The following is a 137,694-nucleotide window of genomic DNA, read 5'->3' on the forward strand; positions in this document are numbered from 1 at the left end:
GATATAGGTAGCACACTTGAAAGGTCCTTGTTTGGTTTTGGTAATTGAGTGACAATCTAGGTGGACTAATTGTGTTTATGTGAGATACACAGGTGATTAGTCCACAGGTACATGTGTGTGAGCAACATATGCCATGAAGGTGAAAATGGCTTGGAGATGTTGCAAAGCTCACACATGTGATGATGAAGGAGCTTAAATGCACATGAGACATGACATTGAGTCATGTGATCAAGGTGGAGAAGATCAAGACAAGACTTGGCTTGATGGACCGGTTGCAAGCATGAAGGGCAAGTCGAAGGCTTTGGAGTGATGGACCGCGTGGCGGTGAAGCTTGAGCAAGACTTGGCGCCGATGGACGATAGCAACGATGAAGAGCAAGTAAAGTCAAGATCGATGAACCAATATGATCATGTGATGATATGAAGTGGATCATATCATTGTTGATCGTGTTGGTGCATGTGTTGCATCAACATTGGAGGAGATGGAATGGAATGCGCAAGGCAAAGGTATAACCTAGGGCATTTTATTTCACCGGTCATAGGTGTGTAGAGAAGTTTATGACCAGGTTTAGGATAGATGGCCGTACTATCAAGAGGAGCAAACTTGTTTGCATATCGGTCATCTAGTGCCACTCGAGTGATCTAATTTTGCATCATCGCTAGGATCGAGTGGCGTGGCAAGTTGAGTGGCTAACATCCTTTGGGAAATGATTGTGAAAAGCTAACACACATACACATGGTGGTGTACACTTGGTGGTGTTGGCACATCTACAAAGGAGGTGGTGTTTGCAGGGTTGAGATGGGTTTGGGTCCCTCTCTTCGGCGCTTTCGAGAAAATTGAATGCCTATTTTCTATTGCGCCGGATGCAAATTCTTGTGGTTAGCACATTGGAGCAAGGGTGAAGAAGTTAGAAGTGAAAACGAGTTGATCGCAAAGACGCTGGCATCGGTCAACTGACCGGACGCTGGGTCTGAAAGCACCGGACGCTGGCAGCATGCGTCCAATCGAACTGGTCGGTCGGCACAGTATCGAGGGCATTGCACCGGACGCTGGTCTGTGTCCGGTCAAGGTGGACCGGACACGTCCGGTCGAAGAAATACGCCTCGGGGAGCTTACTGGAAACGACCGGACACTGAGGATTCTGCGTCCGGTCAGTTGAAGCTGCTGCGTCCGGTCAGGTCAAGTGACCGTTGGAGTCGGGACACGTGGCCGTCTGTGGGCGACCGGACGCTGAGGTCCAGCGTCCGGTCAACACAACCGAAGCGTCCGGTCGGCCCGATTTTTGCCCAGTGAAGGGGTAACGGCTAGTTTAGCCCTTGGGGCTATAAATAGAAGTGGCCTTCGGCCATGGCTGGTGTTGAGCACCTTGGAGGACTTTGTGTCCATGCTTGTAAGTGCTTGGAAGCCCTCCATCACACATATACTTGATAGTGATCATTCGATTGTGTGAGTGAGCGATTCTAGTGCGATTGCATCGTGAGGTTGCATCGAGTGGCACTAGATGATCGAGTTGCAAGCCGGTGGTGCTTGTTACTCTTGGAGGTTGCCACCTCCTAGACGGCTTGGTGGTGGTATCCGTCGAAGCCCGCAAGAAGCTTGTGCGGCGCTCCGGAGAAGTGCTTGTGAGGGGCATTGTGCTCGCCCCACGGGAGCCGCGAAGAGCAACTCTAATAAAGCGTGTCATTGAGCTACCCTCACTCAAGGGGTAGGTTCTTACGGCGCCCGACGTGCGGGCTTAGCGGGTGATGCTAATTAGCCGCCGAACCACCAAGTGAGCGGTCGACACAACGGGGACTAGCGTGTTGGCAAACACGTGAACCTCGGGAGAAAAATCATCGTGTCAACCTTGTTCTTCCCGTTGGTTTGCATCCCCATTACACAAGCTTGCAATTACTTTTATACATATTAAGCTTGTGTAGTTGCTCTTGTAATTAGATAGCTTGTGTAGCTTGCTAATTACCTTCTTGCTTGTGTAGCATAGAAGTAGCTCCCTTGCGTGGCTAATTTGGTTTTAGTAACCTTATTAGTCACATTGCTTAGTTTGTGTAGCTAAGTATTTGCGCTCTCTAATTAGGCATTGGTTGCCTTGTTATTGAGCATTGCTAGTGAGCTTAGTTAGCTTTGTGCTTTTGCTTACTAGCATGTGTAGGAGCTCTCTTGTTGCTTAAAGTACTAGTGGCATAGGTTTGTGTAACCTTGCTCCTAGAATTGTTTAGGAGAGCTCTAACTAGCCCGGCACATTTGTTGCATAATTGTTGTCTTTGCAAGGTGCTAGAGAACATAGATATAGGGGTGTAATCTTGGCTAGACCGATAGTTATAATTCCGCACTTGTTTCGGTTAGCCGACGTGATTATTTTTAGAAAAGACTATTCATCCCCCTCTAGTCCGCCATCTCGACCCTTTCAACACTCCAAGTTGCGAAGCAAATAAAGATCATAGCATGATGAAGATGATGCCATGGTGATGATCAAGTGCTTGGACTTGGAAAAAAGAAAGAGAAAAACAAAAAGCTCAAGGCAAAGGTATAAACCATATGAGCTATTTTATTTTAGTGATCAAGACACTTAGAGAGTGTGATCACATTTAGGTTTGATAGCCGTACTATTAAGAGGGGTGAAACTCGTATCGGAATTCGGTTATCAAAGTGCCACTAGATGCTCTAACTCATTGCATATGCATTTAGGATCTAGTGAAGAACTAACACCCTTGAAATTATTTGTGAAAAATATGCTAACACATGTGCACAAGGTGATACACTTGGTGGTTAGCATATTTGAGCAAGGGTGAAGAAGTTAGAGGTGAAATGGAGTTGGTCGCAAAGATACTGGGTCGCTCAGCGACCGGACGCTGAAGGGCTGCGTCCGGTCGTGTTGTAGGTCAGCACTGTAAGAAGTCACAGTGTGACTGAACGCTGGCAGGGTCCGGTCAAGCATGACCGGACGCGTCCGGTCGGCAAAAACTCGTTTTGGACCCTTACTATAAACGACTGGACGCTGAGAGTCCAGCGTCCGGTTAGCTTTGTCGGAGCGTCCGGTCAACATTCCGACTTTTGAGATCAAACGGTCACCGTTGAACGCAGGAGACACGTGGCCGCCATCGGGTGACCGGACGCTGAGGAGCAGCGTCCGGTCACCCCGATCAGTACCCAGTGAAGGGGTACAATGACTCTATTTCGTGGGGGCTTCTATTTAAGCTCCATAGTCGGCTCAAGCTCACTCTCTTGACCATTTGCATTGACATAGCAACCTTGTGAGCTTAGCCAAAGCCCTCCCACTCATCTCCATCATTGATTTATCATCTTTGTGAGATTGGGAGAGAATCCAAGTGTATTGCTTGAGTGTTTGCATCTAGAGGCACTTGGTGTTCGTGTTTCGCTTGTTACTTTTGGTGGTTACCGCCACCTAGATGGCTTGGAGCAGCGAGGATCGTTGAGCGGAGGGTGGTGATTGTCTTCGGCTCCGATCGTGGTGATTGTGAGGGGTTCTTGACCTTTCCCCGGCGGAGAGCCAGAATGTACTCTAGTGGATTGCTCGTGGCTTATGTGATCCTCATCTTGTGTTGGTTGTGCGGCATCCTATTGAGGGTTTGGCGTGTGAAGCCAATTAGCGCGTGAACCTCTAAGTGAGTGAATCGCCACAACGAGTAGTAGCTTGCCAGCAAGTAAGTGAACCTCGGTAAAAATCATTATGTTCATCATTAATTTCGAGGTGATTGATCTTCATTGTTATTCATCATTGTGATTGATTGATTTCTTCATCTACACGGCGGTATAACCCTATTGATCACTCTCTTTATTTTACCGCAAACTAGTTGACAAGCTCTTTAGTGTAGCTAGTTGTAAGAGCCTGCTTGCTTGGTTGGTGTAGCTCTTTAGTTACCCTTTGAGAGCACACTAACATAGGGTAGTGTCATAGCTATTGTGTGAATAGACACTATCTAAACTAGAATTGTGGTAGGTGGCTTGCATTTTGAGTAGGCTAGCGCAACACTTGCTTCGCCTCATAATTGTCTAACCATTTAGTTAAGTGTTGTTGTAGAAATTTTTATTAGGCTATTCACCCCCTCTAGCCATTATGACCTTTCAGTTACAAACTCCTAAAGCATGAATGACATGAAAATTTATCAGTTCTGAGCTAATATCTCCATCTCCCACATCAAACCACTTGCAAAGCTTGTGATCGTAGTATGTTGACACTTGACAGTGCAGCTTGCCCATCAGTCTGTTTTCCTTGTGTACTGGGATGCTTAGTATAATCTCAGAATCTTTCCATTCCCCTCCTACTTCTCCTCACATCCTCATACCACACTTCAAATATGTCTCTAAAATATGGACAAAAATAAAGATTGTCATCCTGAAAAAAAATTCAGATATATCAAAATAATCTTTACTTAATTTACTAAAGAAATCCTGTAGAAGCTTGGAGGTTACCAAAAGACTTGTACTAGAAGCTGTTTTTTTCCATCAGGGTTTGCTCACTGAAATTACTGTTTTTAGCCCATAGGATAAAAAAGAACTATAATATGTAGGATAGTATATAGAATAGAACAGTATCATATCTAGCCTATGAAGATTAGCAGGAGATTAAAAGGAGAGCATAAAGCTGGAAGTTCTTCCTATGAAAAGCTCCATTGCCAATGTGTGAATTTATATCTTTATTGACTATTACACCCTGTTGCGTTATGGATATCGATTTGCCATTCAACTGAACCTTCCTTCAATAGGGATTATTGTTTCACCATCTTTAATCGGAATTTTGTTCTGTCATGGAGTACCCTCCTATTGCTTTGTAAAATTCATAAGTTAGTCAGCAAGCTCTTTGCTGACTCGGTGCAATATATCAGGTGGGGAGGTCTTTTCCCCTTCTGTGCTTTGTAAAAAAAAATGCCAGCACATCCTAGAACTTTGACAAGCAATATATAATTTTAATTGCAGTTTTCTATGTAGCACATCACATTGTTGAACACCACAATGACATTGAACTGCAGTCACTTGATTTAGATCTCCAAAACAAGAGAAATTTTCTTATTTGACCCTGGTTTAAAGTTGTCTTTCTTCCTTGGCCCTGAAACAAAATTTTTTACCTATTTGGCCTCACTCGAAGTTTCGTTTTTCAATCTAGCCTTACCGTCATATCCCGCCTCTAACACCGTTAAGTGGCACATGAAATGACCAAACTGCCCCTGAGACATTATGAGAAACCAAAGGTCACCCAGACAGCATAACAACATAATTTTGAGCACTTCGAATCCAATTTTCATAACACAAATTTTTATGTTATGAAAATTGGATTCAAAGTGCTCAAAATTATGTTGTTATGCTGCCTGGGTGACCTTTGGTTTCTCATAATGTCTCAGGGGCAGTTTGGTCATTTCATGTGCCACTTAACGATGTTAGAGGCGGGAGATGACGGTAAGGCCAGATTGGAAAACGAAACTTCGAGTGAGGCTAAATAGGTAAGAAATTTTGTTTCAGGACCAAGGAAGAAAGACAACTTTAAACCAGGACCAAATAAGAAATTGCCCCCCAAAACAATGAATGGTGTTATTATTATGGTTTGTGAAGCATAGAAACTTGCTTGACACATCAATCAAGGGAGCTAGGGAAATTACAATTTGCAAGGACAACAGCCAAGAGAGCCTTTATTCAGAGATGCAGGAAAAATGCTCAATGATTAAATAATAATATACATGTAAGACACATTATAATTAGTTGATGGTTAAATTTAGGGAAAGGAAATAGTCATAAATCTTGGGTGACAATTTAAACACACAATTTCCTTATTTTTAGTGCACAGAAACTTATTCAGTTGTTTGCAAACACAAACTCTCTTAGGCAATTAACCAAACAGTTTGTAAGCAATCATAGTAGTGTTTTCCTATAAAACGTAACAAGCAAGTTAGTAAATGGCAAGTGCAGAGTATAATAGCTGCAAAGTGGAAAGATAAAGTAATTTGTTTTACGGTTTTTAATCTGAAAGTCTACTCCATTGACTACATTAGATCATAATAATTAAATAAAAACTTTACCAGCTTATCCCCATGCCGTCAGAGCAATTTTGTTGGCCCAAGGAGCATCTCCTTGTGCAGGTGATGCCTGAAGGCATGCATCACCCGTCGACCTTGCTCTTCTGCTCCTGATCCAATTCCAGTTCCTGTCAATATCATTTGTCCATGACAGTTTACCAAATAAAATAAACTCAACTAAAGATTAACCCATCTAAATCCCTCAACACATGGCCCAATCTGATCCTAGACATAGCAAATCCCAAGAATGAGACACAGTCAACATCAGAGAAGGAAGCCCTCTATGGTTCACTTCCGCATTTGAGTTTCAGCTGAACTGACAAAAATCGGTAATCAATTTTTCCTCTCCTGAAGAATAAACTAATCAAAGCATGGAATGACAAGGTAGATTTGGTTAAATTAGCACAGCTACCATGTAGCAGACATTGTATATCACTGCTCCATGGCGAGTTCTTTTTTACATTAAATCTCAAGTGAGTAGATCTAAAATCGCAGAGTCACAGGCAAAAACTGAAGGCTAGCAGGAAGGGCAGCTCGGGTAGATCTTTTGCCTTGTAAAATAATGTTTTCCAACCTTGCTAAGACATACTAAGACTCTGGTTTCCTAGTCATAGAAATATACTGAGTTCAATTTGATCAGATGGAATCATGAAGTTGGTGTGTAGATTTTTATTATTCTTTGAAACCCCACACATAGCATTTAACAAAGTTCAACAACAATAATAGACAAAATAACCTGTTGCACTATCAACCATATTGATAAATAATGTCTAGAATTTTGGATGCGAATGAGCAGATTATTAGTTACCTGGCACAAATCATGTCGAAGTAGACAACAAAACCTGCAGTAGACAAGCATCGAACGGTCAGCACTTGATCGTGGCAATCATCATCATCAAGAATCAAATCAACTCACTTGCTGCGAGACGTTGATCTGTAGCATGAGTCACTTGCTGCTGAGCCCCGGCATCCTCTGCAGGTCAACCACTAACAGCACCTGCGTCACCCCATTCTATTTGGCCTGCATCGCACACGAACCTCATCCAGTAAAAAAAACACAGGTATCATTATACCAAAAGAGGAAGCGAGGGTACTGAAAGTCTAGGCTAGATGGTAGGAAGTCACCAAGACCGGGTGATCAATGAGGCTGTACAGCATAGCCAACTTGCCGGGTAAGCACCGCCGTCGGTGATAAAAAACACGTCGAGGCCAGAATCATAGACTAACGTGTACGGGTCCACTCTCGAATTACCAGGTACCATTAGATTAAAAGGGACCAAGCCATCAACGGTTCAGATATTAGGTGGGTAAGAAAATTCTGGGTGAAAAGTATTTTCAATTCCTTCGCTCCTTTATAGTATAGATATAGATTCACAAATGGCAGTACTATGAGGAATTTGGGCATGGTCTGGAGGCACGAAATTTCTTAGTCATCAGGTCTGCCTACATCCCTGATTCCACGTAAATAAATTCCATGCATCTAATCCTCATAACAAATATTGTGCCACTAGATGGTACCGTAATTAAGGATGAAAGCGGGTCGGATACAGTCTATAACGGTATCTATACGGAAGTGATTGACAGTCAGTCGGAAATTTTCCCGATTTCAAAATTTAACTATTCAATGGCGACTAAAATACTGGTACCGAAAGAAATTAGAAAATCCAAATTTATCTACAGTAATAATCAGAAACGGTATCACCTTTATGAGAACGACATGGAAACAAGCCCAGTAAACAAGATTTTCAGTTACGGTTTTCATCCCTAACTACAATACCTAACAAACGGTACTAAACTTGTGCTATTGCATATTTAACAACCTCACAAACACTACTACACAAACCCTAATACTACTATGGATCCTGTCAAAGAAGTCGGACAGCAAAATAATGAATTCTGCTGCTGTCCCAGGACAAGTGCCCCCAATCAGCGTCTGCCAGTTCGAGTGTGATGAGTCGCTTCACAAAGTAGCATAGCAAAAAAAGAACTGAACAGAAGAGAATGACTAAACAAATAAGTAGCAGCTTAGGAACCAACCCCGTCCAGTGAATGTGAAGGAAGTCCATAACTTCTTGGGTCATTATGGGTTTTTTTTATCATTAGAATACTCGAGAAGTCATTATCCCAACCGAAAATTTAACCTTCATGAACAATAAGAGATTTCTTCTCTTCTTATGTAGTGACAGGAAGCATGAAAATGATGGAAAGTGGAAACTGCTTACAAGTTAAATGCTAGGGGCCAGCATCACAGTGCCAGTCCTAACTCCTGAACAATGGCGAAGATCACTTTCCCACTCAATGTCCTAGTCCTCAGGCAGTCCAATTTTGGAAGTAGCTCAGCACAAGTATCTCCTTGGAATCTACCGGCTAATGGATCGATGGATGGTATCTGCAGCTTTGCTTTGGGGCATCCAAGAAATATGACAGCAAAATCTTCTCAATCTCATTTTCCCTGATTTCCTTCTGCAAAATGAAACTGTAGTGCCCCTTCGACATTAATGGAAGTATTCAGCAGGCATGAGCCCTCCATGCCTCAAGATAGGTTTTGTATGCCAATAATTGAGCATGTAGTCAGTGCAGGGTGCAGACTAAAATGTAAATGTGAATAAATACAGCAAATCACATGCAACTTGTATGTTTGAACAAGTTGGACATGCCTTGGCATTGTAATTCCAATTTTCAACTTATCAACAAAGTGAAAAATAACTAGGCCTAACATACAGTAGCACCCATTTCCTAAGCAGCAAAATATCTCTTTGGACTTTTACCAGTTCTTCAGGAATAACAATAAGCGCCCTCCTATCTTGTTTCATTTCTTTTATGGATTGCCCTTAAGGGCTAACCTTAAACTTGTCACTTTTTAGGAAGCTTGAGAGACACTGAACCACCCTTAGAACTAACTGATGCCTTGGCAAGCTCTCTGCCTTCAAGCCAAGCCGTTATCATTTCTTCAGTCTTTTTCTCTGGCGAAAAGCCCTTACTTTTCATCTCTTCATAATACTTTGCTGCCTCCTCTAGTCTTCCGTTCAGGAATAAACCATGTATCAACACAATGTACGCGCTCCGGTCAGGGCTCAGCCCATTTGCAGGCATTGCACTCCACAACTTCTCCACACTCTCATGCTGTCTCCACCGGCAGAATTTTCTGATCAACATAATGTAAGTGTCCATCTCTGGCTCACACTGCAACTGTTTCATCTTATCCAAGAGATCAAACACTTCAGTAGAGTTCCTAGCCACATTAAGCAACGCATGGAAGGTCCTTACTGAAGGAGACAGCCCCCTTTCTAACATAGCATCAAACATTTCCATTGCCTCCTGAACCTGACGAGCCTTACAAAGAGGGCCAATGAGAGAGTTAAAAGTGGCTGTGTCTGGGGCAACCTGCTTCTCCTCCATAGTCCTGACAAGCATCTTTGCCTCCTTCACACACCTACCCTTGGCTAGTGCAAACACAATAGCATTGTACACTTTCCGATCAGGAGCAACCCCAGCCTCATTCATGCGGTTAAAGAGTTTCATGACTGAGTCGAGGCTCCTGGCTTTTGAGAAGCACGAGATCATACTCCCATACGACACAACATCCCTGTCAATGCCCTTTCTCTCCATGGAGCTCCAAAACCTCTTTGCCTCGCGCAAGCTGCAGACAATGTTACACCACCCGTTGAGGACGATGTTGAAGCTCTTGGTCTCGAAGGGGAACTCCTTCTCGCAGGATATCAGCAAATGCTCCGCGTCCTGCACGTTCTTGTACCGGCAAAGCGCGCTCAGGAGGCCATGGAACTCGGCGACGCCAGTGTCGAATCCGAAGCTCGGGAGCGCTCGGAAGGCAGCGACGGCGCCCGCGACGTCCCTCGCGGCGCAGTGGCGCCGGATGAGGAGGAGTACCGCGGCCGGAGACGCCGTCGACGCACGGCGCATTTCGTCGAGCAGGGCGCGCGCGGCGTCGAAGCGGCGGTGCTTGGCGAGGATGGCGAGCATGGAGTGGCACGCGCGCCGCCCCGGCGCGTACCCGGGCTGCGCCGCGGCCCACCGGAACGCGGCATGAGCGGCGGCGCAGCTGTTGCGGAGGTGCGACAGCGCGGCCACCACGAGCGGCTCGGACGCCTCGGCGCCGCACCCGTCGAGGGCCCGCGCGGCGTCCGCAGCATTGGAGCCGGTGGCCTCGGCAGCTGCTACGACGGCGTCCACCCCTCGGGCGACATCGGGCGGGAGCTGCTTGTGGTAGTGGTCCGGGAAGGAGAAAGGGTCATCTTCGCCGCCGATGCCACCGTACGCGACGGGGTCCCCGGAAGAAGTGGCTAGGCGCGGTCCACCGATGCGGAGGAGAGGGCTTAGCGGTTTGGGGAACCCGTAGGAGGCGGAGGAGAGTGGGATCGCTCTCGCGAGGACTCTGCGCAACATCGAGGAGGAACTGGCCACCGCCCGCTGTGTCAGGCTGCTGTTATATTGTGAACGTCGCTTGTCAAAGCCACAAAGGCCAAGAGTAAATTTTCGTCCCGCCTTGGAATTGTACGGCGCTGGAGAAGGAAGCTGAGGCCTGAGGCCTGAGGTCGATCTCGAGCCTCGAGGCCCTCAGCTCTGGCACCAGTTCCCGCAACCGCAACCATCGAGGTCATCCACGCCGGCATCTACTACCCTCCGCGACGCCTCTCAAGGTGTTTGTTGCGTCGCCGAATTCACCATACTTGTAGTGCACAGGGACCCTGATTTACTGATTTCTAGCACTTGATGCTTGCTTAGAGGAAGGTTTGGGGACTACTACCTCCATGACATGGCTCTCTCCCTCCCACCTCTTGCGGCAACGAAGCCCACCATTCCGTGCCGCCACTTGCCCTCGCCTCCGCGACCTAATTGCTCTCGTCCTGAGGCACCAAGACAGGAGGCGCCAACTCCTCCAAATCCACACCCAGTTTATTGCCCACCAGGTGTTCGACCGAAATCCCGCGCCGTGGCGCGCCTTCCTCAAGGCCTACTCCCACGGTCCTTTCCCCCTGGAAGCTCTGCACCTCTTCAGGCACGCGCGCCAGCACCTGGCTGATGACACATTTGCCTTCGCGTTCGTGCTCAAGGCTTGTGCGGGTCTGGGGTGGCCTCGAGCCGGTGCGCAGCTCCATGCACTCATGGTCCAGAAGGGGTTCGAGTTCCATGCCTACGTGCACACCGCCCTTGTCAATGTGTATGTTGTGTCCGGGTGCTTGGTGGAAGCATGGAAGGCGTTCGATGAAATGCCGGTGAAGAACATAGTTTCGTGGAATGTGATGATCACTGGCTTTGCTGGATGGGGTGAGGTTGAGTATGCGAGGCTTCTGTTTGATCAGATGCCCTGCAGGAATGTTGTCTCATGGACCGGGCTGATTGATGGATATACGCGTGCTTGTCTTCATGTAGAGGCTGTTGCTCTTTTCCGCCACATGATGGCAGGAGGCATTAGCCCGAGTGAGATAACTGTTTTAGCAGTTGTTCCTGCAATATCTAATCTTGGAGGGATCCTTATGGGTGAGATGCTGCATGGCTATTGTGAGAAGAAGGGTATTGTGTCAGATGCCCGGGTTGGGAATTCACTCATAGACTTGTATGCTAAGATTGGCTCTGTGCAAAACTCGCTAAAGGTGTTTGATAAAATGCTGGATAGAAGAAACTTGGTGTCATGGACATCAATAATTTCTGCTTTTGCAATGCATGGGCTGTCAGTTGAGGCACTTGAGCTGTTTGCAGAGATGCGAAGAGCAAGGATTAGGCCCAACAGAATCACCTTCTTGAGTGTCATCAATGCCTGCAGTCATGGGGGGCTGGTAGAGCAAGGGTTAGCGTTTTTCAAAAGCATGGTTTATGAGTACAATATAGATCCAGAGATCAAGCATTTTGGGTGCATCATAGACATGCTAGGTAGGGCTGGACGTTTGTGTGAGGCTGAGCAAATAATAGAAGGGTTGCCTATGGAGGTTAATGTAATTGTATGGAGGATACTGTTGGGTTGTTGCAGTAAGTATGGAGAAGTTGAGATGGGGAAGAGGGCAATAAAGATGATATCAGATTTAGAAAGAGAATCCGGAGGTGATTTTGCGGTGTTGTCCAATGTACTTAATGAGCTTGGTAGGTTCATTGATGCTGAACAAGCACGGAAATTACTGGATGAGAGGAAAATTATTAAGGTTCCTGGGATTGCTTTGGTTGGTGATATTCAGTAGTCATCAAAATTGTTCAGTCTGATGAGAGAAGCTCTCTAAAATTTCGTTGCAACCTTACCATGTTAATTATCTCCCAGTAGCATACCAACTTCATTAAAAATCTCCCAGCCTAATGGTGGGTTATTGCACTTTTTTACCCTTTTATCTTCCATGTAAAGAGACAAAATTGAATTTTATTGTTTCTTGGTTGCTAAATAGATTGTCATAAATGATATGCCTGCAGTTCCATATTTGTTAACTCAATGCTACCATTGTGCCATCTCACTTTGTTTTCTTTTTATGTACTGATAATAAGCCTCGAAGGCATGATGTATTTGTTCACTCGTTTCTATCTTCAAAATGACTATTTCGCCAGTACAACTGTTTGTTGGACCTTTTACCTATTCTTACGATTCCTTGCAGTTGCAGGAAGCAGGTGAAGTGAACCTCATGTCCAGTTCTTGCTCCTCTTTAACTAGTAACTAGATCATTTGTAATGATGGAAGCTGTAAAGAAGCTCCATGCTCATCTCGTTGTTTCTGGCCTGCACAACTGTCAATATGCAATGTCCAAGGTTATCAGATCTTATGCTCTTCAACAATCAGATTTGGTTTTTGCTCATAAAGTATTTGAGCAGATCGAATCACCTACAACTTTTCTTTGGAATACTCTACTCAGGGGGCTTGCTCAGAGTGATGCACCAAAAGATGCAATTGTTTTCTACAAGAAAGCTCAGGAAAAGGGTATGAAACCAGACAACCTGACATTTCCTTTCGTGTTGAAGGCTTGTGCAAAAACTTATGCTCCCAAGGAAGGTGAACAGATGCACAACCATGCTATAAAACTTGGATTTCTTCTGGACATTTTTGTTTCCAATTCTCTGATTCATCTATATGCTGCTTGCGGTGATCTGATCTGTGCAAGATCTGTCTTTGATGAGATGCTAGTTAAGGATGTCGTGTCCTGGAATTCCTTGATTGGTGGATACAGCCAGCGCAATAGATTTAAAGAGGTATTGGCATTATTCGAGCTAATGCAGGCTGAAGAAGTGCAAGCTGATAAGGTTACAATGGTCAAGGTGATTTCAGCTTGCACTCATCTAGGAGACTGGAGCATGGCAGATTGTATGGTTAGGTACATCGAGCTTAATCATATTGAGGTGGATGTGTACTTGGGAAATACTTTGATTGATTATTACTGTAGAATTGGGCAGCTGCAATCAGCTGAAAAGGTGTTTTCTCAGATGAAGGATAAGAACACCGTGACACTGAATGCAATGATCACCGCATATGCAAAGGGTGGGAATTTGGACTCAGCGAAGAAAATATTCGATCAAATTCCTAACAAAGATTTGATTTCCTGGAGTTCTATGATATGCGCATACTCGCAAGCTAGTCACTTCTCTGATTCTCTGGAGCTCTTCAGGCAGATGCAGAGAGCCAAGGTGAAACCAGATGCTATCGTGATTGCCAGTGTACTTTCTGCTTGCGGACACTTGGGTGCACTTGATCTTGGTAAGTGGATTCATGACTATGTGAGGAGAAACAATATCAAAGCTGATACCATTATGGAGAACTCTCTGATTGACATGTTTGCAAAGTGTGGGTGCGTGCAGGAGGCACTACTAGTGTTCACAGAGATGGAGGGGAAGGACACCTTGTCGTGGAATTCAATCATACTAGGACTAGCAAAGAATGGGTTTGAGGATGAGGCACTGAACATTTTTTACAGTATGCTCACTGAAGGTCCCAGACCAAATGAGGTTACTTTCCTTGGTGTGCTGATCGCTTGTGCTAACAGGCAACTAGTTCAGGAAGGGCTTGACCACTTTGAAAGGATGAAATCAGTTCACAACTTGGAACCGCAGATGAAGCATTACGGATGCGTTGTCGATATTCTCAGCCGTGCTGGTCAGCTGGAGAAGGCGCTGAGTTTCATCAGTGAGATGCCCCTGGCTCCGGACCCTGTGGTTTGGAGGATACTGCTAGGGGCGTGCAAGACACATGGTAACGTGGCTGTGGCCGAGGTGGTCACCAAGAAGCTCAGTGAACTAGACCCCGGTAACAGCGGGGACTACATGTTGCTGAGCAATATTTATGCGAGTGCTGATCGATGGAGTGACGCCATGAACGTCAGGCGATGGATGGCTGATACTGCAGTGAGGAAGTCGCCCGCTTGTAGTGTTGTTGATTCAGCTAGCTCGACGAATAGTTAGGATCCACCGTCTTGTCTTGCTTATCAGGCCCAATTTTGTCAGTGTTGCAGCACTGTCTGGTAATCTCGTGAGCTGCAACCATTGTCCCAATTAGGGTCAGTACATGGGTGTATATTAGTCTCATGCATACAACTTCACACGGGCAACCTTTATAATGAGTTGTCTTTTAAATCTTATAATAGTTCGATTTTTTTTAATCTGTGCATACAAGGAAAGTTTATGAATTGCATTGAAACAAATGAACATGTAATCTTTACTCAAATTTTAGATATGTCCCTGATTGTGTTTTTACCAATGCAGAATCATACGACTTGTTTCACTCAAACTATATACCGGTTAGTAAACTAAGAGCATCTCGAAGAACCTTTCTAAATCTCACTCTCTAAATTATTATTTGGAGAGTCATTTACATAAAAATTGTTTTCTATATCTTTTTATTCTCCAATAGTTCTACTATATCTCATGCACACTCTAGAGAGCCATTCTCGTACTCATATTTGAATAATCTTTTAGAGTAGAGCCATTCTCGTACTTATTTGAATAATCTTTTAGAGAAGTTGTTGGAGGGTAGTTTTTCACCAAAATTTTTATTACTAGAATTTAGGAAGGATATAGAGAGCCTCTTAGAGATGCTCTAAGGTCTTGTTTGGTATGGCATGGATTAAACTAATAATGCACATACGAATCGTCATACAGTTTTGGAGTTGAGATTTTGAGTTATACAAGACGTGGATACAATTTAGATGATCAGGTTCTAGATATACGTAGTGTATTCCAATGTGCTTGTAACGTAATGATGTACTCAACTATGATCTAATATAATTCTTCTTTCGTCTAAAAAAAACTAAGGAAAACCATGTTTTTTTGGCTTCGACTTCTAGGCGAAAATGGCTTTGGCTTTGGCTTCATGGGTTTTGGCTTGGTTTAGCTTTGCAAGCTGTTCTCACGTGTGCACATTTGGTAGAGCTTTTGATTAAACTGGTAGGGAAGCCCTAGCAAAAACCTTGCTAAAGAAGATCTAAAAAGCAGACATATTTTGCATCATCAAAACCAATTAGTAGAATATATTATAGTATCTGGATTTATGAACAAACTCAGTACACATGTAACCTCAGACAAGCCAAAACTTTGATAATGCCATGCACCGATGCACGGGTTGCATGTAATAAGTTTTTTTAGTACAACACAAATGTGTATAGTATACATGTAGCAAACACAATCCAGCAAACCCCAGGTCATTCCGAACAAAATTTTACTTACCATACAAAAAACCTTTCCTGGGGCATTATTTTCATGATTTCTGTTTCTGATTGCTCGCTTATCGTTACAAACTGGTATCGAGCAATACCTGGGTGTAAAAATGGTGCATCGCATCACAGTTAAGATTGTGGTATGCAGGCAATCATACTTCTGTTTTCAGCTGGCATCTTTGTCCATTTCAGAACTGACGATTGGCAGGTTCCTTCTGTATTGTGGGGATGTTAATCTCCTTTCCAATGGTGTCTTCCTCTTGCTCACAACGAATCTGTTCACCCCCTTCCTCATCGGCATTATCTCAGGGAAGTCCTCATCGGGAATGTTCGCTAGCTCAGAGATGTCCTTTATCTGAGCTGCCCTCCTAAACCATCTCTCAGCCTTAGCTTCCTCGGACATGTCTAGAGGATCAGGATCCTTTACAACAGATCCTTCCAAGCTCTTTCCAGTATAACCTCTGTTTGAGTTTCCTCCATATCCTGAGCTGTGAACCGCGTGATTAGCATTCATGGAACTACTGCTGCTATTGACACTGTTATTAGCAAATGAACCACTCTGGTTATTGTTGCTGTTGCTGCTCCATGCACTGTTGCTGCTGTCATTCCATGTACCATTGTAGTTATAACCATGACTGCTGTTGTAGCTGCTATTGCCGTTCCTAGTACTGCTGTTATAGGAATTGTTACCACTCCAAGCATTATTGTTGTTATAATTGCTGTTGTCACTCCAGGCATTGTTGCTGTTATTGTTATCACTGCCCCAATAACTGTTGTTGCCATAACCTGAGTGTTGCTGTTCAAAGTTAGCTCCATGGTAAGTAGATTCACCTCTGCTCCCATTGTAGTTCCCCTGAGAGTTGCCCGTGATCTGAGTGCCAGTATATGCAGTACCACTAGGCCTAGATTGTGCCCCATGAGATTGTGATTGATGCTTATAGTAATTTCTGTTCCAGTTCTCATTATTCAGGTTACCTTTTGGTTGACCGCCTTCTGACACAATACCTGTGTCTGTAGTACTCTCTATTGGCGTATCTTTCTTGGCAAAGTAGCCAGAAGGAAATGGAACAAATGGGACAAAATCAGAACTGTCTGCCTGCTCAAGAATACTGCGCCTTTTGTACTGTTGTGATGTCAATGAGCGATCTTTTTTCTTACTAACAACAAATCGGTTTTCACCTTTCCTTATTGGCATAATCTCAGGGAAATTTTCATCAGAAATTGCACTTGGGGAATCCTTTGCATTGTCAAGTTCTGCTACTTTTTTGGACCATTTCTCAGCGGTATCTAATGATTCCGTGCTTTGCCTCTCAGGTACAGGCACTGTGTTATTTGCCATGGAACTGTCATCTTCTGCATTGATTTTTTCATTCCCATTGCTCTGTCCATTATTACTGTGTGGTTTAGCAAAGAGATCTGCAGACAGGGGCACAAACGGAACAGGATCAATGCCACCAAGGTGATCTGTTGATTTCTTTGGAGCTTCAGTAGGTGAGTCACTAGTAACAGATTGATTGTTTGGGGCTGCAGTAGGAGTTGAACGCCCAAGTATCCTGTCTAAAGTTTGACTTATCTTTGGGTCGGATGATGCGGGGCTATTGTTACTGCTGTACTGTGCATTTGCAAGCCTTCTCTCCAGTGGTGATTTGCGCGTGCTAACCACAAACTTATTCACCCCCTTGCGCATAGGCATAATCTCAGGAAAGTCCTCATCTTCTGCTAGACTACTTAAGTCAGCTGAATCATGAAGTTGGGATACTTTGCTCAACCATCTTTCTGCCTTTTCATCATTTTCAGCAAGTTTTCTCTCAATTTCAGATTTACCAGCACTCGTTACACTAAGGAGCTGTGCCACACCACCTAAACCGGCACCAACACATGCAGGATTCGGTGGGATTGTTGCTGGCCTCTTGCAATCACATTTTAAGCATGACATATTCCTCCCATAATTATAGAAATCGCACCTTAGCAAAAGGACAAAACAAAGTCAGCCTTGTCAGAGTTATATAAACTTAATATAAATAATTTAGCAATTAGCATGTCAGATCTTACTGAGGGCATTCCCACTCTCCACCAGTCAACATCTTTTTTGGCCGCTGCTCATTGCACTCAAGACACCTAACATTTCTTGCAAAGTTCATGAAACTACATCTGCAAGTTGCAGAGAAATTTTCATAAACATTGAGTAGCAGATGAAAGAACACACAAGTATTATAGAAAAAAACAGGCAGAAGGTCACAAGTTAGTGTGACAATAGTATCAGGTTGCCAAAAAAAGGAAACATCTGGGCACACATTTTAGATGCATCATATCTAGTAGCAAAATGAATAATAGGGTAGGTTCATACTTTAATGCAAGGAATTGAGAGGGGACAAATGTTAAAGAAAAAAATGTTAGAAGTGGCATACCTTGTGCAAATCCAATCACCTCGCTTCATTTCGATATTTTGACCTGGAGGCCTGGAAAATCGTTCATGCTGACTCAAGCAACTTTGGTTGGGGGTTGATTCCGCAGAAGTGGAAGGTTGGAAAAGACCACTAAAACTCACTAACTCAGCCATGATATTTCTCATAGCGGAATCAGTAAGCTCCTTGTCTTCTGAGTAGCTGTCCGAAGAACCGTATGTGTAACTTAGGAGATATCGAACAATATCAACAGTTTCAGCTCTCTCTGAAACAATGACCTGGCAAAATTTTCCCATGTTCAGTGTGTTGAGCTGAGCAAGGTCATATACTCATACTCCAGTAGACTGATGAACATGCAGATGACTGAACTAATATTTACTAGCCCAAATGACATACATCGGTTTCTTCCCCAGCAAGGTAGCGCCGAAGCCGCTGTGCTGATGCCTCCCCATCCTTGAACAGAGACGTCGCCGCATTGGCCACCAGGACCTCTACGTCCTTCCTTTGAAGCCAACTGGACAAGCACCCGAATTAGTCAGCAAGACAGCGACTAAGAGACCTTCAACCCCGCCAAAGCCCGGTCAGGAGGCAGCCAAGCGATTCACTTCACCTGAGGAGGCCAGGCCGGTCACGCGCGAAGGCGAGGCAGGTGGAGACAGCGGCCTGCGCACCGTCCGACAGGCCGCATCCGGACGCGAGTTCGAGATCGTCAGAGGGGAAGGGCGCGCCGGAGCCGTACCCGGCGGCGGCAAGTCGGTCGACGAGGCGGGACCACTCGGGGAAAGGAGCTCGGGGCGGTGGCGCCGGGGAGGCCGAGCTGGAGCCGTGCGGAAGGGAGGAGGACGCGGCGGCGGCGGACGAGGTGGAGAGGGTGCGGGGCGGGGAGGGCGAGGAGAGCAGGAGCAGGCGGCGCGAGGGCGCCGCGGCGGCGGCAGTAGTAGTGGGTCGGAGGCGGAGCGGGGAGGAGGTGAGGAGGAGGGAGGAAAGCAGCTTGGAGGCGCCGCCCATGGTGCCGGAGCAGCAGGAGGAGGGTGTTGCGCCTCCGCTCCCGGCTTCGGGATGGGGTGGCGGCAGGCGGGCGGGCGGGTTTAGCCGAACGGCGCGGTGCGGCGGACGGCGGACGGAGTTTGGAGAGAGAATATCTCGTTGTGATCGGACGGCTAGTATTCTGTTTCTGTGGTCGCCGGTAAGGGATGGCTCGTGCTGGTCCTTGGGTCTGTGGGCTGCAGTTCCTGGCTGGGCCTGCGGGATGCAGTTCTAGGCACAGATCACTGTTTATAAGATTACAGCCCATATAGCTCATGCTTAGTGGGCCGGCTCATATTGAAGCAGACTGACTAGCTAGGCCTGTTTGGATCATACTAAAATTATAGCATGCTAAAACTCGCTTATTGCTAGCAGCAACCACCTTACTGTGGCCTGTTTAGATCTAGACTTGCTAATTTTGAGTTGCTAGCTACTCCATTAGTAATGTAAATCCAACAGGGCCCAGCCACTCCAAAGTAAACAGCGAGTGCAAATAACACTGTAGAAAAGTATTATCCAATAATAAAAGATAAAAATAAAACAATGACACGCAAATAAGCTCGTGGTACAAGGGTTAGCACATGGAATACGGATGGGGGATCCAAAGCTGATCTGTGTGGTTAGGTTGGGAGTTTTTCAGCGAGGCAAGGGACGTCCACACCCGATTGCCCCTTGTGGAAATGAAACGAGGTCAGCGATAACGTGCGAAAAGCCAAAAGGCGCTGCAGTCGCCGTTCTGTTTCCCGATAGCTTTTGGCGCGGAGGCCAATGCGAGCGCGCTCACCAGGATCCGGGGATGACCAAGCGTCCCCTCCACCACGATCCGCGACCAAGAATGAGAATGTGCGGTCGTCGGTGTCGTCCACGTAGTACGGGCTCGTCGGCCACCGCGCCGTGCTGCCCGCCCATCCAAATCCAAGGTGAATTCACGAATTCAAGACGCCGAGCTCACCCTCGTTTCCACTGCCGAACGTGAGATCCCGCAGTGGATTACACACCATCTTCCGTGTTCACTCTCGTTTCCACGCACGACATGATCTCCTTTTTCATTTCCCGTCCGCGCGCTAGCTACCCAAGATTGGGTCGGAGGAATCCTGCCGTGTGCTCGTACTTGCGATGCAAATTGGGACTTAGCTTGTTGATGATCAGCGCTGTACGTATTTTATCGAGTGGGCGTGCACCCAAATACCTAACCTAACCGAGCCAACTGCTGCGTCACAGTTGGTTCGCAATGCACAACGCCGCCCGCCATCCCTAGGTACGCGTACGTCCGTCCAGGCCATCCCTACAGGAGAGCACCGAGCAAGAGGCGCGCATCCGACAGCTCAGAGTTGCTCCATGCACGTACGAGATATATACATACAAATCACCATGCTCTTGGACGGACGCCACGACTGGTGTCGTTGACCAGCAGCGAGCGAGAGGTCCCTTCGGAATTCCGGCTGGGTGTGCGGATGTTAGGTGGGGTTCGCACTTCCCCACGGACGCACGAACCCGTGGACACATGCCAGCTGCGCCCACCACGCACCAGGCCTACGCATGCGACACCTCGCCCCGGCCCTCACCACGGGCCAGACAGTGTCAGCAGCATCGAGCGATCAGAGGAAGATGAAATCAAGAGGAGACCCCAAAAAGATTAAAGACACAGGTCGCGGAAACGACGCATGCTCCATCATCGGTCGGTCCTCCCCTCGTTCCCTCTGAAACGAGGCCTTGTGTGTAAAGTTTGGGGACGTTACATAGGTGTTACACGAGATGTCGTATTGGGTGTTTGGATACTAATAAAAAAATAAATTATATAATCAGTCAGTAATCTGCGAGACGAATTTATTAAGTCTAATTAATACATCATTAGCGTATGTGTTACTGTAACACCACGTTGTCAAATAATGAACTAATTAAGCTTAAAAGATTCGTCTCCTAAGTTAGTCGCAAACTATGTAGTTAGTTATTTTTTAATCTATATTTAATACTCTAAACATTCCGTGGGACATGGAATAAACTTTAGAAAAGGAACTGTGCAAGTTAACTTTCAGACCTGCACACACCCACAAACAAGCAGCAGAGAGAGAGAGGCTGAGCTGTCTTGTGCTGTGTATAAAATCCCCCACTACCCATGGCCATTGGCCACCATCCACTGCATGCCTATCAGATTGGCGCGAGGCACCAGCCACAGCCCACAGTTGGGTTCATTTCATTTCTGTGGTAGCCGAGGACTGAGAGAGAGCCGCTCAATCTCTTTCTTCTTCTTTTCTTTTTTCTTTTTTTTTTTTTGAATTGAACGATCGATAGAGCCACTCAATCAATAGAGCAGTTTCTACCTCGTCTTTGCTCTGTACTGTGGTTTGTGGCGGCGGCGGTGATGGAGTTCACCTCTAAGAAGAAGGCTTTGCTTGTCCTCTGCTTCATGCTCTCCTGCCTTCTTCTTCCCCGGGCTTCCTCTGCCGCGCCTCTGTCCAGTAAGCAGCAGAGCCACCGTACCAGTCGTCGTCCATGCTTCTTCAGTTGCGTTCTTCTTCTTCGTTGGCTATCTATCTATGTCATGCTTCCTCACTAGCTGCTGCCCTGTTTTGCTTCGCAGGAAGCCTGTCGCTGAGGAACCGCCAGCTGCCCTCGGACCCTGCTCTGGAAGTTCCTGCCCAGGTCGGTCGCGCTCTCTGGTTCTGCAGCTTGGTAGATTTCATCATCACGCATCACAAACTGCCTGCGCAAGCTCGTGCTTTTTCTGTAAGCGCTGGAGCAAGCTAGAACCCGCGCGCTTTGCCTCCATCCAATGTGCCAACAAGGCACGTGAGCTAGGTAGCTCCCATGCCGGCGCAGTCGCACGAAATAGACCATTTAATTTAACTAAGCACACTCACAGTCACAGGCTCAGTGCTCTCCTGTAGCTGTGCCCTCCAGTTCATAAAACACCACCCGTCACAGACTAGCTAGGGCCAGCTTCTCTCTGCATGCGCACAAGTGACTTGAGTGAGTCAGCCAACGACATAAGCTATCCACAGAGAGATTAGATTACACGTATACAACGTTCCAGTTCCTACCTTTGCTTTGCCTTTTTACAGAACATACATCAATATATATACACATGTGAGCTGTCGTTGCTGCGGCCTTTTGATGCTCGGTGGAGCAGAGAGCAGATCAATGAACACAAGCGAGCGTTGGAAGTTGGGGGCTTGGGGCAGGCAGTCCACTCACATGCACTGTTAGCTAGCTAGGCCGGACGGCCGGCCGGCCATAGTGCAGATCACATGCATGACCACTCGCACAGTTGCAATTTGCGTACCCCACCCCGGCCCACTCACGACGCCTTTCCCGCCACAAAAGGCAAAAGGTTCAGTTGATGATCAACATCATCGTTCGTGCAACAACACAAATGCCATCATAAATTAAAGTTTTTTTTAATATCTGACGCACGCCCTAGCAAGTAGCAACTCACCAGCTAATCTTTGATTTTATGTGTACGTCGTCTCTATACTGCTATACAGGATGAAGGTGCGGTGGGAGGTGGAAACCTGGGCGAGGTGGCGGCGAGGATGGACATCGAGGTGAACGACTACCCAGGATCCGGTGCCAACAACCGCCATGAACCTAGGAGCCCTGGGAGACCATGAAGTTGAAGCCCATCATATCCCTGCGGCGTACATACGTCTCAGACAAGAATGAAGAGCATGGCATGGAGTCTTGAGGGTTATAAGCTACTAAGTAGCATGCAGGAGTACATTGTTAGTATAAATTCTACTAGAGCTTAACGAGTCCTGTCGTGTACTTAATATTAGCTTATATTACTAGTACGTCGTATCGTATCGCGTGGGTACGGCACGGCCGGTGTACGGTGCTGAGGCCGCCTAAGCTAAGCTAGCATATTTGTTAGGGTCTTCACGCCACGCACTGTCAGATCGAGTGGACGAGCAGGCCGCGCTGTTCCGTGTATAGCTAGCTAGCGGCGCCAAGAAGAAAGAAGCTGGCCGTTCTGTATGGACCTCGAGTCGATGTCTCGATCTGCTGTGTCCACTGTACATGGGTTGTTTTCGTACTGCTCGATGTCAACGGCGGATCTACTTGAGATACCTTTTGCTATCTTGATCTGAAACACAAGCATCAGTTAGCATCGTCAACAACTATAGTACTCTTGATCTTTGCTTGTGCGGCTTTCATGTCCCGTGTGTGCTGACGGCCGGCTTCGATTGTTCACCACTCCCTGTTTGTCGTGTTATTATATACGTATAGCTGTCCCTTCACAATGCAAGTCACATTCGCCTGCAGAGACTCGACCGAGAGACCTCCTCTGTCCTCTGGCGTGTAACGGTTTGGCGCCGATAAGATGTTCGCTGAAAAAAAAGCTAAAAAGTATTGTTCACTAATTTATTATGAGAAAAAAACACCGCTTCTTCGTTAAAAAGTACGGCTCATCAGATCAGTGGACGACGGTGTGCACGGGCCAGGGGCCTGCAGGTGGGCGGCGTGTCGCCACACGTCTAGTGTCAACTGTGGGCTCACGAGTGATATACATAGAAGAATGGCGTGAACGTTAGCATGTTCGTTTGTTGGTTTTAGCCAGGGCTTATCAGTCAGTCAACAGTATTTTTCTCTTACAACAAGCTAGCACCAGCCGAGCTTATCAGCCTAGAAACCAACCAACGAACATGGACCACTCGTTTCCTAAAGTTGAAAAGGAAGGACGAACAGACGAGCGAGCAGCAAACGCGAAAGAGATGGGTACGTAACTGCAGGGGGGATGAAATCGAAGAATCGCGATTCCTTTCAGTGAACATAGGCATCGATGCCAATAATTTGATTAACTGTTGGCCAAATTATACAGCTAAGTATGTTTTTTTCTTCAAAATGTATCTTCGGACTAACATTTACGTGCTCTTTTCTTTCAAAAATGCTGGAATATTAGCTAATCACGTACATGAAGCTCTAAGCGTCTAGTATGTCATGTCATTGTTATGCTTCTGTCATTTGCATATTGTTCAGATGTTAATTAAAAAAAAGGATGCACGAATCACGGGCTGCAGAGAGCAGTTGCCGACCACAATGGATGCATACAAAGCAGTTCTGTCTTGGGGTGGCGAGACACTCACAGAAAATGCCAGAACGATTCGTCCGGTTCCTTCGAGTGGCTGTGTCGCAGGAGAAATCACATGATCGTAGTAGACCATTTATTTATTTATACAATAACGTCCAAGTCCAGCTTCTTCCGTGCTCTCTCGTCTGCACTTTGACTCGATAACCTGCAGCCTTTGTTTTTGGCAATCCCCGCCCCGGAGAGGTGAATCAACAGCTACAATACTGGCAAGTGCCGTACAGGTTTAGCCATTGCTCTATTGAATTTCGACAAGCAAAGTTGACAAGCCAGAGCAATTTAAGCTGCTAATGGTTGAGTTCAGATCGATGAACACAGAGGATGAAAGCAAAGATACCATCCTTTTCGTTGAGCGCTGCCATCGCGGGTCAGCAGCTCGTCAGAGCTGATGAAACATCTGCGGCTAGCACTAGCTTTGGTTGCGCTCTCGTTATCTTGCCATCAAAACCATCGTGTACGGATCAATTCAAGACAGATTAAAGGAAATCTGTCGTGGACTTCGCTTTCGCCCTTGTAGTTGCACCAAAACCGTGGCCCGCGCTCGATTCCGCGGGCTGCAGAGCTACCTGAACTTAACGCAAAAAAACAAACGCTAGATCAGAGGTTGATTAATGATTGGAAGATAATGAGCGCGCCCTACAAATGATTTGGGGGCTGGCTTGATAGAAGAAGCCTGGCAAGCGTTGTCTAGTCAGGTTATGCCTATGCGTCCAAAATCGTACGTTTGGGGTGCTACTTGGCTGCCGTCTTCATTCAAACAGTTTCTAGATGTTTTCGTGGTTCTAAATATTTTAGCTACAGTGCAAAATTACAGCTGCAATCCTTTAAAACAGAGCCGAATAGGCCCATTGTTGCTCTAGATAATTAGACTGCTAAAAAAATATCCAAACATTTGTTTGTAAAATTGTGTGTGCGGTTTTTTTTCAAGAACATGCGTAGCACGTGTTTCATTAAGAAGAAGTCAGAAGGTTTACACGTACATCACATCACGGCGAGGTGCCACGAGTGAAGGGATTGAACACTAACACAAGGCACCGCACGGTGGTGGAACACACACTGTTATAACTAACTAAGAAACTAGAAGTGCGACCTAAGAGCTTAAAGCTAGCGACGTTGAGGGAACCCGTGCTCAGGACGCCTATGTCGCCACCCGCCTCCTGCGAGCACCATGCATGGGGAAGAGTTCCCGCATTGCAGCGCGCTTGGATGAAGACAGCGGGTCCTGGAACGTCTCATGGAAACGAGTGGCGATGGAGGCGTCGGGTGTCATTGGCGACGGCCGTGGAGCACTGGATGAGGGCTGCCACTTGTTCAGCAGGACCCGCTTGGCCTGCTTCTCCGGGTTGGGGTCGCGGTAGACAGACTTTGACGCAAGCCTGTCATTGCGACGAGGGACGAGGTCCACCGGAACGCGCGAGACACGGAGGCGCGGCGGCGACTGGATCAGGGCTGTTCAAGCGGCAGCTTGAGACCGGCGATGAACTCCTGGACGGTGACGGGCTGCACTGTAGGCAAACCGACAATAGCGGGCGACATGTTGCGGACTTGGGCGTCGGCCTAGGTCGTCAACGCTGGGTTGTCCCCATCTGGCTGAGAATCTAGCACTTCGTGGGCTTGGTTGTCGCACAGGCCCAGATCGAGTACAGCGGAGCCCAATTGTTGGATGTGGTCCGCCTCCTTTCTGCAGCGGCCCACACTATGTCGGCCCATGGCTAGCTTCCATGCTCAACTGAACCCAGGTGGGGCTAGCTAGAGGCTCGTCAAATTGGGACGACGTGTCTGCGGCGATGGCCACAGGAGCCCCTCCGCAGATGGCGGCGGAGTGGCGGGCCATGCCATGGTCTTCAGCCATCAGATGAGCTGCCCACGACGTCTACGAATGGCCACTTTGAAGCGCCATTTCTAGGTCCACGCTGGAAAGCACATCCGAGCGGGACACCGGATTTGGCGACGCGCCCTTGTCGCTCAAGGCGGCCAGCTGGTCGACGAAGCAGAGCATTAGATCTAGCCTGAACGGCGTGATCTCCGTAGACTTGGGGATTTAAATTTTGAAATCATTGAACCTCACCGACGACTGGTTGTTGGAAGAAGACACTGGACCCGACGTCAGCAGCTGACGATCCCTGCACCTTAGCGGTCTTGGCCTAGACCATGGACCGGTGACTGGCAACGGGTAGGGAATCTCGGCCACGACGACACGCGGCACCTGCTGGAATGTCGGGCCCACCCAGGCCCCAGCTGCAGGTCGAAACCCTCGCCGGAGTCCTGGTTGGCGCCACCGCCGAAACGACATCGGCGCGGCCGGTGAGACAATAGATGACTCGACACACCCTTGCCTCGAGCGACAGCGCGTGCGGGAGAGCGGCCGCGCTTGCAGTTGAAAGCTCTAGTTTAGTTTTGGTGAATTGATGAAACCCTAAGTGCTAACCTAGTTTATCAAAGCGATCATGAGATAGGGAGCACATTCCAAGTATTGGAGCAAGTGGTGAAGATCATGATGATGGTGTGACCATGGTGATGATAAGTGCTCGGCTTGGAAAAAAAGAAAGAGAAAAACAAAAAGCTCAAGGCAAAGGTGAAACTTAATATGAGTTGTTTTGGTTTAGTGATCAAGACACTTAGCGAGTGTGATCACATTTAGGAACGACAGCCGTACTATTAAGAGGGGTGAAACTTGTATCAAAATATCATTGTCAAAGTGCCACTAGATACTCTAACTCATTGCATATGTATTTAGATTCTAGTGAGTGCTAACACCCTTAAAATATTTGTGAAAATATGCTAACACACGTGCACAAAGTTATACACTTGGTGGTTGGCATATTTGAGCAAGAGTGGTGAAGTTTTGGAAGTCGAGGAGGTCACTGAGCTGATCGGATGCAGGACCAGACGTTGGACCTGCTCGTCCGGTTAGTAGTGGAGTAGTGGCACGGTCTCGGCCTAGTTGACCAGACGCTGGCGCGAGGAAGTGATCGAACACGCAGCCTCTAGGTCCAGTCAATGATGACGTATGGTGACATGGCAGCGAAACTATTGGCATGCAGCGGAAGTGAGGACCGGACTCGGCCTTGAGTCCGGTCATGCTCCCTCGAACGCGTCCGATCGAGAAAGTGGGACTCTGGATGCTCTTTGGAAGTAACCGGACTCTGCGTTGATGGAGCATCTGGTCATTCCATCGGCGTGTCAGGTCGCTGGGTTGGCGCCTCAGGTTGTTCGCCTAAATGGCCGTTTAGCCCGTTTAAACACCGTGTAAATGCTACACTTTGGTGCTCTGTTTCTGTTTAATTGTCCATTTGCCCCGTTTAATTGTCGTTTAGCCCGTTTATGTACTGTTTAACCTGAATAATGGCTAAACAATAGGTGACCGACTGTTTACCGTTTAGCATTTAGGAAAACATTGGTGCGTCTGATCGTTCATTAATTTGAGCGCATGATCGAGTTGACCGTTGGAATCGGATGGCACACGTTTGAAGCTGTGACACGTGGCAGCGATCCCACGACCGGACACAGGGGCCGAGCGTCCGGTCGATCTGACCAGCGCGTCTGGTCACCACGCAGTGAGCTGCCCATGGTGCCCAACGGCTCTATTTCAAGGGGACGCCTATATAAGGTGTTTGGCCGGCTCTAGCTCACTCTCTTGGCCATTTGCATTGACATAGCAACCTTGTGAGTTTAGCCAAAGCCCTCTCACTCATCTCCATCATTGATTCATCATCTTTGTGAGAATAGGAGTGAATCCAAGTGCATTGCTTGAGTGATTATAACTAGAGGCACTTGGTGTTCATGTTTTGCTGCGGGATTCGCTTCTTACTCTTGATGGTTGCCGCCACCTAGATGGCTTGGAGCAGTGAAGATCATCGAGCGAAGGAAGGTGCTTGTCTCCGGCTCCGATCGTGGTGATTGTGAGGGGTTTTTGACCTTTCCCCGACGAAGGGCCAAAAGGTACTCTAGTGGATTGCCCGTGGCTTGTGTGATCCTCATCTTGTGTTGGTTTTGCAACACCCGGTTGTGGGTTTGGTGTGTGATGCCAATTAGCGCGTGAACCTCCAAGTGAGTGAATCGCCACAACGGGGACTAGCTTGTCGGCAAGCAAATGAACCTCAGAGGAAAAAGCATTGTGTCTTGATTGTCTCCTTGGTATTCATTGATTGATCACTTGCCACGGCGATATACCTCTCTACCACTCTCTTGTATTACATTGTGCCTTTACTTGTGTAGACCTTATGGTAATTGAAACTAGTTAGTGTAGCTCTTAGTTGTAGTTCTCTTGCTAGCTTGCTCACCTAGGTGTAAATTAGTGACTTAGCCTTGTTGTGATATACTAGAGATCATAGATTTTAGAATTAGGTAGGTGGCTTTGAACACAAGTGTAATGCTAGCGCAAAATTTGTTTCGCCATCTTATTTACTAATCACTTGCCTTAGTGTTGTTGTAGATTTTTTTAATAGGCTATTCACCCCCTCTAGCCATTAGGACCTTTCAAGTGGTATCAGAGCCATGGTCACTGTGATTTGAGGCTTAACAACCTTCGGTGTCAAAATGGCTCAAATCAACAACACCAAGAAGCCACCCAAATTTGATGGCACAAATTATCCTTATTGGAAGTCAAAGATAACCACTCATATCAAGTCAATCAATAGAAAAGTGTGGAAGGTGGTGGAGACCAAAATTAAGATAGCCGATCCAGAGAATCCCACCGTGACCGAAGAAGCGCTTCTCTAAAACAATGGCATTGCTCTTAGTGCTATTCATGATGCTATTGATGAGAACATTTGAACAAATCAAGAACATCGAGATGGCTCATGAAGCTTGGAAGAAGTTGAAAGAATCATTTGAGGGCACCAAGGCAATAAAGGGTGCAAAGGAATACATTCTCAAGGAGAAAATTGCTAGCTTCAAGATGTTGTCAATGATCTCAAAGCACTTGGTGAGAAGGTGGAAGACAAGGACTTCTCCCATAAATTATTGAGATGCTTACCCACAAGATTTAGCATGTTGGTCACCTTGCTAGTGAGGACCGATTTGCACACAATGACACTAAACCAAATTTTGGGAGATATCATGACCGATGATGCTTATAGAGATGATGATGAGAAGAAAGAAAAGAACAAAAAGAAGAAGGATGAGAAGAAGAAGAGTGTGGCATTCAAAGCCAGTTCATCATCCAAGGGCAAGGCTAAGCAAGATACATCAAGTGAAGATGATGGCTCATGGGATGATGATAATGATGAGAAGATGGCTCTCTTTGTCAAGAGATTTGGCAAGTTCATGGTGAAAAAGGGCTACCATGCTAGAAGGAAGAAGTCCTCATCCAAGAACAAGGAAGAGTCAAGAAGATGCTTCAAGTTTGGAAGCAAGGATCATCTTGTTGCTCAATGCCCATACAAGAGCCAAAAGGTACTCTAGTGGATTGCTCGTGGCTTGTGTGATCCTCATCTTATGTTGGTTGTACGGCACCCGGTTGCGGGTTTGGCGTGTGATACCAATTAGCGCGTGAACCTTCAAGTGATTGAATCGCCACAATAGGGACTAGCTTGTCGGCAAGCAAGTGAACCTTAGAGAAAAAATCGTTGTGTCTTGATTGTCTCCTTGGTATTTATTGGTATTCATTGATTGATTACTTGTACGGCGGTATACCTCTCTACCACTCTCTTGTATTAAATTGTGCCTTTACTTATGTAGACCTTGTGGTAATTGAATGTAACACCCCTGGTGTTACGAGCTCATTTAGCACCACGATTTAGGCCTAAGAAAAATTATCAAACCGATTTTCTCGGATTTTAAAATTTAAAAAACAAGTTTTTCACGTCAACGGTAAAAATCAGAAATTATATTTTAAATCGCTAATTGTGGTGAATTGTTTGGCGCAAAATAATTACATAACACCTAATATTTTGTTCTATGGCTGGGTTTGGAGTAGGAGCTATCGCGTCAAATATTTAGGGACGGTGGTCGATAGGATTTAAATCTTTTGGAGTGCCGATGATGTATCGTTGTTCACATTTGCGTCGCACCGTGTCGTCGAGTCCCGTCGTCGTGCCGCTGCTCCCTCTCCCTCTCTTGTGTCGCGTCCGATATTTTTTATGTGAGCGCCACCGTTCGACTGCTCATTTTATCATGTCGTCTCTGCTGCAATGAAGGCCACGGTCTTGTCTGTGCCAACCGGCACGCCCTGCCGGTCACATTAGGCCAGGCTGTCCTGCCATCGTATTTAAGAAGTAACCGAGCCCGCACGCGTCTCCTTGCTTGTTTGTCATGAGCTAGTCTGTCTCTACTTGTCCTTGCTACCTGTTGCTGCTGTCTGTCTCTGTGCCGAGGTCAAGTTGCTGCTGCTGTCTGTATCTATGCCGAGCACCCAACGTGTCCGTAGTGCCAGCATGTGCCGCTCAGTCGCATCGCGTAAGATAAGGCCAGCGCATGTTATAGCAGAAGGAGCCGAGCCTTCACAGCTGCAGCAGACATTTTCCTCCTTGCCTCTGCTCTTCCCCCATCGCCGTGTACGCCATGGGTCATCTCTGAGCTGCTGCTGCCTCTGTTTGTATGCCAAGTTTAGCCAAACCTCGAGCTGCTTTCCTTCTTTTCTATTGTTGCTGCCGTGTACTACTTCCCCTTGCCTCTGTCCGCTCCCCCTCTATTGCCGTGCAACTCCCTCTGCTTGCCCCAGGGGCATCGTCGCAGGGCCGCCGTTGCTGCGCCTCCACCACACCGTCTGTCGCGAGTCCCACTGCTATGCTAGGCCTGCTGCTCTCAGCGCCGCCCCTTCCCTTCCCCCCTCTAAGCCACAGCACCACGCCGTTGTCCCGCAGCACGCCAGGGCCATGCCCGCTTCCGTCCGCCATGGCCGTGAGCCTCGGGTGCGAGCACCGTCGCCGTCCGTCGCCCTTCCTTTTTCCCCTCGCGAGCACGCATACCCCCAGCCCACACTGGCCTACTACTCCATGGTGCTTCCCCCTCCAGCGCTGCTCCTTCGTCTCAATCTCCACGGGCCGAATCGTAGTGTCTACCGGCCCATGCACCTCCCTGTGCCACAGTCCCACTGCGTTGCCCCATGCACCGTGCACACGTCCTTGGTCCGGCTCTAGACCGCTGCCCCTCACTCGTGGTCCTACGTCGCGTCCCCATGGTCACGCCGAACCGGTTGCTCCTTCACCGCTCCTTCCGTGCCCACGCGCCCACCTCGCTAGCCGTGACCCGCATGACTCCTCCACCACCGCGCGCAATCACGATGAGCCCCATGCTGCATCTCCACTGGTGGCCATCCCACTGGGATCGACCTCGCCCCGGCGCTCTGCTCCACTCTACGGCCGCTGCTGTGCGTGGTCTCGATGCTTGGCACCACCTCCGGCTGTGCCATGGCCGCCTTGGGGTCGCGGAGGGAACCACGCTGGGAGCCGACCGTCCCGTCATCGCCATGGCGTCCTCTCCTGCCAGACTCGGCCGTCGGTAAGGCTTCTACGCGCGTTCCTCTGCTCCCCCACGCCCATGGGCCTCACTGGGTCGGCGTGTGCTGCCTACCTAGGCCACTGACCCCCACGCCGCGCCTGGGCCAACCGAGTGTTGCCTGGGTCATGCGCGTGTCTACGGGCCGGAGCACTGATCATAGGCCACACTGTGGCCGAGTGTTTGTGGGGCCAATGTTGATGGCCGATGGCTCTGTTTTGTTTCTTAAGCCTTTGTTAATTTAGTTTGAAAATAAACTCGTAAAATTCATAGTAAATCATAGAAAAATTGTAAAAATGTCAAACCAGTTTTGTTGAGTTCCTAAAATCATGATATACCTGTTAATCTATTTTGTTCATATAGTGTGATAATATTCTTGGAAGCTATATAATTCATTTAAGGTACTTAATATTCTAAAAATCTAAACTTGTTGGAATTGTTGTGATAAATTGGTAATGTTGTTGAATCTAAAATTTGTACAGTAGGCACCTAGCAATATTAGGTACTCACTGTAATTTTTATAGCTCCAGAATAATTGGTTTACTAGATAGATAATAATGTCCTATTTCGAATAAAGATTAAATCGATAGGATAGAATAAAGGAACACCCTTGAATTGTATAACTAGAATAATTGTTGGGAAATAACGTCTCATTCGATAACATGGATATGTAGCCTAAGTACGGTCATTGTTAGAACTAGCTCATTAACTTGAGAAGCATATATTGTATTTTTACGAGTCACGGTTGCAGATGATTAATTATGTTTATGCAATTGCATCAATGCATATCATATAGGTACGATGATGGATCAATGGATCAATTGAAGGATGATTGGGAATCCGAAGATAGTGTAATGGTATTCTCTCTCGGAGATGATATGATAGGCTTTCTATTCAGTTGATGGTGGATAATCTGAAGATACAGATACTAACTTTTTAATATATATCTTACCCAGGCAAGCCCCGGTGCATAACCTCTACTTTTCTGCCCTTTGAATTATATTTGTGCATTGAGTTTTAAGGAGTTGAATAAAACCCACTTGCATATATATATCTTTATCCTATGAGTCTTACTAGTATGATATGATCGTGTAGATTGCTATGCTACAGGACTTCGGTAGAAGTTGAGTGATGGTTGTCACTCGCGAGAGATAGGAAATATAATATTGGATTATTATCACTTGGAATATATAAATGGTGGAAAGGAAAATGGTGACCGGGTAGAGATATGGTTTGGGTATCGGTGCCTGTAAGAGGTTGTGTCGCCGTGGACGCGGGGCATAGCTTAGTTAAACTGCTTTCCCTATCTGTGTCGGTTAAGGACCGATCGTTGCATAAGCCATCGAGGCAAGTTACAGATTTATTATCCTGAGTACATACTTGTGTATGGGTGCTTGGAAGGCTTGTTGCTCTCTTATCGTGGGTTCCGGCTCTTTCTGGACCGACTGTCAGGGTTTTGTTTTTGGTGGAGGAGGTCCTTACACCGCACTAAGTCTGTGACTCAGGGGCGGGGGCTTGGAGTCCTAGTTTGGATGGGGACATAGGACCCTAGGACAGGAGAGTGATGGGTTGATCCTGCTTGTGCCTTGGGTACAAGTGGGATGTGTGTTTTTAGGGTACCCAGCTGGGGACATTGGTTCGCGAATCACCGCTGAGTCGGTATGGCTTGTCTTATGCCTAGTACCGTAGTAAGAACTGAAAGATGGAAGATAGAATGGAAAAAGAAAATATGATTGCTTACCACTTGCTTGAAAGTAGCATAGGTGCTTACATAGAATGGTTAGTTAATGAACCAATGTGACTATTAATAAAAATTGAATATAAGGACGCACGTTTAGTAATGCTTCTTGCAAATGCAATAAACCCACAAGCCAGACAACATTGCATATCCTTGGAGTCTTTTCTTTCCTCCTGTCGGGTAAGTCTTGCTGAGTACAGTTGAGTACTCAGGGTTTTATTCCCCCTGTTGCAGGTGACAGGTGGATGCTAAGCTGACTCTTGTGTGTGGATTCCTCCTGGTGGGCTCAGCGAGGATTCCTTTACGCTGCGATCGTAGTTGTTATTTATAACTCTCACCAAATGTTTTACTAAATAAAAGTTTTATAATCTGTTGTCATAGTTTACCTATCCATGATTCACCATGCCATGATTAGATAATTATTTCTGCTGTAATTCTGATCACATGTTTATATTCTGGTGTTCAATTCAACTATTTATAAGTCTGATAATATGATTATATTCCACTGTTATAATAATAAATATTATACTCTGATGTTGTATTAAAAGTGATGTAAGAAATGGTTAAGAATGATGTAAGCTTTATTCTCTCATTTGTGATCCTGATGGAAAAATGTGGATTTTCGGGTTCTCCCCTGGGGTGTGCTCGACGGAACCAAGTAATTTGGTGTTCTCCCTTGGGTGTTTAGTGTTTAATGGAAGACGAGCACTCCTGGGAGGCATTAGATTAGGCGGTTGTGCCACAGGGGTATCAGAGCGCAAATTAGGAACTAAAGCTTCGAAAACCTTTTCTAAAATAAAATTTGACAACAAATTCTTTTCAAAAAGTTAGGACGTTTTTACGTGAAGTTATATAAGTAGCCCTATTACTATGGTTATGTATCCAGAATAGATGGCACTCTGCAGACTTAGGTAGAGTTAATCAATTTTTCTGTAGGTACACTGACTCGAGCATAGTCTGATAGTATCGACTAGTTACAGGGAGAGAACGATGTGCCAAAAATCTAAGAACGGTTACCCTATATGCTGGCAACAGTGGAAGGACATATAGGATATGCATTCATGCATATCCTGTTTGTGCATTGTAGTGCCATATTGCTTGTAGATACGCCATCCAAGGTGTCACACATGTCGTATTGTGCACGACTGATTCGTTTCTGTCCCTGAGTTAGGTCTACACTATGGCTTCGTGCTCCGCGTTCGCCCATGGTTCACGCCCGTCATGACCCACGTCTTCTCGTACCCCTATTCTATGCTCTTGTCGAACCCTTGCCCTATAGTCGTACTAGTCAGTAATGGCATCGCACGTCGCTCACCTCGAACGTGCGGAAATTGGTCGATTCGTTGTAGTGATCTCGCGTGGGAACCCGGGTGGACCACTCCAGGACCACTAAACGCTCTGCCTTTATAAGTAGAGTCTGGCTTAGCCATTGGTACCAGCGTTTCCTTTAAGCAAGCTTTTCACTCAGTCTTCCTCACCACCACCGCCAGAAATGGCAGGAGCCTGGGTTAGTAGTTACTGCCTAAACATTGAAGGTTTTCCTAGAATCCTGCATGCCACCCTATAAAAGCTCGGAGTCAAAGATTGTCTCGAGTATGAGGGCCATGAGTATGAGGAGCATGGCACCAAGCAGTGTGAGGTTATCGTCTACATCAGGAAGAGTGAGGAGTTCTCCGACCTCACTGAAGCCTGGAGTGTGACCGCAACCGGATTTAGCTTTATCGACACCTACCAGGTTCTGACTCGCAAAGCCTTGTGGTACCTTTGCCAAATCTATGAAGAGCCCATTGCTCATACCCCCATGAGGTTCTTTCCACCTTTGGACAAGAACCGACGGGAATGGAGGGCTCACATGGAAGCCTTGCAAAGGGTGGGAGTCGCAAGAGGACGTCCCACCATGGTGCACTTGACCACGTACCTGCTTGCTCTAGATGAGCAGTATGACCAGCAAGCCTTGGAACTGAGGATCTGCCTCTGTCAAGCCGAGGAAGCCGAGATCTTCAACCGGATGCTCTAGGTGCAGCTCGCCGAAGTGCATGCTAGTGAGGCAGCTGCTGAGAGCCGGGAGACTACCATGTTAGAAGCTCTGAAGGAGGCTGAAGACCGGCATGTCCATCAGCTATGTGAGGCCTATCTTGTCACCATGGCCAAGCAGAGGACGCTAGCTGCTAAAAGGCAGGATGTCCCGATCTTAGAAGGGATCCCTATCCACCCGCTAGAAAGAAGGAGAATCGGTGTTGCAGTGCCGCCAGCACCTCCATCCTCGAAAGTGTCAGAAGAAGAGCCTTGATTCCTCTCACTCAGCCATTGCTAAGAGAAGATGCAGATCCATTACCAGGGTGGTAGAAGAATCCATCGAACCCAGGAATAAAGATGCGTGGCTAGAGTAGCTTAGTTGCCTTGGGATGCTGTACCGTAGTAGTAGTGTTGTTCGTCGCTGTCCTCTGGTATTGTACTCTTGCTGTTGTTGTCGTCCGTAGTTGTTGAGCTCGTCCGACCGTAGGTGAATGTTGTGTCATGAATGGGAGCCGAAATGCCTATACATTATACCCATGTAAGATCGTTGGAATATGCATTTTGTTTATTTTGATGTGTTTATTGCGTTCATCTACCTTGATTTTCGTTGGATGTGCTTAAAGTTTTCAAGGATGATATTAAGGGGGTTACAAGAGGAGTTGCCATTCAGATACCAATAGATCAGCCATGATTGGATAATTTTGGACATTGTATCGACTAATTATGGATGTTCCAACAGAATACTTGAATCTCTTTAAATCAAATCTGCCATTAGATTTGAATTCCTTGTCCCTTGTTGTGAAGGGAACCCTTGTTTTTTGAATTTTCCTTTGCAATACTCCCCTTACTCTGTGGTCTATGACCCCACCACCTTCATGGCGTGTAAATTGGTAGTAGTTGCCTAGTTAATAGTTTATGGTGCCACGACAAAACCGAGGCCTCCCTGTGGAACAGCTGCCACATGGTGATGCTTCTCGGCACGCGCTGGTATCGAAGTTGTTAACCAAGTACTTTTACCAAGTTACACTGTCATACCACTTTTACTACAAATATCTCCTTGGAAATATTCAGGTGTTCAAACGGGAAATCCACAATAGGTTGATAAAATAGTGTTCTCTCAAAGTAAGCAAGAGGAGGTGGTTTTGGAGGAAGAAAGTATGACATGGTCTTAGTCTACATGAAAGACGGATGTGGTCGAGTAAAGAAAAGAAAAAGAAGAGTAGTAAGGAAAGTTAGCCTCGGATAGTCGGGGTGATGGAAAAGTTTGAGTGGATGTCATGTGTCAAGCCTATGTTTAGTTGCCCGCGCTACGCATGTTGGGTCGTTTCGTTGCATGCCCTGCGAACGTTGTTCGTATCGGGTCCTTAGCTCCCCATTCTCGTGTGGCCACGGCATCGTGTCGCACTCGTCGTCCTTGTGCACTATGTGTTTCTCCTTTTTCCAGCATCCGATAAGCTCTCGACTCTCACGCCTCGTCCCCGTACCAGACCCCCTTCCCCTCCCTCCTTTCTTCTTTTATGAACATGGTCGCCCGCATGCCTGCCTCATTGAGCGGACCCCTCCCCCTCTCCTCCCCTTTATTTCACCCTCTGCCGCTCATGTAGGAAGCACACCATGTCCGATCTTATCTTCACAGCATGAACCATCTGTGTATCCCATCCCCGTCGCATCCGCTTCTGGTGTGTTGCGCCCCACCTCCGTTCGCCGCTATAAGATACCCTTGGTCCTTGCACTTCTTCTTCATCCCCATTCCCCTCACATTCGGAGTAGAGCAACGAGAGCCAGTCACCAGTATGAAGCTAGGCTCGTCAGTTCGAGGTGATGGTGGATCTGGTTTTCGGAGAAGTTCAACTCTACCTTTGGATTGCTCAATTTTAGAGTTCGTGATGTTTTACTTCTCAGTCGACTGTTTTTGGATCTGTTGGACCTACGCCATGTTTTGGATACTCATTATCTTGTTGTTTCTCTATTGCCCTCGTCTATCTCGACTTTTGGATTAAGTCTCGGTTGTATTAGGTTGCTCTTAACCATGTATCCCTAAATCGCTGTGCGGTGTAGCATCCGAAGTTGTGTAATCTTTCGTGTAATCCCTGACCTATGAAACATAATCGCGTTTTCCCTCTATTGGTACTTGCTCCGAATCTCGGGATGAGATTCTTTTTAAGGGGGGTTGGTTGTAACACCCCTGGTGTTACGAGCTCGTTTAGCACCGCGATTTAGGCTTAAGAAAAATTACCGAACCGATTTTCTCGGATTTTAATTTTTTTAAAAAAAACCAGTTTTCGCGTCAACGGTAAAAATCAGAAATTATATTTTAAATCCCTAATTATGGCAAATTGTTTGGAGCAAAATAATTACATAACACCTAATATTTTGTTCTATGGCTGGGTATGGAGTAGGAGTTGTCGCATGAAATGTTTAGGGATGGTGGTCGATAGGATTTAAATCTTTTGGAGTGTCGACGACGTATCACTGTTCACATTTGCGTCGCACCACATCATCGAGTCCCGTTGTCGTGCCACTGCTCCCTCTCCCTTGCTTGCATCGCGTCCTATATTTTTTATGTGAGCGCCACCATTCGACTGTCTGTTTCATTGTGTCGTCTTTGCTACAATGAAGGCCACGGTCTTGTCCGTGCCAACCGACATGCCCTGTCGGCCACATTAGGCTAGGCTGTCCTGCCGTCGTGTTTAAGAAGTAACTGAGCCCGCACGCGTCTCCTTGCTTGTTCGTCTTGAGCTAGTCTGTCTCTGCCTGTCCTTGCTGCCTACCGCTGCTGTCTGTCTCTGTGTCGAGGTCAAGTTGCTGCTGCTATCTATCTCTATGCTGAGCACCTAACGTGTTCGTAGTGCCAGCCTGTGCCGCTCAGTTGTGTCACATAAGATAAGGCCAGCGCATGTTACAACACAAGGAGCCAAGCCTTCATAGATGCAGCAGACATTTTCCTCCTTGCCTCTGCTCTTCCCCCACTGCTGTGTACGCCACGGGTCATCTCCGAGCTGCTGCTGCTGCCTCTGTTTGTCTGCCACGTTCAGTCGAACCTCAAGCTGCATTCCTCCTTTTCTATTGTTGCTGTCGTGTACTACTTCCCCTTGCCTCTGTCCGCTCCCCCTCTATTGTCATGCAACTCCCTCTGCTTGCCCCAGGGGCGCTGTTGCAGGGCCGCCGTTGTTGTGCCTCCTCCACGCTATCCGTCATGAGTCCCACTGCCGCGCTAGGCCTGCTGCTCTTAGTGCCGCCCCTTCCCTTCCCCGCTCTAGGCCGTAGCACCATGCCGCTGTCCCGCAGCATGCTAGGGTCGTGCCCGCTTTTGTCCGCCATGGCCGCGAGTCTCGGGTGCGAGCACCGCCGCCGTCCATCGCCCTTCCTTTTTTCCCTCGTGAGCACATGTACCCCCGGCCCACGCAGGCCTACTGCTCCACGGCACTTCCCCCTCTAGCGCCGCTCCTTTGTCTTAATCTCCACGCACCGAATCGCATTGTCTACTAGCCCGCGCACCTCCCCGTGCTGCAGTCCCACTGCGTTGCCCCGTGCACTGCGCGTGCGTCCTCGGTCTGGCTCTAGATCACTGCCCCTCACTCGTGGTCCCATGCCGCGTCCCTGCGGTCGCTCCAAACCGGTTGCTCCTTCGCCGCTCCTTCCGTGCCCGTGTGCACGCCGCCTCGCTAGCCGTGACCCACACGACTCTGCCACCACCGCGCGTAATCGTGATGAGCCCCATGCCACGTCTCTATCGGTGGCCACCCCATCGGGATCGACCTCACCCCGACGCTCCTCTGCTCCGCTCTATGACCACCGCTGTGCGTGGTCCCAACGCTTGGCACCGCCTACGATTTTGTCGTGCCACCTTGGGGTCGCAGAGGGAACCGCGCTAGGAGTTGACTGTCCTATCGTCGCCATGGCGTCCTCCCCTGCTGGACCTAGCCATCGGTGAGGCTTCTATGTGTGTTCCTCTTCTCCTCTGTTTCACTAAAGGAGGGAGATGGATAAGAAGTAAAGTAGAAAATTTGTACAGGGTTCTTATTGCGAAGTACGTGACTCTAATGAAAAGTAGAAACGATAGCATTCCAAATATATAGAAACTTGGGGGACATTTTTGCAAAACCGTCGGTGCACATTGTGCTTGCCTAGTTGGGCAGGCTACATGCCACTGGGCCGGCTTGTGCCGCCCGCCTGGGCCGCCTCACTGGGCCGCGCGCGCCATTGTCGTGGGCCTCACTGGGCCGGCATGTGCCGCTCGCCTGGGCCACTGACCCCCATGCCGCGCCTGGGCGACCGAGTGCCGCCTGGGCCATGCGCGTGTCTGCGGGCCAGAGCGCCGGTCATAGGCCACGCTTTGGCCGAGCGTTCGCGGGGCCAATGTTGATGGCCGCTGGCTCTGTTTCGTTTCTTAAGCCTTTGTTAATTTAGTTTGAAAATAAACTCGTAAAATTCATAGTAAATCATAGAAAAATTATAAAAATACCAAACTAGTTTTGTTGAGTTCCTAAAACCATGATATACTTGTTGGTATATTTTGTTCACATAGTGTGATAATATTCTTGGAAGCTATATAATTATTTTAAGGTACTTAATATTCTAAAAATATAAACTTGTAGGAATTGTTGTGATAGATTGGTAATATTGTTGAATCTAAAATTTGTACAGTAGGCTCCTAGCAATATTAGGTACTCACTGTAATTTTTGTAGCTCTAGAATAATTGGTTTACTAGATAGATAATAATGCCCTGTTTCGAATAAAGATTAAATCGATAGGATAGAATAAAGAAACACCTTGGAATTGTATAACTAAAATAATTGTTGGGAAATAACATCTCATTCGACAACATGAATATGTAGCCTAAGTACGGTCGTTGTTAGAACTAACTCGTTAACTTGAGAAGCGTAAATCGTATTTTTATGAGTCACTGTTGCAGTCGATTAATTACGTCTATGCAATTGCATCAATGCATATCATATAGGTACGATGATGGATCAACGGATCAATTGAAGGATGATTGGGAATCCGAAGATGGTGTAATGGTATTCTCTCCCGGAGATGATGCGATGGGCTTTCTATTCAGTTGATGGTAGATGATCTGAAGATGCAGATACTAACTTTTTAATATATATCTTACCCAGGTAAGCCCCGATGCATAACCCCTACTTTTCTGCACTTTAAATTTTATTTGTGCATTAAGTTTTAAGGAGTTGAATGAAACTCACTTGCATATATATATATATATCTTTATCCTATGAGTCTTACTAGTATGATAGGATCATGTAGATTGCTATGCTACAGGACTTCGGTGAAAGTCGAGTGATGGCTGTCACTCGTGAGAGATAGGAAATATATTATTGGATTATTATCACTTAGAATATATAAATGGTGACCGGGCAGGGATATGGTTTGGGTATTGGTGGGTGTAAGAGGTTGTGTCGCTGTGGACGTGGGGCATAGCTTGGTTACACTGCTTTCCCTGTCTGTGTCGGTTAAGGACCGATCGTTGCATAAGCCATCGAGGCAAGTCACAGATTTATTATCCCGAGCACATACTTATGTATGGGTGCTTGGAAGGCTTGTTGCTCTTTTATTGTGGGTTTCGGCTCTTTCTGGACCGACTGTTAGGGTTTTGTTTTTGGTGGAGGAGGTCCTTGCACCGCACTAAGTTCGGGACTCAGGAGCGGGGGCTTGGAGTCCCAGTTTGGATGGGGACCTAGGACCCCAGGACAGGAGAGTGATGGGTTGGTCCTGCTTGTGCCTTGGGTACAAGCGGGGCATGTGTTTTTGGGATACCCAGCTGGGGACATTGGTTCATGAATCACCGCCGAGTCGGTACGACTTGTCTTATGCCTAGCACCGTAGTAAGAACTGAAAGATGAAAGATGGAATGGAAAAGAAAATTTGATTGCTTACCACTTGCTTGAAAGTAGCACAGGTGCTTATATAGAATGGTTAGTTAATGAACCAATGTGGCTATTAATAAAAATTGAATATAAGGATGCACGCTTAGTAATGCTGCCTGTAAATACGATAAACCCACAAGCTAGACAACCTTGCATATACTTGGAGTCTTTTCTTTTCTCCTGTCGGGTAAGTCTTGCTGAGTACAGTTGAATACTCAGGGTTTTATTCCCCCTGTGGCGGTGATAGGTGGATGCTAGAGCTGACTCTTGTGTGTGGATTTCTCCTGGTGGGCTCAGCGAGGATTCCTTTACGTTGCGATCATAATTGTTATTTATAACTCTCACCAAATATTTTACTAAATAAAAGTTTTATAATCTGTTGTCATAGTTTACCTATCCATGATTCACCATGCCATGATTAGATAATTATTTCCGCTGTAATTCTGATCACGTGTTTATATTTCGCTGTTCAATTCAACTATTTATAACTCTGATAATATGATTACATTCCGCTATTATAATAACAAATATTATACTCTGATGTTGTATTAAAAGTGATATAAGAAATGGTTAAGAATGATGTAAGCTTTATTCTCTCATTTATGATCCTGATGGAAAAATGTGGATTTTCGGGTTCTTCCCTGGGGTGTGCTCGACGGAACCGAGTAATTTGGTGTTCTCCCTTGTGTGCTTAGTGTCTAATGGAAGACGAGCACTTCTGAGAGGCATTAGATTAGGCGGTTTTGCCACAGTGAACTAGTTAGTATAGCACTTAGTTGTAGTTCTCTTGCTAGCTTGCTCACCTAGGTGTAAATTAGTGACTTAGCTTTGTTGTGATATACTAGAGATTATAGATTTTAGAATTGGGTAGGTGGCATGCAACACAAATGTAGTGCTAGCGTAAAATTCGTTTCACCATCTTATTTACTAATCACTTGCCTTGGTGTTGTTGTTGAATTTTATAATAGGCTATTCACCCCATGTAGCCATTAGAACCTTTCAATAGTCACGTGCACGGTGACCCACACACCTACAGTGTAGGCAGAGAGACGGGAAGTGGTAGTAAGCCGTGACCTGATCTCCGGCTAGACAGTTGAAGCAGAGGCCGACCAGAGCCGAGGGGACGGGGCGGTGGTAGGCCCATGCGTGCCCTCGGCGACGCCAGCGGCATCTACTCTCGACCAGCGTTAACCAATCTGTGTCTACTCACGTGGTGGCCCTTGCAACGTGGTGACGCTAGCGGGGTGGCTTTGACATGGCCTGCTCGAAGGTGATTCTCGGGGCACGACGTGGCCTCTCGAGCCCCGGTCAATGGCAAACCGGGGTCCCTACACCAAGGAGCGGCGTGGCGACGTCCCACGCTCGACACGCGGTGGCTGCAGGCGGCGAGCGTCTACCATGAAGCCTTGCCTAGATGGACGGGAACCGCCTTTCACTTATCTGCCGTGGTGATGGGCAAGGGCTTAGTGTCCTTCTCACATGGCACTGCAAGCACTGGTGAGGCCGTCACCTCGAAGGCCCGACAAGCGGCTTCCAAGTATGGCGTCTAGGCAGGAGAGGACTCACGGTAAAAAACGGAGTCGACAGAGTCCTCCATCTAGCGCAGATCCTTAGATCTGCCCACAGACCACTTGGCTGGGAAGAAGGGTGTGGCAAGAGGAGGCAGGGAGGAGGTCATACCCGTGGAGACCGCACGCATCCACGAGGCTCCCATCTTGACTCTGGCGTTCGTGCAGAGAGAGACTGTGGAACCCAGCATCTGTGGCGCCAGCGACGGAGAAGGAGACCGCGTAGCCATCGTTGGAGCCGCTTCGTCGTCATCATCTTCATCCTCGTCCTCATCATTCAAGACATCCTCGACGATGACTAGTGAGTTGTTCACGTCGTTGAGGCTCGGTGTCGTCAGTAGCGGTGGGGCCCATGGAGATCCGGCGTTGGTTCCCGCGGGGGCATGCCCAGTGGTCGCGCTGGCGGGGCCCATATTCATAGCCGGTGGCTGCGGCGAGGGAGTGGCCTCGGTTCCTGAGGGGGCGAGCTCAGCGGTCGCGCTAGCGAGGCCCATTTTCATCGGCGTCGAAGGTGGGGGCGTGGAGGGCCACGCCGCACCGGACACGACATCGACAGAGTCTATGGCGGCGGGACCTGGGGGTGGCGGCGTGGCCGGTCCTGTTGACGGCGGAGGGGGCGAGGATGGCCGTAGAGGAGCCACCACGCTAGATCCGGCGGGGTTGGTGGCGTGGGACCTACGCCAGATCCGGCTGGGACCTCGGGGCTGTGAGGGGAGGGGAGGAGGAGGAGGATGAGGGGGAGGGGGAGGGGGAGGGAGGGCTGGTGGTGGGCGGCAGCGCGGAGGCCGTCAGGTGGAGCTAGGGTTTGGCCCTATTCGGGTTGTAACTCACTTGTTGTTGATCAAAGCTTTACTTGCACCGCGGTTCCTAGAATTTGCTCTCAACATTGTGTGTGCGGTTCCTAGAATTGGATCTCAACATCTCTTGCGTCACGCAAGGCTTCCCTATCAGTGCACCATAGAGTTATCTACTTACGATGATGTGTGGAACGCTATCTTTTATATTGATTTCTACAAATCTTGTATTAAATACTTTGGTATCTAAATAAAAATTTCAAATGTAAAATGTTTTTATTTTAAAGTTTTAAACCTTATCGAGCACGATAACTCCACCCAAAGTTATTTGAAAAATCTAAAATTTTGAATTTCAAAATCTAAGAAATTAAAACATTAAAACATATTTTTAGAACCCTAAACGATTTCAAATGAAAAAGTCATCAATTTCAATTTTGTAGATCCCTTCAGGCTCAATAAATTTGATATAAAGTTTGTCTTCATCCGACTTTAGTTTTAAAAAGTTATTAATTTTTTCGGTTAAACTATTTTTAGATGCGACTCAATTTACTAACCCTAACCCTGGTTGAAAATCGATTTCTAGAGTTGGTTGGTCTTTCAAATCGTCTCTAGAGCTGCCCAACATGAACAAAAGAAAAAAGAAAACTACTCTTTGCTAGCTAAGAGCAACTTCAAAAGACTATCTATATCCTTTATAATTGTTAGGAATAGAGATTTTGGTACCCTTCAACCCTTGTTTAGTTGGTTATACACATATAGCCATTTTCTATTTTGGATTTCTCGCTAGTCAAAAATAAAGAGTTGAAAAATGACTTTTTAAAGTGCACACAAGATATAGAAAAACTGTTGGAGAGTAGAAAAAAATATAGATACATTTTTTATGACTCTCCAAATTATGATTTAGAGAATGAGCTTTAGAAAAACTGTTGTAAGTGCACTAACGACGCCCTCCAACAAGGTCTTGAGATGCTTTGCGCCCGCCGGACACCTGCCGAGAGGCTCCCTTACAGTGTTCATGGGATCTTTGCTTCTGCTCATTCTGAATGCACTACATGGTAAGGATATCAAGGGGGCGTTTCCTTGGGCAGCGCTAGCCTTGCCTAGCCTAGCCAATCAGCGCGCGTTTGGTTGGCGGGTGAGCAACTCTCATATTCTATGCTGTCCAGGCCACCGTGAGCGAACCGGAACTGCTCTCCGGCGTTGGCAAGCCTATCCTTGCCGAGCGAGGCAAGGTGAGATTGTTGGGCAAACCAACCAAACACGTCCCTAGTGTGCGGGCTCCTTTGTCCTGGGCCAAAAAAAACGTAGCAAGGCTTACCCTACATAAGCAAAAAAAAAAAAACCTAGCGTGAGTGCATGATGATTTTTGTGGTTTGATTGACTGTTGCTATACCTAGGCAACAGGTGGATAAAAAAAACAGGTGGCTGATTTTTGTGCTTACAGGGTGACCGGTTGTGGAAAACTAGAGACGATGGCTGGGTTTTCTCTAACACGCTTATCAAATCACCGAAAATGGTGGCTCGCAATATCTTTGGATTTCTTCAGCGATGGAAGAAAATGGCTAGGAAGGAAGAAGTAAAGACGTTGGAGGATTTGACCGAGAAGATGAAAGGAGGCTTGCTGCCCTGGTGAATACCAAGACCATGCGCTCCTAACGGACTGTGCCTTTTTAGCGTAAAATTAGTTGTCTAGCCAACAAAGCCTTGATTTAGCCTCCTCCCAACAATCAGACCTCCCAACAATCAGATTTTTTCATACACTTATATTGTCTTATAGCTATATTTACACCGTCTTATTACTATATTTACAATAAATTTTTAGCGTAATTTATTGGACAGAGTGATGTAATTTAGAAATAACACAAATATATACTAATTTTTTTCAAAAAAAATTACAAATTATTTCTATGGATTCCATACATCAAAGAAATATATATGTAATTCTTCACAAACTTCAAAAAAAAATGTTGAAGCTCTTAATCCTCGAACACGAACTTGCAGCCCGACGGGAACATGATGTCCATCCGTCCTTCTACAACCCGGGCAGAGACGCGGTCATCTTCCCCGCGCCGAGGAAGCGGCCGCAGGAGCGTACCCTAGGTTCGTGTTCGAGGATTACATGAAGCAGTACGTGCGGCACAAGTTCGAGGAGGATTACACGAACTTGCCACCGCTATGTCAGCTGTCCTCGATTGAGCATCCAACGGCCAAGAATCCGCAAGACAACGAGGAAAGATAATAAGAAGGCAGGAGAAAAGTGACGCAAGACGAGGAAGGAGGGGTTTTGTTGCATTTGTGTCTATCTTGTTCGTTAAATTAGGAAGTGCAGTTTCAGTGTGCTACTTTGTAATCTCTGTCTTTTTATTTATCTTTTTTTTAAATATATATGTCTAAGAAGGGTAAGAGAAGGGAGTGGAGCCCTGTGGGCTTGACTGTGTGTAAGAAAAATGGACCATAGGCCCATTTAGTTTGGATTTTGGTACTTGATGATCAGCACAACTAAATTGGACTAATGAATTTGCAAGTAAGTATTTTGTAGTTCAATAAGGTGTAAGACGTGACTTGGACGAAGGTGACATGATGATCCAACGATCAACACCATAAGTAAGACCCTAGAAGCACAAAAGAAGACCTAAGATATTAAGCATAGTCCAAGCATGAAGATAGGAGCCAAGCCGGACGCAAGATAACAAAAAACGAGCTCGGCAGAGCTGACCGGACGCGGCCCTAACAAGGACCGGACGCGTCCGATCAGTTGCTCAGCAACACCAGACATCGGCAGCTGTGACCGGACGCTGAGCGAAGCAGTGACCGGACGCACCGGTGACACTGTTCATCATCACGGCAATGTTTTCAGCATGACCGGACGCAGTGGCACTGGACGACCGGACGCACGAAGTGCAGCGTCCAATCGTTTCCAGAGAGGTTCCGGAGTGGCGCCACGCGGCCAGACGCGTCCGATCGATGATTACCGGACTCAGCCCAGAGTCCGATCAACGCGCGCGCTCCAACGGTCGGGACAACCGGACGTGTCGGGTCAAAACGACAGCAGCGTTCGGTCAGTAGCAGAAAGCTGGGTTTTATCCCCAACGGCTACTTTCTCAGTGGGGCTTATAAATAGACCCCTTAACCGGCCATTTGAGTAGTGTGGAGCTGTGGAAACATACCAATAATGTTGATACACCATTTTAGTGATCTCCACTTGTATAGTACTTAGTGATTCATTAGGTGATTAGCGTAGGTCCTTTGCGAAGTGCTTAGGTTGATTAGACCACCGCTTATGCGCTTGCTCTAAGTTAAGCCTAGTGTTTAGTGAGGTTTGCATACGTCTTACCACTCGGTGCTTGCACGCACCATTGCTGTACATCGGATGGGCTTGTAGTCTTGCGAGATCACACCAACTGCGTTTGTGGTGTGGCCGCCACCGTATACCGAAGGGAACAAGGCCCGCAACGGTTCGGTCATAAGCTTGATAGTGAAGACGGCGGAGAGCGGTCTGGGAGAGGCTTGCCGGAAGGCTCGTCGGAGACCTACTTACGCGTGGGGAAAGTCCAAGGCTATCCACGGAGTTACCCGACCGAGAGCTTGGCCTTTACGAGGGATTTCTTGCAAGGGGCTCCAACGAGGACTAGAAAAAAGCTTGCGCGCTTCTTGATACCTCGGTAAAAATACCAGAGTCATCGACGGAAGTTTGTATATCTCTACCTTACTCTTTAGATTCCGCATTTACATTGTTTGCATAACTCCTTTTGCGGTAGAGATGACAACACACTAGATAAACCATAGTTGCACATTTAGATAGTTTATCTTTTTACATAGGTTTTGCTAAGAATAGAAAAAGAGACCATAGTTTAGAGTTAGAGTCTTAAGTTGCTTAATGCATCCCCCCTCTTAGGCGTCACGGTCCCCATTCAATTGGTATCAGAGCCGGTTGGCTCAATTTGAACCTTTTGCTTCACCACCGTTGAGCCGACGCTATTTAGAGTGGTTGGTATAGATAACACTTGGCCTCCATACTTTAATGGCACTAACTTCCCTTACTATAAAGCTAGAATGACTTGTCACCTTGAGGTGATAGATTTATGTGTTTGGAGAGTCACTCGTGATGGGATAAAACCAATTAAGAATTCTGATAAACCCACAAAGAGTAAAGAAAAAGAAATTCATTTCAATGCTAGAGCTAAAAATGGCTTGTTTAATTTTTTTTAGCATGGATGTGTTTAACCAAGTGTTCACTTTAAATACGGCACATGAAATTTAGTTAAAACTCCAAGAGCTCTATGATGGCATAACTAATGTTTGTGAGCAAAAACATTGTCTAGCTAAACAAAATTATGATTCCTTCAAAATGAATGATGATGAGCTTGTTCATGATATGTATTCTCATTTGAATCTAATTATCAATGAGCTCCATTCAATAGGATTAACAAAGCTAGATGATGTAGACACTGTGAGGAAGATCATCTCCGTGCTACCACAAAAGAAATATGCATGTATCATCACCATCCTTCACAACATGGAGGACTTGAGCACCATAACCCCGACCATAGTCATTGGCAAGATAGTGGCATTTGAAATGTCACACAAGATGGGTCAAGAAGAAGCCTCTTCATCAAGCAAAGAAAAAGCTCTCACATGTAGTGAGAAAAAAAAAGATGAAGGGCAAGCAAGTTGAGACAAGCTCAAGCTCAAGCTCCTCAAGTGAAGATGATGATGAAGAAGAAGAAGATGATGATGATGATGATGATGATTCAAGTGATGATGATCAATCTTCCTCATCCACCTCTGACCTTGATAAAGAATCAATCAAACTTATCAACAAGGTGGAGAAGATGATCCAAAGGCTCAATGTCAAGGGTGTGCCCATCCAAATTCAAGATTTCATCTTCACCAATCAAAGAATGAGCAAAGAAAGAAAGGATGCTATAGATGCGGCGAGTTGGGGCACTTTGTGGAAGTTTGTCCAAATAAGTCCACACCCAAGATAAAGAAGAAGGCATGTAAGGACAAAGCCCTCACATCAGTAAGGTCATGGGATGATTTAAGTGAAGAAGAAGACCATCACAAGAGGCGAGGGCACAAGCACTCATCATCAAGCACCTAACGTGTGTGCCTTATCGCACAAGGTAACAAAAAGGCTATCCCTAGTGATAGTGACAATAATAGTGATAGTGATGATGAGCTACCTTCTTATGATGAAATTGTGCAAGAAAATCTTAACTTTGCTAAAGTTTGCACTAGTCAACAAAAAAAGCTTGAAAATTTAAAAAGAACAACTAGATAGCTCACGACAAGCTTATGCTACTTTGCTTGAACAATATGAAACTTTTGCCATTCTTAATATGGAGCTATCTACTAAAATTGAGCAACTTGAGACTAGTGCAAACACAAATAATTGCACAATCAATGATGAGCAACTTGTAAAGAAAAATGAAAAAATAAAGAAAAAGTTAGCTAACTCACAAGATGCTTATAAAAGTTTGCTTGCTAAAATAGAAACTATATGCAAATATTGTGATGAGCTAACTAATAAAGTTGTTAATCTTGAAGCCGTCGGTTCTACCCGCACGGAGGCACCTAAAAAGAAAAGTTCTATCTTTGACATGCCTGAAAAGGATGTCTCTACTTCTTGCAATGATTTATGTTTAGACCCATCTTTGTGCAACCAAGTTTGTGTTGAGAAAGTTGTTGTAGATACATGCACACAAGAGGTCGCAATGGAGAATGAGCAACTCAAGCAAGAAGTGGCTCGCCTTACCAAGGACTTGACTCAAGTAAAAGGCAAAACGGAGCAAGCCCAACTTCATCAAGATAACACCGTCAAGGGAGTGAAAAAGCTTGATGAACGACAAACCGTGGTTTGCTACATATGCCACAAGGAAGGCCACAAGTCCTATGAGTGCAAGATGAAGAATGGGGGAGGAGCTAAGAAGAAAGAGAAACAAAAAGGAAACAAGCAAGCTCTCCAACACCTACACCAACAAAGTGGACAAAAAGGCCTCCACACCTTATCTCTTGAAGAAGAAAAATGACAAGGTGGTGGCCATCAAGGTGAACAAGCAAGACAACAATAGGGCCAAATGTATTTGAATGCCAAAGGAGATCATTTCCAACATGAATAGCACCAAGAAGGTTTGGATCCCGAAAGGGAAGTGAGAAGTCTGATAGACTACGGGGAATTTGGAGACTTGGTATAGTTTTGGGTTCATTTCATGGGGTGCATCACATTGGATCATGTCAATTGCCAAATGAGTTAGTGAATACTATAGACCCAAATTCCTCTTCCCATGTTAGGTAACTAGATTTAATTTCTTACAATTTTAATTAGCATCTAGTTCCTTTCATGCATAGGTTTGTATTTGCATACTTATATCTTTTATCATGCATACACTAGGTATATCTTATGATAGGTTTGCTCGGTTTCACTCCTAACTCTTGGAGCAAACCTAAATGGTTTAAATTGTTTAGGAGCACGTCACATAGCTTATTTTACAATTGTTCATCTAATATGTGCTAAAGTCTAAATTGTAGATAATTTCTCCCAAATATCACCTTCGAAAATGATTTTCGCATTCATGTGATGTCATCTTTCAAGTAATATTTTTATTCTAAAATCAATGTGCATGTCTCCTACAAGTATTCCATACTTGTGTGCAAAAATTTATGGAGAGGTTACTCTACAAGTTGGATGCTTTGAGACTAACACCTTTTCAAGTTTATCATGTGTATAGTAGTCTCATTGCAAGAAAAATGGAGTCCCTGGAGTTAAGCATCATACTTCAAATATCCATCACCTATTGCAAGTGGTATAAATCAAATTGATTTCCACATGTGGTATTTCTAAACTGATATCATCATGTTGATTTCACTTTGGTATTTATATGCTTTCTCCATGCATTATATAGATTAAACTTCCTTGAATATTAATTTGCCAATTATGCATAAACTACATTCTCCATCATATGTATGCATATATTTAGGGAGAGTTTAGTCTATATAATGTGAGAGTCAAATTTTATGACCTATTCCACTCCACATATAAAGGATCACAAAGTTTGACCCTCCTTTGTGCTACTAATGTCTTCCTTTTTGGTGTTTGATTTCAAATGGGGAGAATTTATAGAACCAAAAGCAAGCCCAATCATAATAATTTATAAGTGGTAATGGCCCAAAAAAGGAAGGATAGTGGATTATGGAGTTAGGGGGAGGCTTAAATCCATAATGCCACATGAGGATATTTGCAAGGGCAAGATAAGTTTCTAAAGATGTTTACATGTGGTATCTTTTAGCATCATATAACCTTGCCCTTTGCATTGTATCCTAGCAAGTAAATAGTTTTTCAAATTCCAAAATTTTTATTATTTGCTTGTTTTGGTCGTGTTGTCATCAATTACCAAAAGGGGGAGATTGTAAGAAAAATGGACCCTAGGCCCATTTACTTTGGATTTTGGTGTTTGATGACCAACACAACCAAATTAGACTAATGAATTTGTAAGTAAGCGTTTTGTAGTTCAATAGGGTGTAAGACGTGACTTGGACGAAGGCGACATGATGATTCCACGATTAACACCATAAGCAAGACCCTAGAAGCACAAGAGAAACCCAAGATATCAAGCATAGACCAAGCACGAAGATGGAAACCAAGCCAGACGCAAGATAACGAAGAAACGAGCTCGGCAGAGGTGACCGGACGTGGCCCTAATAAGGACCGGACACGTCCGATCAGTTGCTCGACAACACCAGGTGTCGGCAGTTGTGATCGGACGCTGACAGCAGTGATCGGACGCTGAGCGAAGCAGTGATCGGACGCACCAGTGACACTGTTCATCTTCACGATAATGTTTTCAGCATGACCGAACACAGCGGCACTGGACGACCGGACGCACGAAGTGCAGCGTCCGATCGTTTCTAGAGAGGTTCCAGAGCGGCGCCAGCGTGACCAGACCCATCCAATCGATGATGACCGGACTCAGCCCAGAGTCCGATCAACGCACGCGCTCTAACGGTCGGGACGACAGCAGCGTCCGGTTAGTAGCAGAAAGCTGGGTTTCATCCCCAACGGTTACTTTCTCAGTGGGGCTTATAAATAGATCCTCCAACCGACCATTTGAGTAGTGTGGAACTGAGAAAACATACCAAAGGTGTTGATACACCATTTTAGTGATCTCTATTTGCATAGTGCTTAGTGATTCATTAGGTGATTAGCGTAGGTGCTTTGCGAAGTGCTAAGGTTGATTAGACCACCGCTTATGCGCTTGCTCTAGATTTAGGCATAGTGTTTAGTGAGGTTTGCATACCTCTTACCACTCGGTGCTTGCGCGCACCATTGTTGTACATCGGAGGGGCTTGTAGTCTTGCGAGGTCACACCAACCGCGTTTGTGGTGTGGCCGCCACCATATACCGAATGGAACAAGGCCCGCGGCGGTTCGCCCGGAAGCTTGATAATGAAGACGGCGGGGAGCGGTCCGGGAGAGGCTTGGCGGAAGGCACGTCGGAGACTCACTTGCGCGTGGGGAAGGCCCGAGGCTATCCACGGAGTTACCCGACCAGGAGGTTGGCCCTTACGAGGGATTCCTTGCAAGGGGCTCAAACGAGGACTAGAGGAAAGCTTGCGTGCTTCTCGATATATCGGTAAAAATACCGGAGTCATCGACGGGGGTTTACATATCTCTACCTTACTCTTTAGCTTCCGCATTTACATTGTTTGCATAACTCCTTTTGCTGTAGAGATAGCAACACACTAGCTAAATCATAGTTGTACATTCAGATAGTTTATCTTTTTGCATATGTTTTGCTGAGAATAGAAAAAGAGACCATAATTTAGAGTTAGAGTTTTAAGTTGCTTAATTCACCCTCCTCTTAAGCGTTACTCTCTCCTTTCACTGTGCATCTTATGTACCCAACAGAACCTTTCTAATCTTTTAACAAAACGGGATCAAGGTTTTTGTCTAAAAATAATATCATACAACTACATTTTTACAGGACACTATTATAAAATAATACATTTTTTGCTACAAAGATATTAGTATAAAGCAAACCTTGGAGTTTTTTTTTTTTTGGAAAACATGGATTTCATTAGTGGGGACTTGGGCAGGTTGTGCGACTTTCAAATTGGAGCACTGGATACACTAAACCCAAATTATATGTATTTTCGAGTACTCTCGTTAGCGAAGTCTCGATCCTAATTCCTCATATTTGGCCCAGCACAAAGCCCAGCCCACAGACCTTCCAAGCTGCTACCACAGTGTACTTTCAGGTACTTTATTGAAAATACCTTTTGTTTCAGGAAATACAATTGCAAAAAAAAAATTAAGCACGTCAAGCGATATGCGCCCTTCGTCCCCATCATCTCAGCACCAAGACTTGAGGCAGGGCATCTGGCTGCACTGGCCGACCTCAATTTAGTCAAAATTTCCCACCCATTGGCCCTGTTTGATCCATGGGTTAGAGCTAGTTTGAGCTAGTTGGAGCTCAATTAGCCTTAAAGTAGCCAAACAGGAGGGTTAGAGTGGGTTATTTGCAACTAGTCCACTCTAAAAAACTATCCCCCAAAGAGGTGATTATTTTGGCTAGTTGGGACTATTTGAGGTGGGGTCCACTATTTTCTCTCTACTTTCACCCGCACCAATGATTTGGAAAGCACATTTATTATCATTTTAACTCTTGTATTCAAACATCTCTTAGGCTAGAGTTAGTTCAGAGCTAATTCTAAACTAGAAACTAACTCTATCAAACAGGGCCATTGTCCATTGACCGCTATGCTCGGCAGCAGTCGGAAGTGCCGAGTCCTTTTCTATCCCCATTTCTCCTCTGACTGACCGTGCAGTCACCGTTCGTCAGCCCACAGCGAATTGGTTGGTCTTGGCGATGGGTCTGGATCTGGACCAAATCTCCCTCCCTGCGCACAACACCGGGGGAGAAAAAAATTGGAAACCCGGCTGCAACAGCCAGGCGCTGAACCACACGAAACTTCCCACGAACTGCTGGCGTGCCGAAACGGTGGCCACGGTTTGGTGCGAGAAAAAAATACTGTTCTGGTTTATAATCCACGATTGTTTACGACCAAGCGAACAGGCTGCACGTTCGCTTCTCTTATGATCCGTCTTTTTAGCTTATTTTTCAGCCGAAACAGTATTTTTCTCTCGCAACAAATCAATTGGAACACTATTTCGACTTATTTTTTCAGCGAAGCGAACGGTGTCGAAGCCAGCAAAGTCAAGCAAGAAACTTTCAAGTTTCAATTCCCTGGACCTGTAACTGTAATCAGCCTTGAACTCCGTTTGTCCACCCATGTGAGCTCACATGCCCAGAAACAGGATCGTGGAAACGGACGCCGTCGGCGCTGAAACCCTCGGCAGCTGATCACGGATCGAGAGCAGTTTTCAGCTTGATTTGGCCACGGGAATCGATCAGCACTTCAGCAGGGTGCAGCCCATCCATCAGTGTGTTCGCAGGTCAAGAGCAGCAGAGAGCCACGGCCGACTGCAACGGTTACGTCCTAGTGCCTTTGTTTCGTTTGCTTGGTAGGGTAGCCATGGTAGGTAGGCATGTTTTCGTCTTGTTGGACCATCTGATGGGTGGTACATATGTACACAGTAGTCGGTAACGAGGGAGAGGGCATGGAGCAGTTGTGATCTAGCCTGATGTGAACGTGTTTCGTAGGGTCAGTAATGAAGTTGTTAGCTGTCCTTTCTTTAACCTTGTTCATTCACCACCCTTTTGTCAGAGGTTAATAAGAAATGGTCACCTCAGAGAAATTACAAGTATTTTCGCTGTCGCTTTCTTCGTTCGTCTTCTGCTCGATCGGTGTTCATGCGTCACTGTATCGTGTCAACCGTGGCTTACTTTTGTGGCGAACAAGCTTGAATTTTTCCTGTCACTCTCAGGTGCCAGCCCGGCCCGTGTCTGTACTATTTTTAGGATCCTTTCAACTTCACTAACAATCTTGACGGCAGGTTTATAGTACTAATCAACTCGCCTTTTCTGAATTCTGACCCATTCATAGGGACTCGTTTTCACTACCGAGTCCATCACAGAACCTTACTCGAAAGAATATACAAACGGTAGGTTCCAAGTCCAGAGACCACGTCTCCCAAAGTTCCAACTCCATAGCCCCGTGTGGTGCGATCCACGAAGATCCGAGATGTGGCACAAAATCATTGTTTCCGGATGGATTACTCACCTGTGACATCCCCAAGTGACAATCAGAGGTGTCCAAATGCGTGCCAAATATATATATATACTACTAGAGGTCCAGAGTACTAGTATATATTTATGAATTATGAATGGTTTGGTTTGTCTTTAGCGTACAAAAAGCACGATCGAGGATGGCGAGACGGCAGTACTTAAATTCAGTTGATCACTGAATCAAAGGCCAGCTCCGTGTGAAACCGAGGGAATTTTTTGGCCGCGTGTGATGGCGTGCGGTCATCACTCATCAGGTCGTGCCGTGCCTCGGCTAATCAATTTGCTTGACCAGTGCTTCCCGCTTGGCTGATCCTTGTTCACGCGGCCGCTGATTTTACTGACAGCACCAAGAGCTCTCCCAAGTCCCAAAGCACGCAGCACCATCTACTACTATGACGCTGTCATTTGACCAACTGTGGAAGGAAAAACCCCATCTGAATTCTTCCTCCAGTTTCAGTGGAAAGACAAAAAAAAAGGTGGGTTTGGTATCCTTCAGCTCCTCAGTTTCGATCGATGGGGCACATGACCGTGGAGTGTCGCCATTGACAATACCCAAAGTTAGCATCGCATCGGCGTCTAGTGGCCGGCTAACATTGCTTGTCAGGTCATAAGGGAGACGTAACTTGTCTTCCCGAAAGCCAGAATGCGCCAAGGCGGCACGGAAAGGATTCATCGAAAGATGCGAAAAGGGGAGATGATCACGACACGGCACCGCGACCCAGGGGAAGAAAAAAGGAGAGAAGGAGAAGGATGGAGCCGAAAGTCGCTGATGAGCCATTCTTGGTGGCTCAAATTCCTCCTGCTCGAGCCCGACGTGCCCTGCGACGCCTTTTTCTGTAACGTGCGCAGGACAGGGGAAAACCTGGTGCAGGGAACGCAGAAAAAAAAGGGGGTGGGTGGAGTACGAACGGAGCAGACACGAGCGATTAGCAGCGGCACCACCACGGAAGCCGTGACGCGTCCGGCGTCCGGTCGCGTTGACATCTCGGCGGTGCGGCTGCGTGCGGGCAGCCGTCTATCCGTTCAAAGGGAAAGCTGCGTGTGCGTCATCTGTGCTGTCTGGCGGTCTGGCCGATCCGGCGGCTGCCGCCGCTGCCTAGTTGCCTAGTAGTCCCTCCCACACGTCAGCCGGACGTCCACCCGCAGCCGCGGCGGGGCCTGGCCTGTCCATCCCTTCCCTCCACGGCATTGACATCACGTCACGGCGCCTGACTCTGGCGTCTGGCCTCTGCCTCGCTCGCAGGGCGGCACGGCCCTGGCCTGGTACCACGCGACGTTCGCCACGGAACGAGGCGCCGACCGAGCCAATACACCTCCCCCGGCCGGGAGGGGAGGGGACGGCCAAACCAAACCCACCACTCGTCGTCTCGTCCGCAGTTCCGCACGCGCAGCACGCACGGCGCGGTGCCGACCGCCGAGTCCCCCATTCGCATTCCCCAGCCCCACCGATCGGATCGGCAAAATCCCCCACCAGTTCCCCACAGATCCCGGCGCCCCCACCACACAGCGCTCGCGCCTCCCTGCTCCCCCCATCACCACCCGTCGGCCCGGCCGCGCGCGGAGCTGCCCCCGGTCGCCACGCCACGATGGCGGAGTGCCGCAGCCTCATCGAGTTCCTCCGCGCGTTCGAGCACCACCGCAGGGCGGCGGACAGCTCCGCCTCCGCGTGCTCCCGATCCAGGCGGGCGGCCTCCTCTGCTGCGGGGGGCTCCGGCTCCTTCTGCGACAGCACCCCGATGGCCGTGGTCGACGCGGTCATGCTCCTCGCCGTCGTCACCGCGCTCGGCTTCCTCCTGATCCCGTACCTCAAGCTGCTCTTCCTCGAGATGGGCGCGCTGCTCCACCACCCCGCCGCGTCCTGCCTCCCCGCCGCCGCCTTCTTCGGGGCCGCCGTCGCCGTCGCGGCCGCGGTCGTCGCGTGGGAGCTGCTGGGCCACCACGCGCGCAAGTGCGGCAAGCCCAGGTGCAGGGGCCTCAAGAAGGCCGTCGAGTTCGACATCCAGCTCGAGACGGAGGAGTGCGTGCGCGGCCGCCCCGGCCACGCGGCGCGATCGGCGCTCCTGGCCGCGGCGGGGGCGCGCCCCGTGGAGCTCGGCGACGAGCAGCGGGAGCTGGAGGCCGAGCTGCGCAAGATGGCGCCGCCCAACGGCCGTACCGTGCTCATCTTCCGCGCTCCCTGCGGCTGCCCCAAGGGCCGCATGGAGGTCTGGGGCGCCAAGAAGGTGCGCCGGATCAAGAAGTAAAGGTTTCAAGGATCGGATGGTTACTAGTTAGTGCAATAGTACTAGTGCACTCTTGTTCCTTCCTCAATCCTCGATCATAAGTAGCTACTGCTAGAAAAAAAAATATAAATCCTCAGTAATAATAAGTATAAGTATAGGGAGAAATAAACGGAGCACAGAACCAGTTATATCACAGATAGCTTATATAGACAATCATATACTCCTTGTATTATGAACCGGTGGGGAATTTGGACAGAAATACATGCTGTTTACTTGTTCATTCTCTAATTTTCATCGGATCCTGGATAACTGATACAGTAGCAACATAGCCAGTATCTTAGTCAGTAGCTGGCTACTCCTTTCGCTGCTTTTTGAATCCTTGATTTTTGTCTATATATTGTGGTGCGGGTTTAGTTGCTACTTATCTGTCTTATTTGAAATGTTTTTGCTGTTGATTCAATGTTATTGAGGTGAAGTTTTAGCTCCTTGATGGTAGATTGACAGCCAACTCTCTCATTGTTGTTGAGGTGAAGTATTCTAGTTGAGATTGTTCTTTCAGCTTCTGGACACTCCTACTGTGAGCGTGGTAGGATTTGTGTTATACAGATACTCTTAAATTGGTACTCCAATGAACTTTACAAAGTTTCAATGTAATGATCTGAAATTCAACCATCAAGAGTGATTTCTGCTATGTTAATATGTCTTCCCTCAAAAGAAACCTTTACTTGATTACAAGTTGAAACCTACTTTCTATGAATTTATGAATAAAATGTTGAGTGGTACAACTTTATTTTAGCTGAGGAGTCCTGATACTGTCCTTTTACCCCTACCCATGCCTAAATAGTTGCAGTTCCTAATGTTAGTACATGTGCCTTAGTTTTCTTTTTACTTAAGCAATAGGCCGATTCACTTTATCTTGATTATAACTGGAACAACCATAATCTTGAATCTGTGACATGCCTGTGTGGCTGTGCCTGTGTGCCATACCAACCAGTCGAAGTGGTGCAAATTAATCCTCATGTACCAGTGATATTTCCTACTGTCCCGTGACGCCTCTAGAAACACCACAATCATTTTGCTATTTGCCTCTTTTTTTTTTCTTTTTTCTTTTCTTTTTGCACAGTTTGTTCTTTGCTTCTTTAGGCTGTAATGTAATATGGTCTGTTTTTCCATGTCATCTAACAATCTAACACTACCATCTTCTATCTGTATGCTTAGCATGAGACATATATTATTATTTATTAAATTCCCTTGTACTTGTGTTATGTTTTGGGTGCTTTCAGTGAGACTACCTACTTTTTAAGTTTTGAATGTTTTTTCATGTTCTTTTCCTGGTTTACCTGCTTTTCAAAAAATTTAGCGGCTCCAGTGTCATAAACAGATTAGCAGACCTTTGCAGAAGACTTCTTTTTTTCTGAAACCACGCACACTTATAGTTGTTTTCTCCCAATCTAATCCTACTTAGTTGTCTTGGTTTCATAAACATACCTGTCATGTTTATCTGGTTTTCACTCACGTAATGTGTTCATGAATTAGTCTTTTCAGTCTTATGCAAGCGTCGCACTTCCGGGACTTCTGCACTCTGTAAAAAGATTATGATGTGGAATGCTATACCTTTTAATCTTTACTCCGTTGTGAGATGATCTGAAATGATAAGAGTATTTTGATTAGGGAAAAGTCAACCAAAGTACATTTTGATCTTGATTTATCTTATAATATGTTATCATTGATACAAGTTTTTTATGTCCTAAACTCGTATATAATTTGATTAATTGTTAAGCGAAGTTTGTAAAATTTGACTTTTCCCTCTATAAAATACGCTTTTCTTTCTGGGACAGAGTAGTAGGCTAGTAGCAAAAGCAACACAAATGTTAACATGAAACTGATTTTTGGGTTCCTTTGTAACTGGACCGTACTGTATGATTTAAGCTGTATTCTGTATAACTGAAACTATTCGAGCCAAATGACTGGAAGGTCCCGGGTTCGAGTCGCGGTCTCCTCGCATTGCACAGGCGAGGGTAAGGCTTGCCACTAACACCCTTTCCCAGACCCCGCACAGAGCGGGAGCTCTCTGCACTGGGTACGTCCTTTTACTGATTCTGTGAGTGCTCAAATCAAGTTCCGGTAAAAAAAACAGGCTTTGAATCTTGCGAAATGGTTTCTCCTAACTGTTCAACTCCTTGTTTGTTATGGTTTGGTCCTCTGAGACAAAATTCCCTGCTTGTTTGTATTTTCTGTAGGAGAACCATTTCCGCTGCATCCGCAATCCTTTTGACTTTTAAAATGTTGGATTTCAAATGTCAGTACTCTTATCGACCCACATCGTGCAGATGAGATGAGACATCCTGCCCTCTTCTCACTGGTGCAAACTCGTTGATCTTCCATGGTATGCTTTCCTCCATGGTTTGTGCTACCTCATATATTCGTCAGCAGCAAAACAATTTTTTGATCTGCAAATTAACTGGACTCTCTTTGGCCTAAGATTTTAGGGTTTTTAAATTTTCATGTATGTTTATAACTTATTGCTATCGTTGAGGACATACTGTGAGAGTATGGACCGTTTCTTGAATTGTTAACTTTGCCTCTTCCAAGCTTGTGAACTACCAAATTTGCTATCCAAGGCTTCCTCAAAATAACTGCTTGTAGTTCCACTGGGGCCTCTGAAGTTGTACATCCTACTTTACCTGATGCCCTCATATTTCTGGTTAAAAAATGTGATCATGGAATAAATATACCTCGAAAACGGTACTGATTTATAATTAAACAATTGCATCCTGGTATCTTCATGCATAGCATAGCATGATTACACAATGCTATTTGACTTGCTCAACAAGTGTTTTGAGCTGAAAGACGATACAATGTGCGCAGTAACAATTTTGCACGCGGGCTCTCTCTGACAACAATATATGGGTAGTCCAAAAAGGCGAGATGAAATTCGATAGACCTACTGCATCATCCTGTAAACGGGCCATCCTCTGTAGGCCCAACAAGAAAGTTTGACTGCACGCACACATAGCGACACTTATATAGAGACAGAAGGATTGGAGTACATGTTAGTGGATGATGCGACTTGTTTGAATGAAGACGTAATTGCATGTGCCAGTGGGTTATCATAATCATATGCTAGTGGATGCTGATGCGGACCACTTGCATGGCAAGATAGAATGCTAGTGGGGATTGAAAATATAAGAGATATAGATATAGATTGCTTTTACTATATATTTAGACATAGTGTATATCTAATTGCATAACAAAAGTTATATATATATAGAAAAGCCAAAACTTTTTATAATTTGGAATGGAGGGAGTACTGGCCTTACTAGTATCAGTGTCACGAATGACAGACTATTGTTTTAACTTCTGTTTTTCTTCTGGTCAAAAGTCAAAAGCTCAATTTCTCAAGGCCCTATTTTGGAGATGTATCTTTTCCAAAAGCACCTCCTCGAGAAGCTTTCTGAAACAGCTCAGAAAACTCCTCTTAGCAAGCTTCTCTGCCTTTTGAACGAAGTGTAGATTTTAGAGCTTTTGACTGCTTAAAGGAGCAAACCTATTTAGGAGGATCTGGCTTGTCAAGCTTTTTTGGAGAAGTAAAAATGGCCAGAAGCTCCCTTAATCATAACTGAAATCAATTTTAAGAAGTATAAGTTGCATGTATATTAGCAGCCTAGAGCAGACGTGAAGGCATTTTGCTGGCTTATGTGCAATACCCCCCTTAGTGTATTATATGTAGTATTATACATTTCATTCACGAAAAGGAAATCAACAAAGATATAGAAAAAAAAGTAGGCACTCAGTGCTACTACTCTCCTGAGTTCTAAATTATAGTTCACTTTAGATTTATTCTAAGTCAAACTTCTTTGTTTTTGACAAAAAATTTAGAAAAAAAATATCAATATATATTTGTATATACATCATTAAGACATGTTTCATGGATACTTTAATTGAACTACTTCGGTATTGTAGATGTGGATAATTTTATTGTATAAACTTTGTCAAAATTAAAGAAGTTTGATTTAGACAAATCTAGTGAACTACTCCCTCCATTCCAAATTATAAGTCATTTTGGTTTTTTTAATACATTGCTTTTACTACCTATCTAGACATAGTGTACATTTAAATGCATAGCAAAAGTTATGTATCTAAAAAAGCAAAAATATCATATAATTTAGAATGAATGGAGTATAAGTTAGAATATGGGGATCATAATCTAGTCCAGTAAATATTACATCCACATTTAAAAATGTATGATGTATTAAATTAACAAGAGGATTGGGGTTGGGGAGGCATACCATTGATCCGGCCTTGTTCGCTTGAACTTATCAGCCTGGCTTATTAGTCATGGTACAGTATTTTTCTCTCACAATAAATCAGTCAACGATACTTTCTGGCCTAGCTTTTCAGCGAAACACAGCTTTATCTGTTTCCTGAGTGGATCGGTGACTAGTGTGTGCTACATTTCATCCTTCACTCTGGGTGTGCCGAGTGGTTGGAACCGGAGGTCAAAGGGCTGGAGCTTCATTGGGCCATAGAGGCCATATGGCCCCTCTTCATTTTAGTGGACCTGTTCGCTTAGAATTTATCAGCCGGCTTATCAGCTAGAATCTACAATATTTTTCTCTCACACCAAAACAGCTTCAGCCAGCTTATCAGCCGGCTTTAATACCAGCCGAATAGGCCCACTACAAATTCTATAAGGGATGCTAGAGTATTTTAGTATATTTTGCAATTGAAGCTTTAAATTAGCCACTTGCACGCTCCCTAAACTATGTATATTCTACTATTGTCTTCCTCTAAATTTTAACCTCAAGCTCCGCTACTGACTGAGTCACTAGTTTTCGAAAATGTAGATGTGTACGTAATAATTTTTGGGACCGAGTCACCAGTTTTCAATCGTATTTGAAGATTTTATTTCATATAAAAAAAGCCTCACCTGGCTGCAACTGCGAGCCTGCGACTGCTTGCCGCTGTCACCGGCTGCTCACCAACCCGCGCGGCGCGGCATCGCTGTGCCATCGCCACGGGCTGCGGCGGCGTGGCGTGCTTCAGACCACCGCCCGCCGTGGCTGGTCCGCGATCCGGAAAACACACCTACTTCGTCTTCAGTCGTCACTTCGTCAGGACCCGATGCTTCAAAATTGACAGCTGGTCTGAAACTTGCCGAAACTGGCTAAAAATACTATTTTGATTGAATTGTTGTGAGAAAAAATGCTGTTCTGACTGAAAAAAAAAACCGAACAAATCACAGGGCCTGAACCAGCGATTGGTGTCAGAGTAGGGATCTACCCCCAACTGTCGTATACGAGTATGTACTACTCCCATCACCGTATGCACTGGCGTGTAGTAGTTGTTCACTCCTGATTCAGCACACCGGAGAAAGTTAAATTTGAGATGAGAGTATTTTTACTGCTACAGTGCGGTGCTACTCCAATAAAAAAAACATGAAAGTATGGGCTGCGTATGATACAGCAGTGTATAGACTATGGAGTGCGCAGTTTCAACGAGGGCAAAACGGGAAAGAGGAAAATCTTGTGATCTCCGCCTGCAGCCATCTACCCGGCTTTCCATTTCTGATCTTCCTCCCCGAACCAGCTGACACCGAGCTACCTACCTTCCCCGCGCCACCTCTAAAACCCCCCCGTGGCCCAACCAAACCCGCCCACGGATTGCTTGTAGTGGTACCGAGGGAGGCCGCGGCCGCACGCAGCCATGGATTTCCTGCAGGGGCAAAGCATCGAGACCACAGTGGCCGTCGCCGTCGCCGTCGTCGCCATCGCCGCGGGCGGCGCCTTCCTCCTCCGATCCAGGAAGCCCAAGGGTATGGGCATGTATACACCCTGCTATTCTAGTTGTGCGGATGCGAGATGCATCTGTTTCGTGTAAGATCTGGTTGCCAATGGGCTCCGCGCTTTCATTAGCTCCACTGGAGTGTGCTAGTTCAGTTACCAATTTCGGAAAGTGACTAGGGGAAGGGGTTTCTGTGCGTCAAAAATCAAAGGAGTATTTACTTGCAGCCTCCAAGTTAGTAGTTGTTGGGACAAAAAATCAAAAGAAAAGAAAAACGATCAGAAGTTTGTACCCATGGAGTCTTGCTTGTAGTTGCAGTAGGCTGTCAATCAACTATAGTTTTAGTTTAACCTGCTTTCACGTATTGGTAAGCAGTTCTCTGTCATTGGACGCCGCATCTGTTCTGGCTGACTGTTCCATTTCTGAATGGTGGGGGTGGAGCTTTGAGCTTGTTTACCTTAAAGTGTCTTAGTATCTCTGATTGCTGCATGTTATTGCTAGAAAAATACTGTTGCCTAACTGTCCTAACCACAGGACGCAACAAATGGTCTCTGTTATTACCTGCATAGTAGGAAATATCTGCTATTATTGGTACTATTGGTTCTGATGTGATTTTAGTGACTGAGACCCTTATTATATGCAATACAGTTGTAATTTCATTGTTTATTCATGCTTCTGAACGATCTGTAAGTATTAAGGAGTAGTAGTTGGCAGTACATGGTGATTTATTCCTGGCATCCATTACTTTTCTTTTTGTTTATCACCCAAAATTTATTTGTGCTTAAGTTTGCTTCTGTAATTCAAGGTTAATGCGTTATAGCTCAATTTGATTGTTGTGCTGTCGTTTTGACATCAGGATGCTTGGATCCTGAGAACTTCAAGAAGTTCAAACTTTTTGAAAAGAAGCAGATAAGTCATAATGTTGCCAGGTTCAAATTCGCTCTTCCAACTCCAACTTCTGCATTGGGCCTTCCAATCGGTCAACATATCAGTTGCAGGTTTTGATTCCGCCCTTTCCCTAAATTTTGCTTTTACATAATTTCTTTTTAACTACATCTGTGTTCCCTTGTTTCTATGCAGAGGACAAGATGCTACAGGTGAAGAAGTAATCAAGCCTTATACCCCTACTACATTGGATTCTGATCTCGGATATTTCGAGCTTGTCATAAAGGTCAATATTTATATTAATTTCCTTGTTCAGATACCCTTTTGTGTGGGCATATTATTTGACAAACTTGGACAGTTACTTTTTGTGCTTTGCGCTCATATGTCGACTCACCAGTCCTTCAATCCTTTTGATAATGCAGATGTATCCTCAAGGGAGAATGTCCCATCATTTCCGCAAGATGAAAGTTGGTGATTATTTGTCCGTTAAGGGACCTAAGGTGATTATCATGTTGTGAGCTTCTGATGTAGTCAGCTTAGGATTCTTTTGTGGTCACAAAAAAGCATTGGTTACTTTGAGCGCTGAGGTGAATTCAAATGGATTTTCCTCATACCCTATGAAGCGCCTCAGAATTTCTGTACCATGCACATCTGCCTTCAGTTAGGAGGTTAATACGACTTCTTCTCTGATATAGGGCCGTTTCAAGTACCACGTTGGCCAAGTGAGGGCATTTGGAATGCTGGCTGGTGGATCAGGCATTACTCCAATGTTCCAAGTAGCAATGAATCCTGAGTTGTATATTGCAATAGATCATGCTACAAAACACTTCGTTTTCAAGTGATCAATGATCTTATTTTTGTTTCTGCTACCACAGGTTGCCAGAGCAATCCTTGAGAACCCTAATGACAACACCAAGGTTCACTTAGTTTATGCTAATGTCACATATGAAGACATTCTTCTGAAGGTAGATTTTTCATGTGTGATGGTTGTGATGCAGTCAATTTGAATAACATAATATATGGTATTTTTCTTGTTGACGTGGTGGTTATTGTTTCATCAACCGTGCTTTCCGTGGTGTATATGATTTAGCTGACTGTTGTGGACATGTTTACTATTCTATACGCATACTAATTTTTGTTGCTCATAAGAACCAGTGACATTCAGTTTAGTCCTGTTCTCTTTCTGCTCTACTTAGCATATTTTTTAGCATAATTTTAAGTTATTATCTAACTCAATTGTTGTGCACAAAATAGAAATGAGTTATACTCCTGAATTTAGCAGCTGAAGCTTATCCTTTAACACATAGCTTTCTGAGAATTTTCTTCAGACATATGTTGAAGATTTTGTAGCCAATATAAAATGATATAATGGCACAGCAACATATGCTTAAGAAAATATTTCCATTGCCAGATAATGTTATACTGCTATAGGATAAGCCGTTGTTCCCTTTGTGTATTGTTTTCCTTATATTGTTGTTATGGATTCTTATCTTTAATCTGTCAGACTGATTTGCACATGCCCTCTTTATGATGGGCTGCCATACTGAATTTAATAATTTGTATTCAATTCAATTCATGCAGGATGAGCTGGACAACATGGCCAAAACCTATCCTGGTCGCTTTAAGATCTACTACGTGTTGAATAAGGTTTGTGTCACATTCTTTAGAAATTTTGAGGATATTACTGTATCAACATTCTTTATTTTGTGTGTAGGAATACATTAGTTTTTTTTTAATAAAAAGAACAGCGGGCTCCACTGTTTCAAACTCTCCATTTGTTTGAAACTTTTAGAAATGACTGCAGAATTCCTGTTATAACTAAAACAATATCTGAATGTACTTCCTTGCTATGTTGTTCTCTATTTTCTGAAGTTATTATCCTGAGAAATGTGCTTTACATTTACTAATTAGCGCATTGTTTCTGAAGACATCTGACATATGCAGTGTTTTTACATATGCAGCCTCCTGAGAACTGGAACGGTGGTGTTGGGTTTGTGTCGAAGGAAATGATCCAATCTCATTGTCCAGCGCCTGCTGAGGACATTCAGGTGAATCTTGAGTCTTATTGTTTTTTTTTTCAGTTCACTATGAGGATTGATCGTGAATTCTCAATTCTTGTATCTAACCTGGACGCTTGCATGTGTTTACCTATTTCAGATCCTGAGATGTGGTCCTCCTCCGATGAACAAGGCCATGGCTGCACACCTTGACGAGCTCAGCTACACAAAGGAGATGCAGTTCCAGTTCTAAGCAACCCTAAGTTTGCAAAATAATAACTAGTGACCGGCATGGTTCTTCGGTCACAGGATTGCTGCCTGACTCTGCACGTTAGCTGATATCAGGAATTCAGGATTACATGATGATTAGTCGTGCGCCAGCAATTTTTGCAATCTCTATTTTTGAGGTAAAATGATATCTACCTCAACAGAGATCCACATTGGCAGAGACAACATTGTTACTATTATTGATTTGTAATGTGCAACATTGGATGCTATAAAAAAAATCTCACTATCGCCGGTTAGCAATGCAAAGAACCATTACAATTTTTCGAGTTTTGAGAAACGTCATTATAATTCACCTATTCGGAAATTTGCCATTATAATTTCACTTCTGGGTTCATATATAATCCAAAAGTAAACATTTTGGTTATGTGATTACCTGAATTCGTGACGTGGATTGGGAATGGCTCTTCTTAACAGGAGTAAACATTTTGGTTATGCGGTTACCTTAAATCACTGAAGTAGCCGTTAGCAGGACAATTTTGAGACAGAGAGCTGACATTGTGAACAGTGATTTCCAAATTCTGGTAACGGGCCAATTCTCAAACGGATCCCGGAGGTCAGGCGCTTCAGAATCCACGACCTAGGTATCCAGCCAATGAGCTATCCCCCAGTAGACCAGTCCAGGAGCTCGCGCGGAGCAGAAACTGGGCTGGAGGACCCGATCCGCAACGCAGTCCCTTCTCCCCTTATCCTGAAAACCACTCCCCTGTCCTCCCTAAACCCCGGCAGCGGCAGCCGACAAACAAGCACACAGCACGAGCGAAGAGACGCGGCCATGGCGATGGCTCCGCCGCCCGCCTGCTCGCTCCTCCTCCGGGTCCCCGCCGCTGTGCCCAGTTCCTTCACGTCCAACTCCGTTTTGACCCAGCGCGGCCACGGTCTCCTCCCTTCCCCGCGTCCCGCTTCCGCTCGCCGCTACCTCACCGCGGCATGGTCATCGAAGGCCGCGGCCTCCGCTTCTGTCGAAATACAGGATGACTACGCGGATGAGATGGACGCGGTGAACATTGCGCAGGATGTCACCCAGGTGCACGGTCGCTTCCCATCCTTACCTTTCCCCCATGCTTTGTATAGTGATTTGGGTATGCGGAGCTGATGACTATATGCGTTCTAGTGTTTTCACCGATTATGACTCAGAATCGCTGAATTTCTTGGTAAAATAGGCCATTTTCTACTTTTCATTAGCTAGCAACTGTATAGGGGATAGTTGGCAAAAGTCCTTTTCTTTTTTCGTTTCAGTATGCCCAGTTGCATCTCTGATGAATATTTATGTCCTGTTAACAGCTAATTGGAAAAACACCAATGGTGTATCTCAATAGTGTTGCTGACGGTTGTGTCGCTAATATTGCTGCAAAGCTAGAGTACATGGGACCTTGCCGAAGTGTCAAAGACAGGTACACTTTTGTGACTGGTGCATGATTTCATGCCCATATGCAATTACTTGTGTGTCAACTCATGCGTATGTTTACAGGATTGGATTAAGCATGATTAATGATGCTGAAGAGAAGGGTTTAATTTCTCCGGATAAGGTTATAGATCATTCTCATAGCATTAACAATATTATCGTGACCAACATTGTAATATATGCAGATGGTTTCTACCTGTGCAGACCATTTTGGTAGAACCAACAACTGGAAATACTGGTGTAGCCATTGCTTCTGTGGCTGCAGCAAGAGGATACAAGTTGATAGCAACTATGCCTTCATCATTAGATGTCGAGAGACGCATTCTTCTGCGTGCATTTGGAGCAGAGATTGTGTTAACTGATCCTACCAAAGGACTAAAAGGAGCTTTTGATAAAGCTGAGGAAATAGTCTTGAGAACACCAAATGCGTATATGTTTCAGCAGTTCAACAATGAGGCAAATAGTGAGGTTGACATTCAAGCTTTACCTTTCACTCATATGATCTGTATTGCAGAAAATGTGAAATTCATTTGCTTTCTTTTTCTTTAAAGATCTATTGAGAAACCACTTGGGTAAATTACAGATCCACTTTAAAACCACAGGCCCAGAAATATGGGAGGACACGTTGGGTTCTGTTGATATACTTGTTGCAAGCATAGGAACAGGCGGCACCATTACTGGCACTGGGCGTTGCTTGAAAAGGATGAACAAAGATATTAAGGTTCCTACTTTTGCCTGGATTAATTCTTGAATGAATTTTGCATTAAAGGGATTCTCTTGTATTTTGTTAGCTAAACGATTATGTGTATCTTTTTCAATGCTGTTGTGCTTAGATCTTATTCCCTTTTTAAATGCTTAAAGCTTTCATATCAAAGTAAAGTTCGAGGCCTTGCTTGTAATAACCCTTAACCTTACTTCTTTAAGATACGCACAAATTAATTATTTTATGAGAACATAGAGACATTACTATCAAACTAGTTTTAGCAAAAGGATAGCAGCGCCATCATTCTGTTGTTGGTTCATTTTTTTCATTCTAAAGTTCAACTATCATAATTTCCATTTTGAGAATACCGTTGATTTCTGCAAGGCGGATGTCAATATGTATGAAATTTATTTGACCTAATTTTCCTGTCACTGTTTGGTTTCATTTGAATAATTTTCCTCCTATCATTTCAGGTTATTGGGGTAGAACCTGCTGAAACTAGTGTGATTTCTGGTGATAACCCTGGTAATGCATTAACTGCTTGCCCCCTTTGTAATAAGCAATTCAACATGCTAGGTGATAGATATATACATTAGGAAAGTGTATATTAGGCAAGTCTATATTTAGTATGATTAGCACCTGCCATGTATTGCATATATGCTGCCATGTAATTGGCTATATATATCAAGGTCACCCCCCCCCCCCCCCCACGTTGGGTGTGTGGTGTTTCCCTTCTATCTCTGCTATTCTACATGGTATCACAGACCAAGATCAATTAGATCCTGGACCTTCTACTTCCGCCTCCTTCCACCCCACCTCTTCCCTGGGCGCCCCTCCTCCTGTGGCGAGATGTCTTCCAACGCTGATGCCTCGGCCGCAGCTGCTGCCGCTGCTGCTGCCGCAGCCGCTGCTGCACCACCACCGCCGCAGGCCGTCGTCGTCCACCCCTACACCGCCGTGAACGTGAAGACTCACATTCCGGTTACCCTGGAGATGAAGAATCCTAACTTCACCAAGTGGGCTTCGTTCTTCAAGGCCTTGTGTGGGAAATTCAGCCTTCGCCCCCACATCGACGGACCAGCCCCTCCGACTGCTGATCCATCGTGGGACATTGCCGAGTGCACTGTCCGCGGCTGGATCCTCAACACCGTCGACGACTCGGTTCTTGATCTTGCCATCACCGACGAGAACCAGTCCGCCCGCGAGCTGTGGGTGGCGATTGAGGGCCTCTTCCGTTCCAACCGCGCGCCCCGGGCCGTCTTCCTGCTTGAAGAGTTTCACTCCTTGAAACAGGGTGACTCGACAATTGACGAGTACTGCCAGCGCCTCAAGATCAAGGCCGCCGCTCTTCGGGACGTCGGCCACACCATCGAGGACTCCCAACTCGTCCTCAGCCTTCTACGCGGCCTCAACCCACGCTACACTGCCACTGCCGACGACATCGCCAACTCCCCCGAGCTGCCTTCCTTTTCCAGGGCGCGAGAAATGCTCTCCCTCAAAGAGCTGCGCCTCGCCAACGACGAGAAGACCACGGCTGCATCTGCCATGGTGGCCGCCTCTGGCTCCTGCACTTCTCCAGGGTGCCGGCCCTCCTCCTCTGTGGCCACTAGCGCTGCTCCCAAGGGCTCTGGGGGCGGCAGGAAAGGCAAGGGTGGCAAGAAACAGGGCGGCTGGCGCGGCCAAGGCACCAGCGCTGGCTGGCAGCAGGGCAGCGGCAGTGGACAGCAAGGGGCCAACCGCCCCATGGGGCCTTGGTTCTGCTACAACCCATGGGCCTTCCAGGGCGGCGTTCCTCCTCCAGGCCGCAGCTGGCAGCAGGGCAACAGCCCCGGCGGCTGGCCCCCTCACGGTGACCAGGGCATCATGGGTGCCAATCCGCAGGCCCACACCGTCTTCGCTTCCCCTCCGCCAGCTCCATCCGCTCCACTGTGGGATCAGGCCGGCCTCATCGCTGCCTTGAACCAGATGGCGCTCCAGAACTCCGGCTGGGTCATGGACTCCGGCGCCACCTCCCACATGCATAACTCGGATGGTATACTCATCTCCCGTCAACTCTCTTCTATCCCATCCATTACTGTTGGCAGCGGCCATCATCTTCCTGTCTCCTGCTCCGGCAGCTCCACTTTACCAGGCCACGCGTCTCCCTTCTCGCTTCGCAATGTTCTAGTTGTCCCCTCTCTAGTGCGCAACTTACTTTCGGTTCGCCAATTCACTCGTGACAACAATTGCACTATCGAATTTGACGCATTTGGCTTTTCTGTTAAGGACCTGCAGACCAGACGCGTGATTCTTCGCTCCAATAGCTCCGACGGCCTCTACACCGTCCCTGCCACGCCACAAGCCAACCTCGTCACCTCCACCGACCTATGGCATCATCGTCTGGGTCATCCAGGAGCTGCTGCCCTCCATTTGCTTAGACACAATAATTCCATTTCCTGTAATAAATCAGCTCATACTCTTTGTCACTCATGTCAACTTGGCAAGCATGTGCGGCTGCCTTTTGGCAATTCCAGTTCCGTTTCCTCTTTACCTTTTGAGCTTATACACTGTGATGTTTGGACATCCCCGGTCGCTAGTATTTCTGGTGCACAGTACTACCTTGTCATCCTCGATGACTTCACCCACTTTTGCTGGACCTTTCCCCTAGTCCACAAGTCCGAGGTAGCTACTCACATCACTCAGTTTTGCGCCTTCGTCCACACACAGTTCAGCCTTCCTGTCAAGGCTGTTCAGGCCGACAATGGCACTGAATTTGTCAACAATACCCTCGCCACCTTCTTCGCCTCTAGCGGCATTCACTTACGCCTCTCCTGCCCTTACACCTCCCCTCAAAACGGCAAGGCTGAACGTATCATCCGTTCTCTGAACAACATATGCCGCACGCTGCTCATCCACGCCCACATGCCACCCAAATATTGGGCAGAGGCACTAGCTACAGCCACATATCTCCTCAACAGGCGCCCCTGCTCAGCCATTCACCATAGAGTTCCCTATGAGCAACTCTTCAAGCAGTCCCCAGACTACACTATTATTCGTGTCTTCGGTTGCCTCTGCTATCCCAACCTCACCGCCACTTCCACACACAAGCTGGCCCCTCGCTCCACAGCCTGTGTCTTTCTTGGATACCCCTCCTCTCACAAGGGTTATCGGTGTCTCGACCTCACAACTAGACGGATTATCATCTCCCGTCATGTTGTCTTCGACGAGAATCATTTTCCGTTCAGCACTGACCCCACCAGTGAGCCCACAAGCTCTCTGGATTTTCTTCTTCCAGGTCCTGCTGCGCCGGTGCTCCACACTGCCACCATGGTGCCCCCTGCGGTCGCCACGTCGCCAGTCGCCGCTGAGCAGCCGCGACGTCGAGCTCAACTGGAAGAGCTCGCTGAGGACCCCGCCATCCTACAGATTGGCCCGGTCCTTCCTCCTGGCCCGGCTGCTCCTGCTCCAACCGGTCCACCTCTACGGGTCTACGTTCGGCGGCGTGCTGGTGCTCCCGCCCCGGCTGCTGAGCCGGCTCCTGCACCACTGTCCGCACCAGTCGTGGAGGTGCCCCCGCCGGCGCCCGCTGTTCCAGAACAGCCGGCTCCTGCTCCAGTTGTGGCAGCCGGTCCGCCACCTCCTACTTCGAGCCGACCTGTGACGCGCCTCCAGACAGGCTCGCTGAAGCCTGTTGATCGTTACGGCTTCCCATCGTCTGCTCACGTCGCCGCCGCCTCCACTGCCTCACCCATTCCCCGCGACTACGAGGGGCCCTTGCCGACCCCCAATGGCGCGCGGCCATGGCTGAGGAGTACAAGGCTCTCGTCGACAACGACACGTGGCGACTCGTTTCCCGGCCCCCAGGTGCCAACGTGGTGACAGGCAAGTGGATCTTCCGGCACAAGTTCCACTCCGATGGCACCCTGGCTCGTCACAAGGCTCGCTGGGTCGTTCGCGGCTTCACCCAGCGCCACGGCATCGACTACGACGAAACGTTCAGCCCCGTCGTGAAGCCTGCCACCATTCGGATCGTCCTCAGCATCGCCACTTCTCGTCAGTGGCCCATCCACCAGCTGGACGTGAAGAATGCCTTTCTTCACGGTCACCTGCACGAGACGGTCTACTGTCAGCAGCCCCCCGGCTTCGTCGACCCGGCGCGTCCCGACGCCGTCTGTCTTCTTCAGCGCTCCCTTTACGGCCTCAAGCAGGCCCCGCGGGCGTGGCACCAGCGCTTCGCCACGTACGTTCGACAGCTCGGCTTCGTTGCCTCTGCCACCGACACCTCCCTCTTCGTCTACACTGAGGGCGGCGCCAGTGCCTACTTGCTGTTGTACGTCGACGACATCGTCCTCACGGCTTCCTCGGAAGCTCTGCTCCGCCGCATCATCGGTCGCCTTCACTCTGAGTTTGCCATGACGGATCTTGGGGAGCTCCATCACTTCCTGGGGATCTCCGTCACTCGCTCCTCCGACGGGCTCTTCCTCAGCCAAAGGCAGTACGCGGTGGATCTTCTTCAGAAGGCGGGCATGGCCGAATGTCACTCGACATCGACGCCTGTCGACTCTCGTGCCAAGCTCTCTGCCACGGAGGGCGCTCCCGTCGCCGACCCCGCCATGTACCGGAATCTCGCCGGCTCACTTCAGTACTTGACACTCACTCGCCCCGACCTGGCGTACGCTGTGCAGCAGGTGTGCCTCTTTATGCATGATCCGCGCGAAGCTCACCTTGCGCTGATCAAGCGCATCCTTCGGTATGTGAAGGGCACACTGTCAGCTGGCCTCCACATCAGCACTGGGCCTATCGACAAGTTGATTGCCTACTCCGACGCTGACTGGGCAGGGTGCCCCGACTCTCGCCGCTCCACCTCCGGCTTCTGCGTCTTCCTCGGCGACAGCTTGGTGTCCTGGTCGTCCAAACGGCAAACCACGGTGTCCCGGTCCAGTGCAGAGGCCGAGTACCGGGCTGTTGCTCATGTGGTCGCAGAGTGCTGTTGGCTTCGACAGCTTCTTCAGGAACTTCACGTTCCATTGAAGGTCGCCACAGTTGTCTACTGTGACAACGTCAGCGCTGTCTATATGACAGCCAACCCGGTCCACCACCGCCGTACCAAGCACATTGAGATCGACATCCATTTCGTCCGTGAGAAGGTGGCTCTCGGCGAGGTTCGCGTTCTCCATGTGCCGTCCAAGTATCAGTTTGCTGATCTCATGACAAAGGGGCTGCCGGTTCAGCTCTTTGAGGATTTTCGGTCCAGTCTGTGCATCCGGAATCCTGATGCTTCGACTGAGGGCGGCTGATAGATATATACATTAGGAAAGTGTATATTAGGCAAGTCTATATTTAGTATGATTAGCACCTGCCATGTATTGCATATATGCTGCCATGTAATTGGCTATATATATCAAGGTCACCCCCCCACGTTGGGTGTGTGGTGTTTCCCTTCTATCTCTGCTATTCTACACTAGGAAACAAAAGCTTGTTGAATATTTTTTTCCTTGCCACTGACATATACTGTTGGTTCATGCCAATAAACAACAGGTTACATTCCAAGTATATTAGATGTTCAGTTGATTGATGAGGTTGTGAAGGTCTGTAATGCTAACTTTAGAACCACTTTTATGTCAAGCAGATTTTGTTGGCCGTTTTAAACTTTTTGCAGTCTGATGAGTTAAGTGATTATGGTGTTGACTTTCCAGGTTAGCACAGCAGAAGCCGTTGATTCTGCAAGGGAACTTGCACTAAAAGAGGGCTTGCTGGTGAGTAGCGCACTGTAAAAATGAATGGCTTTTGAGGTTTTTCAGTTATTACAATAGCATCTCCAATTTTGTTGCTATGTGATTTGTGATTCGTTTACGGGTTTGTTTGCAGGTTGGTATTTCCTCTGGTGCTGCAGCAATTGCTGCTATCAATGCTGCCAAAAGACCTGAAAATGCCGGAAAGCTGATTGCGGTGCGAGCATCTTAATTTCGTTTATGACATTTTTCCATGATTCAGACAATTAACCAGTCATGTGGGTTTGCAGGTCATTTTCCCCAGCTTTGGAGAGAGATACATCTCTAGCATTCTATTCCGTCCGATATATGACTCTGTTCGAAGAATGAGGAAGCGATAGTGAGCCTTGTACAACTTCAAGCGCATCGCCCGTCCCTTCTCTAGACCTGACAGGCTTCCATGACATGATAAACATGAAACAGTGATTGATTGCAACAAGCAGGGTCTGAAGTTTTGAAACGCTCCCAGCACTAATACTAGACCTTTGAAGCTGCACAGAATTCTGTCAAGTGAGCTGCAGGCCTGCAGCTTGGTTCTAGGAGTGCCTCATGTTTAGAACCAGCTTGTACAATCCTGATGAAACATGCAGAATTGGGTGCCGCAGTTAGCTTAGACTCTTTCTTTCAGTACTCTAGGACCGGGTACAAACCGTTTGTAACCTGATACGCACTTGAGTCGATCTTAGCGTCCTACTATATGCAAATTCTTTTTCCCTTTTGAATTTTGATTGATTGTTTCATCTTTTATTTGGCATCTGCTTTACTAATTAGTTTTTGCGGAGCCTAACACTGAGGATCAACAAATTTCTTCTCTTTTTCGTCTCTGCAGAAGACCAAAGGTAGAGTTTGCAAGACATGGGGATCATGACTCAAGACAAAAGGAGCCTGTCCCTGTCGAACTAAAAATTGCAGCATCTTCAGGTTCCAAGCGGGAAGCTCTAGAACCGTCAGAACTTCTCCAAAGTGGACCAACAATGGCAGTCAAAAACTGATTTTGGTATTTAGAGCAAAACATCCTTCTTACTACCAACTTGTTTAACCATCGAAGGGTTAGTGACTGGACGTCCGGATGGGATGGGATGTCACGTCAACTCCTCCGCCCACATCCCATCCCACATCCCTAGCAGCAGCAAATAGGCGGCTGCGGCAGGCCGTTGTCCGCCAGCCACCGACGTCGTGCAACATCCCGATCTACTTTTGAAACATCTAGATGAAATATTTCATTGAAAACAGATAAAACATTTAGAAACATGCGTGTATAGACATAGCAACATATGCAACATCTAGATATACTTTTGTAATATCCATACGAAACACTTACAACAAAAGTATGAAACATATGAAACACTCGAAACACACGCTTGAAACATGCGGGTAGAGCCGTAGCAACACATGCAACATTCAGATGGAACATTTGAAACATACGTCTGAAAACACTTGAAACATAGGCTTGAAACATGCGTATATTGTCATTGCAACATACACAATATCCCAGATCTACTTTTGCAACATCTAGATGAAACACTTGAAACATAAGTGTGAAATGCCTGAAAACACTTGAAACACAGGCCCCGTTTGCTGGTCTGAAACTTGGCTGAAAACACCGGCTGAATTGTTGTGAGAGAAAAACATTGTTCCGGATGAAAAAAGAAGCCGAACAAGCCGAATATGGGGTAAGCCGAACAGGGCCACAGCGTCACCGGTAACTACTGCCTACCTGGTGAGGAACTGCGGTAGTCAGCAAGCTCGGGTCAGGGAGACGTCGAGAGCTGCCTAGTGTACGCATGTAGGCCCCCCCTTCTTGCCACGGTGTCTTCGGCCTCCCCTTCTTGCACCCACGCTGGAGAAGGTCATGGCAGACGGAGAAGGCGAGCGGCGCGGTGGTCGCATGCGTCGGTAAGAAAAGGAAATGTCGTTGTCTTTTCGAGAAATCATGAAACACTTAAGGTAGGGGCGAAGCAGCTCTGTTGGGCTTAATCACTGTGCAGGCCCAATAACGGGCCGTCCGGACGAATGCCCTCAGCAGAGAATTTCTGTTTAACCATTGCCTAAAACAAACGGGGTATTTTACATTTTTACCATTATTAAGATCGCCCCTCCCTCGATTGTCATTCTTACGATGCCTCTTACATATTTACCATCTTTAAAAATCGCACGTCTTCTTTTTTGCCACATTTGCTCGTTTGGCACACCACGGCGACACGACACGGTGGCGTCCAGTCAGCAGGGCAATACGAAAAGACCAGCCTGCCCCTGCCTATCTGCTGAAGAAGAGAAACATGTTTTGCAATGAATTTGTCATAGCCTTTTTGTTTGAATGAATCATCAGTTGTAATTGGCAAACCATTATTATGACATGCAAAAAAAATTTATCCATGCATAATAAGAGAAGCACATTCTGGAGGCACATTCTGGTCCTTAAAAAACGAGATTCACATTGTAGCCATCTAAAAATAAGAGAGGCACATCATGTCCATGCAAAATAATAGAGGCACATCAGCTTTAGGAAATTAAGGTCACTACATAAAGTACTTGTTTGTGGCCATTGCCGATTACAAAGGAACCAAATAGGGGCAGTTTGTGGCCATACATATAGAGTTCTTGTCCATTGCCCATTACACAGGAGAGCATACTGATAGCTATGCCCATTTCATTACAATAGAAGGCCATGCAAAATAATGGTTCTGGCCAATTACACATATTATGAAGAGTTCAGGCTCTTAGCAAAATAAAAGCAATATTCCAGTTCATCTTCAGTCTCCATTTTTCTTTCATCCTTAGGTTTTCCTCACTTTCTTTGCCAACTGCTTCCTCCTAGGTGTCATTTTCTTCACAAGCTCAACTTGCAATTCATCTTCTGGGAACAGGGTCCTATTCAAAACAAGAAAAGTCATGGATACAGTAGCATACATAGGGACATGAGCTGCAAGTTGACTCAATAGCATACCTCATAGCTGCTGTAGTTTCTTGGACACGAACTTCTAAAGGCATCATATCCACGACATCTTCCTGTGCATGAATTGCAGATAACTCATTTCTTGTAGCTTCTATTTCTTCTCTAGCTGCTGCTTGTGCTGCTTCTCTTGTAGCCGCAGCCTTCAGTTCAGCTTCCTCAGCCTCTCTCCTTGCCTTTGCTGCAGCTTCCCTTGCCATTGCTCTTTTGGTTCTTGGAGTGACTGCTTCATCACCAGCAGCACCTTTGTTTGATTTCTTCCTCCCAACCTGGACATTACTCTTCTTGGTTCTTTTCCTGCAACAATTAAAAAATTAGTTAATAGCTATGACAATTAGTAAACAAATACAATACATGAGTTAAGAAATCACCTTTTCTTGGTTCCAGTGAGAGAACATTTCCAGCTACCACCCCTGTGACTATACTCTTTGCAGTTAGGGCACATGACTTGCCTAGTAGCTTTTCCACCTGTCTCCCTTGCTGGTTTAATCCTATTCTTCCTAAGCCTACCTGATTCTTTCTTTTTATGTGCTGGAGGGTACAACTTGAAGGCCTTGTCCACCTCAGGCCACTGATTCCTATCAGTTATGTTAGGAATTATGCCTGCATATGCTGCTTGAAACTTTTCCACTGAGTAGTACTGGTGCACAAATGATCCCATATCAGGTTGCCTCATGCTGGTAATCACAGCCAAGGCATGTGGACATGGTTTACCAATTATCTACCACTGTCTACATGTGCACATTTTCTGAGGTAAATACACAACATGTCTTCTAACTTCTTCATCCTTGTAGACCTCTGTAACCTCAGCTTGATTAGGGTGGCCAGAGGAGATGTTCAAGTGTCCTAGGCCCCTTGATGCTGCATTTAGTTGATGTATGACAGCAGGCAATATACCAGGAGATAGGGTTGTAGAAAGCTTCCTCCTTTTGGTAAACAAAAGCATGATCTTCTCTCTAATAGCATCAACCATCATATGCACAGGCAAGTCCTTATGTTCTTTGATCCAAGCATTCCAAGATTCTGCCAAATTGTTGTTGATGTAGTCACATTTGATGTCATCACAGAATTTACTTCTTGCCCACAGAAAGGGATGGTGCTCTGTCAGCCATTTCTGCACATCTGGACTAGCTGCCAAGACCTTGTCAAAAAAGTACTTGAACTTGTGTGCTGAATAAGCTCTTGCTGCAGGCCACATGTTCTTCCCATACACATCACCACTGTAGTACTTCTTCATGTTTTCCATTAGGTGCCTAAAACATTCTCTCATCTCAACCTATGGAAATACTATTTTAACTGCTGACTCTAAGCCCTTGCATGCATCAGTGCAGATAGCAAGCTTTTCCATGGGTCCTATGAATTTCCTAAGTTGTTCCATAAACCAGACCTAATTATCCTTTGTCTCAGAGTCAAACAAACCAAAGGCCACAGGAAACATCCAGTTGTGGCCATCTAATGCTAATGCTGCAGGCATGTGGCCATTTCGCGTGCCATTCAGAGCTGTGGAGTCTACACTGATATATGGCCTGCAACCATTCACAAATCCATCTATACTAGCTTTGAATGCACAGAAGAATCTGCTAAACCTAACTTTGCCATCCTCATCAGTGATAGTGTCTATCTCTACCACACTAGCAGGTGATCTCAATTCTATCTCTGCCTTGAATCTAAACAACTAATCGAAAGAATCACTCATCTTACCAAATAGCTTGTCTGATGCTCTCTTTGTCCCATTGTACACTGTCTGGTAGGGGATTTCAATGCCATATTTGTATTTCAACTCCTTTTTCATTTCTGTAGCACCCATTGATGGCTTGTTCTTTAGCAATGGAATTGCTCTCTCTGCCACCCAGCCTATAGATGCCATCTTGTTGACAACCCATTTTGTAGATGGACATTTATGGCCCCCTTATTGAATTGTATCTGCATTTTACAAACAGAAAAAAAAACAAGGCAGTTAACATAGAAAAAGATAGTGACAATGCAGAAAATAACATTTAGAAAATAACAGCAGGTACATAAACAATTTAGAATTTGTACCCTGACGCTGCCATCATGCTGGGTTCTGCCTCTAATAAACCATGGACAGCCTAGACAAGCACAGTTAGCCCTGTACCTTTCTTTGTCTGAATGCTTAGTATCAAGCTCAAATTCCTTTTTTATAGCATGCTGCCTGACAGCTAGCCTAAACTCATCCATGTTGGGATAGCATGTGCCAACACTCATATCTGGATTGTCCCTATCCTATTCGTACATAGGCTCTGCATCAATTGTGTCATCAACATTGACAGCTGCTTCATTCATATTTGCTTCCATCTCTGCTGTGATAATCGGAATGGGAACCTCATTTCTAGCAGCTTCTTGTGCCTCTGCTTCCTTGAAACCCATTGCCTCATATACCTATTCCTCATCAACAAGCTGTGTAGCTAATCCATCATCATCAGGATTCTCTTGTATGGTTGGTGTATTCCAATCAATTGCTACAGGCTGTTCAGCAGGAGGTGGGGTGGTGGTGGGGAACTGCAAGTATCACCACACTTCTCTACATCATCAGGCACATGACTTGGTCCAACATGAGACCCATTGGTGACACCAGAGACACATCTTGCTGCAGAACTGCCTTTGTATGTACATTCACCTTTGCTCACAACATCTACTACAATGAAAGCCTTCCTCTCATTCCATCTGTCCTTAACCATCTGCTGCAAATACTCATCCCTCCTAATCTTCCACTCAGACCCAGTATCTTGGTCAACAACCCACACTGAAAGTGTTTGAAATGGCCCCCATATAATCCTTGTGGATAAATCCTCATGAAACTAAGCCAAGGTGTACTCACTGTTCCTGTCAAACCATAAGTCATGTTGCTGCTCTACCATGTCGATTCGATCATACTCACCATACTCACCAACAACAACATATTTAGTGACCTTAACAACTAGTCTAAATGCAGAGCCAGGATCAATCCTGGCATAATCAGCCACAATGAAATAAATACGGAGTTAGAGAGTATCCAACCCACTGCACAACTTAAGATGGTAACACTTACCAAGGTGGACAGTCACTGCTAGCCATTGTAACCTCGATTGATTAACACCACCTACTACATCAGAAGCCTACGAAGCAAAGAACAGATGAAGATAAAGTGAGCAACCATAGTTCTCACGTTAAAATAGAACTATCTAGGAGAGCTTACTCAATTTAGGAATTAACAAAAATATGAAAGTAGGGCATCTCAATTAGTCCAGCCGTGGTGCACTATACTACTTTCATGAGAATCAAATCATGCATGTGAATGGAGAAAAACACTAGCTGCAGTCTGCCGTTTGAGCTATCAGTACTACACTCATATGTATCAAGAGTAAAAGTTGAAGAATGACTAACAAAAATTAAGATGTTACATTTTCAAAGACAATCAATAATAAAAACATGTTTCATTTGAGAATTATAGTACATAACCTTTTCATTTAAGAGGAAAAACAATTAGATAAGCTTTTAAAATCTGCATAAATCATTGCATTGAACTAATAAAAAATTAATTCAGAATTATAGTACAAACCTCGGCACATGGCTATATCTCCATATCTACACCTAAGGCATCACTAGAATGTCCAAATCAAACCAAATAATCGAGCAGCAGCACTTAGGCAAAGCAAGCAGCTCAGCAATGCAAAGCCGCACCAGCAAGGAGCAGGCCACAAGCAGCAGACGCACAGGCGGTGAGGGGTTTGCGTTTCCGTGACTCTGTGTGCTCTGCCGGTCTACTTGAGGCCTAATTCCCTAAACAATGGCCCGTTGAAAGCTCTAGTTTGGTTTTGGTTAATTGATGAAACCCTAAAGTGCTAACCTAGTTTATCAAGATGATTATGAGATAGGTAGCACTACTCCAAGTGATGAAGCTGGTGATGGCATGGTGATGGTCAAATGCTTAAACTTGGAAAAGAAGAAAGAGAAAAACAAAAGGCTCAAGACAAAGGTATAAAATGTAGGAGTCATTTTGTTTTGGTGATCAAGACACTTAGCGAGTGTGATCACATTTAGGATAGATAGCCGCACTATTAAGAGAAGTGAAACTCGTATCGAAATGCGGTTATCAAAGTGCCATTAGATGCTCTAATTCATTGCATATGCATTTAGAATCTAGTGGAATACGGACATCCTTAAAAATATTTATGAAAATATGCTAACACATATGCACAAGGTGATACACTTGGTGGTTAGCACATTTGAGCAAGGGTGAAGAAGACAGAGGAGATGCCAGCGTCGATCAAGTGACCGGACGCTGGATCCGAATGCACCGAACACTGACTGCCTGCGTCCGGTCGCGCTGACCTGGCGGTACAGTAGCTAGGGTATACCACCAGATGCTGGGCCGTGTCCGGTCGAGGTGGACCGGACGCATCCGATCGAGGAAAAACGGATTTGGACCCTTACTGTACCCGACCGGACGCTGAGGCTCCAGCGTCCGATCAGTAATACCGTAGCATCCGGTCGACACTTAGCCGTTGTGATATGATGGTTCAGTTTTAACTCAGAATGACACATGGCATAAATCAGTGGACTGGACGCTGAGTCCAGGGTCCGGTCAGTCTGACTGGAGCGTCCGGTCAGAGCGCGTTTTGCCCAGTGAAGGGGTACAACGGCTCTATTTCATGGGGGCTTCTATTTAAGCCCCATGGTCAGCTCAAGCTCACCCTCTTGCATATTTTCTTTGAGATAGCAACCTTGTGAGCTTAGCAAAAGTTCTCCCACTCATCTCCATCATTGATTCATTATCTTTGTGAGATTGGGAGAGAATCCAAGTGCATTGCTTGAGTGATTGCATCTAGAGGCACTTGGTATTCGTGTTGCGCTGTGGATTTCGCTTGTTACTCTTGGTGGTTGCCACCACCTAGACGGCTCGGTGCAGCGGTGGAGGATCAGCACGAGTTGGTGATTGTTCGTGGCCGTCTCCGGTGATTGTGAGGGAAGTTGTACCTTCCCCGGCGGAGCGCTGAAAAGTAACTCTAGTAAATTGCTCGTGTCATTGAGTTACCTCACTTGTGGGTCGGTTCTTGCGGTGTCCTATCGTGTGGACGAGGTTTGTAAAACACCTCTTAGCCGCCGAACCACCAAGTATTGGTCGACACAACGGGGACGTAGCGTGTTGGCAAGCACGTGAACCTCGGGAGAAAATCGATTATCTCTTGTCTTTGGCATTCTCCCGATGATTGGCTATATATTCATCTTGTGATTGGTTCATCCCCTACACGTCGGTATAATCACCCTACTCACTTATTTACATTCTTGCAAACTAGTTGATACAAGCTCTTTAGTGTAATTAGAATTGAGAGCTTGCTTTATTATTTACATTCATCTAGTTGAGCTCTTTAGAGTAGCAAGGTTGAGAGCTCTTAGTGAGTAATTACATAGCAAGTTTGTGTGCCTAAGTAATCATTGCAACTAGAATTGTTGGATAGGTGGCTTGCAACCCTTGTAGAGCTAGAGCAAATTTGCATTACGCTATTTGTCGTACTAATCAAATTGCTCTAGTTGATTTGTAGATTTTTAAATAGGCTATTCACCCCCCCCCTCTAGCCATATTAGGACCTTTCACCCGTTGAACCATGACCCCATGAACCATAACCCTAAATGCCGTGAAATGTGGGTGCAAAGGGGCGGCAGGGGGCACGTACCTTCGCTCCGTCGCGGTGGCCGCCGTGGCTCAGGGACGGCCGGAGGGGAGCAGGCGCGGCGGCGGCCGGCGAGTTGGAGAAGAAGCAGGCGGCGGCGGCGGGCGAGCTGGGGAAGAAGAACGCGTCGGGCGTCGGCGTCGGATGCCCGCACGAGAAAATGGGCGAGCGAGCGACTGGGCCGGCCCGTTTCCTTCCCTTCAGCAAATAGCCAGGGGCAGGCAGGTCATTTCGCACCGCCCTACTGACTGTGCGCCACCGTGTTGGGTCGCCGTGGCGTGCCAGATGAGCAATTGTGGCAAAAAGAAGACGCACGATTTTTAAAGATGGTAAATATGTAAGAGGCATCGTAAGGATGACAAGTGACGATCTTAATAATGGTAAAAATGTAAAATGCCCAAACAAATGTCAAATCTCCTCAAATTTGCGCTCTTTCTCCGGGTGCTCAAAAATAGATTTGGGACACTTTTGGCGAAAAACATTTTTCTAACAACAGACTAAATCACCGTCCTAACCGGAGGTGATCGGAGAGGTCTCACGAGATGATTCGGTAAGTTTTGAGAAAAAAAAGGCTCTTAGAGACACTTTTTTTTCACCCAATATGTTTTTGTAATTACCAAAAGCTGTAACTTTTGGTCTATTTCTTTCTCTTGGAGATGCTCTAGTCGATGAGCTTGCGAAAACTCAAGTCAATACTCAGCACTGAGAGTGCTTTGTCAGTTTTTAAAATTTTGTTTTACAGATTTCGAATTTGCAAAGACATCGAAATATTTCCATTGACAAACTTTTAGCTCTCAAGTCTCAGGTCTCTCGAACCTGTCAACCGTCCAAACATGAGGTCGGGCTCAGTGCCTCAGTGGCCGGGACCAATTCGTACCTTGCTGTCCTGATTCCTCCTCGCCTCTGAGCCCTTCCTCCACATCCAAACGAGAGGAGAAGCGGCGGCCGGCGCAAGTTAACGGCGCAGCTCTCCCTCCCGCCCGCCGGGAACGCCAGTACTCGTGCTCGTGCCGTGCGCCACCGACCCAGCCTAAGAGTAAGAGGACATGTCGGCGGCGGATCTTCCCGACGAGCTGTGGGCGCGCGTCCTGGAGCTGGGAGTCGCGTCGTCCGAGCTGGGGTTCCGCGACTTATGCTGCCTCGCCATCGCTTCCCGCCGCCTCGGACGCCTCTCCGTCCACCCCGCCGTCTGGTCGGAACTCCTCTCTCGCGACTTCCCTTCCCAATCCCAACCCTCCGCGTCCTCGGCCTCCACCTCCCAGCCGCAGCCGCAGCTCCACCCCAAATCCCTTTACAAGACCAAGTAATTCCCCCTTTCGCATCGATCGCTATTGTTGATATTGTGCGTGCAGGTTGCTCGACTGATGCATCTCTGCTGCAGGTTTGAGAGGCACAAGGTGCGGATGGCGGAGGCGAGGCGGCGGGCGGTGTTCGAGGCGGAGGCGCGGGTGCTGGCTTCCAGGAGGCGGCTGTCGGAGCTGGAGGGGTCCATTCGGGCAGAGGGGGAGAGGATGAAGACGGCTGCGCAGGAGCTTGACAACCTCGAGAGGGTCAGGTCGGTTTACATTTTTATGCCAAATCTCTCATGTTTCATCCGCTTGGCACTGTCTCTGTACTTTTCAAAGGCTTAATCAATCATCTGCGTCTCAAAGAAAAGAATGTATCAGATATTTGCACGGTAAATTTTAGTGCAACGCAGAAAGTAGAAACACCAATTTGCAGATCAGTTAGAAGTTATCAGAGCTAAAGTGCGTCTGTTCAACTGAAAAATGTGTGCAATTTGAACTCTAAAAAAAATGTGTGCAATTCTCTCATAGTAGTACAGCGTCTTTCTGAGCACTCATCTAACTGGCAGTGCATGAGAAGAAAAAATTGCTTATGACTGTTTTTTACATGATATATTAAGCTGCTTGTTTACACAAGAGTCAGGCAAAGATTGTTCTTTCAAACCACATATATGGCTGGTTAGTCCAGTCAATGATCTGCCATTGTTTGTCCTCTCCAATTCTTCATCCAAAGTTCCAAACCAAGTCTCCTGTGTGTAACTCATTACAAAAAGGATATCCTACCCAAGTGTCATATTGCCCAAGACAGTAGCTTCCTTGGTATGTTGAGCTGCTTGTTTACACGAGCTTGAGATTGCCTTTTCAGCCCACTGATTATAGCTATTAATGATTTTTTGTTTTGTTTTGTCATGTTTATCGAAATTGAAGTCTCATGTATTTTATTCATGTCAAAAGCAATGTCTTGCAAAAGTATCATATTGCTCAAGACAGTTGCTTCTACGATATACGATCTGGTCGCATACACTGATACACAAATGTTAGGCCAGTCTTTCAGACCACATGTACAACTAGTTAGGCCATGTCAACGATTTGCTGCTATTTGTTCTGTCCGAATTGAAAGTCTCTTGTATGTTACAGTACTGAAGCAATGCCTTGCACAAAGTGTTCTGTAGCTAAGTTTTACCGCACGATCGTTTATTTGGTATAATTTTACTAAAGACAAGTGTATGTTCTGTTCTGGGCTCATGTTATTCCCTTAGTTCATATCTTTGACAGAAAACAGCTGCGCTTGGTATCTTTTGAATTGTAACAGTGAACCTCGGTTAGCTCATAGCCTCATATGTGTGGTTGATGGACAATCATCCTACCCATCAGGCAGAGAAAGCTATTATTGTCACTCTTTTGTTGAATTAGGCTAAAGAGATGACCATTTGTCCTTTTATCAAGGGAAGCGTTCTGAATAATAAAAAAAAAGGTCAGTGGAAGCATATTAATGGTGCACAGAAAGTGTCTAGGTTGTCTGCCAGCACTCAGTTTTGTTGTTGGCGCACATGAACAAGAAAGCAAACTGAACAAAAAGGGTGCCGCCTATAAGAGGTAAAAGATGTCTAAAAACTAATGGGTTGAAACATCAGTGATGGACGTTTCATACTCCAGCACAGTTAAATTGGAAAATGATGGTTACAAACCTTGTCTCCAGCACCTCTACAACGAAATGAGCTCCGTTCTTGTTTCTGTTTTCTATTTGAATTAGCTAGAAGTTTGGCCATCCTCTGTTTGGGGGTTGGGGGGCGGGGGGGGGGGGGGGGGGGGGGGGGGGGGGGTGCGCACCTTGGGCCAGTCGGGATTTGAATTGAGAAGCCAATACAATGGCATCTCTAGTTTTCTACCCTCCAACCAGTCTGAATCCTGTGGAGAGATGTTGTTTCATCGCCTACCACTACACTGCTACGGTCCTGCCTTATAAAAGGGCAAACACAGTCCTGAAGCATGTCGTTAGAGACAATATATTGCTTGGTACAGGTACACTATCTTCAACCATTGATTTAGAATGGATTTTGCACCGTTTCTTTCATTATTACTGTTATGATTGCATATTTCTTATCATTAGTGTATGTTGATTGTGCAATTTCTTACTCTCTGAAACGTATGCAGGAGAGCTTCTGTGGCATTAAACGTATGGCAACCACAAGTTGTTCGTGGGCGTCAGAAGCAGTTGGTTCAGCAATGCACAGTTCCTGTTGATTCTCGTCTTAGTGATCTAAACATGGAACTGAAAGTTTGTAAGCAACAAATAGCAACATATAAGAATGCTTATGTATGTGATCACGGGTTTAACTACAATTGACAGAGAAGAAAAGGCTAGCCTTACTATAGTTGTGCTTTTGTTGTTGTCATCAGAACAAAGAGAAGCACAAGTTGAATGATTATGAGGAAGCATTGCAACGAGCAAAGTATCACCCACTGCAGGATAGTCATGCAAGTGGAATTGTCAATGAGCAACGTGCAAAGAGGAAGAAACTGAAATAAGCCTACGGTTTGCCTTCAAGTTCTCAAGGGACTCAAGGTATTCTAGATTGATTGAATATACTTGACACATTTGCTTTCACAATAGAGTAACTGTGCCTGGAGGAGACTTATATTTTGCTATGTTTTTTTGTATATGCATGTCCACATATTTAGTTGATTATTTGCATCAGCAAATATTGTTATTGTCAGAATATATAACTGGTAATGTACTAACGTGGACTGTATTTCTTACATGGGAATTTGATGCGCATTGTCTACTCATTTACTTTTTTGTTTTTTCACAGATAGCAACACCTGCATTGCACCAAGCGCAGGTGCGCTGTTTCACAGATTGGACAGCACTGCGAGCCACCTTCATCCTTAGGTGCACATGATGTAGGCTATTATGCTGGCATGTGCAGCTCTTCTTTGCCATTTTGCCAGGCACGAAGGTGCTATTATGATATGATCAATAAGCACCTCCGGTGTTTGTGTTTCCATATATTGCTGAAGGAATCTCTGTCCACGGATGTTGTACACCCTCCACCGGCCAGATAATTCCACAGCAGAAAGGTGCCGACTATTATATCGTGGAATTGTCTGGCGTATGCTTATCCTTCACGAAGCTGTGGGCTAGAGGCTAGAGCTGAAGCTTGCCAGATTTGACTTTGAAAACTACTAGTAGTAACTTGTACGCAACTACGTACGTATCTTGTATTTGTATATCATCATCCTTATAAAGACACTTAACTATTTTCGTTCCTTGAAATCAAAAGAAACTTACCCATGTCTGGCTTGATATGCTCTTCTGCTTATTATAGGTGAGTGAATTGTTTGTTTCTATCCTCCCGTATCTTTCATGCATCACCGAATCTGTGCAAAACGTCGAAGTCTGGTGTTAAGCATAGTGACAGAATCGGCAAAATAGATATGTACATCTCAAACGTCAAACTCTGGTGTTAAGCATAGTGACAGAATCGGCAAAATAGATATGTACATCTCAGCGTCTGTTCGTGTTTTTCTTGTCTTCTCAATAGCTTCACGGTGAAATGAAGGGGAATTCCCGGCCCCCATCAAGAAAGAAAAATGTATTACAGTCTTTCTTCGAACTCAAGTTGTGCAGAGTTATTGGGTACGAATGGCCAGTGCTGTTACGGATCAGGGCGGGAAAAAGATTCTGAAGAAAAGAACAGCGGTGTCCATGCTAGTTGCATTGCAGCTCAGCATCAGTTTTGTACTTTTGTTCGCTTGGACCAGGAGTCCAGGACTCGGAGAACCACTCCCGGCACCTCTCTCCCAAGTCCGACGTGGCAAAGCCTTCCGTGCTGCACCCTCCCTCCAGCCGCGGGCGCCTATAGATGGCCAACGGGCCGGGCCGGCAAGGCACGGCATGGGCCCGTGAAAGCACGGCCCGATAGCCAACGGGCCGGCACGACATGCCATGCCTCCCGGGCCGTGCCTCACCGGCCCACGGGCTTGGCCTCCGGCCCAGGCATGGCCCTATGGGCCGATTTCCCTACCGTGCGGGCCCATGAGGCATGGCCAGAATCACGGGCCGTGCCACCCCGAGGCCCACGAGAGAGGGAAGGGGAGAGCAGGAGGCAGGGCGTCTCCGACAAGCTCGACTGCTCCGCGCGGCTCCACCGTCGCCGCTGCATCCCCGCGCGGTTCCGGCGTCCCCATACCACACCGTCACCGGATCTGACCAAGGAGGAGGCCTCGTCCCCGCGCCGCGCTCCTGGACCGGATCCATCGCCGAGGAGCGAGGCCGTGACGCAGCATAGGAGCAGCGCGAGGAGGTGCGCCGCCACCACAGCCCGCCACCGCACCACCGCGCCGCCGCAGCCGCGCTCCCGCCATGGCACCACAGATCTGCGTGCCGACAGGCCGGATCCGCCCAAGGGGAAGACAGATTCGGGCATGGCTGGGGCTGGAATCCCGCCGCCGGCTGCCGCCCCATGCAGACCTCCACCATGGCCAGAATCCCTAACTCAGGAGCACCTCTCGGAGAGAGAGGAGGGAGGAGAAGGGGGAAGACCCAGCCGGCCTTGAGCTCCGACGGCGACCGGGGATGAGAGTGCTGGGAGGCTCGGAGGCGAGGGGAAGAGTGGAGGCCGGCCTTAGGGTTCGGGGGTAGGAGAGCGCTAGGAGGCTCAGAGCGTGGGGCTGCGCCGCTGCGCGGGTGCGGCTTATATATGAGGAGGGGAGGGAGGCCAGCTGGGCCGCGCTGGACCGGCCAGCGAGGAGGGGAGGAGCGAGGAGGAGGCGGCAGGCCGGGCTGCTAGCTCTGTAGCGGGCCGTGCCGGCCCAGGTGCTTGGGGTAAGGCCTAGGCACGGCCTGCTCCTCCGGGTCGTGCCTGCCAGCCGTCGGCCGGGCCGTGCTTGGGCCAGGCCAAAAAAACAGGTCTTGGGCCAGGCCGACGGGCTCGGGCTGCATGGCCAACTATGCGGGCACCTTTGACCGGTTGACCCAAACGTATCTCTTGCCGCGGAGGGCCACGCGGAGTGGCCCTACCTGTCATCCGGACGCCGCCAATAACTTTTTAGAAAAAAGAATCCGAACCCCGCTATTAAACCACCCCCGTTTGTCCGTTTCCTGGTCCCAGTACCGTCTCACCGCGTGCTCGGACCCAACAATCGGGACCCACATGTCAGGGGCCGAAAATAGAAGTATAAGACACACCCCAAAGCGGCCTCTCGCCGCACCAGCAGCCAATCCGCCTCTCGCGTCCTCGCCTCTCGCAGTGTCCTCGCCGCGCGGCCTCGCCCTGATCCGGTTCCCCCAATCCTTCGCCTTTGTCGTCGTATCCTCCGGAACCAAATTGAGCCAAGCGAAGCCGTGATCCGGTCCATGCGCGGAGCGTGGTAGCCGGATTCTCTCGCCGTCGCCTCCTCCCCTTCGCCGCCGCCGCCGTTTGTGGTCGCCGGGATCAGCCGAGTTGGATCTCGAGGCATAAAGCGTTGCGGGCGCCCGGCGAGGATACGATGCCTGCGGTGCTCGCCGCATTCGCTACCCTCCGAGCGGCCGCTGCCATCGCCTCCGGGGACGCCTCCTTCCCCTGTTCCCATCGCCTCAAGCATCGTTTTAGTAGTAATTTTAGTAGTAGTAGTAATTGTCTTTGACCTGTGCGTTCCCTCCGTCGCCCTCGCCCCTCGGTCCTTGCCTTCGCGTCCCGGTTTCGATCTGGTTGTGCTCGGTCCGAGGCTTCCTTTGGTTTTTGCGGCTTCTCTGGTTGTCAGAGTTTGGTGTCTGGATTCGATCTGCAGGATCGAAAGGAAGCAAGCGAGGTGTTGGACGGGGTCATTACCAAGATAAGAGGTATCGAAATCACTCTGCTGTTGCCATGGAACCATTTACATTTTTATTAGGTTACAATCATGGAAACGGGTTCCGAATTTTGATGTTTAGAGCATAATGTGCGATCCTGTCAGTACGTAAATTGTTATATCACTTTTGCCTAGCTCTTTCATTAAACAAAATAAGAAATAGTTCGGCTATTTTTTTTACAAGTGTTTGAAACCAGCTTATTTTTCTCTGTCTATCCTTGTTCCTCGGATCAACATCCAGCTACTTACTGTTTTAGGTGTTCAACATCCAACTACTTACTGTTTTAGGTGTTCTAGGTTGTTTGTGTTGAACCAAGGGTGTAGAGTGCTGCTTGATTCCAAGCATTTTAAAAATAGTCATGCCCAAAAATATATGACTAAGAAAATACCTTTTTATGAATCTCATCATCTTCCGGTAGCTGTGCCCCTAGGTTGAAAAACTAATATACTTGAAGGTTCAAACATCAGTAAAATATGTTAATGCATATGGTTGCGAGATCATCTATTTCTGTTCTATAGTTTTCATAACTCTATCCAGTAACTGTGCGAGAGCCCTTATGCAACCCTTATATACAAATTGCTTATTGCTTATGCCCATTCCTCTTTTTAACAGAAACTTCTCTTTGTAATTTGGGATCAAGCTTGTGGATGGGCGAACCCTCGGCGGACTTCAGTGCGGAAGGTGTTAGCAGCAGCTCAGGTCTCTGCCAAAGCACCTGTTTAAGGCCTGGTTGTGAGCACGGTTGTGCTTGCTGGGAAGATGAATATGTCGAAGCTGTAATATCTTGTGGACAAGATGATTTGGTGGTTGAGGAAATTGGAATGGCTCTTACTGAAGTAATGCATATCCTTGATGATGACGAAGGGCAAGGTCTGGATGAAGATTCTGACGACGACGCGAGCGATGATCCAATTCTTTCTCTGGAATCTGATTCAACTGATGATTCAGTGGACGTTAACTCTGTATCACCTGCTTTTCCTAGTGGCGATGCAACGGAATCATCACTTAGCAATTCAATTGCTGGGAATTCTTCAATTAATGTAGGTTTCTAATTTACTTTAAACTTTAAAGTTGGATTCTTTCATTCTATGCATATATTTGTGGTCAGATATTTGCTCCACACTCATATTATTCTGATACCTAGTTACTGGTAGCTATGTGACTCTTTTTTCAATCACAATAGCTTTCACAATAATTAGGGACTTAATTATAGATGCTGATTTTGTATAGTTGTTGTCTGTGTTTTAGCACCTTTGATAACTGAAGGACACTTGAAATTTGATTCCTTTTATTTGTCCTGTTTAGCTGAATATCTTTTTGGACCAATTAATGGCGTGATTCTTTTTTTTTTAGGCTTAATGTTTTTGGGAGTTGATGGCTTTTGGTATTGTTCTTTCTTATTGCAATTATGATTTCTTAGTTCATTATAGCTGGCAGCCTTATTGGTCCTTGTTTATTTGAATGTGTAACAAGTGTAGCATCTCATTGGGTAGTTACTTCCATATTGTATATGCTGATTATGTAAAAGAATGTATGGGCCAATTTTGTTTTGCTAACATGTATATAAATTATCTCCATGCAGGACACTCCAAGGTTAGTTTCTGCAATGAAAGGAACCCGTGCGAAGGAGGGAATCATGATAAAGTTGAGCATTTCTTGGGCCCCTGATGTATATGACCCTCCTATTACTTCTAACTCTCACACTGTGAGAGGGCACCATAGAAGTTCAACAAAGGGCAACTACAAATACAAGTCCTCCAAGAGCAGCAGCAGCAGCAGCCGCAGTACCACTGGGAGCAAAAAGGACAAGAAGCATTCTAGGCACAGTAGCAGTAGTGGTGGAGGCAGCAAAAGGGACAGGAAGCATTCTTACCGCAGTACCAGCAGTGCCAGCAGCAGCAGAACTGTTACCAGTGGTTCTCTATATGGTAACGCATACAGTGGTGGTGGGGTCAACAGCAGCAGAACTATGACATGTGTTCCTGAAAGTGCCAAGGTATCTCCATTGGCGGTAGCTGAAAATGCTGCACCGCAAGAGACGGTTCCTGTACTCAAGACAATGGAACCAATCAAATGTGCTACCAGCTGCGGCAAAGAGAAGCCATTTGCCTTGCTGTCACGCCAGTTTTCTCCTGCAAGGTACAAGGGAATGTTTTCCTTTTTGGAGCCAAAACCAACTGGCTTCTTGATAATCTGCTCTACGGAAGCTCACCTGGAAGTCTTCGTTGCTAATGCTAATTAAGTTGTATCCGTGATTGTTTGGTATCATTTCCTTCGTTACCATGTTCGTTTCGCCTGTGTGAAACTTCAGAGATCACGTTTTCGAAAATTGCCCGGCAGAGTGCCTTGTATATTTCAGTTTCCGTTATTATTATTTCCTCATTGAATCGTGTAATTCTTTTATCTATTTCATGTGTTTGGTATTCTTCCATTTGGGATCGTGCTGTATTATTTGCACATTTACTTCTACATTGTTCGGACTGGTTCAGTCTTCTGTGTTTTGGTTATGTTGGAATTGCAGCGATTTAAGTTAAACTAGAAAGCAGCGCGGCCTTGCTGCGCGGTCCTGTGTGGTGCTTACATCATGAAGCTAATAATTATATTGCAATTAGTATTACTTAGCTTCTGTGGAGAATAAATAGCAGTAGTATAATATAATTATACAGATCAGTGGAGTTGATGTTGATCGTTGTCATTGCAGAGGATAATAGCTGGAGTCTCTTTTTTTTCAATTAAGAACTATGCACGACACACCAATCATTGTGAAATTAAGAATTGTATATATAGGATCGTGAAGCCGGTAGAATCACTCAATTGTTTTATTTTATGTGTGTTATGGGTAAGCTAGCATAAAAATTTCATAGCAATTTGAATAAAGAAACTAACTCTATTATTTTTTTTAGAAAACTCTTGAGAAATCTAGATCCACATTAATAGCAAAAAATTACACTAAAACATGTGATGTTATGTGTTTACAGTGCAGTGTTAGTTGTGTAGAGTTCAACAAACTTGGTTTGGCATTTTTTTAAATTTTTATTTGTTTTATTATGTTATTTACAAAATTTCAATCGTTTTAGATAAATAATAAATTCGCAGGAAAATAGAAAAACGTCGTCGGACTGAATTCGGCCTAGTAAGGCCCAGGTTCGGCGGGAAACAGGCCCAGGCCGGCCCATTCAAAAGGCCTGGATTACGGGTTGATTTCGGTAAAGTTCGAGAGTTTTTTTGAAAAAAAACTTGAGAGGAGGCCTGGACTACGGGTTGATTCGACTAAAGTTCGAGGGTTTTTTACAAAAAAAAAAACCACGCCTCGCACGCTCTGGGCCGTCCACGCGCCCGATCCGACGGTCGGGAACGGCTGACGACGTGGCCACGCCGGCCAGCTTTTGGGTGCAGGTTTCATATGTAAAGATGACGAGGACGGGGTATTCATCACCTGGTGCCCAAGGATATCATACCCCCTACATGACAAATTATAAGACATTTTGGCTCTTCTGTATTCAATAGCTTTTGCTACGCACTGCGTTCTAAATACATAGCAAAAGCAATCATGCCTAAAAAAGACAAACATCTTATAATTTGGAATGGAGGGAGTAGTCGTACATTTTGCCTCTGTTGCAACAATTTTTTTATCAAGCGTTGCAAATTTTATGTTGACTTGCATAGTACTATATACGTCTATACTAAGTGTTGCAAATGTTATGTTTATTTAGGACTACATATACTCGGAGAAACTCTATTGTAATGTTGATAAGCAGATTTTTCAGTTTATAAGATCCATGTCCCCGTCTCAGCCTTTTCGTAAACGTGCCTGGGGCACGTATTGCACTTTTACTCTGTTCATTCAATGTTCATTCATCCTAATCCAATTCAACGGCAATGATCCTCTGCCTGCGGAGTGGCTGAAATTTTCCGCATGTTGTCGATTTATTCCGACATATTTGTTTGGAATTTTCGGGAAAACATGCATTGAACAGCATGACAGTATTTGTAATTTGCTCAAACCTCGCTTCTTCAAAAATTCGCCCATTGCGGTGAAGTTGAGGAAGGTAACAAGAGCGCAGTTAGCCGAACATGAAAATACTCTAAAAGCTTCCGCACAAGCTTAGAAAACAAACCAGTCCACCACATCCATGCTAAAAATATTGAGCCTGTTCGGCGGGTGCTGATACGATCGTAAATTATTACTGCTGACTGATTTGGTGTGAGAAAAAAATACTATTCTGACTAGAAATTTACGATTTGGTGTGAGAAAAAAATACTATTCGAACTGGAAATTTACGGTCGTTTACGACCAAGCGGACAAGCTGATTATCGCCAAGGTCGACGCCACAGTCGGGGAGCGGAGCTTCGGCCGGTGCTGGTTGCTGATTGCCATGTGACGCGGCGCCACCGCCAGACGGTCCTGGCTGCTGTTGGCCTGCCTGTGTCCCGGCGCCTCCACCGCCTGCCTGCTGCTGCTCTGGGAGATGCTTCTCGTATGGCTCGCCGCCGCCTCCGTCAGGTGTCGGTTGCTCCTCCTCGTCGTCCTCCACACTCAGCGACCTGTTTGTAATCTTGCACAGCACGAAGTCGTTCAACTAGGCGGCGCAAGACAAGTCAAAAACATGTCAGCAATACGTATTACAGTTGTGGCATCTGGCATGATCGAGGATGGGATCAGGGATCACCAACCAGCATGGGGTCGAGCGCGGTATCGTTGCCGGGGGCCCTGCAGGAGTTGCTGCAGACAAACTCCACCATCTTCCACTTGGAGGGCTTCGACGCCGACTTGTTCTTCGCCCGCCTTCACCTCCCATGGCTGCCCACCTCGAAGGTGTCCTCGTGGAACGTGAGCGCGCGACGTGTCCCTATCACCTCCTTGCCGTCGGTGTCGCCGAGGACCGGCTTCTCAGCTCCCGTCGCCTTCCAGTGGCCCTCGTCGTCGCCCATGGCACGCTTCGGCCGCATCCCGCCGGCGTACTTGCGCTGCCGCGGCGAGAACAGGTACCAGGAGCCCTCGATGCCCTCACCCAGCTTCGGCACTGTAAGAGAGAAGACGAAGGTGATTGAGAGCCAGAAGAGACGGCCTAAAAAGATTGGCTGCGTCAAGCCGTGTCGGCGACGACTCACCCAGCTTCTTGGGATGCTCGGCATAGGCGTCGTGGCCGTCGTGCACGACGCCGGTGGGGAGCGACTCGCCGCGCAGTTTCCGCCCGAGGTAGTCGACGATGAGCTCCTGGTCCGTCGGGACGAACCGGACGCCGGGGGCGCTCAGGTAATCCTCATTGTAAGCAGCAGCCGCGACGCCGGGGACGCCCAGGTAATCCTCATTGTAATAAGCAGCCGCGACGCCGGGCGTCCACGACGTAGATTCAGACTGTTGAGGATACATGCCAAGACGACTGACTCGGTAACTGCAGGAGTGTGGACAGGCGCCAGCGTGCGTGGTCACCATGTTCTCCACCAGCACGCGTCGTGTGTAGACTAGGAACGGTTGCTGAAGATAGCAACCTCATGTAATACATATTCGTTCACAGAGATCAATAGAGGTTCTGTTGGCTCTCATTCACTTCTCTACATGGTATCAGGCTCTCGTTCACTTCTCTACACAGACATCTATCGTTGTCGGTTTTCTCAAGACGGATGGTGCCTTGCTTTGGTCCGGATTTGACGTACTGTATGGGCGTGATTGGTTGCAGAGCAAGCCTTGAGCCAGGATGGCCAGGCCATGCAGGACCGAAGAAGTCGGGTTGAGCTCGTGCAGATGGTCATGTTTGGTTGTTTTTATTGTTGGTTCAGTACAAGACGGGGTTGTGTTTGGTGGCATGCATGCATCAGTTTTTTTTTTGTGTCTGACGCATGGGTCCCTGCATCTTGAGTGAATCAAGTCATCCTGCACCATGAGGGAAGGAGAAATCCAGAAGACGAAGTCGTACGGGATGGAGGAGGGCAGATGAATGAAAGGATACAGGCGAAAGGTGCTAGCAGGACAACCAAACACGCCGCATGAATGAGGTCAGACAACTAAACGATGCGAGGACGGCCCGATTTGGCCAACCAATCACGCCCTATGTACATTATACTCCTGTATATATGTGTCCGAGTTCGAGTACACCACGAGGCGCATGTGCATAATGTGTGCCCGTGCCCGAGCACAGCACGACGACGTACTTGAATCCAACTCTGCTACATCTCATAAATATGAAAGTTTTATATGGAGGACTGCTGGAGAAGAAAAAGTGAACTATCTCCTCCAATATGACAGTTTTATGGGGATCGGGCGAGTCGGAGTCGTGGATCCCGATGGGGCGAGTTCGGGGTCGTAGACCCAGGCGTTTTTGGAGTGCAGTCGAAGCGTAGCCGGATGGGGCAAGTTCAGGGTCGTAGACCCAGGCGTTTGGTGTGCAGTCGAAACGTAGTCGGATAGGGCGAGTTCGGGGTCGCAAACCCAGGTAGTTTTTGGAGCGCAGTCGAAGCGTAGCCGGATGGGACGAGTTCGGGGTCGCAGACCCAGGGGTTTGGTGTCTTGAGCCCCCGAGCCCCATTGGGCCTTAGTTGGGGCCGGTTTGAGTTGTGTGCGTTACCCGTCCTCGGTTTCTCACAACCGGAGGAACTGAGTTTTATCGCTTGTCCCGATCGCTCGGGCTCGAGTGACGCGCTCGGTGAGTTTGCTAACGGGTATGATCGAGTAGAATCCGGGTCCGTCGTTCGTGACGGGGTCGGTATAGCCCTCTTTGTGACATTCCACTGCTCCTTTACCTGCAACCCGGCAGATGCCTGGGTCATTCCAGAGACCGGCCTGGGTGGCCTAATGGCCTCCCCTCGATGAAGATTTTGTGGGCTTGGCAGAGGCTTAGGATCGAATGAGAAGGTTGAGATGACCCTGTCTGCCAGACTGTGCGAGGGCCGCACGGGGCTCATCTGCGCTTTTCTCCCCTGGCTCTGTTGTTGCTCATGTCGATTGAGGCAACTGCCGCTTCGTGACGCAACACAGAGCGTTGTGATGCATTTCGCTGCACGTGCGATGCTTAGTTCTCGAGCCTCCGGACGGTTCAGGGCCCGAATCGTCCGGAGGGCACGAGCGTATGGAATGAATACGCGTATGGATGTATGGAATGATTTATAAAGAAATAGAGAGGGTCGGTAGTGTTACCTTGATGACTCGAGTGACGGGGTTTGGAGAGCTCCAATCGGAAAACGTCCGACCGAAACCCGTGCTCGTCGTTCATGATGGGGTCGGCATGGCCTACATGGGGTGCCCCTTTGCTCCTTACCTGTCCCTCGGTGTGTTTTCCTAAGTCGTTCGATCGACTTTTAGGAAGTCCGATGGTCTCTCCTGGCGGAGATCCCGTTTTTGGGTTTTTCCAAGTCCCGTCTGGGGAAGCGGAGGACCGCCTGCGTGCGGTGGCGCTTTGGTTCTTATGCCCGTCGTGCGGTAGTGGTTGGCGTGCGGTAGCAGTGGGCCATACCCAGGCCACGTCTCGTCTGATCAGGAGTCGTATCGTCAGGCAGGGCACGTCTCATCGGTCAGGGCGCGCCTTATCTGCATTAAATGGGAAAGAGAGAGGGTTTTTTTTGCTCCGCCGTTTCGTCTTTCCCGATCGTCGCGCCCTCCCCTAACTGTTGTACCATTTTTCTTAAGTAGGAGAAGGGAGAAGGTTTTCGCCCTGTTCTTTCGCCCGTTCCTCATCTGCCGCCTCCTTTCCTTTATCTTCTTGCCGAGAGCATTCTTGAGAGCCGCGACGATTTCTAGGAAAGAAAAGGGAGAGAGCGAGGGAGAAGAGAAAAACTCACAAATCCTTTTGCGATCCCGGAACGAAATGTCGAACTGGAGGTCGTCCACTGTGAGGGAGTCGATGTTGAAGGCCTTCGCCGCGAAGGGGTTTCTACCGCCGAAGGAGGTGGCACACTGGAGGGCTCCTGGGAGGGAGGAGTTTCAACCTCGGCCTGGCGAGGTGGTTTCCTTTCTCGCCTCCCATGAGCGCGGGTTAGGATACCCCGCGCACTGGTTCTTGCGCGGACTCCTCAATGAGTGGGGTCTAGAGCTGCAGCACTTCAATCCGACGGGGGTGCTGCACATCGCCGGCTTCGTCACCGTCTACGAGGCTTTCCTCGGGATAGAGCCGCACGTGGACTTCTTCCGGCGACTATTCTTTGGGAGAGCTTTGACGGTGGAGAATCCGCCCGAAGTCGCGTCAGTGGGGGGTTTCGCCCTGCAGAGAAAACCGAGCACGGGAGGCTCGTATCCCGCGTACATCCCCTGCGACTCCAACCGGGGGTGGCACAGGGAGTGGTTTTACATCAGGAATCTGGTGGAGGCGCCGTTCCCGGCTTTCACCGGAGGGAGACCGGAGAAGCAGGATAGTTGGTCGTGGGGTTGTGCCCGTCGGGAGAAGAAGAAGGTGGATATCATCGAGGAGGAGCTCCGGAAGCTCGTGCGACGTGGCCTTGACGGGGTGCGGGTGTTCCACACCCTCTACCGCCGCCGAGTTGCGCCGTTGACGGAGAGGACGCAGCCGATGTGGAAGTACAACGGCCCGTCGGACCCGGACTGTGCGTCGCCGGAGGAGCTACCGGACGACGAGGTCTGGAGTCGTCTTGACCGGGTGCTGCAGCTGAAGCCCAAAGAGAAGGTCGATGGGAAGCCCGCACCTATCAACTCCGCGGTCGTGTCCAGACTGGTATGCTCACTTCTCTTTAGTTCGTGCTTTTTTCTCTGCTTTCCTTATTTTTTTGATTTCGAGTCGTCCGTATGGGGGTTAATGGCGCCCACAATACTATAGGGAAAATATCGGCGCCTACAATATTGTTTGTGTCAGGGCAATTGTTGAGTACTGTTTCTGCAGGTGTACAGGGTACGGTCCCTGGTATCGTGGTTCGACTTGTGTGCCCTGCCTTGCTTTCTCTGTTCATTCCCTGGTCCTTTTCGGACGGGCGTCCCCGGTCGGTCGGTCACAGTCGGCTCTGGTTGCGCTAGTCGGAGAAGAGCGGTGAGAGGGTTTTTGCGTACCCCGGTCGGAGACGCGGGGTCGGAGTCAGAAGTAGTGTCTCGGCCAGGCCATCCGATCGGACAGGCCGTCCGGAGGCGGGCTGGAGATCGAAGTGAGCACTCCGGTCCGAGAGGAGGGCCGGAGTCAGAAAACGGACGTCGTTCCTTCTCGGCCAGGCCTTTCGCTCGGTGATTGGATCGCTCTTCTGACCTGTTGTTCGATACTTGGGCCGGTCCGTGAATTACGTGTTGTCCGCTTGGGTCGAATCTTTGTTTAAAACCCAGTCCACGAGAGACCCCAAATTTATAAACCCAACACTCCTCATTGTTCCAACGGCCAGCGCTCAAGATGGACGTGACGGACGACCACCGGGGCCGGAGTGTCGACGCTGACTACAACGGCCTGCCGACCGCCAGATCCAACGCTTCTCCACTTCAGTTCCTCCCCGGGCGGCTTCCCCCGTGCCCACACGTCTCTCGACAGCTCATCGCCAAGTTTCGCTCTCGAATTATTCCATCACCCGTGCCAATTCATCGCCGCTACTGTACTGCTACTGCACAGCATTTGCTACCTTGTCGTGTCCGTGCGTGGATCGTGACTCGTGACCCGAGGCACATCGAGAGAGACCAACAGTGCCGGCGACATATAGTACTCCGTAGTAGAAAGATACCAACGTACTCCGTAGTAGAAAGATACCAAGACGATGCAACGCATTAGCACTGTAGTAGTAGTACATAGCGTCACGAGCTCTAGCAAATTACAGTACACGCCCCAAGGAATTATTACAAAGGAACAAATCCGGAAGAATCTCGTGCCTGGAATAGGTGTTTGTGCGTAATAAGTATCATAATTAATGCACAAAACATATATGGCCTTGTTTAGTTGGAGGATTTTGGATTTTGGGGCTACTGTAGCACGTTCGTTTTTATTTGGCAAATAGTGTTCAAACATGGACTAATTAGGCTCAAAACGTTCGTCTCGCAATTTCCCACCAAACTGTGCAATTAGTTTTTCTTTTCGTCTACATTTAATGCTCCATGCACGGGCCGCAAACATTCGATGTGACAGGTACTGTAGCAACTTTTTGGAAATTGGGGTGGAACTAAACAAGGCCTATGTGTTGTAAGAAGAATGATGAAGAAATCACAAGTCTAACAAGACGACTGGCAAACTCTGACACGGTCTAGAACATAATCCCGGCGGCGGCCGTGACGGCGAGGGCGATGAGGCCGCCGGCGGTGACGCGTCGCGGGGCGTGGCTTGAGGATTTGGCTGACCCGGCCGGCGTGTTGGGGCCGGTTTAGTTCCGAAAAATTTGGCAAAATGGACACTGTAGCGTTTTCGTTGTTATTTGGCAAATAGTGTCCAATCATAGTCTAATTAGGCTTAAAAGATTCGTCTCGTGGATTTCGTCTGAACTGTGTAATTAGTTTTATTTTTTATTTATATTTAATGCTTCATGCATGCGTCCAAAGATTCGATGTGACGGAGAATCTTGAAAAATTTGGCGTTTTGGGAGGTAACTAAACAGGCCCTTGGCTGCACAACACAACAACGATCGATCGGAGGCAAAGTTATCAGAGCAAGTAGGCAATCATAAAGATTCTAAGAATGTGTGAGCGTGACAAACTGACGACTACTGAGGAAACCTAACAGCACAATGAAACCTCTACAGTGCATCGGTTAACATCAGGAGTACAGAAATTAATTAAGAGCTGTGCTGATGGATATTTAGTGCTAATATTCTCTATTCTCTTATCTCTAATAGCATATGCTTAAGGGGATCTGCGGATTTTCAGGAAGCGAGCGAGCAAGAGATCGAGAGAGACCTCAAAAGTGGTCTGTTCTTCGTTATTTTTCTAGCACATACTGTATGCTGGTGTCAGCGTTTTCAATGCTTTGCTCCTACAGAACTGGTTTAACAGAGGTGTGCAAAGTGATGCATACATCTCCAACAAAGATAGGAGTATGAGCTAGCAAAGGACTGAGAGAATCAAAGCAAGCATATAATACTATCACTTAGGCTGTCCCCAACATTGGACTCTTTGCGAAACCCAAATCCAAAATAGGTCTTCAACACAATATCTATAGCCTCTAAAAGAGTACTTATATGAAAGACTCATTTTAGGTGTCAGGTGAGGCATAACTCAAATCTGAGTATCCTCTATCATGGAGACCCATTTGTAGAAAAAGTTATCTTTTAAGTTTTGTTTTTGAGAAAATAAAAAATAAGTATTAAACCCTTTACATATAACGCTACCCAAAGAACGAATGTATCTTGTATTTTAAGTCAATGTTAACACTTACCAGGCGCTTCTAGGCCGCCAGAAGATGGAGAGAGGCCTGAAACGGGCGCGGCAGTAGGCACCAATCCCGCGGGGACAGGGACTCCGAAAGCTGCAGATACAAAATAGTTCACTTAAACTTAGGGCCTATTTAGTTCCCAAAAATTTTTACGCAGTACTCATCACATCGAATCTTGCGGCACATGCATGGAGTACTAAATGTAGACGAAAAAAACTAATTACACAGTTGGGTGAGAAATCGCGAGACGAAACTTTCGAACCTAATTAGTCCATAATTAGACATTAATTGCCAAATACAAACGAAAGTGCTACGGTAGGTAAAACCCAAAATTTTTTGCATCTAAACGCGCCCTTAAACGTAACCAACCAAACCACGGTCTTAGTTAAATGAGAATAATATCTGAACAAGTAATTAGCTACGGCAACTTCCATCTCGTAATTGTGAACAGTTACGAATGGATTTGGCGGCTAGTATGTGATAATCCTCGATTAGAGGAAACTGCTCGATTCGGAAAGCTTTCTTTCATGGACCAACCGCAGTCGAGAGATGGTAGCAGTGCAAAGCCCTCAACGCTGGTGACTGTGCACAGCATGGTAGTACGTAACGTAGTGCGCGCGCGTACGTACCTGCGCAGGCGGCGACGGGCGGCGCGGTGAGGCGGCAGATCCCCGGGAGCGCGAGCGCGCGCTTGTAGTCGACGCTGACGCCGTAGGACTCGGCGCCGCCGCCCAGCAGCTGGCAGAGGCAGACGGGGTGGGACTCGAGCAGCCCGGCCAGCTCCGGGCAGCAGGGCTTGTCCGGGTGCCGCGTCGTGCTCCCGGCCGTCACGTACGTCAGGCAGTCCGACATGTTGAGCACCGCGTTGAAGCACTCCTCGCTGATCCCGGGCGCCGGGCCCGGGGCGGCGGCCGGCCCCTGCGCCGACGCCATCCCGAACGCCATCGCCACGGCCAGCGCCGCAACAAGCACCGTCGTTGGCCGCCCCAGCATTGCCATGCTATTGCTCCTACTGCTAATGCTAATGCTAGCTAGCCGAGGCGGTGGTGGTTTCTGGCGCGCTTTGCTGAGAAGTGACCTGACTGCTATATACTACTGTGTGAGTGTGACTCTGACTGACGGCAGCGTGCGTACCGGAGTCGTGGCCCGCCCGCCCGCCCGGGGTGAAGCGTGTACCGAACTACCGATGGAGCAGGGCCGGGCCTGGTCGACCTGCAGTCTGTGGTGAGGTAGTTGCAGCGTGTCTTTAGCGAGCTAACCAAAGCAACTGGTGTCGCTACTCACTACTGCCACTCCCCTCCAAACCAAGAGTGTTCCTGGCCGCCATTTTCTACACATGAGAAACGTTGCCAGGTTACCGTGCAGTAGTTCATAGGAGCCGGTGAGAATCACAGCAAAACTGCCCGCGCGGCCGCACCCCCCGCGCGATCCGCGATCGCGATCGGTCCAGGCCCATCTCCATCTGCCAGTGCAGTGCAACTGTGGAAGCCGCCGCTCGCTGGTCGTCGTCGGTCGCTAGCCACCCGGCGGCTGCCCCTGCGCGCGAATGAATGAGGATATGAATGCGGCTGCCCCTGTAGGTGTAGGCCGTGGAGTTGCGGCAGCCGGCAGCAGCGCGCTGGGAAACCGGATGGAGACGGAACCGGAGCCGGAGCGGGAGCCGGTGCCATGTGCGTGCGTGCAGTGCTCGCACCCGACTTGAATGCCGCATCAATGCGGCGGTCCCAGTCCAGAGACCAGAGTCCACACTCCAGGCATGGCTGCTTGCTCGCGCACAGCACAGCGATGGCCGATGAGCGATCTACTGCTACTACCACTACTAGGCTGTATCCAAGTGTGCGTCGCCTTTAGTGTGCTCTGAAAATCAGTTGAGGCCATGAGAGGGATCGGGCGAGAAATCTCGGCTCCTCTTCCGGCATTCAAGCGCCGTCCTCGAGAGGGTGAAGACGGAGTAAAAGCCTCGGCATGGCATGTCTACACCACGCCACAGCGCCGATAGCGTCCGGCGTGCGGCGTTGAGCGAACAAGGATCGATGCTAGTACTCTTTTGAAGTATTTGGAACAGAGATTTCATAGGACTCACTCCGAAATTTTATAAAAATCAGTTAAATTTTACAGAAAAAAAAATGCACGAACAAGATTTTTCTCCCCATGTTCCGAGGAGGCCCTTAGATTTGTATGTCAGGGCTTAGCATAAGATGACCTGAATTGGGCCTCGTTTAGATTGCGAAAAAATTTCAAACCGATGAATAGTACCACTTTCGTCTTATTTGACAAATATTGTCCAATCGTGGACCAACTAGGCTCAAAAGATTCATCTCATGATTTCCAACTAAACTGCGTAATTAGTTATTTTTTTTACCTACATTTAATACTCCATGCAAGCGGCTAAAAATTGATGTGATGGAGAGAGAGTGAAAAAACTTGGAATTTGGGTGGCATCTAAACAGGGCCTTGGACTTGCATGGTCTTTAAGAATATATTTTGACCTACGATATACTTTTGTAGGAACACAAGTTGAATCACAAGAAAGTATTTCTGAATATAAATATAATATAACTGCTTTTGTAGTATAAACTTCTTGTATGATTAGGCTAATTTTTAGTCAAAGATTACAAACTTTGAATTTTAAAGTTCGTACATACCTGCCTTATATGTCTTGTAGCTCCTCTTTGCGCAGAATGCTGGGAGACTGGTCCTGCGAGGAACGAGGGCAAGACCATTGCAGAGAACATGCTGCTGTGTTTTGTATACATTCGGGAAAGAACAAAGAACGCGTCCGCGCATCGACGAAATGTAATGTATATATACTCCCGGGAGACAACATAACAATTCAACTACAACAAAGTTTCTTTAAACACCAGACCTCTCCTCGAATATGCGAAGAGCTATAGAATGTGGTGTGCAAAGTAAACTTTACACAAGGAGAAAAGATTCGTCTTTAATTTGGATACCCGGTTCAGTAAAATTTTCAGACTGCGGTATCATCTTCAGGCTCATTAAACTGCTCTTCATACGCATCCTCCTCTCGGCCCCGTCCTCAATGCTGCTGTCAGCACTGACACCATCGACGTCTTCATCGTTGTGGTTGGCACTATCGGTACCTTCTTCATCAATCGAGCTCAACTCTTTCCAATCACCATTTTCGTTTACACCAAGGATGCTGTCGTTGGCCATCTCGCCATTCTCCAAGTCGTCTGTACCAATATTACTTTCTATTTCAATCTGATTCACCTTAACACTAGGAAACTGTAGAGCCTTATCAGGCCAGTCCTTAAAGAAATTGTTCAAGGTCATGAATTTGAACACGTGGAGAAGTCTATGTCTATCCCTCTTGATATCAGAGCTAAGAAGCTTCTGCAGGAGGGTTGGTTCTCTGCTCTTGGCCATTGCATCATCAGCGCGAGGAGTATGGTTCCATACCTTAGATCTTTTAGACTGCAAACCTCCACGCTCATACCTTGGTCTTTTGTTATTATTGAAACGATTTCCAAAATGAGAATCCCTGCATTGAGTTTTCCTATTATTTTTATTTTCAATGCATTGATCCCCAGTGTCTGATAGATAGCCAGGTGGTAGCTCAGGTAGGTCAAAACCCAGTTCTTGCTGCTTTGCTAGGACTTCCTTCAGTTCCTGCACCAAATAAAACAGTAGCATCTAAGAGCCAGACCAACATACATTTCCTTATTGAAATAATAGAATCATATCATCAACATTTATGTGCCCACAACTTGAATGCCGCGGACAGCACTTATACTCCCTCCAGTCACAAATAAGTAACATTTTGGACATCGACACAGTCTTCAAAACACAACTTTGACTAGTACCTTTTGCTACAAAATGTTCAACGAAACATTTCAAGACAAATCTACACATAAGAAATAGTATGCAAACAAATTTTGGAATGGTTGACTTGGAACCTCAAAACATCACTTATTTGTGACTGGAGAGGCAGTAATTAGAAATCATTTAAAGCCAAACCAATTCCATTTTCCTTAAAAAATGAGAAGGAAGGTACATCATGATCATAAATTCATAATAACAAATATAGGATAACCTGACGTCGTAGCTGGGCATCTTTGTCCTTGTTTTCATTATCTGACTTTATCTCAGACAACTTCTGCATTTTTTAGTATATAAGCAACTGGTCAGTAAATGTTCCTTTCATGCAGACATGAAGTTGGTCAGGCCTAGTAAAAGGACGGTACAAGCATGGACCTTATTTATGTTGACACTTGTAGGGTAGTTCTTCTTTCGTGCCTCTACCCATCGTTTAACTTCATTTGAGTCGTAAACTATTGGAGGGGGTCTGCAAGTACATGTTTTCCGTAAGAAATAGGAATCTGTAACTCAATGATTAATTTGTGTTTGTACAGCAATAAAGAACGGGAGGCTAGGCAGATATACTTCGAAGACACAAATAAAAATGCACCAATAGAAAGTGAATGCAGAAAAACTATGAAGTTGAGGCTCTCTTGTTCAATGTGCTGTCCTAGCATATCAAGCTGTTTCTAGACATTAATAAAGGTATTAAAAAATCACCAGAGAAGCACGTGCTTCAACTATTCTAAAAATAAAGGCATATGAAGTTCTGAGGGTTTGATGGCAACATAAGCATACTAACTGAGCTGTGGACGTTGTATCCAAGCTACCTAAGTACTACCTCCGGTCAAAACTACCTGACACATTTGACTTTGAATGGTCTTCCATGCATATCCTTGACCACTAATTTCTTCTAGAATAATATTCTTAAAATCCTCAAAATTTAAGAGGTTTTGCAAGTATTCTTAATACAAATATGCACATATAAACTACATGTGTCCAAACTAAATAATGTAATAGTTATTGATGTTTGTAGTTTTCAAGTTAGACCAAATCTTGTCCGCAACGACAAGCTTTTGAGACTGGAGGGAGTACTTAACACGAAAATGTGGTAAAAGGCGTAATAAAAAGGTCTGAAGTCATTTTAACTCCAAACAGACTAGAAGAGATGCCGACATCGCTAACACTTAATCTGGTTCTTCTCGATCAGACACATGTAGCTGGCTTCTTAGTAATAGCAATGATATTAACAGTAAAATACACTATTTGGTAAGTCATACTTTCGGCGTCCTCCAGATGCTGGAGCTGGAATATCACTGCAATGTCCTGATGCTGAACTTTTGTGCCCCATGAAGTTTGATTTTATTTCTCCCAAATTGTTGCTTCCTGATAAAGTGATGAAATAATCATGTCAGTTAGTTGGAGAGATGTTATTCAATAGGATAGATGATGAAACAACAGTGGCAGATATTGGAGGGGTACAAGTAAAATGGAGCTTAGAAAGATATTTTTTATTTTCCCACAAAAAGGTTCAAGGTTAAGTGGATGTGAACGCTAGTTTTACATATTGTTGGAAAAATAATGCATTGCAGACTTGCAATGATGAAATACGCTCCAGCTTGATGATTAACATTTAGCATAGCTTCAGTCCAAAACATACGATCCCAGCTCCTTGAATATGGAGAGAAGGTAGTCATTGTTTAATTTAGCAATCTTAGAGTGTATGAATGTTAAAAAGCAAGAGGTGAAAAGAATTAATATGTATGGTTAACAGCATGTCATAGATCACACTACCTCTTCCATGACTTTGATTAGGGTGCCTTCCTCTGCCCCTCCCTCTAAAGGCACCAAATTGCCTGCCACCTCTACCATCTCTTCCAGCGCTAAATCCTGATTTCTGATCTGTTATAAATCCTGATTTCTGATCTGTTATTTTGTTCCCATTTTCAGAGGCAAAATTAGATATGCTGCCATCTGCTTTATTCTCAAAGTGATACACCTGTTATATTCAACAAACCAGAAATTAAATGAGCCAATACCTTCTTTAATTAATGGGAAAAAAAATGTCACTGAAACGCAATAATCTAAACAGAATAGGTTACGGCTGACGATGTTAAACTTATCTACACAATTATTAACAAATGGTAATAACATAAGATGATACAATACAAACACTTAAAAGAAATAAGGAATCAATCTAAGAAAAGTTATAGAGTGTAAGAGGAATATAACTAGACCACCAAAAGGTTCAAACAACAAATGTGCAAATGAACAAAGGGCATCATGAATAGAGTTAGCCTTGCTCATATGACCATATGGTGGAAACTTCGATGGGAGATCAGGTGACTCAGCAATGTTAGGTTAAGCATTTATTGTTTGATTGCAATACAGCGTGGTTTATCTCTACTGAAAATCATGCTTGGAATCCAGCACAACGATTGGAATCTTAAGCATATGGAGTGGCCATCTTAATATCAAGTCCTACTAATATCCATGAAAAGGTCTGCACAAGAGAAAGCTATGCCAATGCAAATGCCTAGTGTTAGTTCATACCCATAGATCAATTTCAACAAATAACGGCACATGATTCAATCACCTCGCCGTTGCTACCAGCACTGCTATTCCGGTCCTTCCTCCCAACGTCGAGAATCGGCCCCGGCGTGCCACCACTGCCAGCTTTGCTGTTGTGGTCCTTCCTCCCAACGTTGAGAATCGGCCTCGAGGTTCCACCGCTTCCAGCGTTGCTGTTGTTGGAACCGTTCCCCGCAGGGCTCATCATGGGACTGGGTGGCCGCGGCCCACAAATCCCAGCACCGCCCGGCCGAAACGCCCCGCCGCCATTGAAACCGGCAGGCGGCGGGCCGCCCGCGAAGGTCGCAAACTGATTGGGGTTCGCCGGGAACCCTACGGGAAAGAACTGCGCCTGCTGCTGCTGCTGGAGCGCGGCGGCGGCGAGGAAACCGAGATTCTGGAGCCGCTGGGCCTGGCCCAGGAACTGCAGCGCCAGGAAAGGGTTGGCCGCCGCCGCTGCAGCAATGGGGTTGGCGGCGGCGGCGGCGAGGTTGGGGACAGGCGGCGGGAAGGCGGGGTGCATGGGGGTACCGGGAAGGTGAGGCGGGCCCGGGTCGCCGCCGGGCCGTGCGCGGTGGTATTGGTTGGGGTTGGGGCGGGGAGGGTGGAAGGGGCGCATGGCTGCGCCGGCGTTTTTGGTCGGCGAAGAGATGGCCGCCGCGCAGTGACGGTGGGAGAGAGATTTTGTGTAGGGTTTTAGGCCTCGGTCCTCGGGGGCCACGTTTGATAGCTTTCCTGGCTCTGCTCTTCCTTTCGCGGAAAAGAACTGCCAACACCCTGCCAAGCCTAAATGCATTTTGAAAGGCAGGTTTATTTTCACAGAAAAAATACAGAAATAAAAAAAATCTCGCATTTCAAACAGGGCAAAAAAAAAAAAATGCTCTCTCACGCTGACAAGTCCTCGCTAGGAACGCGCCCGAAAGCCGTAGTTTCTCTGCGCCTCTCTTTTTTGCTCCCAAAAGATTGAACCTAGTACATACGGTGTATTAGTCTAGAATTAAGAATTAGAATCTTTATCATCGCAAAAAAAAAAAAATTAGAATCTTTATTGATTTTTGCTGTTTAGGTGTCCACAAAATTGAGATTTAGAATTATAACCTCAATTCCTTACTATTGACCTACAACTAGAAGTAATCTCAGTTTACCGAGGACTAAGGGGTTCTCCCATTAGAATCTTTATTGATTTTTGCTGTTTAGGTGTCCACAAAATTGAGATTTAGAATTATGACCTCAATTCCTTACTATTGACCTACAACTAGAAGTAATCTCAGTTTACCGAGGACTAAGGGGTTCTCCCATTAGAATCTTTATTGATTTTTGCTGTTTAGGTGTCCACAAAATTGAGATTTAGAATTATAACCTCAATTCCTTACTATTGACCTACAACTAGAAGTAATCTCAGTTTACCGAGGACTAAGGGGTTCTCCCCTGTGCCCGCCTCCCTCGCCATGCGTGCCTCCTACCTCTGGCACCTCCCTTGGCGGTCGCCACTCCCGTAGCCATCCTCGTTGGTCGCCTCAACTGCCGATCATCGCTCCAACTCCTCCCTCTCTGTGTGCACCCGTGCTCTTGACACCTCCCTCCATATGCTTTCCCCTCGTTGGCCTCTTGATTCGCATGCCACCAACCCCTCCCCCCCCGCCTCCCAACACCTTCCTCATCGTGCACACTCCTAGCTTCCGACGTCTCCCTTGTCGATCGTCAACCCCGACCTTCTCCACGCATGTGCCCAATCACCTCCCCGCGTCCGACCCTCTCTGTGTCAAGTCTGGTAGGCTCCTCTCTTTGTTCCCCAGCTCCGGGTCATGTGGTTGCTGCCGGTGACAAGAGGACTAGGTCACAGGTGTGGAGACAAGAGAGGAGCAGAAGATGAGTCGATTCTATGTACATTCAAACAATAGAACTGGTATTGTAAGCTATTTTCAATACAAGGCTGGTTTGGTATTGATATCCAATTCAATTCTAGCAGCTTCAATATCTACATCTAAACAGAGCCAGTCAGCCGGAGAAGAGACCCAAGGTGCGGCACGGCATGCCCAAAAGATGGCATGACAAATAGTGTTTACTTTCGAATTTAAAATACTGTAAAGGCCAATTTCATTTCAAAAAACGGAATCTGGATATAACACACTAGATCGGATTTGAACCGAGAAAATACAATCCCAGGACATAATTTTTAAATGATTGATCGGTAGAGGAGTGAATTGAGCTTTGTGAAGAACTGAATATACACAACTGCTACCTGCTATTAAGCTGAGCATAAAGCAATTAGATCACTTACCAGGTGGCGTACTAGCTCTTGAAATCTCTACCGTAAAACAGGATGAAAATGCAGCGCAACTAGCTGAATCACAAACACAAGGCAACACTTGCAGCGAATTGGTTATGCAGTGAACAGGCAAACATGGCCCTTTAAAAGGAAAAAAAGAGAGCATTTTTATGAAAGAAAAAACATGGGTAAAGATATCATCGTGATCCTTTACTATGATGAGCATTAATATTGCTGGGGAGAGTCGACAGGCCCCTTTAACATACAAAGGTAACATCCATTACTGGACAACACAACATCTGACACCAATACGATCTTTTGATGAACATCTTTTTACTATATTTTTAAGGAATAAAAAAGGGTAAGGAACCAGTCGTTTGATGTAAAAATGCCACCCCTCTCATTCACAACAGGGTTTAACAAGAACATGAACACAACCCACGGGCAAATGTCGAAATGGTGAAATGAATTTTTTGATGCTTGACCCGCACTGCCTGCCAGAGATACATCAGTCCATGGGAGTATAGGACACAGCTTTTCCTTCGGGCAAAAATTCCAGCACTCCTGCCATGTAGACTTCTATGCAGTCCTTTCTGATATACAAGAGAGCACGGACAATGAAATCCAAGACACATATTTACCTCAGGGTTTCAGATTCGATGCACATTTGTTTTCAATGCATCTAGTATAGTACACCTGAATATCCATTTGAATTTCGACCAGTGCCGATTGCCTTCCTCTTCTGTCACCACTATCCAACAAAACACTCTTTACTAGCACTCACTCAAATGGATTCCTAGGTGGAAAAGCTCCTTGATGTGTTGAACTCCTGTAATAAAGTGATGATTTAGAAAGTAATGTGCATTACTAACTATATGTGCAAGTATCAAGGAGCTTACAACATGTGAGAGTCTTGTCCTGCCACATAGGCTAACCCTCCTGGACCAAAAATCAGATATGGTATTAACAGCGAGAATTTTCAGTCTTTCTGTGACTGTATATTTGTGCATCAGTGCATGAGGAGTTATATGAGCAAAGATTAAGTACCTTGAGGCCCAGAAGGAATATATGACATAGTGGAATTTTGAGAAATCCATGGCTCTGTTAAGCTTCCAGAATAATCTGTGGGAGTGTGAGGATCTGGTAATGTTTCTTGCAGTGAGGTCAAATCCATGAACTGAAAAAGGGAACCAAAAGGTGTCAGTGAATAACGAAAACCAAAAAAAAATGTATTAGACAATATGGGAACAACTGCATTCAGGTTAGCATGTCAAGAACCAAAGAATAATGTACACAGACTCTATTCCTGGGTTTGTATTCACATAATAAACGAAAAAAAAAACTAAAATCCAATGAATTGGTTTCCTTTTAGTCTGAACTTGTGTGTTATGAAGTCACAAAGATTTAAGTCTGAACACATTTCTTCCAATGGGAGCCGAAGTTGCTAAAGGGATGACATCTTAGGAGATTTTGGAGACTGAAAGTTCACAGTAAGTCTTGCTTTAGGAGGGAGCCTATGATGGTCAAGGCAATCAAGAACTCAGATTTGAATTCCTTGTACTATAGCTCTGTTTGAAGAATTGTAGGCTGACTTAGGTTAGTTGGCTCTTTCGCTTAATTTCTTTTGTATGTTCATATTCCAGCCATGAATACTGTTGTTTCAAATAAGAAGCTTACAAATAGAAGGAACAAAATTACTAGCTCGCATTATTCTTAATACTATTGTAAATCAGAAAGAAAAATAATAATACCATGTCATTGGCGTCAACATCAGATTCAAATGCCATGTCAAATGGGTTTGTTGATTTTCCAGGATGAGAGACCATGCCACCCTGAAATAAAATTCATGAAATTGTTACCACGGTAAAATAATCCTGTTTTGACACTTGGGTAAACTGGTTCCAGTTATGCACCAGCACTATGGCAGGCAGATTACGTGAAATAAAGGGCATGCAAAGAAGCTAAATGACATTCGCAGGTGCCCATTAGGGTGATGTATGCATTGTGGGAGCCTCAGAATTCATAGTCCAAATTGTCTTGGTAAAATGTTCCCTCAATGTTTATCATAAGCTAGATAATGCCATGTCAAGTAGACCCCACAAACAAATATACATTATATGTCAAAGGGCACAATTTTAATATGTCAGTTCGTGTTTGCTCTTAGTAAAAATGGAACTGTTGCCAAACAAGAAAGCTAACTGGCTATCATAGGAAAGAACCTTAAATCATGGATAAAACATACCAAATGGGGCTGGAGTGATGAAGGAAACGATGGTCCAACCACCTCAACATGTGAAACATTGAAGCCAGAAAACATATCCCCAGGAGTTGGCCTTTCAGGCTCACCCCTAGCTAAATCCTAAAGAATGATTCAGAATATTGAGTCCAGTCTTCATTGAGAAATATACTTTTTGAGTCGTTAACTGAAACTTATGTACCTGTGGAGTTCTGGCTTCAACATATGGACCACTTGGCATAGAGAATTGATGAGCTTCTACTTGAGGCATAGTATTAAATGTGAACAGATTATCTGATGTGCTCTGAGTAGATTCACCAAAGGCATTCCAAGACTATAAACAAGCAGGAGAAAGTTACTAAACATGTGAAGCTATAATAATCCATTAACAGCCTCATATGTCAAATGACAAAATTACCTGAGAATTTTCTTTGGGGACAGGGATCTTCACTTCCTCAGCATTTAAACTCCAGTTATCCATCATAGCCGGAGAACTTTGTGACCCAATCGCATTTGGTGGCGAAGTTGGTAATGTTGATTGATCAATTCCTTTAGCAATACCATCAGATGGAGGGAATGCAGCAGGCACCTGACCTTGAACATTTGAAACAGATGTCAACGATCCATGTTGCATGTCAAAGAAAGCCCATCCATCATTAGCAGGCAATGGAGCTGCTGATGGAATTTTCTGAACAGTAGACAAATGTGGCAAATGTTGGTCAAAGCCAGCAAATAGATCTATTGGCTGAGAGGGTGAGGATGTTGCTGGTTCCTGCAAAATTGACAGACTGAATAAATCTTGGTGCACAGCATGAGATGTGGCGACTGCTTCAGCTGATGGTACAATGCCCTTCTGAACAACACTATGGGCAGGTTCTTTAGCAACATCAGAATGACTGGATACATTATCTGTATTATGAGAAGCTGGTAACTGTTCATTAAAGCCAGCAAACAGATCTATCGGCGCAGCAGATGTGACAGGCTGTTGCACAGTTGATTGATCAAAGAGGTCAAGAGGTGTGGAAGTCATTGGTTGTACTGGAGCACGCGTCGACACCACAGCTTCAATCTGAGCGCCACTATGTTGCACTGGTTTCCTGGTGGCAGCAGTTTGGCTACCTAAATCAGCAGGTTTCTGAGGTACCAAGTTGTAATTGTTGGGTGGCGAGGCATATTGTTGTGTCGAACAAGCCTCGGGAGAAGCCACAGTCTGATGGTTTACAGCACAATGGGCTGACTTTTCTGTTGGTGCATCAGGCGGGTTACCTGATTCAAATGATTTGTTAGAAACTGAGCTACCATCAAATGATCCAAAACTTCCAGAAGAAGCTGTTCGCTGCACATGGAAAGATGGAACGATTTATATAATATCCACTATACTTGGAAGAGTTTTCTAAGCCCAAGAGGCATTTACTGGAAAGGGAAGAGAACAGAAGAATCAAAAACCTGTGAACGTCGAACTCCATTGAAGTCTGTTTGCGAAGCTGCATTAGGGTATTTCTGGGATTGAGGATTATCAGCAGAGACATTTCTTGAATGGTGGACTGAGGGACTGCTGTAGCCTGTCTCCTGAGAGCTAGGAGAAAGCACATCATTTCTAAAGTCACCAATGCTTGAAGCTGAGAAGTCAGAAAACCTTGATCCTGAACTTTCATTAGCAAAACGGTCTTCATTCATCTTCTCTCGCAAATGACCTGGACTGAATAGTAAGTTGCCAAGTTTCCCATCGAAGAGCGCCCTATCTGAAGGCCTTCTAGCAAGCGTGTCGACTTGCTTACCATATCGTCTATCTTCATACTGAAAATCATAGGGTGGACTCTGGGAATACGAATGATAAGAGCTAGGTCTTCTCATGTCATTGTCATTGTCCTTCATACTCTGCCAGAAAAAATGGAAACTATAATTAAAGCATATTCGTGGACTATGGTAGTTTCAGCAGGAATATGTGGACAACTATGGGAATTAGTTGGAATGGCAATATGGGCTATGGTAGTTCAAAGGTTACATAAATACAGCGCAGTTACTTATACCTCCGTATCTCTGTTCACTAGACTTATACAAAGGATAATACAATGTACTCGCAAGGCAAATCAGCTCATTACCTCACTATCTGTGGCTGGTTTGTTAGAGGATCCACCAGCATACTTCTTATCCACATAAACAGCCCTGATAAATTCCCTTATCCTATCCGGATTGCTGAAGCAAAACATAGATGAGAAACATAACATTCTTCGGATAGAATAAAACATAAGTACTCATAAAAACTCAAGAATGAAATGAAACTCACGTATTGACAGGCAACCTCATTCGTTGCCAATCCCAATCCTTTAGGTAGATGTCACGTGCTCGCTGCAGTCATGACCTCAACTTTAAGTCATAAAAGATGAATGGGGGGCTCTAGAGATACAAGATAAAATAGCTATGGGTTTTGTTTTACCTGGTTACCTCCCTGTTCGAGGGCCTGCACTTCTTGTGTAGTAAATTTGGACATTGACACCGACTTAACACGGTGAGTGAATTCACGGCTGTATATCACACCACAAGACATCAAGAAGGTAACAACATCAAGAAGATACATCAGAACTAAAAGCAGACTAAACAAACAAAGGTTAACAATGTCCAACAGGACTTGATTATCTGCTTCTCCAGTTGAAAACTGATTGCATGTACAAGTAAAATGTCCAGAGACTAGAGTTGTAAAATGGCATGATGGAAATTTCCATTAGGGAACTAACCGGAAAATAATGTGATAGCCCTTAAATGTAGATTTTCAGCCATGTCTGGGCAGCAGACAATACCATTTTGTTTTTCATCTAAAGCACATTCTTATTATTTGCCTTGTTAGAAGCATCACATACCAAAACCATACATTTCCTAGCAAAATTCAATAAGGTGGGGAAAAAGATACTCACTGAATTCCACTACATGACAGGCAAATGAAGGTCCAGAAATTGGTACACACATATTGTGGCCCCTATATAACAAAAACAAAAGTGGTTCAGGTGAAATCAAGTGAACAGTATATAAAAAACACTTGGGCAAGAAACTGAGACAAAATGCATCACTGGATAAAGTTTTGTGCTGAACATCAAAGGTAGATTCAATAACAGTTAACCAAATGGGAAAATCAACTCTACTGCCACACTATATTACATAAACTGGTAAACACAACACAAATAGTACTTACTGACAATTATATTATAAAATACTAAAAAGCACAGCAATTCAGTCAACTAAGCAACTTAATTGTCAAACACAAACAGAAGGTGCAGACAAAAGCAACGAAACCAGTAAGTAGCTCAAATAAATCAAAGAACTACCTATCAACATACGAATCAAGCAATTGTGTATTAGGAAACAATAGCAACATTTAGAGTTTCACAATCCAGAGTAAACCAGGGACGAAACAGAAGTACCACAAGTGATCGAAGTAAAATAGCAACGAATATGTCATGTTCTGATGCCGGAAACAACATATAGAAATAATAATAATCTTCCAGCCAACAGGAATATAAACCAACGAGCCAAAGTTCACAAGGAACTCGATATTTTTTTCGCAAATCTGAGCTAACTGCGTAACATTCCAAACGACAGACAGATTCCACTGCCTCCCATGTAATGATCCGCGAAGTGGAACAGCAGACGCCTCCCAATCAGCTTAGTAATTAGTGAACCAAAAATGCGAGAGGGTTACCACACTGTTGCAATTGATGCACTTGCGGTTGGGCGGCAGCTTCATGAGGCCGCGGATGATCTTCTCGTTCCTCTCCTCCTCCCTTCTGCTCCCCATCGTGCGCCGCAGAAATAAAAAAATCCCCTCAGAGTAAACCGAAGGATTCACCCGAAAAGACCGGCCGAAATTTCAACGGGCCCGGCCAGAAATTGGCGAGCCCTAGCTCGATTGGGGCCGGAGGATTCGGGCGCTGGTAGGGAATTCGAGGGGTCGGCGGCTAGGGTTTTGCGGAGGTGGAGAAGAGGAGGCGGCGAATGGGAATGGCGGCGATGGCGAGCCTCGTCGAAAGAGATGGGAGAAGGAAAGGCGAAGCGAGAAAATTGGCTTTGGAAATTAGTGGCTGAACCGACGGGTCCGGGATTTTTTTTTTAATAATAATACAGCATGGAAAAAGGTTTTAACGGCGTCATGGCGTCAAATTGAATTCCTACGACAAACGACCGCAACGTCGACAAGCAAAGTACGCTCCGTGCGATTCCGTAAGCATAACGCTCTGTAGCAGCATGTGCGGTTGCTCGATCATAAATTTTCAGCTGGGAACCGTGTTTTTCTCTCACACAAAACCAGCCAACAGTAAATAATCCACGATACGATACGGCCTCCCGAACATACTGCTAATGCGACCATTTGTCCGTTTCGTCTGGGGCCATGATAAGCAAGCTGTACATGTCGGCTGTTTGTTTTGCACATGAGTATCTTCACCACCAGATTAAGGAAACAATTCCTTATATATATGCAGCTAAAGATGATTGACAAAACAGACTTTTAGAGTGTAAGGTAAGTAGGTAACTATGCTCCAGTAAATTGAGAAAGGAAAGGAGATTGGAGAAAAGGTTGCTTGTTTCTCTCTATTTAAGGGATTAAGAAAAGGTTCGGAGCAATTGAGAAAAAATATATAAAAAAGGATTGAGAGATGAGATCAGCTGGAATAGATTTTTCTCACCTCATTTCTCTGTATGATATTTTTTAGAGAAAGATAATTGTTTTTCTCGATCTGAAGTGCTCCCTTACATCTTGAAATATCACGGTTTTCAATTGTTCTAAATTCTACCATTTTAAGTTTAATCATTTTATTGAAAAAGATTATTAACATCTTATATATTAAGGAGATAAACTATAAAAACATAGGACTATTTTATAATGTATCTTTTTTGTGAAAGTATTTTATAATGTGTCTAATGATGAAGCTCATTTAGCAAATACTTACTCGTTTCAAATTATAAGCCGTGCTAACTTTTCTAAATAACATCATCTATCTCAAATTATAGGTCGTTTTGGTTTTTTTAGGTATATAGTTTTTGCTATACAGCTAAATATACAATACGTTTAGATAAATAATAATAAAACTATGTATCTAGAAAAGCCAAAACAACATATAAATATACTGACAACGTTGCTTGCGACTAATCTAATATCGACAAAAGATGCTCGACAGTCCACCGAGGGGTATCCCGCGATGGTAGATTTGTCGTAGAGGTGAGTGAGATCAGGAGCGAGATGGTTACAAGACACAAGATTTAGACAGGTTCAGGCTGTCTGATCGACGTAATACCTTACGTCCTATGTCTTTGGTTGATTGTATTGAATATGAGATGATTTCGAGGGGGTCTCTGTCCGCCTTATATAGTCTAGGGACAGGATTACAAGTCGGTTAGATCTAGATCTATTCGGCTATATGATAAGTATTTATAAGGAATACGATATCTATCGTATCCGAACAGATCATTTTCTATTTTCAAGATTGTTCTGATTGCCTTACGGTGCACGCCGACCAGAGCTGAGCACCGTAGGCCATGATCTTATGGGCTGGACCTCCCCTGGTGGTGTGGCCCATGTCCATTGCCGTGGGTACCTAGGATTATACTCCCATAGATAGTCTCTGAACGCCTTGTATCTTTTAAGCAGCGTCGTCTTGAACAAGTTCGACCAATTTGACGTGAAGCCGACCAGTTTAACTGGTGATCCGAGCAGTGGAAGTCGAAGCCGACCAGTTTAACTGGTGATCTGGGTGGTGAAAGTCAATGCCGACCAGTTTAACTGGCGACCTGGGCGGTGAAAGTCAATGCCAACCAGCTTAACTGGTTAGGAGACCTCAGACTTAGCCAAGTAAGGCTTGCCAAAAGAATGTAAGGGGCTCAAGATAAAATTTGAAAAATTCTTCCCCTTAGAAGTGTAGCCACTTAGACTCCGTCAATAAGGAGGGTAAATCAAGAAATAAGCACTACATTCACCGCCAGGTGAAGTATAGCCACTTAGTCCCCGAGCCTGGCAGTAGGTGACATAGTTACGTGGTGCCAGAATCCAAAGTAGTAGTCTTCAGGTGTTGGCCCAGTCCCTAAAGTCGCTGAAAACCAGTGTAGAAATAAATACAGTCATCGCGAGATGATGCGTACACACGTAGTCCCTGAGCCTACTGGAAGATTTTGAAGATATTTTGTAGTAGGGTCAAAGAATTTTTGATGAAAGCTTACCGACGTCATCTGACATACGCGTATCAAGATCCCAGACGTGTTGTCCAAGATCAACACCCTGATTCGAACAACATGGAGCAGCTTGATAGCACACCGATGAGACGTAGCAAGATCCGACCACCAAGAAAGTCCCCGGCTTAGCTGGTAAGCCCTCAGCGTAGCTGATGATGAAGCGACGAACAATCCGACCAGTTGGTTGGTGAACAGACGAGCACCGAGCAGCCTAACCAACTGGTCGGCGGTGAAGTGATCGTTGAGTAGAAGAAACTGAACACCGAGGAGTCCCCAGCGTAGCTAGCGAGCCCCTATCGTAGCTGACGATGAAGCCCATGCGATGAGTAGTCTAACCAACTAGTCAGCAGCGAAGTGAACGCCGAGCAGGAGTGAGTGCCGAGCAGTTCGACCAATTGGTTGGCGGTGAAGTCTGTCTGATAGGTGGTCCGACCACCTAGATGATGATCATCTTATCCAATCCCTGAGCGTAAGCTCATTGACCGAACCGTGCCCCTACAAAATAAATGTGTAGAATGGGTAGTACATGATGTAAAAATAAAATATATGAACTCCCGAGAAGAAACAGCAACGGTGATGAAATAGCGTATGCAACTCGGCGATCAGTTGATGTGAACACTTAGTGTTATTCTAAAGATGTATTTATATTTAGTATAAACTGTCCGACCAGTTAGTGTGTAGCTGAGTCTCCTGCCCTAGCTAGCCTGTTAACCATAACGCGGAGCGCGGTGTAACGTCCCGCCTCTCCGAGGCCGGGCCCGCTTACATTTGGCAGCTACTCTAGGATATAGACTGCCCTCACAGACCAACATAGGTCTTTTCTGCGCACTTTGTCCTCACTCGTGCGCACCCGGGAAGAACTTCCCGGTCGGTCACCCATCGCTTCAGGCCAAGCACGCTTAACCTCGAAGTTATTTGCAGATGGGCTTCCGGAAAAGAAGTTACAACTTATTGATATGAGTATCCTATTAACCCTATTAAGCCCTGGACCGGGATGTTACATCCTCACCCCCTTAAGAGATCGACGTCCTCGTCGATCAATCCCAAGCCAGGAGCGTCCTCTCTTGGCCACGTCCGTGTGTCCAAAGCCAGCGCATGTGACATGCTGTGTGACCACGCCGAATCCACACCAGCCATGCGCACCATGACTGCGCAACTGCGACACACACGCCCGTGAAACCACGAGAGTCGGCTCTGATACCATTCTGTAACGTCCCGCCTCTCCGAGGCCGGGCCCGCTTACATTTGGCAGCTACTCTAGGATATAGACTGCCCTCACAGACCAACACAGGTCTTTTCTGCGCACTTTGTCCTCACTCGTGCGCACCCGGGAAGAACTTCCCGGTCGGTCACCCATCGCTCTAGGCCAAGCACGCTTAACCTCGAAGTTATTTGCAGATGGGCTTACGAAAAAGAAGTTACAACTTATTGGTATGAGTATCCTATTAATCCTGTTAAGCCCTAGGCCGGGATGTTACACGCGGGGCCCATGTGCATGTAGGAAGAGTAGGGCGTTGCTAAGGGGCCACTGTCGACCACCCCTAATACATAGGGCAGGCGCTCGTGCACGTTTAGGGAGAAGCCAGAGACAGAGCCGTCTTGTGGCAGAACCGTCTAATCTAATGCCTCCCAGGAGTACTTGTCTCCCATTAGACACTAAGTACTCAAGGGAGGACACTAAATTATGCAGTTTTGTTGAGCACACCCCAAGGGAGAACCTAAAAATCCACATTTTCCATTAGGATCACGAATGAGAGAATAAAACTTATATCATTCTTAACCATTTCTACATCACTTTTAATACAACATCAGAGTTATGAGCAATTTAATTTAACAACAGAATATAAACATGTGATCATAGTTATAGCGAAAATAAATATCTATTTGTGACATGATGAAGCATTGATATATATGCTATGACAACATATTATAAAGCTTCTATTTATAAAAACCTTTAGTGAGAGTTATAAATAAAAATATGATCGCAGCGTAAAGGAATCCTCTCTGAGCCCACCAGGAGGTTTCCGCACACAAGTGTCAGCTCTAGCATCCGCTTGTCATCTACAACAGGGTAGAACAAACCCTGAGTACTCAATTATACTCCGCAAGACTTACCAGTCAGGAGAAAAGAAATAACTCTAAGGATATGCAAAGCCATCTGGCTTGTGGGTTTATTGCATCTGTAAGAGCATTACTAAACATGCGTCCTTATATTCAATTTTATTAGCAGTCATCATTAGTTCATTAACTAACCATTTTATGTAAGCACACGTGCTACTTTCAAGCAGGTGGTAAGCAATCAGAATCATTTTATCATATTTCATCTTCCAGTTCTTACTACGTTGTTAGACTGTAGACAAGTCGTACTAGATCACCTAACGGTTCGTGAACCAATGTATTGTGGTAGAACTGTCCGAAATAACATGCTTACGAAGGTTCTCGTCTTCCACCAGACACTAAGCACCCTGAAAGCAAGCTACAACGGGCGGTACCCGTCGGGCACACCCTAAGGAAGAACCTGAAAAACCCACAATTTTCCCAAGATCCAACAATGAGAATGAGTTACAATACTTGTCCATTTCATACATTAGAGTTTCTTAAAAATTATATTATTACATTACCAAATGTCAGAGTGCGGAATGATAAACAACGGAATTTAAAATAAACATCTAGCGATAAGAACGACAATCCGTCTGAGCCCACCAGAAGAATCCTCCACATAAAGGTACTTCTCATGCATTACCTGCAACAGGAGTAAATAAACTATCGGGTTCATAAACCCGGGGTCCCTCGCGGACCGGCTTCCCAATAAAGGCTCGGCCCAAGCAGACAACGCGCAACTCATGGGTCAGCCCAAGTATCTGGACAAACAGGCCAGAAGGGTGATCCAATCACTGACCAGAAGGTTTGGCCAAGGAGGAGTGACGCCCGTTTTTCGACTCTGGCCCACCTCTCCGACCGGAGCGCTCACTTCGATCTCTAGTCCACCTCTGAACGACCTCTTCGACTGGAAGGACTGGCCAAAACACTACTTCTAACTCTAACCCTATATCTTTGACCGAGGTACGCCAAAACCTTGCTCACTGCTCTTCTCCGACTGGCGCAACCAGAGCTGACTGGGACCAATCGACTAGGGACGCCCGCTCAGTAAGGACCAGAAAATGGGCGGAGAAAGCAAGGTAGGGCGCACAAGTCAAACCACGATACTAGGGACCATACCCTATACACCTGCAGAAATAGTACTCTACAACCTCCCTGACACAAACAATGTTGTAGGCGCTGACATTTTCCCTACAATATTATGGGCGCCATTAACTCCCATACAGTAAGGCTCCCCCCTAAAAGCTCTAGTTTGGTTTTGGTGAATTAATGAAACCCTAAGTGCTAACCTAGTTTATCAAGTGATCATGAGATAGGTAGCACATTCCAAGTGGTGAAGCAAATGAAGATCATGACATGAAGATGGCGATGCCATGGTGATGATCAAGTGCTTGGAATTGAAAAGAAGAAAGAGAAAAACAAAAGGCTCAAGGCAAAGGTATAAAAGGTAGGAGCCATTTTGTTTTGGTGATCGAGACACTTAGTGAGTGTGATCGTATTTAGGATCGATAGTTGTACTATTAAGAGGGGTGAAACTCGTATTGAAATACGGTTGTCAAAGTGCCACTAGATGCTCTAACTCATTGCATATGCATTTAGGACCTAGTGGAGTGCTAACACCCTTGAAAATATTTGGGAAAATATGCTAACACATGTGCACAAGGTGATACACTTGGTGGTTGGCACATTTGAGCAAGGGTGAAAAAGATAGAGTTGAAAAGGAGTTAGTCACGCTGGTCACGAAGTGATCGGACGCTGGTCTCAGTGGGACCGGTGCGTCCGGACAATGATACAACAAAGACGCTGGCATCGGTCTTCGACCAGATGCTGGGTCACTTGGTGACCGGATGCTGATAGGGTGTGTCTGGTCTGGCTGATGTGGCAGCGCATAGAAGAGTCATCGTATGACCGGACGCTGGGTGAGTCCGGTCGAGCATGACCGGGCGCATCCGATCGTGAAAAGTCATCTCTAGATGCTTACTGGAAATGACCGGATGCTGGGGCTCAACGTCTGGTCACTTTGAGCTGTTGTGTTCGGTCATCACTTGACCATTGAGATTGGGCGCTCAGTATTTGAAGAGAGGGGACACATGGCGTCTGTTGTGCCCAGTGAAGGGGTACAACGGCTCTATTTTGTGGGGCTTCTATTTAAGCCCTATGGTCGGCTCATGCTCACTCTCTTGGCCATTTGCATTGACATAGCAACCTTGTGAGCTTAGCCAAAGCCCTTCCACTCATCTCCATCATTGATTCGTCATCTTTGTGAGATTGGGAGAGAATCCAAGTGCATTACTTGAGTGATTGCATCTAGAGACACTTGGTGTTCATGTTTCGCTGTGGGATTCGCTTGTTACTCTTGGTGGTTGCCACCACCTAGACAACTTGGAGCAGCGAGGATCATCGAGTGGAGGGTGGTGATTGTCTCCGGCTTCGAGCGTGGTGATTGTGAGGGGTTCTTGACCTTTTCCCGGTGGAGAGCCAAAAGGTACTTTAGTAAATTGCTCATGGCTTGTGTGATTCTCATCTTGTGTTGGTTGTGCGGCACCCTATTGAGGGTTTGGCATGTGATGCTAATTAGCGCGTGAACCTCCAAGTGAGTGAATCACCACAACGAGGACTAGCTTGCCGGCAAGCAAGTGAACCTCGGTAAAAATTATTGTGTCATCATTTGATTCCAAGGTGATTGGTCTTTATTGGTATTCATTCTTATGATTGATTGGTTCACTTCTCGACTCGGCGGTATAACCATCTTGCTCACTCTCTTTACATTACCGCAAACTAGTTATTAAGCTCTTTAGTGTAGCTAGTTGTGAGAGCTTATTAGTTAGGTTAGTATGGCTCTTTAGTTAGCTTTTGAGAGCACACTCACTTAATGTAGTGACATAGTTATTGTGTGGATAGAAACTACATAAACTAGAATTGTGGTAGGTGGCTTGCATTTTTAGTAGGCTAGTGCAACACTCGCTTTGCCTCATAATTGTCTAACCGGTTTTTTAAGTGTTGTTGAAGAAATTTTTTATAGGCTATTCACCCCCTCTAGCCATTAGGACCTTTCAAGTGGTATCAGAGCCGAGGTCACCATGATTTGAGGCTTAACAACCTTCGGTGTAAAAATGGCTCAAATCAACAACACCAAAAAGCCACCCTAATTTGATGGCTCAAATTATCTTTATTGGAAAGCCAAGATGACAACTTATATCAAGTCAATCAATAGGAAGGTTTGGAAGGTGGTAGAGACAAATATTGAGATTGAAAATGAAGAGGCTCCCACCGCCACCGAAGAAATGCTACTCCAAAATAATGACATTGCTCTTAGTGCCATCCATGATGCTTTGGATGAGAGAACTTTTGAGCAAATCAAGAACATTGAGAGAGCTCATGAGGCATGGAAGAAATTGGAGGAATCATTTGAGGGCACTCAAGCCATGAAGGGTGCAAAGGCATACATTCTCAAAGAAAAGTTTGCAAGCTTCAAGATGAAGGAGGATGAGAGTGTGCCGGAGATGTTACATAGGCTTCAAGTGCTTATCAATGATCTCAAAGCACTTGGAGAAGAGGTGAAGGACAAGGACTTCTTCCATAAGTTCTTGAGATGTTTGCCTTCGAGATTTGGTACATTGGTCACTATTCTAGTGAGAAGTGGTTTGGACACCATAACACCAAACCAAGTGTTGGGAGATATTATGACCGATGATACATATAGAGATAATGATGAGAAGGAAGAAAAGAAGGAGAAGAAAGATGAGAAGAAGAAGAGTGTGGCATTCAAGGCCACATCATCCAAGGGCAAGGCAAAGCAAGATACATCAAGTGAAGATGATGGCTCATGGGATGATGATGACGATGAGAAGATGGCTCTCTTTATAAAGAGATTTGGCAAGTTCATGATGAAGAAGGGCTACCACGCTAGAAGAAAGAAGTCTTCATCCAAGAACAAAGAAGAGTCAAGAAGGTGCTTCAATCATGGAAGCAAAGATCATCTTGTTGCTCAATGCCCATACAATAGCGACAAAGATGATGACAAGAAGAACAAGAAGAAGGACAAGAAGGAAAAGAAAGAGAAGAAGGACAAGATGACCTTCAAGAAGAAGAAGAAGAGTGGTTCATATGTGGTCACTTGGGATAGTGATGCTTTCTTAAGTGATGATGATGATAGTGATGATGACAAGGCCACCAAGAAAAAGGCACTTGCAAGCATTGCTATCAATGAGAAGCCTTCTCTCTTCGACACTCCATCATGCTTCATGGCTAAGGCCACTAAGGTACAAATTTATGATGATGGAAGTGATGAAGAACATGATAATGAAAATGAAAATGAAAATGATAGTGATAGTGATGATAATGAACCTACTAAGGATGAACTATTTGACATGCTAGAAGATGCTAAAGAACACTTTAGCATTAAGAGAAGGGAATGTAAAAGCTTGCATAAGGAACTAAAAGCCCTTAAGCAAGCCTTTGATGAGCTCAATGCATCTCATGAGAGGCTAGAGGAAGCCCATGAGAAGCTTGGCAAGGCTCACAAAAAGCTTGAAAAGGCTCATTCCTCTTTGCTTAATGAATAAAATAAAAAGAAGCATGTTGAGACTTGTGATGTAGGCTTAACTTGTGATATAATTGATGAATTATTATCTATGCCAATCATTGTTGCTCCCGCTAACCCTTCTTGTAGTACTTCTACTTTCACCTCATCTAGTAGTGATGGTTTCACTTGTGATGCCTCACTAATGGTTGAGAATGAGAACCTCAAGAAGGAGGTCAATAAACTCACTCACACCTTGACTAAGGCCTATGGTGGTGAAGACCACTTGCTTATGTGCTTGGGTAGCCAAAGAGCTTCTCTCTACAAAGAGGGATTGGGCTATACCCCCAAGAAAGGCAAGGCGACTTTTGCTCCTCACAAGACTAGTTTTGTAAAGAACAATGGTCGGTTTTGCACTAGTTGTTGGTCATAAAGAGCATGAATGCAAAAACAAGAGCAAAAATGCTAATGTATCCTCCATTAAGCTTGATTCATTTTATATGCTTACCAAGGGTGCAAATGGTTTAAAGGCTAAGTTCATTGGTAAACTATGGATAGGCTCAAAGAAGAAAGCCATTTGGGTACCAAAGAGCTTAGTGACTAATCTTCAAGGACCCAACAAGTTTAGGTACCTAAAAAGAATTGATCTTCTTTTGTAGGTTAATTACAAAGCTAGAGGAAGGCATTGGGTTCTTGATAGTGGGTACACTCAACACATGACCGGTGATGCAAGAATGTTCAACTCAATCAACACAAATGGCAATGATGGTTATGATAGTATCACATTTGGTGACAATGGCAAAGGTAAGGTCAAAGGGCTTGGTAAGATTGCAATATCCAATGACATGAGTATTTCCAATGTGTTGCTAGTAGAGAGCTTGAACTTTAATTTGCTATCCGTGGCTCAATTATGTGATCTTGGATTCAAATGCATATTTGGGGTAGATGATGTAGAGATCATAAGTGTAGATGGCTCTAATTTGATCTTCAAAGGATTTAGATATGAGAATCTATACTTGGTTGATTTCAATGCTAGTGAAGCTAAATTATCTACATGCTTGTTCACTAAGTCTAGCATGTGTTGGTTATTGTATAGAAGGCTTGGTCATATTGGAATGAAATAATTAAATAGATTGGTTAAGCATGACTTGGTTAGAGGCTTGAAAGATGTGTTTGAAAAGGATAAACTTTGTAGCTCTTGTCAAGCCAGAAAATAAGTTGGAAACACCCATCCTAAGAAAAGCATGATGAGCACTAGTAAAGCATTTGAGTTATTGCATATGAACTTGTTTGGGCCAACACAATACACTAGCATTGGTGGAAACAAATATGGCTTTGTGATAGTGGATGATTAAACTAGATACACATGTGTATTCTTTCTAGTGAACAAAAGTGATGTGTTTGCAACATTCAAATCATTTGTCAAGGACATTCACAATGAGTTTGAAACAACCATCAAGAGAGTTAGAAGTGACAATGGTAGTGAGTTTAAGAACACTAGAATTGATAAGTTGTGTGATGAATTTGGAATTAGACATCAATTCTCGACCAAGTACACTCCACAATCAAATGGCCTTGTTGAAAGGAAGAATAGAACACTCATTGATATGGCAAGGTCTATGCTTAGTGAGTACAATGTGAGTCAATCTTTTTGGGCCGAAGCTATCAACATAGCTTGCTATTGTAGCAACCATCTCTATTGTCACCCATTGAAAAAGAAGACACCATATGAGCTCTTGAATGGTAGAAAGCCCAACATTGCATATTTTTGGGTCTTTGGTTGCAAATGCTATATCTTGAAGAAAGGCACTAGATTAGGCAAGTTTGACAAGAAATGTGATGAAGGATTCCTACTTGGTTATTCCACTACAAGCAAAGCATATAGAGTTTAGAATTTAGATAGTGGTACTCTTGAGAAAGTTCGTGATGTTGAATTTGATGAAACCAAGAGTTCACAAGAAGAGAATGATAACTTGGAAGATGTTAGAGGCATTAAACTTTCAAATGCCATGAAGAATATGGATGTTGGTGAATTGAGACCTAGGCAAGTGAATGATGATGAAGCTGATCAAGTACAAGTGCTCTCTAACTCAAATATGCAAGATGATACAAATCAAGCTAGTACAAGTGGCTCTCATGATAATGAACAAGATCAAGTGGCTAGTACATCATCTCAACCCAATGATCAAGCAAGTGCAAGCAATCAAGTTCCAATGCTCCAACCAACAAATATTGCAAGGGATCATCCATTGGACACTATAATTGGTGATATTTCTAGAGGTGTACAAACAAGATCAAGATTGGCTTTATTTTGTGAGCATTTCTCATTTGTGTCATCCATTGAAACAAAGAAGATAGATGAAGCATTAAAGGATGTTGATTGGGTGAATGCTATGCATGAAAAATTGAATAATTTCATAAGAAATCAAGTATGGAAATTGATAGAAAGACCAAAGGGACACAATGTAATTGGAACCAAATAGGTCTTTAGAAACAAGCAAGATCAAGATTGGATAGTAGTAAGGAACAAAGCAATATTGGTAGCATAAGGATATACACAAGTTGAAGGTCTTGACTTTAGAGAAATATATGCCCCAATTGCTAGATTGGAAGCAATTAGAATCTTACTAGCCTATGCTTGTGCCCACAACATTAAACTCTATCAAATGGATGTAAAGAGTGCTTTTCTCAATAGTTACATCAATGAAGAAGTATATGTTGAGCAACCTCCCGGTTTTGATGATGACAAGAAGTCTGACCATGTGTACAAGTTGAAGAAGGCATTGTATGGCTTGAAGCAAGCACCTAGAGCATGGTATGAGAGATTGAGGGACTTCCTACTCTCTAAAGGGTTCATAATGTACAAGGTTGACACCACTCTTTTCATAAAAAAGATTAGAAAAGATTTATTTGTGTTGCAAATCTATGTTGATGACATCATATTTGGATCAACCAATCAAGACTTTTGTGATGAGTTTGGAAAGATGATGGCTAATGAGTTTAAGATGTCCATGATTGGAGAGTTAAGTTACTTCCTTGGTCTTCAAATCAAGCAATTAAAGAATGGAACATTTGTGAGTCAAGGCAAGTATATCAAGGACATGATCAAGAAGTTTGGCATGAGTGATAGCAAAGTCATTAGCACACCAATGGGAACAAATGGCAACTTGGATAGTGATGCAAGTGATAATATGGTGGATAAAAAATTATATCGGTCTATGATTGGAATCCTACTCTATGTGACCGCATCAAGGCCGGATGTCATGTTTAGTGTATGCATGTGTGCAAGATTTCAAGGCTCACCAAGACATAGTCATTTGAAGGCTACAAAGAGAATATTAAGGTACTTGAAGCATACACAAAATGTTGGTTTGTGGTATCCCAAAAGAGCAAAGTTTGAGCTAGTTGGTTACTCCAACTCGGATTATGCAGGATGCAAGGTTGAAAGGAAGAGCACCTCAGACACATGTCAATTGTTGGGAAGATCACTTGTTTCATGGTCATCAAAGAAGCAAAATAGTGTTGCATTATCAACCGCCGAAGCCGAATACATATCCGCCAGTAGTTGTTATGCACAAATACTTTGGATGAAGGCCACTTTGAGTGATTTTGGAATCAAGTTCAAGAAAGTGCCATTGCTATATGACAATGAGAGTGCAATCAAGTTAACCAACAATCCGATTCAACATACAAGAACAAAGCACATTGATGTCTGCCACCATTTTATAAGAGATCAACAAAAAGGGGATATTTGCATTGAGAATGTGGGCACCGAAGATCAACTTGCCAATATCTTCACCAAACCATTAGATGAGAAAAGGTTTTGCAAGCTAAGGAATGAGTTGAACATATTGGATTTCTCGAATATGTGTTGATGCACCCCCACTTATATGACATGTCTCTCCTTCGAGCAATCCAAGTGTCGGTGTTTTGGACCGGGGGGTCCTCAACCAACCAGTGAATTTGTTCTACGTGCTCCTGATCCGGATGGTGATGCAAAGAGACACAAGGTTTATACTGGTTCAGGCAATCGAGGCCCTACGTCCAGTCTGAGAGATCGATCTTGTATTCCTTGCATCGAGGTGCTCGTAGTAGGGGGTTACAAGCTAAAGGAGAGAGGGAGCTGGTCCTAGGTCTCAGCAGGGTGTTGTGCGGGCCGCTTGAGACGTTGTTCTCAAGCAGCGTAGAAGTGTGTAGTTCTATTGGTGTATTCCTCTTTCTGCTCGTTGCCCCCCTCCTCTAGAAATGGCCCTGGTCCCTCCCTTTTATACTCTAAGGGAGAACCAGGAACGTACATATGTTGCTACGTAGCGTTCTATAAATGGGGGTGGCGTGTCCGAGCCCTGTAGCCGGCCACTGTTGTGGTATGGTCGATGGAGTGGCCCCGTCCTTGTCATGCAGAAGTGACGCGCCGGTCATACTTGATCTTGTGCGTCGTGGGGCTCCAGTACAGCTTGAGGCAGGACATGGCGGGCGACGTGCTGGTCATCGTGCGATGACGTCGTAGGGAGCCGAGGCTCTGCAGATGCCAAGGCTGAGCCATCGTGGGGGGCTTGGCGGACATGGATCCTCAGGCTGCCGAGCCCCTGAAGCAAACTGTCGAGGCTTTGGAGGGAATTATTGGTCCTGGGTACTGATTCCGAGGCCACAGTATCCTAGACGTGGCTCCCCACGCCGTGTTGTTCTCGGAGCAGGAGTTGGCAGCACAGTGAGGCATGGGCGTCAACCATATGCATAGCGGTGGGCACAGTGGCGGGTAACCCCTGCCCAGTCCTGCTTCCTGTCCCGTCGACCATTCCGCTGTACTGTGCCGAGCATGCGGCCGATGTCAGGGGCAGCAGTTGGCTGAGTTAATGCGACACAACATTTTGTCAGAGGGACGGGTGAAGGAAGAGGCGGCGGAGTGCTGCCGAGCCCGCCTTGCATGAGGCGGAGGGTCGGCGACCCGGCCGAGGCCTACGACGAGAGGGGGTCGGCCGAGGCCTTTGGTGGGGGATCGCCCGAGGTCAGCGGTGAGGGGGCCTTGGGCGAGTCGGAGAATCGGCCAAGGCTAGCGGCTGTTAGCTGGTTTCGATATTTACGAAGTCTAAGCAGTCGTTTTTTGGTTCTTGCTTAGGGTACCCCTTCTCACGGTATCCGACAGTAGCCCCCGAGCCTTGGGGGGAGTGGAGGCACTCCCCCTGAGGTTCTGACGAGAATTGGCTCTTGATAGTTCCTGTCGGGATGGTGTTCCGTACTCAAGGTTTCGGTGGGTGCGCGCGAGCGCACCCGCCGGGTGTAGCCCCTGAGGCCCTGGAGGAGTGATTTCACTTCTTTAGGGGCTTTTTTCTCTTTCAAGTGAGGGGTTTTCATTGTGTTTGCCGAGCTTGTGGATGCGAGTTCGGATCGCTGGGCCTCGACGATGCTGCGGGAAGAGTCCCTTAGCCTCTGCCTAGAGCGAGAGGGCCATCAGGGGTTCCCCCGGCTTCTTGTGCGACCCTCGTGCTTCCTTTTTGCTCGGAAGGAGGGGTGGAAGATGTCATGCTACTCTCGGTGGGCGCGAGCGATGGCATTTCCGGTGAGCTGTTATCGGGTAAGTCCGAGTGGAGGCCCGTACCCCGTTCGCTGGGGGTCGGCTAGCGGTCTGGAGACGCGCTCCAAGAGTACCGGCGGGTTTCTCTAGTGGGTGCCGAGGCCGTTCGCTGGGCCTCGGTGGCTCGGTGCCTCCCTACGGTGGGATCCCATTTGGAGACCTCCCTGCCGGTCTCGGACACGACACAGGGCGTCCCAAGCGTTTCGCTCGCTTGGGCCTCGGCCTCGTACAGGCTTGCCCATAGTCGTCCCTAACTCTTTTGCCCTGGGGCAGCTGTCAAAATCCCTGGGGCCCCAGCCTTCGAACCCCTGGACTGTAACGGGCTTGGGTCGCTTGTCTTTATCTTGGGTGCAGGAAGAGCCCCCGAGCCTCCGCACGGAGCGAGAGGGCGGTCAGGGGTCCTCCTGACTTTTTTGTCCATCCCCCGCACGTCCTTTTCGCTCGAACGGGCGGTTTTTGCCGAGCCCACTCGTGTGCGAGCCTGAGCCGCTGGGTCTCAGCAAAGTTGCAGGAGGAGCCCCCGAGTCTCTCGCACGGAGCGAGAGAGCGGTCAGAGGTCCCCTGGCTTTTGGTTCGCCCCCCGCGCGTGAGGGTGTGTCTGCCGAGCCCCCCTCGGGTGCGAGCCTAGGTCGCGGGGTCTCGGCATCTTTGCAGAAGGAGCTCCCTAGCCTCTACACGGAGCAAGAGGGCCATCAGGAGTTCTTCTGGCTTTTTGAACGACCCTCGCGCTTCCTTTTCGCTCGGAAGGAGGGTTTGTTTTGCCGAGCCCCCTCGTGTGCGAGCTTAAGTCGCTGGGCCTCAGCAATGTTTTGTAGGAAGAGTCCCTTAGCCTCTGCACGGAGCAAGAGGGCCGTCAGGGGTTCTCCTGACTTTTTGTTCGACCCTCGCGCTTCCTTTTCGCTCGGAAGGAGGGGTGGAATGTGCCGCGCTACCCTCGGTGGGCGCGAGCGATGGCATTTTCAGTGAGCTGTTATCGGGTAAGTCCGAGTGGAGGCCCGTACCCCGTTCACTGGGGGTCAGCTAGCGGTCCGAAGACGCGCTCCAAGAGTACCGGAGGGTTTCTCCAGTGGGTGCCGAGGCCGTTCGCTGGGCCTCGGTGGCTCGGTGCCTCCCTACGGTGGGATCCCATTCGGAGACCTCCCTGCTGGTCTCGGACACGACACAGGGCGTCCCAAGCGTTTCGCTTGCTTGGGTCTCGGCCTCGTACAGGCTCGCCCATAGTCACCCCTGACTCTGTTGCCCTGGGGCGGCTATCGAAACCCCTAAGGGCCCAGTCTTCGAACCCCTGGACCGTAGTGGGCTCAGTGCCCGGTTCCTTTGCCTGAAAGGAATCAGGTGGGGGTCATTTCTCTCCCTACGGTTAACAACGGCAGGCGCGTCTTTTGAGGCGGCTTTTTTGGGGAGGCGAAACGGCGCCTGCTGCTGCTGTGGTTGGACGCGACGTGGCGTCAGCCGATGGGACATAACTACACGCGCGATTAATGAGGAGGGAGTGGGCGCGTGGGCGGTAAGACCGGATCTGGGTAACCGCAGCGGATTTTTTTTTGGGGGAAACTTCCCCGACTTCGTCGCCCGGCGGTTTCGTCTCGTCCCTGCATAAATACACAAAGAGCCTCGCCCTCCCCCTCCTTACCTTTTCCGCATTCGCTTTTGCTGCCTCCGTGCCGTTGCTGAGAGTATAGAGCGGGGAGGAGAAGGGAGAGAGAGAGACTAAAAGAAAGAGAGAGAGAGATTACCGTCGTAGCAGCGTCCTCCACCGCGCAATGGCTGGTGGTCCCGTCATCCTCCCGGCGGATCCCTGGGAGCGGTCTGACGTCACCGAGGAGAGGCTGCAGTCGCTCATGGAGGCCGGTCTTCTTCGCCCGATCACCGACCCTGACGAGCCGGAGTGGATCGCTCCGGGGAACAAGTCGGAGCCGAGGCCGTGTGACGGCTACATGGTGAGCTTCGTCATCTTCCACGAGCGAGGCCTCGGGTCACCGGTGGATCAGTTCATGCAGGCGCTCCTGCACTACCTTGGCATGGAGCTTCACAACTTCAGCCCCAACTCCATCGCGCAGGCGGCCATCTTCATCGCCGTCTGTGAGGGGTACTTGGGGATCGCTCCCCACTGGGAGCTGTGGCTCCACTTGTTCCGAGCGACGTTCACCACCAAGCCGGGGGGAACGAGGGGGGCTCGGAAGGTGCTGAGGGCCGGCGGCTGCACACTTCACGTGCGCCAAGACCGGCAGTCCCTCTACGTCCCGGCCCAGCTGTCATCGTCCAACCGTCGTTGGTATGACAGCTGGTTCTACCTCCGCAACGACGACGGAGGACTTCCCCCTTATACCGGGCGGGTTGTAGAGAGTCAGCCAGAGAAATGGGGATACGGCGTCATCAAGGTTGATCAGCCTAGGCTGGAACCGCTCTTGAGGGCCTTGGGGAAGCTATGTGACCACGGCCTTTCGGCGGCCGTGGTCATGGCGGCTTTTCACCACCGGAGGGTGTTGCCGCTGATGGCCCGGCGGCGGCGGCTGTTCGAGATGACCCCGAGCGATCCGATCGCAGGTATCAAGATGTCCGCCTTCGCCCTTACCAACGACGAGACCCTGCATCGGGTGAGAGAGGCGGTAGATGGGAAGCCGAAGATTGACGATTTGATGCCGTTCCCGATGCGCCTGTCGCGGGGGCACGTTTCACTGGTAAGTTGGATGTTGCCGAGGCTTTCGCGGCCTTCTTGTTTTTCGCCTTTTTTGTCTATTGTCTTACTTCGTCGTTCCCACAGGGGATAAGAGACATGCGAGACTCCCCGCCGCCCGTTGCTGAGGACGCCCAGCGGCGAGCCGTGAATAGGGCGCGCGCCGAGGAGCAGCAGAAGAAGAAAAATACCAAGGAGGCGAAGCGCACGAAGAAGCTCCTCACACGCGAAAAGTTGGACGCCCGTCGCCAGCGTCAGAAGCTCGACGGTCTCCCGTTGGAGCCGTCTCCCTCGTCGTCGGTGTCGGATTCTTCGGGCGATGGCGGCGGGCGCGAGGTGGGGACGGCCTGCCTGGAACACCTCCCCGACATTAGGGAGATGGTGCCCGGGGCGCCGGCAAGGAGCCTGACGCTTCTAGGAGGAGGAGGTGTCCCGGGGCCGGTGGCGGCCCATCCCAGGGCCGAGGCCGAACCGCCCGAGGCGCGGGTGTCTGAGGAGCATGCCGTCAGCCCCATGGGCTCGACGGTGGAGGTGGAGCGAGCGATGGTGGGGGCGACCCCATTGTCTCCGCGAAGGGTCGAGGAGGTGTCGGGGTCCGGCGGAGGCCAGCTGGCACCGGTGGACACAGAGGCCGTGCTACTGCCACCACCACCGCCGTTGTAGAGGAGGCTGGTGGTGCCGAAGCGGCTGCATCCCCATTCGCGGTAAGCGTCTTTTCTGGTGGAGTCCGTAGTACTTCTTGTTTGCCCCTTGGTCGCATGCTGACCTTGGGAGTGTCTTTGCTTCCAGCCAGAAGCATCTGGTGGAAGATCCTGCCTTGGCGCCCCGTAAGGCGCTCAAGGTGAACGTTAGCTCCTCTGCCCATCAGGTAGCGGAGGCATAGGCTGGCGTGTAGCGTGGCGCGGCGTCGGGCGGGGCCGTTTCGGAGGAGGCGGCTGCCCAGGAAAAGGGTGCCGAGGCGGCCGCAGAGCGAGTGGAGGAGGAGGAGCCCGCGCCCCGCGATGTCATGGGTCTTAGGGCGAAGGAGGCTGGGGCGTCCACCATTGCCGAGGCCATTGAGGGTGAGGCCGGAGCCCCCAAGACCTCCGAAGTCAGGGCGGTGGACGCCGGGGCCACCGAGGTAGAGATGGCGGAGGCCAGAGCCTCTGGGTCCGTCGAGGCCGAGGCGATGGAGATGGAGACGGAGCAAGTTTTGGCACCGCCCCTGGTTCAGACAATCTCGTCTGATGATTCCTCCCATGGGAAGGAGGCGGCGGACGTCGAGGCGGCCAGTACCACAGAGCAGCCAGTCCCAGATCCCGCTGAGGGGAGTTCGGCCCTTGTCCGGCTACGGCCCGAGCCACGTGGGTGGAACTTCCCGCGTGTTTTCTGGCGGAACCGGGCTGACCCTGAGGGGAGCCCGTGTTCACCCTTGAAGATATCGCAGAGGGGGGGCGATGGGATACCCTCGAGCAGTACCGCCAACTGGCAGTGCGGTCGCTGCAGACAGCGATGACTATTATGGGAGGGGACTTGCCCGGTGTCACCCAGGTAAGTACTTTCCTCTCTCGTGCCGCGTTGTTTTCTCTCCGAGCCCCCTCGCAGTGTTTGACGTGCGTTTTTTGTTTTGCCTCTTTAGGAGCTCGAGACCTGATCCCTTGGGAAATCGGTGTTCCTACGAAGGGAGAGGGATATCTGGGACCAGCTCCGGCAGCAGAAGGGCCTGCTCGCCGATGCCCAGGGGCTTTTGTTGGCGTGGAGTGCGGAAGTGGAGGACCTCCGCCTTCGTTGTGCTGACATTCAGGCCGAGTTGGCCACGGCTAAAGAGCAGTTTGCCCCTCTGGTAGCGAAGATCAAGGAACTGGAGGAGGAGCGAGACGCCTTCAGGTCTCGGGCCCAAGAAGCGACGGCCTCTACCAAGGCCATAGCCGGGCAGCTGGGTGCGGAGCAGAGCGAGCATCAGCTGACGAAAGTCGCCTTGGCAGAGGCTACCAAGGTGGCCGATGCCTCTCGGGTCGAGGCCTTAGACTGGAAGAGCAAGGCCGAGGGTAAGTTCCGCTAAACCGTGCTCCTTGTTCTTTTTGTTCTGGTTTGCGTTTGACTCCTGACCCCTCGTCGTGACATAGATCTAGAGAAAGAGGCCTCCCAGGCGGCTGAGGCCTCTGTCGCAGCGCAAGCGGCACTGGATGTTGAGGTCCGGGAGCATGAGGCACTATGCAGCACTGTCCGTACCGCCTGCGAGGCCCTGGATGTCGAGGGGGTCCAATCAGCCAGCTCCCTTGGGAGCCGCCTGATTGTGTTGAGCGGCCGCGTCCACAAGAGGCTCCGGGGGGCGTTGCACACGGGTGTCAAGCGCGCCCTGGCCGTCGTCTCCTCGCACTATGCCATCAACCTCGAGGCTGTCAGCGACGGCTACGTGTTGCCAGAAGATGACGAGGAGGCTGATGCAGAGGTTGTGAAGCTGTTGGAGGCAGCCGAGGCACCTGGCACAGCGCTGGCTGGTTTATTTGAAGAAGAGGTGGTCCCTCCCGCGCCGGCCGCCGATCCTTGAGCTTTGACCTGGGCCAAAAGGGGCCATGTAATCGGATTGAGTTAGTTGCCATACCGTGATGTTTTTGTGGCCGTCGAGGCCTTTAAAGTATTTGCGTATGTGCGTCTTTTAACTGTTTTCTGTTCTACTTCTGAGCCTGTGTCCTCTGTCTCGATCTTGGGAACCCGCAAAGAAATTCCTTGGAACCTAAGCCATCCTTTGGCGAAGGGTGGTGAGGGAGCTGCCATAGCCCAGAGGCGTAGGCCGTTCTCATGACTCGACCGGCCCTTTGGCCTCGAGACAAGCTTTTGGTCTTTGGGTTTCCTGTGAAGGTCCCGTCGGAGCGCGAGAGAGTTTGGCGTAAAATTTTTTTAAAAGACCATTAACAAACAGTGTTCGAGACTTAGGGGGTTCCCCCTTTTTAGCCCCCGAGGGAGGCTCAGCTTTGCAGAGGCAGAGCTGAGTCTCCCTTATAGCGCTATTGTGACGTCGAGCCCTTATTGATAGACAAGCTCTCTGCACAGAACTTCCTCGGAGCCTACGCTGTCCTTTGGGTGAAAAGGTGGTGAGGGAGCTGCCGTAGCCCGGAGGCGTAGGCCATTCTCACGGCTCGGCCGGCCTTTTCGCCTTTGAGACGATCATATGGTCCTTAGGTTCTATACAATCGATTTGTCTATAAGGGGGCTCCTCGAAAGATTATAACAACTAAGAACGCTTCTTTATTGTATTTCGAGAAACAATGTAAACAACGTTTGGAAATTTAAGGGTAGAAATGACGTAGCTGTTCTATGTTCCAAGCGTTGGTGAAGATTTCGCCCTTCTCGTTGGCTAACTTGTAGGTCCCGGGCTTCAGCACTTGAGCGACGATGTACAGCCCTTCCCAGGGTGGGGTCAGCTTGTGGCGGCCCTTGTTGCTCTGCCTCAGTCTCAGCACCAGGTCGCCCACCTTCAGGTCTCGGCTTTGGACACACCGGGCTTGGTAGCGTCATAGGGCTTGCTGGTACCTGGCTGAGTGTAGCAGCGCGATGTCTCGGGCTTCCTCCAGTTGGTCGAGGGTGTCTTCGCGGGCAGTGCGGTTGCTTTGCTCATTGTACGCCTGTAGCCTTGGGGAACCGTATTCTAAGTCAGTGGGGAGGATGGCCTCGGCTCCATAGACTAGGAAGAACGGTGTGAATCCCGTGGCTCGGCTCGGGGTGTTTCTTAGGCTCTAGATGACTGACGGGAGTTCGGCAAGCCATTTCTTGCCAAACTTCTTCAACTGGTTGAATATTCTTGGCTTAAGGCCTTGTAGGATCATGCCGTTGGCACGCTCTACTTGGCCATTCGTCCTTGGGTGTCCTATGGCCGACCAGGCCACCCGGATGTGGTGGTCGTCGCAGAACGTTAGGAACTTGTGACCGGTGAATTGTGTCCCATTGTCAGTGATGATGGTGTTAGGAACCCCGAACCTGTGGATGATATCCGTAAAGAACAGCACCGCTTGCTCAGATTTGATCTGAGTGATCGGACGAGCCTCGATCCATTTGGAGAATTTGTCGATGGCTACCAGCAGATGGGTATAGCCCCCGGGTGCCTTCTGTAGAGGCCCAACCATATCCAGCCCCCACACAGCGAATGGCCATGTGATGGGGATGGTTTGGAGGGCTTGGGCCGGGAGGTGCGTCTATCGAGCGTAGTACTGGCATCCCTCGCAGGAGCGTACTAGCTTCATGGCGTCGGCCACCGCCGTTGGCCAATAGAAGCCTTGGCGGAAGGCGTTACCCACGAGCGCTCGAGGCGCCGCGTGGTGCCCGCAGACTCCCGCGTGTAAGTCCCAAAGTAGGGATTGGCCAGCTTCGGCGGTGATGCATCGTTGGAGAACACCCGATGGGCTATGCCTATACAACTCGCCATTGCAGAGGACGTAAGTCTTGGCTCATCGCGCAAGCCGTCGGGCCTCAGTTCTGTCCGCAGGAAGCTCTCCTCGAATGAGGCGATCAAGGAAAGGGACTCGCCAGTCCGTTCCTTGGTCGGCCTTGGGAGGCTCTGCGTCAATCGCCATGGCCTCGGGCTTGGCTAGCGGGGTCTCGATGGCAGAGGGGGCCTCGAACCCTGCGGTGGGCTCGGCCGATGGGCCCTCTTCCGTCACCGAGGCGTAGTCGATGGATGGCTTGTGGAGGTCTCTGGCGAAGACGTTCGGGGGGACCGGGGTCCGCGCCGAAGCCATCTTTGCCAGTTCGTCTGCGGCCTCGTTGAACTTTCGCGCAACGTGGTTGAGTTCGAGGCCGTTGAACTTGTTCTCTAGGCGACGTACTATCGTGCAGTACGCCTTCATTTTGGGGTCATGGCAGCTTGACTC

The 137,694-nt window shown here is 46.9% G+C and overlaps 14 protein-coding genes across 20 annotated transcripts; 8 read left to right on the top strand and 6 right to left on the bottom strand.

Annotated features, from left to right (window-relative positions):
• Positions 1 to 3,973: 3,973 nt before the first annotated feature.
• LOC136450509 (pentatricopeptide repeat-containing protein At5g15010, mitochondrial-like) lies at positions 3,974 to 10,438 on the bottom strand. Of its 3 annotated transcripts, XM_066450977.1 has the most exons (4): positions 6,943 to 10,438; positions 6,835 to 6,868; positions 6,030 to 6,154; positions 3,974 to 4,478 (listed from the first exon to the last, which is right to left on the bottom strand). In XM_066450977.1, the coding sequence occupies exon 1, from the start codon at positions 10,428 to 10,430 to the stop codon at positions 8,880 to 8,882; it is 1,551 nt and encodes a 516-aa protein (XP_066307074.1). In that variant the 5' UTR covers positions 10,431 to 10,438; the 3' UTR covers positions 3,974 to 4,478; positions 6,030 to 6,154; positions 6,835 to 6,868; positions 6,943 to 8,879. The 3 variants fall into 3 exon arrangements, with proteins under 3 accessions (XP_066307074.1, XP_066307075.1, XP_066307073.1); XM_066450978.1 differs by having other exon boundaries at positions 3,974 to 4,322; positions 6,030 to 6,868; XM_066450976.1 differs by having other exon boundaries at positions 6,030 to 6,868.
• Positions 10,439 to 10,549: 111 nt separating this feature from the next.
• Positions 10,550 to 14,673, top strand: LOC136450508 (pentatricopeptide repeat-containing protein At2g22410, mitochondrial-like). Of its 3 annotated transcripts, none has more exons than XM_066450974.1 (2): positions 10,550 to 10,684; positions 12,620 to 14,673. In XM_066450974.1, exon 2 carries the CDS (start codon positions 12,693 to 12,695, stop codon positions 14,409 to 14,411), a length of 1,719 nt encoding a protein of 572 aa, XP_066307071.1. In that variant the 5' UTR covers positions 10,550 to 10,684; positions 12,620 to 12,692; the 3' UTR covers positions 14,412 to 14,673. The 3 variants fall into 3 exon arrangements, with proteins under 3 accessions (XP_066307071.1, XP_066307069.1, XP_066307072.1); XM_066450972.1 differs by lacking the exon at positions 10,550 to 10,684 and adding an exon at positions 12,196 to 12,332; XM_066450975.1 differs by lacking the exon at positions 10,550 to 10,684 and having other exon boundaries at positions 12,632 to 12,770; positions 12,875 to 14,673.
• Positions 10,796 to 12,217, top strand: LOC136455145 (pentatricopeptide repeat-containing protein At1g09220, mitochondrial). The gene has a single exon (XM_066455289.1). The coding sequence runs from the start codon at positions 10,796 to 10,798 to the stop codon at positions 12,215 to 12,217; it is 1,422 nt and encodes a 473-aa protein (XP_066311386.1).
• An 849-nt stretch (positions 14,674 to 15,522) lies between the features above and the next one.
• On the bottom strand, positions 15,523 to 19,257 carry LOC136453111 (zinc finger protein VAR3, chloroplastic-like). Its single transcript, XM_066453684.1, has 5 exons — positions 18,677 to 19,257; positions 18,463 to 18,580; positions 18,070 to 18,344; positions 17,714 to 17,812; positions 15,523 to 17,625 (listed from the first exon to the last, which is right to left on the bottom strand). The coding sequence occupies exons 1-5, from the start codon at positions 19,072 to 19,074 to the stop codon at positions 15,828 to 15,830; spliced, it is 2,688 nt and encodes an 895-aa protein (XP_066309781.1). The 5' UTR covers positions 19,075 to 19,257; the 3' UTR covers positions 15,523 to 15,827.
• A 1,974-nt stretch (positions 19,258 to 21,231) lies between these two features.
• On the top strand, positions 21,232 to 23,210 carry LOC136453112 (uncharacterized). Its single transcript, XM_066453685.1, has 3 exons — positions 21,232 to 21,551; positions 21,674 to 21,735; positions 22,578 to 23,210. The coding sequence occupies exons 1-3, from the start codon at positions 21,455 to 21,457 to the stop codon at positions 22,701 to 22,703; spliced, it is 285 nt and encodes a 94-aa protein (XP_066309782.1). The 5' UTR covers positions 21,232 to 21,454; the 3' UTR covers positions 22,704 to 23,210.
• Positions 23,211 to 56,086: 32,876 nt separating this feature from the next.
• Positions 56,087 to 57,313, top strand: LOC136453113 (uncharacterized protein At5g19025-like). Its single transcript, XM_066453686.1, has one exon. It carries the CDS (start codon positions 56,395 to 56,397, stop codon positions 57,049 to 57,051), a length of 657 nt encoding a protein of 218 aa, XP_066309783.1. The 5' UTR covers positions 56,087 to 56,394; the 3' UTR covers positions 57,052 to 57,313.
• A 5,264-nt stretch (positions 57,314 to 62,577) lies between these two features.
• Positions 62,578 to 66,211, top strand: LOC136453114 (NADH--cytochrome b5 reductase 1-like). Its single transcript, XM_066453687.1, has 9 exons — positions 62,578 to 62,845; positions 63,671 to 63,812; positions 63,895 to 63,985; positions 64,122 to 64,199; positions 64,395 to 64,475; positions 64,575 to 64,664; positions 65,281 to 65,346; positions 65,661 to 65,747; positions 65,857 to 66,211. The coding sequence occupies exons 1-9, from the start codon at positions 62,737 to 62,739 to the stop codon at positions 65,947 to 65,949; spliced, it is 837 nt and encodes a 278-aa protein (XP_066309784.1). The 5' UTR covers positions 62,578 to 62,736; the 3' UTR covers positions 65,950 to 66,211.
• A 427-nt stretch (positions 66,212 to 66,638) lies between these two features.
• Positions 66,639 to 74,556, top strand: LOC136450510 (cysteine synthase-like). The gene is made up of 10 exons (XM_066450979.1): positions 66,639 to 67,008; positions 67,266 to 67,375; positions 67,453 to 67,510; positions 67,591 to 67,854; positions 67,970 to 68,107; positions 68,563 to 68,614; positions 73,607 to 73,656; positions 73,765 to 73,824; positions 73,937 to 74,017; positions 74,091 to 74,556. The coding sequence occupies exons 1-10, from the start codon at positions 66,757 to 66,759 to the stop codon at positions 74,178 to 74,180; spliced, it is 1,155 nt and encodes a 384-aa protein (XP_066307076.1). The 5' UTR covers positions 66,639 to 66,756; the 3' UTR covers positions 74,181 to 74,556.
• Positions 74,557 to 77,159: 2,603 nt separating this feature from the next.
• On the bottom strand, positions 77,160 to 78,038 carry LOC136455146 (uncharacterized). Its single transcript, XM_066455290.1, has 2 exons — positions 77,554 to 78,038; positions 77,160 to 77,469 (listed from the first exon to the last, which is right to left on the bottom strand). The coding sequence occupies exons 1-2, from the start codon at positions 78,036 to 78,038 to the stop codon at positions 77,160 to 77,162; spliced, it is 795 nt and encodes a 264-aa protein (XP_066311387.1).
• Positions 78,039 to 83,340: 5,302 nt separating this feature from the next.
• Positions 83,341 to 87,045, top strand: LOC136450511 (F-box protein SKIP24-like). Of its 2 annotated transcripts, XM_066450980.1 has the most exons (5): positions 83,342 to 83,767; positions 83,846 to 84,019; positions 85,905 to 86,067; positions 86,151 to 86,316; positions 86,564 to 87,045. In XM_066450980.1, exons 1-4 carry the CDS (start codon positions 83,511 to 83,513, stop codon positions 86,277 to 86,279), a joined length of 723 nt encoding a protein of 240 aa, XP_066307077.1. In that variant the 5' UTR covers positions 83,342 to 83,510; the 3' UTR covers positions 86,280 to 86,316; positions 86,564 to 87,045. The 2 variants fall into 2 exon arrangements, with proteins under 2 accessions (XP_066307078.1, XP_066307077.1); XM_066450981.1 differs by lacking the exon at positions 86,564 to 87,045 and having other exon boundaries at positions 83,341 to 83,767; positions 85,905 to 86,032; positions 86,151 to 86,290.
• A 1,826-nt stretch (positions 87,046 to 88,871) lies between these two features.
• On the top strand, positions 88,872 to 92,055 carry LOC136453115 (silaffin-1-like). Of its 2 annotated transcripts, none has more exons than XM_066453689.1 (3): positions 88,872 to 89,577; positions 90,227 to 90,626; positions 91,169 to 92,055. In XM_066453689.1, the coding sequence occupies exons 2-3, from the start codon at positions 90,234 to 90,236 to the stop codon at positions 91,826 to 91,828; spliced, it is 1,053 nt and encodes a 350-aa protein (XP_066309786.1). In that variant the 5' UTR covers positions 88,872 to 89,577; positions 90,227 to 90,233; the 3' UTR covers positions 91,829 to 92,055. The 2 variants fall into 2 exon arrangements, with proteins under 2 accessions (XP_066309786.1, XP_066309785.1); XM_066453688.1 differs by having other exon boundaries at positions 88,876 to 89,577; positions 90,199 to 90,626.
• A 1,516-nt stretch (positions 92,056 to 93,571) lies between these two features.
• LOC136450514 (NAC transcription factor 56-like) lies at positions 93,572 to 98,352 on the bottom strand. The gene is made up of 3 exons (XM_066450983.1): positions 94,699 to 98,352; positions 94,261 to 94,610; positions 93,572 to 94,166 (listed from the first exon to the last, which is right to left on the bottom strand). Exons 1-2 carry the CDS (start codon positions 95,021 to 95,023, stop codon positions 94,375 to 94,377), a joined length of 561 nt encoding a protein of 186 aa, XP_066307080.1. The 5' UTR covers positions 95,024 to 98,352; the 3' UTR covers positions 93,572 to 94,166; positions 94,261 to 94,374.
• Positions 98,353 to 99,980: 1,628 nt separating this feature from the next.
• Positions 99,981 to 101,978, bottom strand: LOC136450512 (non-specific lipid transfer protein GPI-anchored 2-like). Its single transcript, XM_066450982.1, has 3 exons — positions 101,492 to 101,978; positions 100,866 to 100,955; positions 99,981 to 100,097 (listed from the first exon to the last, which is right to left on the bottom strand). The coding sequence occupies exons 1-3, from the start codon at positions 101,859 to 101,861 to the stop codon at positions 99,991 to 99,993; spliced, it is 567 nt and encodes a 188-aa protein (XP_066307079.1). The 5' UTR covers positions 101,862 to 101,978; the 3' UTR covers positions 99,981 to 99,990.
• A 1,670-nt stretch (positions 101,979 to 103,648) lies between these two features.
• LOC136455147 (uncharacterized) lies at positions 103,649 to 115,824 on the bottom strand. The gene is made up of 19 exons (XM_066455291.1): positions 115,455 to 115,824; positions 114,673 to 114,734; positions 114,198 to 114,285; positions 114,048 to 114,109; positions 113,863 to 113,956; positions 113,207 to 113,638; positions 112,179 to 113,096; positions 111,963 to 112,094; positions 111,767 to 111,883; positions 111,276 to 111,356; positions 110,572 to 110,701; positions 110,424 to 110,463; positions 108,151 to 108,224; positions 107,281 to 108,041; positions 106,479 to 106,683; positions 105,965 to 106,070; positions 105,081 to 105,171; positions 104,920 to 104,982; positions 103,649 to 104,495 (listed from the first exon to the last, which is right to left on the bottom strand). Exons 1-19 carry the CDS (start codon positions 115,548 to 115,550, stop codon positions 103,779 to 103,781), a joined length of 4,269 nt encoding a protein of 1,422 aa, XP_066311388.1. The 5' UTR covers positions 115,551 to 115,824; the 3' UTR covers positions 103,649 to 103,778.
• Between the last annotated feature and the right edge of the window lie 21,870 nt (positions 115,825 to 137,694).

Source organism: Miscanthus floridulus, chromosome 5 (assembly GCF_019320115.1).
Source record: "Miscanthus floridulus cultivar M001 chromosome 5, ASM1932011v1, whole genome shotgun sequence".
Taxonomy (NCBI): Eukaryota; Viridiplantae; Streptophyta; class Magnoliopsida; order Poales; family Poaceae; genus Miscanthus; species Miscanthus floridulus.

Excerpts from the sequence above, each read along its gene's own strand:
- LOC136453112 (XM_066453685.1), top strand. The coding sequence starts at position 21,455 with ATGGAGTTCACCTCTAAGAAGAAGGCTTTGCTTGTCCTCTGCTTCATG. Across the intron at positions 21,552-21,673 it reads CTCTGCCGCGCCTCTGTCCA|GAAGCCTGTCGCTGAGGAAC; the intron begins GTAAGCAGCAGA and ends TTTGCTTCGCAG. Across the intron at positions 21,736-22,577 it reads CTCTGGAAGTTCCTGCCCAG|GATGAAGGTGCGGTGGGAGG; the intron begins GTCGGTCGCGCT and ends ACTGCTATACAG.
- LOC136450510 (XM_066450979.1), top strand. The coding sequence starts at position 66,757 with ATGGCGATGGCTCCGCCGCCCGCCTGCTCGCTCCTCCTCCGGGTCCCC. Across the intron at positions 67,376-67,452 it reads TGCCGAAGTGTCAAAGACAG|GATTGGATTAAGCATGATTA; the intron begins GTACACTTTTGT and ends GTATGTTTACAG. Across the intron at positions 67,855-67,969 it reads ACAATGAGGCAAATAGTGAG|ATCCACTTTAAAACCACAGG; the intron begins GTTGACATTCAA and ends GGTAAATTACAG.
- LOC136453114 (XM_066453687.1), top strand. The coding sequence starts at position 62,737 with ATGGATTTCCTGCAGGGGCAAAGCATCGAGACCACAGTGGCCGTCGCC. Across the intron at positions 63,986-64,121 it reads ATTTCGAGCTTGTCATAAAG|ATGTATCCTCAAGGGAGAAT; the intron begins GTCAATATTTAT and ends TTGATAATGCAG. Across the intron at positions 64,665-65,280 it reads ATGAAGACATTCTTCTGAAG|GATGAGCTGGACAACATGGC; the intron begins GTAGATTTTTCA and ends CAATTCATGCAG.
- LOC136450514 (XM_066450983.1), bottom strand. The coding sequence starts at position 95,023 with ATGGTGACCACGCACGCTGGCGCCTGTCCACACTCCTGCAGTTACCGA. Across the intron at positions 94,611-94,698 it reads CGAGCATCCCAAGAAGCTGG|TGCCGAAGCTGGGTGAGGGC; the intron begins GTGAGTCGTCGC and ends TCTCTCTTACAG.
- LOC136450509 (XM_066450977.1), bottom strand. The coding sequence starts at position 10,430 with ATGTTGCGCAGAGTCCTCGCGAGAGCGATCCCACTCTCCTCCGCCTCC.
- LOC136453113 (XM_066453686.1), top strand. The coding sequence starts at position 56,395 with ATGGCGGAGTGCCGCAGCCTCATCGAGTTCCTCCGCGCGTTCGAGCAC.
- LOC136455146 (XM_066455290.1), bottom strand. The coding sequence starts at position 78,038 with ATGGAAAACATGAAGAAGTACTACAGTGGTGATGTGTATGGGAAGAAC. Across the intron at positions 77,470-77,553 it reads GAAGTTAGAAGACATGTTGT|CATGAGGCAACCTGATATGG; the intron begins GTATTTACCTCA and ends TGTGATTACCAG.
- LOC136453111 (XM_066453684.1), bottom strand. The coding sequence starts at position 19,074 with ATGGGCGGCGCCTCCAAGCTGCTTTCCTCCCTCCTCCTCACCTCCTCC. Across the intron at positions 17,813-18,069 it reads GGTGATTGGATTTGCACAAG|ATGTAGTTTCATGAACTTTG; the intron begins GTATGCCACTTC and ends TGCAACTTGCAG. Across the intron at positions 17,626-17,713 it reads GGAGAGTGGGAATGCCCTCA|GTGCGATTTCTATAATTATG; the intron begins GTAAGATCTGAC and ends CCTTTTGCTAAG.
- LOC136450508 (XM_066450974.1), top strand. The coding sequence starts at position 12,693 with ATGATGGAAGCTGTAAAGAAGCTCCATGCTCATCTCGTTGTTTCTGGC.
- LOC136450511 (XM_066450980.1), top strand. The coding sequence starts at position 83,511 with ATGTCGGCGGCGGATCTTCCCGACGAGCTGTGGGCGCGCGTCCTGGAG. Across the intron at positions 83,768-83,845 it reads AAATCCCTTTACAAGACCAA|GTTTGAGAGGCACAAGGTGC; the intron begins GTAATTCCCCCT and ends TCTCTGCTGCAG. Across the intron at positions 86,068-86,150 it reads CAACATATAAGAATGCTTAT|AACAAAGAGAAGCACAAGTT; the intron begins GTATGTGATCAC and ends TGTTGTCATCAG.
- LOC136455147 (XM_066455291.1), bottom strand. The coding sequence starts at position 115,550 with ATGGGGAGCAGAAGGGAGGAGGAGAGGAACGAGAAGATCATCCGCGGC. Across the intron at positions 114,110-114,197 it reads TCGAACAGGGAGGTAACCAG|CGAGCACGTGACATCTACCT; the intron begins GTAAAACAAAAC and ends TCATGACTGCAG. Across the intron at positions 112,095-112,178 it reads TCCCCAAAGAAAATTCTCAG|TCTTGGAATGCCTTTGGTGA; the intron begins GTAATTTTGTCA and ends GCTTGTTTATAG.
- LOC136453115 (XM_066453689.1), top strand. The coding sequence starts at position 90,234 with ATGGGCGAACCCTCGGCGGACTTCAGTGCGGAAGGTGTTAGCAGCAGC. Across the intron at positions 90,627-91,168 it reads CTGGGAATTCTTCAATTAAT|GACACTCCAAGGTTAGTTTC; the intron begins GTAGGTTTCTAA and ends ATCTCCATGCAG.
- LOC136455145 (XM_066455289.1), top strand. The coding sequence starts at position 10,796 with ATGACATGGCTCTCTCCCTCCCACCTCTTGCGGCAACGAAGCCCACCA.
- LOC136450512 (XM_066450982.1), bottom strand. The coding sequence starts at position 101,861 with ATGGCAATGCTGGGGCGGCCAACGACGGTGCTTGTTGCGGCGCTGGCC. Across the intron at positions 100,956-101,491 it reads GCCCGTCGCCGCCTGCGCAG|CTTTCGGAGTCCCTGTCCCC; the intron begins GTACGTACGCGC and ends TTGTATCTGCAG. Across the intron at positions 100,098-100,865 it reads TGGCGGCCTAGAAGCGCCTG|CCAAGGGCCTGTTTAGTTAC; the intron begins GTAAGTGTTAAC and ends TGTGTTGTGCAG.